The 141,592-nt window shown below is 46.1% G+C and overlaps 6 protein-coding genes across 10 annotated transcripts; 2 read left to right on the top strand and 4 right to left on the bottom strand.

The window, feature by feature from the left end:
- Window positions 1-1,080: 1,080 nt before the first annotated feature.
- Window positions 1,081-4,314, top strand: NHLH1 (nescient helix-loop-helix 1; the record flags this gene model as incomplete). Its single annotated transcript, XM_080986539.1, has 1 exon — window positions 1,081-4,314. One exon carries the CDS (start codon window positions 1,081-1,083, stop codon window positions 1,486-1,488), a length of 408 nt encoding a protein of 135 aa, XP_080842665.1. The 3' UTR covers window positions 1,489-4,314.
- A 13,474-nt stretch (window positions 4,315-17,788) lies between these two features.
- Window positions 17,789-26,340, bottom strand: LOC308464734 (Golgi-associated RAB2 interactor protein 4-like). The gene is made up of 7 exons (XM_080984289.1): window positions 26,211-26,340; window positions 25,455-25,616; window positions 24,174-24,376; window positions 22,970-23,216; window positions 20,435-20,718; window positions 18,751-18,809; window positions 17,789-18,002 (listed from the first exon to the last, which is right to left on the bottom strand). The coding sequence occupies exons 2-7, from the start codon at window positions 25,611-25,613 to the stop codon at window positions 17,890-17,892; spliced, it is 1,065 nt and encodes a 354-aa protein (XP_080840415.1). The 5' UTR covers window positions 25,614-25,616; window positions 26,211-26,340; the 3' UTR covers window positions 17,789-17,889.
- Window positions 26,341-36,475: 10,135 nt separating this feature from the next.
- VANGL2 (VANGL planar cell polarity protein 2) lies at window positions 36,476-77,416 on the top strand. Its single transcript, XM_080984259.1, has 9 exons — window positions 36,476-36,862; window positions 53,555-53,762; window positions 66,024-66,299; window positions 67,311-67,431; window positions 69,492-70,099; window positions 70,652-70,788; window positions 71,719-71,854; window positions 72,290-72,521; window positions 74,769-77,416. Exons 3-9 carry the CDS (start codon window positions 66,229-66,231, stop codon window positions 75,027-75,029), a joined length of 1,566 nt encoding a protein of 521 aa, XP_080840385.1. The 5' UTR covers window positions 36,476-36,862; window positions 53,555-53,762; window positions 66,024-66,228; the 3' UTR covers window positions 75,030-77,416.
- A 423-nt stretch (window positions 77,417-77,839) lies between these two features.
- On the bottom strand, window positions 77,840-93,626 carry LOC308464745 (uncharacterized protein). Its single transcript, XM_080984317.1, has 7 exons — window positions 93,487-93,626; window positions 87,765-87,971; window positions 86,622-86,882; window positions 84,870-84,992; window positions 83,734-83,772; window positions 83,308-83,354; window positions 77,840-82,985 (listed from the first exon to the last, which is right to left on the bottom strand). The coding sequence occupies exons 1-7, from the start codon at window positions 93,536-93,538 to the stop codon at window positions 82,860-82,862; spliced, it is 855 nt and encodes a 284-aa protein (XP_080840443.1). The 5' UTR covers window positions 93,539-93,626; the 3' UTR covers window positions 77,840-82,859.
- Window positions 93,627-97,004: 3,378 nt separating this feature from the next.
- LOC308464732 (SLAM family member 5-like) lies at window positions 97,005-140,069 on the bottom strand. 5 transcript variants are annotated; one of them, XM_080984285.1, is made up of 10 exons: window positions 139,872-140,069; window positions 119,851-120,198; window positions 119,133-119,399; window positions 116,210-116,254; window positions 111,302-111,409; window positions 109,867-109,905; window positions 105,813-105,862; window positions 102,820-102,912; window positions 98,777-98,866; window positions 97,005-97,142 (listed from the first exon to the last, which is right to left on the bottom strand). In XM_080984285.1, exons 1-10 carry the CDS (start codon window positions 139,921-139,923, stop codon window positions 97,056-97,058), a joined length of 1,179 nt encoding a protein of 392 aa, XP_080840411.1. In that variant the 5' UTR covers window positions 139,924-140,069; the 3' UTR covers window positions 97,005-97,055. The 5 variants fall into 5 exon arrangements, with proteins under 5 accessions (XP_080840411.1, XP_080840409.1, XP_080840410.1 ...); XM_080984283.1 differs by having other exon boundaries at window positions 111,302-111,412; window positions 139,872-140,068; XM_080984284.1 differs by lacking the exon at window positions 139,872-140,069 and adding an exon at window positions 127,398-127,792 and having other exon boundaries at window positions 111,302-111,412.
- Window positions 131,250-137,676, bottom strand: LOC308464747 (SLAM family member 5-like). Its single transcript, XM_080984320.1, has 6 exons — window positions 137,657-137,676; window positions 136,548-136,895; window positions 135,324-135,611; window positions 134,234-134,296; window positions 133,640-133,756; window positions 131,250-133,034 (listed from the first exon to the last, which is right to left on the bottom strand). The coding sequence occupies exons 2-6, from the start codon at window positions 136,864-136,866 to the stop codon at window positions 133,006-133,008; spliced, it is 816 nt and encodes a 271-aa protein (XP_080840446.1). The 5' UTR covers window positions 136,867-136,895; window positions 137,657-137,676; the 3' UTR covers window positions 131,250-133,005.
- Window positions 140,070-141,592: the final 1,523 nt, after the last annotated feature.

The following is a 141,592-nucleotide window of genomic DNA, read 5'->3' as shown; positions in this document are numbered from 1 at the left end:
CATTCCTCCTCTGGTCAGTGCTGTGGATGCACAATTTGACTGTCTCTAGGTGCTGTACCCCTAACTTCACATTATCCACTTTTTTGGTGGGAATTTGCAGGAAAGGTCTGAAGGATTCATTGCTGCTGCTGTTATTAGCAGTTGCTATTTTGCGATTTGCTATGAATTTGACGAAACTCCGGGAGGCAGTAGAAGACAGGAGTGCCTGGTGTGCTCTGGTCCATGGGGTCACGAAGAGTCGGACACGACTAATCAACTAAACACCAACTGCACAGTTATTTTATTCCCAAGGCTTGCGCTTTTTGAAATAATAATAATTTTTAATTGATTTTTTTAAAAAGTACATCAAAATCAATTGCAAATCCATATATAGAGATTACTCTGAATCTCAATACTTCCTCCCATCCCTTCCATGGGTCCTAATATCAACATTTACAACTGCATATCAATCCGTTATCTACTTTTTTTATCCATCTGAGTTATCCATAGTTTTTGTTACCTTACAAATGAGGTTAAAATCCCGCTAATGTTTTTATCTGCTTACAATGGTCTTCTAAGTAAGTTATAAAATTTCCCCGTTCTTTTTTAAAGTTCTTGTCTTCACGGCTTGCGCTATTTTATGGGTTCTTTGCATCTTCATTTGACTTCCTTGCAACCTGCCCTGTGGCCTGCGCAAACGCGGAGGTGCCCTGAACGCTCCTATTGTATTTAAAAAAAACTTTTAGATATATTCATTTGCTCCATTTGCCTCCTTTCAACAGGTTAAGGACTCTTCTTTCTCGCTCTCCCTCCCTCGGCGGTTAAGAAATCCCTTCTCGTCGGATGACTGGCTCTCTCCACAACTCAGCCCTGGCACAGATCCAGAGGGAAGACCAGCAACCTTTATTTCTCTCATGGCCTAAGCGGGGGCCATCGCCCTGGAGCGCCCGCCACCCAAGTGTGCCATTTTGAGGTGGCCTCCTCAGCCGGGACCCTAAGCCCCACCCGTCCACCCCTTTGCCCCCCGACCCGCTCTAATTCGCCCTCCTTTCTCCCCCTTCCCTTGCCCCGCTCCCTACCTCGGCCGCCTTGCCTTGGGCCATGATGCTCAATTCGGACCAGACCGAGCTGGACCTCCAGCCGACGCACTCCGAGACGGAGTCGGTCTTCAGCGACTGCGGAGGCCGAGGCCTCGCGGGGGAAGAAGCCGGCGGCGGCGGCCTGGGCTTGTGCAGCCACTCCCGGGTAGCTGAGGCTGGCGACCCTCTGAAGAAAGACCTGCAGCACCTGAGCCGCGAGGAACGGCGGCGGCGGCGGCGCGCCACGGCCAAGTACCGGACGGCGCACGCCACGCGAGAGCGCATCCGCGTGGAGGCCTTCAACATGGCCTTCGCCGAGCTCCGCAAGCTGCTGCCCACGCTGCCCCCGGACAAGAAGCTCTCCAAGATCGAGATCCTGCGGCTCGCCATCTGCTACATCTCCTACCTGAACCACGTGCTGGACGTCTGAGAAGGGCCTGGCCTGGCCGGAGGAGCCCACACTCCTCCTCCTCCTCTCCAACCTGCCTCTGCTTTCCTGCTTACCTCCTCAGGGGAAAATATATGTATAGCTCGATCTCGATCCACTGTAGATATAGATAGGGGGGCAGCTGGTGGAGCCAGTCAGATGGACCTGCTCCTCCAGCTCTCTGCCTGGTGGAATGGCCTACAGATGCTAAAATTCTCCATCCTTAAATTCTCCAGGAATCCCACACCGGGGTGGCTGACATGGTGGTTAAACTGCCCTCCAGCTGCAGGCAAGGAAATGTGGGGTGCCTCAATACTTCGTGCCTGGAACATCTCCTTGCCCAGGTCTAAACCACCCTGGGGTATTGTTTGTTTACACTCTCTCTCTCTCTCTACTCTTCTCTTTACACACAAGTGGGCCCACTAGAAAAATGTTATTATCATCATCATTATTTACATTTCCATCACCCTAAGGTCCCAGGAAAGGTCACAACATTAAAACACGTTTTAAAACAATCATAGTCACAGATAAATATAAAAACCATAGTAGCGTTATTAGGCCAATCAAACAAAATGTTACAAAACAGTGTGCAAACTTTGCCAGGACTCTTCATCAGGCTAAATGTCAACAGGGCAAAGGGGGCACAGGGAGAGAGCAAAAGTTTGCTGGTGATGAAGAGCTCTGGAGAACTCAAAAGCTTGCACACCTTTTTACAACATTTTTATATTGGGTTGCGGTCAATTTAGTTACACCTAGAGTAGACCCATAAAAATGAATGGGCATGTCTGAGTGGGACTAACTTTGGATTCAACCCCAACACCCTAGTATGGATTTGGATTTCATAACTCATTCGTTTGTTTAAACGCAGTCTCAGTGGGCACATGTTCACTCAGTTGGCATGTTCACATACATGTGGAAAAGGGGCAATATTCTATCCTACTTTGGAGCATTCTTCACCACCATCCTCCAGGTTGTCACAGAGGTCTGAACACAGAAGCAAACTCAGAAATACAAATAAGAAGACACAGGAAGGAACAAATATAAATAAATTGCAGCTGCTCTCCCCCTCCCTGCAGATCCTTCTATGGTGCCAGCTTCATCAACAGTGTGTCGATAATAGCAGAAATCTGCACCTTTTCATCTGCATGGTGCCTTTCCCACACATCCCCTCTCCCTAACACAAAAAAAAACCACGTGAAGAATGTTCCTTTTTGGTTTATAGTGCCACACCCCTAAAAACTGGCATGGCGGACTATGCTGCAATAGGATTGGTTGAGGGCATCCCCACCACTACAGGACTGGGCTGGATTTATTTGTTTATTACATTACCGTTCCACCAAGGAGCTCAGGGCTATGAACAAAGCACATTCTTCTCAAAGAATTCTGGGTATTGTAGTTTATTAAGGGTTGCTAGGAGTTGTAACTCCTTGAGGGATAAACTACAGTGCCCAGAATTCTTTGAGGGAGAGAATGTGCTTTAAAAGTATAGTGTGTACACACTTAGGGCAGTACACACTGTTCCCCACATTTTATCCTCGCAGCAACCCTCTGAGGTAGGTTAGGCTGAGACACAGTGATTAGGCCACCCAGGGGGCTTCGTGGCTGAGTCTGAATTAGAACCCAAGTCTCTATGGTCCTAGTTGGACACTCTAACTACTCCACTCCACTGCCTCTGAATGGAAATCATGTATTTATTTATTTCTATCCTAGCCTCCCTCCCAAAGGAACCCAGAGCAGGAACAAAGCAGGAACATATACCAAACTACATTTTCCAAGGCAACCGCTCACCACCACAGAGTGCAGATCTGATGGATTGCTTTGTATGTCATTTGTTTGTCTTTCTCAGCTTCATCCTCTACCCCTGCTATGTTTTAGACTATGACTCCCATCTGCACCCACCAGATGCTGCTGGACTACAAGTCCCATAGGCCCCAGCCAATCACAACTGTAATCCAAAACATTTGGAGGTTAAGGAAAGTTGGTTTGTGGTCATCCTGCCAAAGCAAGAAGAATGTTACCACTGGGGTTGCTAGGTCAGGAGCATCCCAGGCCCTGAGACTCCATGAGCAACCTCTGGAGACGGAGGTTAATTGGGAGCAACTGTCTTGGTGCTGGATGGATGACCTAGGAGGACCAATTCCTGATATCCAGAGTAGGGACTCATTTATACTTTTCACAATCTACTCTCCTTTTCCTACTTTTATTCTCTTTAGGGCATCCAGATGCTATAGAGGGTCAGGCTTCTATATTATTCATAATTTCATAACAGGGTTTTGTTTGTTTGTTTGTTCATCAGAGCTGCAGCTTGTCAGGCACATCTGAGAAGAGCTGAACTTCCTATGCACCGACGAACAGCAAAGATCCCTGTTCTCCTTTGTATCAGGTCACTGCCCCTCTTTTGTTTTCCAAATCACAAGACACAACGTAGTGGTACCGCTGGCGTACGTCTAGCCCGTCTAGCTCAGAATACTGTCTTAACTAGCCTTCTCAAAACTAGTGCCCTTCCAGAGGTTTTGGACTTCTGTCTCCCATCAGTCCTGGCTGGCATGGCCAACGCCCAGGAATGATGGGCGTTGGAGTTTTGAGGGCACTACTAGGTTGGGGAAGGCTGGTTCCAAATAGTCCAACAGCAGCTTTCCAGGGTTTCAGATGAGGGTCTTTCATACCCTCCAACATTTCTCCGATGAAAATAGGGACGTCCCATTCCATAATGATAATTTTACTATTTATAAATACACATATTTATATATTACACATCTTACTAGGTCACCCCAGCCACTCTGGGCAGCTTCCAACATATATAAAAACATAATAAAACATTAAACATTTTTTTTAAAAACTTCCCTATACAGGATTGCCTTCAGGTGGCTTGGGGGTCGGAAAACTCCATACCCTCCAACATTTCTCCAATAAAAATAGGGACATCCCAAGGAAAAGCGGGACGTTCTGGGGTCAAATCAGAAACCAGGACAGCTTCTCTAAATCAAGGAAGTACCTGGGAAAATAGGGACACTTGGAGGGTCTGGTCTTTTCCTTCCCTGTGCTTGAGGGAAGGAGATGCTGGAGATTGATCCTGAGATTGTGCTTGACTCCTGAGCAGCAGCCCTTCCTCTTTGGGTGCTGCATGACCCACTTGTGTTTCTCGAACCATCACCAGAAGACCAATGATCCAGACCAGCATTCTGTTTCTAAGAAGGACCTGCAAATGGTCCTTCCACCGCCCCACACACCAGGAAGCTTAAATGCTGGGCACAGAGGTGATGGACTTCCCCTATTGCTGCTCCCCCTGCATCTGGTGTGACCCGGGCCCAGTCTACTGCCTCTAGAAATGGGATGTTCTGTTGAGCTGTTGTAGCCCACCCTAGTCCCTTTGCACAGTACTCAGAAAAGCTTGGGAGCTTCTGACTTTTCTAAGAACGTGATTTGGCTCCTGGTTCGGAAGGAGACACGGACAAGTGCCAGGGCTGGAGAGGATGGAAGCCCCTTCTCATGTCTTGAACAACATCTGCGTGCCACAACCAGCATTCCTTTATTATTTATTTATTTGATGTATTTATTTTTTAAGATGTTATTTATTTGCAGTGTTTATGCACTTTTTTGGAAGGGAAAGAACTTGGGAGGAGGAGGGGGGCTGGGAAACCTTGTTTATGGTGTGTCTTTATATAAGTGTGTGTGTGTATTTATATGTGTGTCTGTTATTTGGTTTAGAACAGACAAGAGATGATGATTATTAATTATTATTATTATTGATTTTGTAAGCAGAAGGGAAGATATTAAATTCTTCCATTCAGATGAGAATGATCTGGTGGAGAAAGGAGGGGGAAATTAATGATGTGTCCATTTCTTTCTTTAAATAAATTAAAATAAAAATCCCCGCCTCATGTGGCCTTGGGTGGCAGCTGGGTAATTTCACGAGCGGTAATTGATGGTCACGGACTCCGCCTGTTAGGATCAGCCTAATCAAATCTTACGCTCCAAAGCATGAAATGATCACAGTGGGATGGAAGGCTGGAGGATTACTGCTGGAGGGGCCTCCCCCTTCTTAAGCCCCCCCCCCCCAGTCAGTGGGAAGGCTGAATGTTTGGTTCACTGCCCCAGTGCATCATAGGCATTGGGCGGGCCAGTCCTACCATTAGGTGGACACACAGGTGATAGACATGGGTGGGGTGTGGGGCATAAAAAGGGCATTATTATAAACTGAGTCAGCCAGATTTTTTACTAAAGCCACAAAATGTTTGGCCATCTCAGGGATGGGTGTTCAAATTATCCCAACACACAGTGATGCACAGAAGGATCAAAGGTTGGGTCTCAGCCTCAGGCCTGTCATCAGGATGTGCATCTCAAGCAGCAAGATTGAAGCTACATTCACACCATACAATTAAGCACTCAGATACTTTGAACAGTCATAGCTTCCCCCAAAGGTTTATGGGAGCTGTAGTTTGCTCAGGGTGCTGAGTGTTGTTAGAAGATACTGTCAGGAGTGGGTGCCAGGAGCAGGTTAGCAATAACTCACATGGCATCAGTGAAGTTAACTCCTTCTTCAAAGAAACAAGACCGCTCAGGAGGCCAAGCCTAGAGAGCACATCAACTCTTCCTGGTAGATCTTGCCCCAATGAGGCAAATGCAATGACTGAAGGTCCCCACCTCCCCACAGCTCCCTAAGTCTCCTCCTCCCCCAGTTCCTTCCCAAGCAATCTGAAGCTCCTGTTGTCTTGCTTGTCTTTGCTCCGCCCTCTTCACACCTCTTTGGGTTCTGGGAGACCAGCAGGGAGGGCACCCTTTGGCTTCTTCAGCAGCCTGCCTCCTCTCCAGCCTCCACTTCTGCCTCTGATTCTGGACTGCTCTCAGCCAGACTCTTCCTGCTCACCAAACCCTGTTACCTCTTCAGTTCCTGACACCTCTTCCCAGTCTGCTGCCTCTTCTTCCTCATCGTCATCCCACCACCAGTGGTGGGATATATTTAGCTGAGGGTTGTGCTGCAAAATCCAGAGAGGCACATGACCTCAAGGATATCTGTTCCAATTCATACATTAGTCTGTTAGGAAGGTGGAAATTAGGACCGTTTAAAAATGCAGATCAAGGTGGCTCTTCTAAATTCTGGGTGCCTTCCTTAAAAATACGCCCTGCCTGTACTTCTGACAACTGGGAGACTCAGAAAGCCAGAAAAACGAAGAGGGTCTCAGGCAAACTCATATAGAAAGAGGCAATTCTTGAGATACTCTGACCTCAGGCCTTTCAAGACTGTAACAGGACAAAACTGCAGCCTTGACTTGATCCTGTAAACAATTGCCAACCGATGGTGATGGCAATATTGAAGTATTATGTTCTGTCCTGCATGCTCCAGTTTAAACCCTGGCCGTTGCATTTTAAATCAACCTGATGTTTCTGAGCTGTCTTCAAGGCCACTCCCATTTAAAGTGCACTACGGTAATCAAACCACAAAGTAAATAAGGCGTCAGCGATTGAGGCCGGGTCCCAATGCTTGAAGAAGTGCCACAAGAAAAAGATGTGGCCTGATTCCTTCCCACGTAGAACACTAGGTCGTGACAACCTAGAGATAGGGTTATCTCACAACCCTGGAATCAGCCAAAGCAAGAGGGAATTAATTCCCCTTTGAGGGAAATTTACTAGACTCTGGACCTGGGACTGGCAGCTTGGGACTTTCGTAAGAGGGTTCTGAATTGCCTCACCCACTACAGTTGGTTCTCCATCCTTTGCTGGAGAAGGCAGAAGTGCACAACCCCATGCTATGGTACAGTATGGTTTCCAAGATAAAGTACCACCCCTTTAAATTCCCTGCCACTCTGCTAGGGAGTGAGACTCCCTGCTTCTTTTAGAGGGGGTGGATGGGTAAGAAGAAGAAGAGTTTGGATTTGATATCCCGCTTTATCACTACCCGAAGGAGTCTCAAAGCGGCTAACATTCTCCTTTCCCTTCCTCCCCCACAACAAACACTCTGTGAGATGAGTGAGGCTGAGAGACTCCAGAGAAGTGTGACTAGCCCAAGGTCACCCAGCAGCTGCATGTGGAGGAGCGGGGAAGCGAACCCGGTTTGCCAGATTACAAGTCTACCGCTCTTAACCACTACACCACACTGGTTCTCTAAGAGAGAGCTCAGTAGAGGTTAAAATTTTGTCAGGTCAGTATTTCTTATTTGTCCTGGGACTTTCCTGACCTGCAGTTGCTCGGTGGCAGAGCAGAAGGTCCTAGGCTACATCCCCCAGTAGCAAATCCAATGTCAGGGCTGAAAAAATCCCTCTGCCTATGAGAAGCCCTGGATTGCTGTGGCAAATTGTCCAGAACTGGGCTATGTAAACCAGTGGCACGACACAGTGCAAATGAGATCAGAGCCCTGACTCGGAAACCCTCACCAAGAACCATAGAACTGTTTCCTGCTTCATACATGATCAAAATCCATGTAGGTTCTCATCCTGGCTGGACCTTTATTGACACCACCATGTTATTGTGGAAAGGAAACCCGTCATTGACCACTCTCCTCTTGGACGTTGCTGTTTAACATTTCAATTGTATGGTAAATCAAAGCCTACAATATTCAAGCCATCATTAATATCCCTCTTTTGCAGGGTATCTTCTTCTTTGGCGATCACTCGTAGCCGAGTAAGATTTTCTTCCACAAACAGTTTTAAAAGTAACTGTGGAGGCCACTTCTGGATCCACACGTCCTTTCACAGTGGGGACATAGGTTTCCGGGCGGGAGTTGATCATGGTGAGGGTTTGCCAAGCGTACCTTCCTTTTAGAGCGTTTTCCCCTTTTCTCCTGAGTTTGAGCATCTTCAAAACCCATGACACCTTTGGTAAAGGCTGTTCTCCAATTGGAGCGCTCATAGGCCAGTGTTTCCCAGTTGTCGGTGTTTATACTACATTTTTAAAGATTTGCCTTGAGAGAGTCTTTGAACCTCTTTAGTTGACCACCAGCATTACGCTTACCATTTTTAAGTTTGCAGGTTATGGGGCAGACGTAACTCAAGTCTTGCTTCCTGTTTTCAGTCTCTCGCTCTCTCTCCCCCCCCCCCCCCGTCTTCCCAAGAAAGCAGACACAGAGCCTGGCAGCAAATTCTGTTTTCCTTTCTGCCTCAGAACATGTGGGGTTCCCCAAGGAGAGGATGGGAGGCCGGTTGCAGGTGTTCACAAGTTGCTCCAAATTTCTTCGGATAATCGATTGGATTCGGCTGAATCTCTGCCCGCTGGGGACACATTTGTGGGGGGAATGGACATGCAAAGGCAACGGCAGGAGCGTGACAGTTCCATCCCTGCTGAGTCCTAATTCAGAGTAGTCTTTGACTCTTTCTTCTTCCTCAGGGTGATGAAAATGTAGAGGCTTCGTGACTGCTTGGCCCAGGCCCCAAACGATGGAGCAAGATGCAGAATGCTGAAAGGGAGCAAATATAGGGGAGCAATTTGATTCAGTTCACATTATTATTATTATTATTATTATTATTATTACAACTTATTAATCATCTTCTAAACAACCGTCTCAAGGTGATTTATGCATAAGGTAGTTTAAAACACTGAAAAGCACAAAATCAGCAAATAGATTTAAAACAACATGAAAAACATACAAAGTAGACACTCGTGCTATTTATCCTGCAAGGAAAGCGTGTAGGAACAGAAATGTCTTCAACTGTTTCCTGAAAGTAAAGATGATATTATTATTATTATTATTATTATTATTATTTTCAATTTATATACCTCCCTTTATCAAGAAATCTCAGGGCAGTGTACAACATTAGAAAGTGGGCATCGTTCATCTCTCAGTTGGAATACTGTTCCACATGGGCAGCCATACTAAAACCCTTCTCTGACTTACTGCCAAGGGGGATTCTGAGATCTTAGGAACTTGCAGGAGTCAGGAGAAACCTTTCCACAGAGCACAGCAATGCAGTGGGTGTATAAAGGATAAGGAGGTCTCTCAAGTAACCTGGTCTTGAGCTGCTTAGGGTCTTATGTGTTAGGACTAGCACCTTGAACCTGGCCCAGCAGCAAACATTTAAAGGTGAATCTAGTAAATTTGTACTTTCTGAAACATTATGAGAACCGAAACACAGCCATCTTTTGCGATTTGCATTTATCTGAATTTTGCGATATAGTTATCTGACCAGTATTTACAAAAATGCATTCTAGGAGGCAGTTCTAGGTCTTCTGAAGGTGTAGGAGAGCTTTAGATGAAGGATGAGGCTGTCTGGACCAATAGATAGACAAACAGACAGACAGACAGACAGACAGACAGATAGATGATAGTTATTCTGTCCAACTGCCTGCATTTTTGGACTTCCCTTTGGATGCGGCTATGAGGACTGGTATGACGAGCTGCATCTCCTCATAACTGATCACTATAGCCCTGCTTCTGAGCACCTTCACTCTGTGAAGACTTAGAATTAAGGATCCGGGGTCTCTCTTCCTGGCAGATGGTGGGCACTCATCTGAGCCCCAGCACCTCTTCCTGCATCACAACTGAAAGTGGTGTTCTACCACTGACTAGTTCTCCCTCCCACCGCACAGTAGCACCATCTTGTTGCACCCCACCACCCCCCAACAGCCCTGACCCAGCTCCTGCCTCCGTCGGCTAAAGAGTTGTGAGGGCTTCTGATTCACGGCCGTGGAAACAGCTGCTCCCCTGTTTATTATGGATTTGTGCGCTTTTCCCCAGTGAGACCAGAGGAGAACTGAGCGAGGCTCAAGAGGACATGCCTGGACATGCTTTAATGAAGAGGAAGTGTGTGGGGGGGACAGCTTGTGGTTGTGGGTCACACGTGGGCAGGCAACTCTTGAGTCAGGAGGGCAAGCTTTGGAGCAGTTGGTGTCATCAACTCATTTTGTTTTTTTTAATTTGAAAATGGTGCTTCCCACCTTTTTTGCAGTTTTAGAGTTCATTGAGAAAGAACAAAACATACAAGAAAAGCAACACAAAAAGAAGCAGAGCATCACGCCCTCTAAGTCACTAAGGGCTCTGCTGCACCAGGAGATTTTACAACCACATGGGAGCCTTTTTTGACCTGTATGAACACTCACATGATGAATTGCCTTGTTTTCTTTGGCCCTTTGTCTCCTTCTGGTGCCCTTCCATTTTTTCCTCTCTTTTTTATTAGCATTAGTTGCTGGTACCCTTATAGTAGTTTTGCTTCCTAATGGTTTTGTATTATATGTGTTCATATGGGTTTGTGTGTTTTTTGCGCTTTTTATATGTAATGTACATGTTACATGATTCTTTTTTTTAAAAAATCCCTACAAAACTAGATAAAAGGGGGCACAGCAGGTTCATAGTGTCAGACTGATTATATCACAGCGTTTTAAGATAACTAAATTTTACAGCACAGAGCAGATAAAGAATTTCACACACCTGAATTGGAAATATACAAAATGAAGTCCCACCAGACTGCACCTTTGGAAACACGTAGCTTGTGTGTTATTTTTTTTCTGTGGTAGCCAAGTCTAAATGTTTTTGTACCACAAGGAAAGCTGTAGGCATACCACCTGATGTTAATTGATCACAAGACAAGTTGAAACTTGCGTAAAAATGCAAAGGGGAGGAAAAGCCACAATAAATTGACAGAATACAGAGTTCAGTTAAAATCAGTCAACGTAATTCAGAGACGGAATACATGCTAGGCGCTAGGAATGCGGGAGACAACTTCAGAACGGAGGGAGAAATTCGCTTCGCTTCACATTTGACACAACTCTACCTTATTTGCACGTCCAAAAACAATATGCAGATTAAAATGCAGCTCTCCTTTCAAATCTGCACAAATCTGATTTTCCCCAATGTGTATAACGTGCACCACAGTACACATATCTGGGGAAACTGACCATAAAATATGAATGTCAATGCATGATATCAGGAGAAATGGTTTGCGACATTTTTCTTTTAGGCAAAAATTTGTACAAACGTGTGTTTTGAAGAACTGCACACTAAAATATTGGTGAATTTTTGTATGGACTTCAAGAAAAATTGCAAACAGATGTAGAAATGAATTTAAGATGGGGGGGGGGAATTAGAAACAAACCACATTCACACCATATATTTAGAGCACAATAATACCCCTTTAAATGAGTCATAGCTTCCCTCGAAGGTTTATGGGAGCTGTGGTTTGTTAAGAGTGCTGAGAGTTGTTTGGCGAAACTCGTTCCCCTGACAGAGCTACAATTCCCAGAGTTTCCTGTGAGAGTTTGACTGTTAATCCCGAGGGGAATAGGGGTCTCCTAACAACTCTCAGCACCCTGTACAAACTACAGCTCCCAGAATTCTTTGGGGGAAGCCTTGACTGTTTAAAGGGGTGTCACAGTGCTTTAAATGTAATGTGTGAATGTAGCCTGACATTATCCTCGAAGGCCAAGCCTCTCTCACACTAGGAGGACAGAAGTTTGGATCTCCAGAAGGGGGGCAAACAGGACAGGCTAAACTGCCACTGGCTCCCCTTCTTCGCTTGGGCCATGCAGCTCATGCCTGACTCATACGTCAACCAACACAAGATACTATCACCAAAGCAACTATCTGTAAACAAACACTTAAAGTCCATAAAAATGGCAAAGGTAGTTTGTTTCCCAAATAGGTTTTATCTTAAACAATAGCAAACACAGTAAATAAAGAGTCCACTTGTGATATACCAGTGGTTCAGTGCTCACACTTCGTTCTGGTAATCCAACATTTCATTGCTAAAGAGCTTAGTCATCGAGCTTTGTAGTAAATAATATACAGTCGTACCTTGGTTGACGAATGTCTTGCGAGTCAAACGTTTTGGCTCCCAAACACCGCAAACCCAAAAGTGAGTGTTCCGGTTTGCTGACATTCTTTGGAACCCGAACGTCCGGCGTGGCTTCCGATTGGCTGCAGGAGCTTCCCGCAGCCAATCGGAAGCCACACCTTGATTTCCGAATGTTTTGCAAGTCGAACGGACTCCTGGAACAGATTTTGTTCGACTTCCAAGGAACAACTGTACAAGAGAAGACTGTATGTAAACGACTGAAAGCAGGGGTATATCTGTCCCCGTCTGCATGTTTCCATCGGGAGGAGCATAGAAAGAGGATGATTTGTGAAGCAGGTTCCTAAAAACCATATTAGGGCAATATCTTTATGAGCCCAACCGAAGTGTCCTCACAAAACATTCTGGGTGACCTAATAAAAACCTTGCCCTCATACAGATTTTGATTTCTGCCCCATATAGATGTACACCATTACCTTTTATTTAAAAGCCCACTGAAATAAATAGTGTCTACTGCCCCCAAAAAACTGGAGCTGTGATCAGGGCTGGGTGTAGGGATGAATCAGTCCATTTCCAGTCACACATGCCCCAAATTAGCCCATACCGTCGGCCAGGGCTCGGAGGCCTGCCTGCAGCCCCAAAGTCAAGTACAACTTAATGTCCCAAGTGCTGTTGCATTTGAACAGCAACGATCATCATCATTAATAATAATTAAATAGTTCAGTCACAGGGCCCTTTTGGAAGGCCTCAAGAGACTCGGCAGAAGGCCTAGATGAGGCTGGCCTTGTCACTACGGCCTCCTCTGCTCCCCTTGCCGCCTCTTGCGTGTGTATTTTGGGGGGTGGAGGTTGCCGAGGCAGCCTGACGGGAGCCCAGACAAATTAATCACGTTATGAAAGTGTGAACATTCTGTCGCTTTCTCCAGCCCGTCTGCAGCGCCCATTGTTAACACGCCTGCCAGCCAATCCCACGACATATGGACCCCATTGTTGCCTCACACGAGGCAACAACCCGCACCGGCCTTGTGGTCCCCCTTGACAGATTGGGCTTCCTTCTCCTCCTCCTCCTCCTCCTTTAATCTCTCTCTCACTCCTTTGTGTTCAGCTTCAGGTAGACTTAACAGACCAAGTCAGCTTCCGTAGCTTGCAAGGCCTTCTTCACAACGTTTTTTTTTTTATTTTCATCACCAGAGTCCTGTCAGGAGGAGTATCCTTTTGACACAAGTGCATGTTGTTTTCTGTCTAGAAAGCAGGCCGTAATGCACGCAAGGACCCCACATGCATGCACATGTTAGGTTACTGTGACTCCTGGCAGGTTCTGAGCACATGTACAGGCGATAATAATCATCACATGCATGTAGACAGGAAACAATAGCCACATAGGATTGAGGCACTTTCTTCAAAGCACACACAGAATGGCTAACAAAGTGGCTGTAGCATCAGTTTTCAGCTTCTGTCACAATTAACCTACTAGTGCTTTAGGTGTCTCTGCACACTGGAATCTGTCTTACAGGAAGCAGATGTGGGATTTTTTTTAAATGCATTAACAGAACCCCCAAATGAGCCTTCCTTAGTAGTATTTTGGGGAGATTGGATATTCTGGCTATACCCCCTCTTGGTAGACTGAGCCCCCTAACTGGGGCATTTCCATCATTGCATTTCTATTTCAGCCTTCCTACAGTGAACACAGGGTCCTGTCCCTCCCTCACCCATTTTATCTTGTGATGCAGCCCGAGAAAGAGAATGACTGGCTTAATATCACCCACTGAACTTGGCTTAGTGGGATCCCCACCCCCTACACTACCCTGTTCCGGTTATATTTTCTCACCTTCTTAATAGTGCTGCCCTCACAGTATGACATTTGGAATGTGCTATGTCAATATGAAGTGATGGCCACCAACTTGCATGCCTTTAAAAGAGGACTAGACAAAATTCATGGAAAATAAGGCTAGCAACTGCCTTGCCGGGAATCACAAGTGGGGAGAATTGCTGTCGCACACAGGTCATGCTTGCGGCCTTCCCAGAGGCATCTGTTTAACCACAGTGTGCTGGACTATATGGGCCTTTGGCCTGACCCAGCAGGGTTCTTCTTATGTTCTTCACTGCTTACCTTAATATTTTCCAAAGAAAGCCACCATTTATTTCTGCCAGTAGCAAAATCTTGCACCCAGGACCATGTGACCCAGTAAAGTCTATGTTCTTGCACCAACTGGTCTGTTTCTTTCTGTCTAGTGGCACTGTTCCTCTTTGGATTTTTAAAATAAGCAATTCCACCAACTTCAACGGGAGTTACTCCAGAGTAACCTTGCATAAGTTTACAGCCACCGTAGCACTATTCTGGAGTGAAAGGGAGGCGTAAGAGATGGCACCTCCCATTTTGACCAAAGGCTGCAATTGTGTACACGCTTACCCCTGAGCAAACATGCATCTGATCAAACTGTGTGCGTTGGTTCGATTAACCGTGCTTAGGTTTTAAATGACATGGCGATGGGCAGTTTCCAAACACCCTCTTGTTTCTGAAGCCAGCAGAGGCAAGGCGTCAAGGAGCTGATGAATGCAGGAAACAGGAAACAGAAAAGCACCTTCTGTGGTGGTTAAGGGGTGCTGGTGTTTAGCAGTGAGCCTCAGTGTGAGGCCAGGAATGCGAGGGGGACACCAGTGCCCTGGTTTTCATCTTAAGAATGGAACTAAGGAAGCTGACTCATACCCAGTCTGCCAATTGGTCTATCTAGCTCAGTATTATCTACACAGACTGGTAGCAGCTCACCAGGATTTCAGGCGTGAATGTGTAGGGACTCTCTGCATTCAAAGCGCTTAACCATGTCCCTTCCCCTAATAGGTGACGATCATCTCCCACACTCCACTTTCGGGGGTCAGCTTTCTGTTCAGCACACCCAGGAATATATATATTTTATGATCCAGCCCTTTTCTTGATTGTGTATTGAGGTCCCATGTCCCCCCCACCCCCTTCCCTAAGGAGTAAATAACTAGACACAACACAAGATATTGGTTTGGGATCAAATAAGGCCACAACTTTATTGGTTACAGATGTGAGGTTTGACCATAGGCATTGGGGTAAGCAACTGTGCATGTCCCTCCCTCCCGCCCGCTGGGAGTGTTTCTAAGGGTGAAGCCGATGGGGGTAGGGGTGGGGGTGATGCCCTATGACCTAAGTCAAATTGGGGTGTCCCCCAAGTGGTTCCCTTAGGAGGAGTGGTATGGACCTAGCCCCCGTCTGGCCATCGGACACGAGCCACTCCTCCTGGATCGCTTTAACAGGATACCCTTACCTGTGGAGGGGCAGGCAGAGGTTACAACCTCCTCTCAAACAAGACTAGGCTTACCCAATGCCTATCCACCTTACAAAGTTGTGATTGTGACGAGGTAGGCGAAAACCCAAATGGCGGTGCCAATTAGCCAAGTGGGGAAAATTCCTACCCTGCCTCTGAAAATTAGGTGCCCGACATTGTCCAATAGCAAAGTCAAACAGTACCTGAACTGTTAAGTTGTGGGTGACCATATCTGACAACACAGCGATTCTTCCAAAGCAGCTCTTTATTTGTAAACTGGAACAGAACTGAACTGAACTGAAGGGTTCAGCCAGCCTGCTTATATAGAGCTCCAGTACAACATAACTGTAACAACTTTCTGTAACTATCCAATCACTGAACGTCACTTTCGATCCCTTATTTGCATATGTGGACCTGAACTATCTACAGTATCCCCCTGCTAGCCCAGGGTGAGAACTTCAGTACATAACACGAACAAAAACCAATCCAAGAGGGGGAGGGTAGGAGAACAGGCAAGAGAAAAGCCAAAAGGCCCTGCCGGCCCGGCATTTAAACTTTCCCTGGGCGCAGGTGCCAAGGGCTGCTATTGGTCGGTTGGTCCCGTGCCCAGGGGAACGCCCATTAACTTCTGCCGCCATTGGCCAATTTGGCAGCAGGGACATGATCCGGACTCCAGTAGGATGGAATTCCAGGGAGGAAAGGAGCCGAATGGACTTAACATCCAGTGTGAGGAAGCGTTCTGGGGAACTTAAAAGCTTGCTTCTTCCTTTGTGGGGTTTGTTGATCATTTTGACAGCCCCGCTTTCTTCCACGAAGGCACACAAAGGTATCTTCAAAGCGGGTCAGCCTCTCAAGCAAAGCATCGTGCGCTTTCAGACCAGGCTGTAGCTACACGGTCAAATGGCATCCTCTCCTCCATTCCCAGTCTTTTCTAGAACCATCCCAATGGATTCCATCTCAGGGGGAATCTGCTGCGATTTTCCAAGGTCCTTGCCTAACAGCTGCGGCCAGGGGCAGCTGCTCTTCCTTCTCTCTCTCCTCATCACAGCCATGCCAGCCGAATTCATACTGCCCTCTGCCTGTTGCTCACATGACTGCAGCCTCTTGATGGGGAGATGGAAGTGGTCTTTGGTGGGGTCCAACCTTTGCAGGCTACACCACATCCATTTAAGCCAGGTTGGGGAGAAACGAGGCTGGACATTGCTCCAGAGAGCATCTTTGGGTTCAGACTCCGAACTGCCCTGGGCATGTCCAAACCCAGCCTTCCCAGGAATAAATAAGCTTGTAATGTGAGCAGGAACTACAGTGATTTAGAAACTGTGGGATGAGTTCTGGCTGACACCAGCCAGGAAAAGAAGCCGAGAAAACCTGGCTAGTTTCTATTTTGTAAATAGTTTGGTAGCTTGTTTCTTCTAATCCAGTCGCTGCAGACCATTCGAAACCTTGCAGATACTACAAAGTGCTCCCTTACATGAATAAACTTAGCAGAGTTATTGTAAACAGGCCTGGCCCTAGGGATAGGCATGGCCAAGAATCTGCTCAGAGCCCTGCAGCTCAGAAAGACCTATTGTCAACTGGTCCTAGTCACTCGCTGCACCCTTACCTTGGGTATGATATACTGCTTTTAAATGGGACCTAAGCCATTTTAGGGGGGACGCAGGTGGCGTTGCGGGTAAAACCACAGAGCCTAGGGCTTGCCGATCAGAAAGTCTGCGGTTTGAATCCCTGCGACGGGGTGAGCTCCCGTTGCTCGGTCCCAGCTCCTGCCAACCTAGCAGTTTGAAAGCACGTCAAAGTGCAAGTAGATAAATAGGTACCGCTCTGGCGGGAAGGTAAATGGTGTTTCCGTGCGCTGCTCTGGTTCGCCAGAAGCGGCTTAGTCATGCTGGCCACATGACCTGGAAGCTGTACGCCGGCTCCCTCGGCCAATAAAGCGAGATGAGCGCCGCAACCTCAGAGTCGGTCACGACTGGACCTAATGGTCAGCGGTCCCTTTACCTTTACCTTTAAGCCATTTTATGGCTCCAATCAAATGTCTCCATAGTACAAAGAGTTCTAGTGTTGTGAAAGAGTGAGAAAAGCTTTTTTCTCTCCATGCCAGACATACATTGATAAACTTTGATAATGTCACCTCTTACTAGCCTTTTCTCCAAACTAAGAAGTCCCAAACGCTGCAAACTTTCCTCATGGGGTGTCATGCCTTCCCCTTGGCCAGACCCCTCTTAACCCTCCCCTCTCCTGCCCCCACCAGCCTCCCCTCTCCCCTGTGCCTCTTGGCCCAAGACTCACAACGGTGTGGTTTTTCTAGCCATTGTTTTTATTAAAGTCAGAGATGGTTGGAAAAGAGGGGAAAGCATCTCTGTCCCTTTGGGGCCTCTTCTGCTTCTTGGGCCACTCTCAATGCCTCCTCTCTCTGCCCTCCTTTCTGCTTCCTTTGTGGTGTTTGTGGCTGGTGCTGGAGAAGGAACCCATGAGAATAGAGGAGATCTTGCTGGGGCTCCGGCTGGCAGCTAGAGGAAAAGGAGGAGAGACCCTGAGAGGAGTCAGCGGAGCTGCTCCCACCACCTTCACCTGCTGCCCCTCCCCTCCATGAGCACAGGCATGCAGCACTGCCCCTGCCCATCTTTGGCTGTGCCAGGGGTAGACAAACGTGCCCATCCCCGCTGTTGCTGGATTACAGCTCCAACATCCCCCTGACTATTGGTCATGCTGGCTGGGGATCATGAGAGTTGGGAGTCTAACCAACGTCTGGAGCCTTTGACCATCGAAGCATGCAATAACTTTATTCCTGCACTGCGGAGGGTTGGACTGGATGACCCTCAGGGTGGCTTCCTATTTGGCAGTTCAATTATTCTATTGCCTTATTTTCAGATGCCACAATTCTCAAATCCATTTGATTTTGGAGATGTTGATCCAATATGGCATCCCTGGATTAATGGGTGGACGGAGATTCATGGGTTAAGGGCTTCTGCTTGCCCGTGCCTAGAAAGCACAGCTCCAATAGGTTTTCTGCTTGTCCAATGCTTTCTAGGCACAGTCTGAGTAGTTTCCATTTGCGCCACCGCTTTCCTTGGCAAACCCGTCCTTTGCTGCTGAACCGCAGCAAATGCCAATCTGCAGAAAACCCAATTGATGTTTGCTGTGATTCAGTGGAGGGACAGGCAGAAGCACGGCTGATCCCTGAGATGCTTACAGTGGCATGGATCTTCCAGTGTGTTTGGGGATGGGCTCTGAGAAGCTGGCCAGAGCGGCTCTTACCTCTCTTTGATGAATGGCTTCGGCGTGACTTGCTTGACCTTTTCCTTCTGCTGCTTTTTCTGAAACAGGAAGAGCACCTGTGAGAATGGCTGCCATGTCCACGTGAGACCCCACCTCCTCCATTCGCCATTCACCATGAGGACAATCAGAAAGTGGGTGTGATTCCCCCCCAGCTCACATTTAGGGCTTGTCCACACTGGAGTTTACTGTGGGTTTGCCGCTTTTTGCAGTCCCATTTAATTAGCACAATCCACATAATATTACCCTCAAACAGCACCAATCTCAATGCTTTTCTCCTGAAAATTTGGGTTTACCAGATACAGGATGTATTTTTGGGGGGAGGGGGCACTGTTGACTCTGCCCTCCCTGAGCCTGCCCAGGCCTTGCTGCTGAACAACATCAGCCCCAAGCTGCTTTGTGAGGCTGCAATGAAAGCAACACAAGGCTCACGCTGCCCTCTCTGAGCAGCTTTGCAAGGCTGGAATCTGATTAGATCCCAGCCTTGCAAAGCAGCACAGGGCTGGCTTGGGGAGGGCAGCATGAGCATCACCCCTCCCCCAAAAATGTGCCTGGGGCGATCGTCCCTGCAGCCCCCCCACGCTACACCCCTGCCACTGTGAGAACAGAATTCTGCACAAGATGGGCCTTCGGTCTGATCCAGCAGCCAGGCTGTTCTTATACTATAGGATATTGGGAACTAGTTGTCCAAATGACCATATGGGTAGCCAACGTTGTCAGAATACAACTCCCATCATCCCTGACCAATGGATATGTTGCCTGGGAGTAATGGGAGCTGGAGTTCAAAAACATCTGGTTATGTGTGCACCACCTAGCTTGCCATAATGTCCAACTGGAGCTTTCTGTCAGCGTATGTTTATCTGGGGTGGTATGGGTTTGATACGGAAGGGGGGGGGGGCATGTCTTCTTCACCTCCTTCTTCGCTACAATATATCCATTTATTTCCAATTGTCAATGTCAAAAGGGACTAAAATCTATAAAATTCATAGAAAATCAATGTGCCAATTTGCTCAATTTCTCTAGGACTCCATGACACCTCCCCTGTCCTCCATAATCCCTCAGGCAAGGTGTCAAGACCCTAATCCTGTCAAATCGCTCTGCCAAGCCTTTCCTCCGGGCAAGGCCAGGTGGCAGACCATGCATACATGGACCATTGTCTTCTCATCAGGTACTCAGGATGTGCTTATCTGCACATATCTCCAGCTCTGCATAATCCCCCCTCCCTCCTCCGTATGTTAATCCTGTGTAACCCAACCTCTTCTTAATGTATTCATGATGTAATCTGTGTAACCCAACCTCTTCTTAATGTATTCAGGATGTAATCTGTGTAACCCAACCTCTTCTTAATGTATTCATGATGTAACTAGGATGTATTTTGCACTGTATTCTGGGACATGGAGGGAAGTTTCAAAAGTTCATGTCACCCCTTTCTCGCTGTTCAATCTCGCCTTGAACCTGTTGCGCAATAAACTTGGATCTTCTGCAGTTTGCTCCTGTCTCCGGCTGAGCTCATTTTCTTCCGCAGGGACCCGCGGACCTAGTCCGACGAGCTGGGTGGCAGAGTAGCCCCGCACCCAGATTTTACCGTAACAGGTTGAACCCTTTCACCGTCAGCCTCAAATCCCAGCTCCCTACTCTGGCTGCCAGCACAAAATTTCCCTGGTACCTGCTTCCAGACGAGCGGTCCTTATGCCTCCTGTCCTTCTTGTCGCCCTTGGAGGACCTTTGAAGGAGCTCTTTGGAACTTGGACCCTCTGAAGGTGGGAGGCTCTCTGATTCTGCTGGTATCCCTTGGCTGGGAGTTGGAGATGGGCTGCTGCTGGGTTCAAGGATGCTATACTGATTCGTCAAGGGCTCAGCTGGGTTCCTCTTGTCCTCTTCTTCTTGCAAAGTGCTTAGGACTTCTGCAAGGGTGTACTCTCTGTCCGCAGGGAGCTGGGGCGCAGGATTCTGGGTGGATGGGGAACAAGGTATTTGAAACAATGGGCATGGACCTAATTTTCTTTCCTGGGGACAGAGGCAGATTTAGGGCAGCGCGACCAGATTCCCCACATTGGGTGCCAAGCCTAGGGGGTGCCGTCACAACTATGACATAGTGAATTGAGCAGAACAGAAGGTGAGATGTGGGAGGGTGCCTAATTTTTGGCTTGCACAGGGTGCCACTGAAGTTTCTACAACTATTTGACTGTAACATTATTAGTCTGAAGAAAGTTCTATTAGTAAAGCTTTGGAACCATATTTTGGATCCGGACAATATTTATTCCAAGAGGAGTCAGTTTTTATCCACCCTATTGCTTCAAGCTGTGCAGTAGTAATACCTGCAATATGTTGTAGGGATGGACAGACTTGAGGCTTGTCAGATTGACTTTGCTTGTTGTTTGCTAGAACTGTCAGATCAGCCAACCAAAGCCAGAAATAAATAACGCATTTTGAGCACACGCTGAGGCTAGGAAGACGTTTTCAGAACCTGAAATGAGTGGAGCTCACAGTCCTCTCACATACGCACTCATGGTTACTCCAAACTTACTTTATTTTAGCAGCCTTATTTAAATGGAGAGGAAACAATGTGAACTAGTATTCAGAAACCTTTACTAATCTACTTCAGAACACACAGAGCTCTAACAAGCGCGTCCCAATCTAACAGCACTCCACCCCAGCTCTGCTAAGTAAATTCCCTTTAGACCTTTTTCAGCTGGGGTTCCCCAGATGCTGTTAGACTGGGACTCCCATCATTCATCATTCATCCCAGACTAACTGCTATGCTGGATGAGCTATAGTCCAACAGCATCTGAGACTCCAAGGTTGAAGAACACTGCTTTTTAAACAGCTAAGACCAGTTCAATGTACTGTTATAGATTTGAAGGGTCTAGATTATACCTGTGGGTATAATCTAGACTAGTGATCCTGTGTATGGGAGGCCAGAATCTATAGGAGGAAGCTTACTGAACCAATCAGGCCAGTTCATTTGTCAAGGTAATGGCTTCAGCTGCTCAGTTAAATAAATACCTGTCAGTCACATCTTAAAAGAGTGAGCTCTGATCCTATAGAGACATGTGGATGAGTTTTTCCCCATCTGTTTTGGTTATATGCCACATCATCCTAGGATGGAGAATAATAGGCCAAGATTGTGTATGTGAAAGTTGTGAGAGAATTTTTGCTAATGCTGGCAGCTGGAGACTCAGAGGCATGTTTTGCTCGGTGCTGGACTCCAAAGCTTTGGGCTTCCCTGGAACTCTAATGGGGAGGCAATATCTGTTTTGGTGTTAATGTTGTGAGCCCCTCCATCCTATGCTCAGGTTGAATATATGTGTCAAGAAAACCATATATCATAAAGACACCACAGTCTCTGTTGACCTTTATTCCAAGGAAACTGAACCCTGGGGAAGAGCAAGCACGCCTGGAGTCTCTCACTGTTCAGAGATTGGGATGTGTGCAACACTGGTGTCAGAAGTGCTGGAGAAGAGCAAAGTAGGGTATCTGTGAAGGGATGGCAGAATGCACCTCAAACAGCAGTCCTTGGTGCAAGAGTAGGGATGGTGGAAGTCCTCAAGGATTATCCTACTTCCATCTCTGAAATGGTAGAGATCATCCATCTGTGAGACTGGAGAGGGCTGGGGTCTTCTGAAGTAATCTTTGGTGTGAGAGGAGTGTGTGTTAACTATAGGTGTGTTCCTATTTTCTGTTGGGAATCTGAATACGTGCAACTATGCACACAGAGTCAATTAAGGTTTGGCAGACAGCCAAGGCAATGTGAAGGAGTAAGTCTGCCTGGTGATACAGAGGCATGGAGACAGCTCCATGATTGGTCAAGCTCTCTCACAGGAATATTGATTAATGGCCTACTAACTGGAATGTACGAGTGTCAGTGTAGGAGTTGTGAGTTGTGTATGAGAGAGCAAGTTAAAGATCCGTGTTCTGTTCTGTTCCTGTAAATAGGCACTGTATATAATAAACACCTAACTACAAGTTACTGGTTCCTGCTTCATCCTTCCTGTCTGCAGCCAAGTTTCCAATTGCTTTCGTGAACTCTGCGTGTGCTCTGCTAGGTCTGGCTAAGGTCCTGCAACTAGTCAGAAAGTTGTGAAACACCAATAGGTTTTGCCAATATTTTCACCTTCCTTCCCACATCCCCCCTGCATTCCCAAGGGTCCGGGTGTCCTATTTTTAGGGGCTTCACTTCCATCACCCCAAAGGAACTCACAGCTGTAGCGTTGAGAGCAGGCTGGCCTGGCTTCCATAGGTCTTCAACAGGCTCCTTCTTCAGGCTAACGTCCGAGGGGGGTCGCAGCAGGTGGACAACCTTGACCCATGACTCAAACTCACTTTCCTGTGTATCTGGTAGTGGGCAGAGCTGGAGGTAGAAAGTGCGGCCGGTGGACATTTTGAATCGGAGCTGTTGCTTATCAAAGTCATGGATGGAGATCTTGACAAAGCACAAGGGAAGGAGCCTGCAGGGAGACGGGGAGAGAAAGGAGGAAGATCTGTATGTGTGTTTGTTGGGGGAGTGCAAAATGGGGTCCATGAACTGACTTGCCGTCACACCACAATCTGCACCTTCTTTATTTATTAAGACTTTTTAATGGCATGCACAAGATTTAGGAACTTTCACTGAAATAGCCCAGCCATTCTTAAAAATTACCTCTGAAAGCAGCAAGAGAATTTAGAATGAAACAAAGTGAGGTTTGCTACACTCACGTCCTGCTTGTGGGCTTCCCATTGGGGTTGCCAACATTTTTGAGCCAGTGCCTACAGTTCCCAGAGTTCCCTGTAAGGAGGGATTGACTGGTAAGCCATCCTGGCCCAATACATTTTTGGTACTTGAGGTAAACCACAAAATGGTGCCCCCTTCCCCACCAGGTAAGAAGGGGTGAGTGAAAATCTACATCAGGAACAAGGGAATAAAGACCTATACAGTGGTACCTCGGGTTACATACGCTTCAGGTTACAGACTCTGCTAACCCAGAAATATTACCTCGGGTTAAGAACTTTGCTTCAGGATGAGAACAGAAATCGTGCAGTGGTGGCGCAGCGGCAGCAGGAGGCCCCATTAGCTAAAGTGGTGCTTCAGGTTAAGAACAGTTTCAGGTTAAGAACAGACCTCCAGAACGAATTAAGTTCTTAATGAGAGGTACCACCGTATTAGGATCTGCTGTCCCTGTGGATCCTGCCACCTGAGGCAGTCACCTCACTTTGACCCATAGGTGGGCTGGGCCTGCTGGAAATTGTATCTCTATGGGGATAATAGGGGTCTCCTAACCACTCTCAGCACCCTTAACAAACTACAGCTCCCAGAATTCTTGGTGAGGAAGTCTTGACTGTTGTACCATAGTGCTCTAAATCATGCAAATGTGGCCTTTTTAAGCAGGGTGCTGCCTTGGTGTGAAAATGGGCAAGCTGGGCCTCACCTGGTCAGCTCAAACCTCGTATTCATTGAAGTGCGGTGTAACCGGGCGGCCTGGAGGCTTTGAGGCTGCTGTCGGGAAGGGAATATTGGCCGGGCCAGCAACAGCACGTTGGGGACCTGAAGGCCTGGGCTGGTGGCCGCAATGGCAACCCGCACCATCTGGACTTGATTGTGGACGTCCAGGGTGCCACCTCGCTTGCTGACCTGCAATGCAAAGAGAAGTTACCATGTGATGACTGTTGGATCAATCCATCAACCTCTGATGGATGACTTAGAAGGATTGGGTCCAGCATCACTTTCGCTACGTGTGTGTGTGCCAGTATCCATACTCGGCAGAGTGACATCTCAACGCAGCTCCTTCCTTGGAAGTGTCTTCAGGGCTGAAGGTACACACAGCAGCCAATAAACACTCATGGGCGCCATAAAGATTCGATCAAGTGTAGAAGCTTACTTGACAGCCATAAAACCATATTGGTAGCAAATATATACAGGCATCCACCACTGCTGTGGTCAAGGCATGCTTAGAGTCCAACAAGAGTCCAAGACTCACTCTCCCTGCTTCTCACCTCTCTTTACGCTTGGGAGAAAAAACTGACGCTGCCTTTAGGAGATAGAGATGAACTCCTTTTCTGGCCTCTAACAAACCAGCCTAAGAAGATAGCTCCCCAGAAGGGGTCTGCTTCCACTGACACAGACTGAGCAAAGTCCCCCTGACAAACATCACCTCACTTCTCTGCCAACAACAGACATCACTCCCTATGTTCCTGGAGATTTAACAGCTATTTACTGAACTGTACTCAAAACTTGACAGCACAGCCTGCAATTCCATACTGCTCCAGTAGGGATAGGAAAACACTCCTGCTTTTAACTCCACAGAAAACTAACTTACTAGACTGCAGATGTAGGTTACCAGCTAACATCCTCACTGCATCTGTGAAACTCACTGCCACTAGAATAGAAAAACAGCAGCCTAAAGTGTTTGCTTTAGGCCTAGACATGGGGGCATGTCTCGTATAAGCACCCCAGACTATTTGTAGGGGTGGTTACAGCAGGGAGAATTCTGCCAGGGCCAAATTTTCCAAACATGTTTCTGCAGTGACGGAGAAAGGGGAACTCTCTTTGGCTGAGTTTTGCCCAGTTCTTGAGAAACTGGATGTGAGTTGGGGAAGGATCTTGACTCAGTGCTCCCCCCGCCCCGCGCCTTGCATGCAAAAGGGTGTTGAGTTCGACGCCCGGCATTTCCAGAGTCCCAGGAAGCAAACCGAGGAGCAGGTTCCCATACCTGGACAAAGTCGCTTTCAAACATGGTGGCACACTTGAACAGGTTGTACTCCCCGGAGCGTAGTTGGCGCTGGAGGGGCCCCATAGCTGTATTGAAGAGGCCTTTGGTGGCGATGTGACTGGGTGGTTTGGGCGCCTCCATCGTCTTCCCTTGCTCCATGGCCTACATGGGGTGTGAGAGACTAGTGGTTAGAGCAAGAGCAGGGAGGGGCGAGAGGCAGGCAAGAATTAAGGGCTGCAGCAGATAAGTATATGTGTGCATGTGTCAGGCTACTGTTATAAAGGCACAGGAGCAAAGCTGAGAGGAAAAGGTGGCAACCTTCCCTGAGTGCCTTGGTTTGTGAGTTGTTTTTGCAGGATTGCCAGGTTTCCCACTGACTGCTGCTCCTGTGCCTTTAACGGCCTCTTGATTTGTAGACCTTCTCAGGTTAGAAAGCTGTAGGTAGCTGTAGGTCAGGCATAGGCAAACTCGGCCCTCCAGATGTTTTGGGATTACAACTCCCATCATCCCTGACCACTGGTCCTGTTAGCTAGGAATGATGGGAGTTGTAGTCCAAAAACATATGGAGGGCTGAGTTTGCCTATGCCTGCTGTAGATCTTGACCTTGTAGGTATGGCTTCTGCAAAAGCAGATCAAGCTCTCCCCTCATCAGTTGACAACCCAACTCATGGGGCAATGGGGCTAAGGACATGCTCCGGTGCCTGTTCTCATTGCTTGCTTCTACCACGGCTTGTTTAAAGGGTGTCAGCAACTGACCTGTGGTCTTTTTCCGGCCCCTCCTGCCAGCCCTGCTCAGTCCCTGTTTTTCCCAGGCCCCTTGGATGTCGCTCTCTGCGGGAGCAATCTTGTGATGTCATCCTTCCCTCTATGACCTCTCACTCCATTGCCATGGATCTGCCTGCAGAATTCTTGAGCCAAGGCAGGTTGGTCCCCGGGACTGCCACCTTTTTGTGTTTCAGGAGAGGGTTCTTGTGGATGCAGCAGCCACAATGTGGACAGCAGAAATGCAACAGAGACAGAGGTTGCCGCACGGCGGTTATAAAGGCACAATGACTCCATCTAGTGGAAGAAACAAAAACACACTTTTCTGAAGTGCAAACTTTTGACCAAACGCTAATATCTCCTCCCACACTATTGTTTATCCTTCTTAATAGACTGTCATATCAAGTGGGCTTTTAGCAACCATGGGCATTTAATTTCATGCCTAACTGATACTGCAGAATTAAAATGTTTAAAAAATAAATAAGAACGGAACACCTGAATAGCTCCATTGATTAGAACACGGTGCTGATAATCCCAAGGTTGCAGGTTTGATCCCCTTATGGGACAGCTGCATATTCTGGGCTGCATAACCTTACTGCAAGTAAGGTTACCAGATTTTTTTCAATGAATCCAGGGACACTTTTCAACTTCAATGGATTTTGTAGGGGGACAGATTTGTAAATCTGAGGACTGTCCCCAGGAAACGGGGACATCTAGTAACCTTGACTGCAAGGGGTTGGACTAGATGATCCTTAGGGCCCCTTCCAACTATACAGTTCTGTGATTCTAAGTGCCTGTTGGGTCAGGCCAATGGCCCATCTAGTCCAACTGGGAAACCAGCAAGCAGAACCCAAGCAGAAGAGCCGTCTTCCTTCCTGGTACAATAGTCAGAAGCATTACTGCTTCCAACCAGGGAGGCAGAGCATGGCCACTGTAGTTAATAGCCATGGACAGCCTTATCCTTCATGAATTCATCTAATCTTTTTAAAAAGCCAACTAAATTGGTGCCAATCACTGCCTCCTGTGGCAGTGAGTTCCATAGTTTAACTATGCACTGTGTGAAGAAGTCCTTTCCTTTATGTGCCCTGAATCTTCCAGCGTTCAGCTTCATTGGATGTCCACAAGTTCTGGTGTTACGAGAGAGGGAGGAACAACAACAACAACAACAACAACAACAACAACAAAATCTCTATTCACTTTATCCAGGCTGCACATAATTTGATCAACTTCTATCATGTCACCTCTTACTTGGCTTATTGCAGCCTTTCATCACAGAGGAGCTACAAACTGAAACTGACACGGGGACAAATAGAAGAAGACGCCTTCACCCCGGTATGGTTCCCCCAGCCCAACAAGACAGCAACAATAATCCACCGACAGTATATGAATCAGTCTGGCTAACCTGATCCACACACACCCAACTCACACAAAAACAAATCTCATTACAGTGGTACCTCGGGTTACAGACACTTCAGGTTACAGACGCTTCAGTTTACAGACTCCGCTAACCCAGAAATAGTACCTCAGGTTAAGAACTTTGCTTCAGGATGAGAACAGAAATTGCACGACAGCGGTGCGGTGGCAGCGGGAGGCCCCATTAGCTAAAGTGGTACCTCAGGTTAAGAACAGTTTCAGGTTAAGAACGGACCTCCAGAACGAATTAAGTTCTTAACCCGAGGTACCACTGTACAGCCAACCAAAGACAACCAACCACACCCTAGGCTGCCCCCAACCTCTCTCACCACCAAGGAAATACAAGCAAATAGTAATAGAACCCACACAAATGACACTAACACAAAACCCCACACATACACTAAGTAGAAGAACAGAAGCATTGCCACCCAACCCCACCCCACTCACCATGCCCCCTCCTCCTCTTTCCCCCTCTTTTCTTCCTAACCTAACACTGTATGCAACCCTAATGTCTCACAACAAATGAAACTGATCTGTAGAAAACGCAACTTGAAAAAAGAGACAATGGACGTATTTGTAAAATCTTTAGCAAAAATATATCATAGAGGAGCCGCCCCATCCCCTTGATGGCTGTAGCCAGAATGTTGAAAGTGCTGAAAGCAGTATAAGCAGTGCCGGATTTACGTATAAGCTAAACAAGCTATATAGCTTAGGGCCCCACTCTCTTGGGGGCCCCAAAATTTTTTAAAGGAAAAACAAAACTGGATGTACATTTCCAAAATATAAGATAAAAAAACAAATAAAATAAAACCTACATACAGAAGCAGTGTTTTGTGTTGTGTAGGCTCCTATTTGTCATGTGCAAATGCCTTTAGATACCTATTAGGTCCATAAATTATGTGGTTGGTTGTTGGGAAGCTGTTTTAAGTGGTGGGGCACTGTTCACATAATGGACTGCCCTCTGTAAACTAGGACATATAGCCATTCTGCTAAGTGCGCCTAGCTCAGTCTGCTCCAGCCAGGTTCTTAGGCAGGTATGAACTCTGCAAGAGACAGGTGAGAACACCGTAAGGAGGGACCCCTCTTCCAAATGGCCTCCAACACCCTGAAAAAGGAAACAAATGATTAAAGAACTAGAAGGAGTGTTGCATAGTGGTTAGTGTCGGAGCTGGGAGACTAGGGTTCAAATCACCATTTGGCTATGAATCTCACTGGGTGACGTGGGGCCAGTCACTGCCTCAGCCCACTCTGCCCCACAGAGTTGTTGTGGGGATTAAATGAGGAGGTGGGGAACCATGTGCACCACCTTAAGCTCCTTGGAGAAAAAGGCAGGAGGGTAATAATAATAATGATGGTAATAGTAATAATAATAATAATAGTAATAATAATAATAATTCAGTGGTACCTCGGGTTAAGTACTTAATTCATTCCAGAGGTCCATTCTTAACCTGAAACTGAAACCTAAAGCACCACTTTAGCTAATGGGGCTTCCTGCTGCCGCTGCGCGGCCAGAGCACGATTTCTGTTCTCATCCTGAAGCAAAGTTCTTAACCCGAGGTACTATTTCTGGGTTAGCAGAGTCTGTAACCTGAAGCATATGTAACCTGAAGCGTATGTAACCCGAGGTACCACTGTAATAATAATAATTATACCACGCCCTTCTGGCTGGGTTTCCCCAGCCACTCTGGGTGGCTTCCAGCACATATAAAACATAATAAAATGTCAAACATTAAAAACTTCCCGATACAGGGCTGCCTTCAGATGTCTTCTAAAAAGCTGTATACAGTAGTTCTTTATCTCCTTGATATCTGATGGGAGGGCGTTCCACAGGGCAGGTGCCACTGTAGACAAGGCCCTCTGCCTGCTTCCCTGTAACTTGCAAACTCAATAAATGAGTTTCATTTTTAAAAAAGCTAAAACAGAGGGAGCACTTGGGCAAATCCTGCCTTCTTAAAAGCACCGGATTCACCTTAAAGTATCTTTCCCCAAACATAGGACCCTGCAGAAATTTTGGACTATGCCAGCACCATAATGCTGGGCTGGCAGTGGCTGATGGGAGTTGTAGTCCAAAACATCTGGGTTTGGGGCGGGAAAGCCGCCTTAGGGCAGGCATGGGCAATCTCGGCCCTCCATATGTTTTGGGACTACAATTCCTATCATCCCTGACCACTGGTCCTGTTGCTAGGGATCGTGGGAGTTGTAGTCCCAAAACATCTGGAGCGCCGAGTTTGCCTATGCCTGCCTTAGGGTCTCTTAGGCTTGCAAGCCGGCGCTGGCAGCGGGAAAAGAAGGGAAGCAGTAACTTATCCCCGCACCTCCCCAGTTCCCCAAATGTGCGTGACTGGCGGGACTGCGCCTCTCAGAAACCGGCAGACGAAGCCTGATGATGCCACAGGCAAGAACCGCCTGGAGATGCAACATTGTGAATTGACCTGCTCAAGTCGGAACGAACGTTAAGCTTGGAGGCGGCGGGGGAGGAGGAACCCCAACAATCAGGAGGAGGCTGGCATTCCCTTCCTTGAAGCTGACAGCCCTTTGCATCGCTCATTGGCTCTATCCACCCTCTCCGACGCCTCCTCCCCTTTAAGAAAAGAAGAAGAGACTCGCTTTGGGAAACGCCATCAATGGAGCCTGCGGAGCCAGCTGGATTGGCTCGTTTGGAAAGGCTGGCTCCGCCCCCTCGCCTGGGCTGCCTTTTGAATGGAGAGGGCGAGAAGGGAGCGGAGGGCTCGCTCTAATTCAGGCTGAAGGATGAATAGGGAAGCGGGAGGAGAGCGGGGGCGGGGGAGTCTATTGGAAAGGGGCTCTTTTGTCAGGCCGTCTTCCCACTGAGGCTGCAAGCCGAGGCCGGGGGAACAAAGGTCTTCTAGCATCAGCCTCGGTCCCCTGCCTGCTCCCACCCCGGTCCCTCTGACGCTGTACTTTGCCATCCCCCCATCCCCACCCCAGACAGAGCACCCGATAGATCCCCTCCGAAGGCCGGCCAGCATTAGCCTGGCTGCGCAAACCCACTGGATTCAGAGGAGTGACACCCCCACCCCGGATGAATAAAGCTGTGTAAACTTTTTTTTAAAAAAAGTGACTTACCGTGACTGAATAGTTTCTAATATTATTCATTCATTATTTTCATTTTGAAATCTCTTCCTGTGAAGTATCTCATGCGTTGTGGCGCCTTAGATTTCTCAGGACCGAACTCCACATGGCATTACCTGCATGTTTGAGGCGCCATGTGCACTGTGTACAGTGGTACTTTGGTTTACAAACTTAATCCGTTCCGGAAGTCCGTTCTTAAACCAAGGCGTGCTTTCCCATAGCAGCGGTGGTCTCAATTTACAAATGGAACACACTAAACAAGAAGCAAAACATGTTCTTATTCCAAGGCAAAGTTCATAAACCAAAACACCTACTTCCAGGTTTGCAGCGTTCTTAATCTAAGTTGTTCATAAACTAAGCTGTTCTTAAACCATACAGTGGTACCTCGCGTTAAGAACTTAATTCATTCTGGAGGTCTGTTCTTAACCTGAAACTGTTCTTAACCTGAAGCACCACTTTAGCTAATGGGCCACCTGCTGCTGCTGCGCCGCTGCTGCACGATTTTTGTTCTCATCCTGAAGCAAAGTTCTTAACCCGAGGTAATATTTCTGGGTTAGTGGAGTCTGTAACGTGAAGCGTCTGTAACTGAAGCATCTGTAACCCGAGGTACCACTGTACCACTATATATTTTAACCAGTATCATACCAAGCCAACAGTTGTGGCCAAAGGACCCTGGGAAGTGTAGGTGCTGAGAGCTGCATTTGACAACTGTTTGTTACGGTTGTTTTCATTTACTGAATTTGCCCCCAGAAGGCTAAATACAGCCTGGCATTCTGATGCAAGCAATACAATGGTGTCGGTTCTTGTAAACTTTTGCATGCATGACATCAGCCTGAAATTGATGGTGAGAGGCAGGCCGACAGAATCAAAGTGCTGGAGCATTTTCCAGGGCATTGTCGCAGGGTGTGTTTGTGTGCGTTCTGGGTCTTTTGCACTGACCCTCTTGCCTCTTCCTCAAAAACTTGCTTTCTTTTCCACTTTGTTTACAGAGTGGCTTTCCCTTTGAAAGCAGGCCTAAATTTGCATGTATAGTTTTGCAGATTTGTTTCATGGGCCCGTGGGGAGTTCAATGAAGGGCCTAGCGATGCCTCTCCCTATCAGGAAAAGTGCTTGGGGAGTCTTTGAGTATTTGGGGGTGGGATTCAGTCACATGCTGGCAAATTCAAGTGGCGCAATTGCGGCTGATTGGGAGGACTTGCGCAAGGAACCCAATTCCCCAACAGATCAGACTTAGGGTGGGATAGCACTTCTTTGAAGCAATGTTATCTGACTAAAGCAAACAAATCGAAATGAATGCTCAATAAATAGCAGGCAGTCATCTCATCTCCTTGCAAACAAAGGATGAATGTTCAGTAAAAAAGGTTGTCTGGAAGTGGCCTTGGGTTAGAAAGAAGATGGCTAAAGCGATGGAAATGTGTGAGAGGTCTGTTAAAATTCTGCATGCTACACAAGGGAAAGTGGATTGAATCATAGAATTATAGAGTTGGAAGGGACCCTGAGGATCATCTAGTCCAACCTCGTGCAATGTAGGAATATGCAGCTGTCCCATATAGGGATCGATCCTGTGACCTTGGAGTTATCTGCACTACACACTAACCGACTGAGCTATCCACAAAAGCTTGATTGCTTGATTCCCTTCCCGACCCCTGCTCCTCAAATCAGAGTACTACGAATCAGGGTCACTGGATGAAATGGATTCGCAAACAAACCAGTACAGGACAGTCCAAAGAAATACTTCACACATGAATATTACTTGTGGAACTCACTGCTGGAAGATGTAGCTTAAATGGCTCTAAAGCAGATTAATCAAAAGAAGTCTATCAATGGGTTCCTCCAGCCATGATGGCTAAATGGACCCTCCAGGCCTAGGAATTAGAAAACGGCAACTTCCCTGGTAGGGACGGGAAAGGGTGAGCCCCCCATGCTTTAAGGTCACACTTCACTTTGTGCTTCAAGAAACAGAATACAGTATTGTAATTTGATGTTTACAGGTTCCTGTGTGCCTAAGAGTACCCACACAGGAGATGTGTTGTATCTCTGAATGAGGAGGTGTGGCAAGAGATCAGGGTGTTTTCCCTAGGACTGCCCCCTCCTTCCAGGCCACCATGAGATCAAGGCCAGCAAAGATGTCTTCCTTGGGGTCTCTCAGACCTCCTTTTCCTTCCTCAGTTCAAGGTTCTCATTTGCTACATTTCACCCACCGTTTCCGCTCTCTTTCTGCCTAATCTCCTCGGATCCTCCCTCCTGCCCTGGCCCCTGAAGGCCCCACTGAACAGAGTGAGGGGGTGAATGATCCGCAGGGCTCAGGGCAGGAGGGTAGGTAATGAGAGGTGGCAGTTCTAGGCCGCCCACTTGACCAGGGATGCTGTAATGACCACAAACCTGAACCTGGCAATTATCTCATTGCCCTGGTGGGTGGCATTTGTGGAACGCCAGGCGCAAAATTCAACCTCAATTAGAATAATGGGGCAAATTGCAGAGGGAGGGGGCAGGGTAAGGCAAATTCCAAACATATATAATGACTCTGTCTCGGAGATAGCTTGGGTGGTCCACTGGACTGTGGGGTGGGGTGAGGGGAAGAGCTGTGTTGCAATCCAGCATTTCACAGACCAGGAGAGGGTCATGCTCACAACACACCAATTTTCTTACCAAGAACCACTTTGGAAATGTGAACTTCCCTCAATTCCACACATTGTTGATGGCTCATTGTCACCTGTCGGCTGATGCAAAATCCAAGAGAGCTTTCAATTTTTTAAAAAAAAAATGCATTTGGAAAAGTATCATTGCCTGACAGTTCCAAATGTGAACAGTTCCAGCATCTGTGGTGCTGTGCAAAAATTGCAGGACGCACATTGCAGGAGGCTTAGCGTTCATGTGCATGCATGGCTATTATTTATCTTACTTGTTAAATTTATTTCTATACTGTCCTTCCTCAGAAGACGATAAGGCGGTTTACAACAGACAACGCAAATGCCGCAACGTAATATCTATGCAACGTTAAAAAATTAAAACAATTCTATAATGACAATACTCAGAATTACATAATAAAATGCAGGTTCTTGGAACAGCATGAAAGATAATGGAGGAGAAAATCCGCAGCCGGATATCAGAACCACAAATGGACCTTGCCTGGCACCGAAAGGATAGTAATGAAGGCCATCAGGTGACTGCATTTTATTTATTTAGGATTTGTATTTATACTCCGCCCACTAACCAAAGTTCTCAGAGCAGCTTACAGTATATTTAAAACACAATAAAACAACCACAATAGTACCACCACCTTGTTCTCTGGTGTTCCACCAAGTGCTATTCTGCAGCTGATCTCCTGTTAGTCCCACACAGGCCAGGATGCCCTTGCTGGGCGGCTGCTGCTGTGTATCACACAGTCCTGGCCCTGGTGGCTGATGCAGGAGGTGCTGGGTGGATCATAGATATCACATGCCTTCCTAGGCTCCTAGAACTCCATAAACCAAGCATAGGCAAACTCGGCCCGCCAGATGTTTTGGGACTACAACTCCTATGATCCCCAACTAACAGGACCAGTGGTCAGGGATGGTGGGAATTGTTGTGCCAAAACATCTGGAGGGCCGAGTTTGCCTATGCCTGCCATAAACTGTTGGTCTGTTTAACTTACTTCTGAGTAAACATTTCTAGGCCCCGGCTACACAGCTGAACTGTAAGTCACAGGCTTGACATAGTTTAGCTTGCAGTGTGATCCTCTGCATGTTTACTCAGAAGAAAATCCCACTGTGCACAATAGGGCTTCCTCCTGGAGAAACTGTGCATAGGATTGGCTTTCAAAGCCATCGAATTCCTGGAGGTCAGGGCTGCCCATGGCTATTAGCCATGAGAACCCAGGGGCGGACTTTGGCAATCTTTTGCAATAAAGTGCGCCATGCAAGCCCAAAAATTGGCACCCCCAAATGGATCTTCTCGATTATGGATATTCTCAATTTAGCACTTTCTTGATCGGCACCCTGCGTGGGGAGGGGGGACTGCCACACCACCCTAAATCTGGTGCTTTCTGTGGACCCCCCTTGTCAAAGGCAAACAGCAACTGCATTCTGTGGGCTTTCTGGAGGCATCTGGTTGGTCACTGGGAAACAGGATTAGGCCCTCACTCTGATTCAGGAGAGATGTTCCTATAGCTGTATTTATTTGGCAGTTATGTAGGTCCCACTGAACCCTGTGGGATTTAACTTCTGCACAAATGACCTTTTTGGATCACATTGTTAGACTGAATTGTGATCAGGTACTAAACATTATTTCAGAGGCTTTAAAAATAATAATGATAATAAAATTAAATCTCTTTCTGCTTGTCCTCCTCTAGTGTCACCTTTCAGAAGCAAAATTGTGCGTGTGTGTGTGTGGGAGAGATTCTAAGAATAAAAGTTTGGATTCCCAAGCCTGCCCCCTTCAGATTCCACCCCTCGCAATCCCATTCTACTCCCCCAGGAAAAACAAAACAAAACAAAACAGGTGCTGTAAAACTAGGTTAGCTAGTTATAAATTGCCAGAAAAGAGAACACGGTTCTGCATAAAAGTTGCATGTGATAAAGAGATACAGTACACATTTGGAAATCAAATATACTGTTGATGAGATTCAGCTGGGTCCTACTCGCAGTAGACCCACTGAAATGAATGAACCTGGTTGTTGTTGATTAATTCAATGTGTTTCTCTGTTAGGAAAAGAACACAAATAACAGCTTGCTGTATCAGGCCCATGGCCCATCTGGTCCAGCATCCTGTTCTCAGAGTGGCCAACCAGATGCTCCAAGGCTAAACCCACAAGCAGGATCTGAGCACCAGAGCACTCTCCTCTCCAGTGGCTTCCAGTATTCACACAAATCCTGTTGGCATATCACTGCCATTGTGGTCAATTGCCCATTGATAGCAATGGCACAGGGCACAGCCTGACTCCCTCCTTCAGCAATCTTCACGGAGCTCTGGCACAATGGTTGCCATTGGTTTGATTTGAATTAATTTTATAATGATTGATTTTAGAGTGTTGTGTTGTGTTGTACTGTTGTACTGTTTTATTGTTGTTAGCCGCCCTGAGCCCGGCTTCGGCTGGGGAGGGTGGGATATAAATAAATTTTATTATTATTATTATTCTGCACCATGAATATTTCCATCCTCTTTTTAACCAGTCCAAGTTGGTGGCCATCATTACATCTCTCTAGTGGGCTTGAGTTCCATATTTTAAATAGATGTACAGTACAATCCATCGACACCAGGCGACAGGGGCACCTGCTCAGGCTGCTGAGCAAATGCTACCAACTACTGATAGGTAATTTCAAGGCTCCTGTTCCTCTTTTAATAGTAATTTACCTTGAAGCCAGACTTAGACCCAACAGCCCCTCTGTACTAAAGGAATATATATGTGGAGCTGCCCTATGTAAAATTAAACAGGGTACAGGAGCAATTCCCTGGGTGCTTTTTAAGTTTGGCTCCTGCCTTGGTCGTCTCCAGTTTATTTCCTAGACATCTCACACTCTCTCTCTCTTTTATTTTTATTTTAAAAGCGTTTGGAAAGGGTCAAAAGTCTGGAGAAGGCGAATTTTCGCCCCCGCCCACCCTGCTTTCTGTCTTCCTTTCCCTTTAACAGTAAACCATAAAACTAATTGGGGCGGGAGGGAGAGTGGAGGCAGTGGGAACTTCGCGGCGGAGACAATGGAAGCGCCGGAGGGAGGCGCGCGCGGGCCTGGGAACAGCCGCGGAGCGTCCACAGGTTCGAATCCTCTCCTGTTCACACGCCGGGAGACGCCGGAGAGGAGTGGATCCGGAGCTGCCAGTGTGGGCGGTGCGGCTGTTTGCAACGACTTCTCGCCTTTTCCCAAGGCGAGGGACCACAGGCTTGTTGAATCCTTGTGCTCCCCTCTCCCCTTTCTATCTTACACATTTTCGAATTGGATTTCCTCCCCCTCTTCCTTTTTTGTAATTGCATGGAAAACGGAAGGAGACGCCCGAGAGAGAGAGAAAATTGGAATTTTGCAGGCAGTTTGGGTGGCTGGAGAGAAAGGGCCGGGAACGAACAAAAGCCGCCGAAGCAGGGAAGGAAAGGAAGCTGCTACGTCCGCCTTTGTCATACGCAAGCCGGAGAGCAGCAGGATCGGGGCCGCTGCTTGCTGGATGCAATGGTAATTCGGATCGAAAGAGCGGCTGGGTCTTCCTTTTGTTTCCTCTACCCCCACCCCCTCGAAATCAGAGTTTTGCAAGGATGGCAAAGGAAGGGGCCGTTCCGTGTCTGGGCTCTCCCCCCCCCCCCCGGCTTTCATCTGTGGATGTGCGGGAGGGGACTTGAGAGGAGGGGGCACTTGGAGGGGGGTGCTGGGGAGGGCGTCTGGTACGACTGCTGAATCCTCCTGCTCCGATGGGCCTCTGTAGAGCCTGGGATTTGCCTGGGTAACCTGTCCAGGGGAAACGGGGGCATCGATCGCTTTGCAAAGGGGGTGTGGGGTGGTGGTGGGAAGCCTGGGAAATCTTTGCAATGGGGAGGAGCGGGTGGGGGAGGGAAACGGGTCTCGTACAGCGCTGGAGGGGGGTGGGCGGGTGCGAAATAGGCGTGGATGGTAGTTGCAGGATTGATTTGGCATTTACCCCACTTCTCTCCCCCCCCCACTCCCGCCCCAATCTCTACTAAATCGCATCCAGCACGTATCTTTAAAACTGGAGGAAGTGGCGCGCCCGGGGAGTGGAGGCGGGTTTGCTCCCCTGCGTGGGCTAGTCAGGTGAAATTTTGCAGGGCTTCCAAACAGCTGGGAGCTGTTGATTTTCCTGTATCCCCCCCCCCCGCTTTTTTAATCTGAATGATAAGAGTCTTAAACACACATGGGCGTGGGGAAACGGACGTTGGGAGCCCGCGGTTGCTCCGCCAGGGCCACGTTTGGAATGGTTTCGTGTAGAGCATTGTGTCTAAGGAGGGGTGTTTGGTGCAACTCGCTTGTGCACACGGGCCCTGTTTGGCCAGGTAGCTGGAACAGTAACTGACCCAAGCGCCAGAGAGCCGGCGGAGTGATCGGCTGGGCAGCTGAAGCGCAAGTCCGGCTTGTTTCTGTGCCTGCCTCCTAAGGCGTCATGGGAATGCAAGGCGGCTTCTTTGGCTTGTTGCCTGGCCGTGGCCGTTGGAGCGGCGGTGGCCTCCGAAGCCAAAGGTGTGCCTGGCTGGGAACCCGGATAGAGCGCACAAATGGACTTGGGAGACTGTAGTCAGGGTGGAACGACTGTTTTATTTAGACCCCGAAAAGCTTCTCACGTGTGTGTGTCTGTGTATGAGAAAATTGGGTAGTTGCAAGAAAGACCCCCAAAATGGAGGAATTGCCACCTTCTGTTGGATGGAAAGATGCTACGCCCTCGCCAGGGGCATCTTCCGTTCCTCCAAACAGGCGTAAATACCCAGAAGGGAAGGTAGGGGAATTATGGGCTGTTCCGGCACCTTTTCCAAAGCTACTTGGGGGTGGGCCTGTTTAGCACGGTAGCTTGTTTGCAGTTTTGCTGGCCTTCCAGGAGTTTCACAAACAGGGTGAGAAGGTGATCTCCATCGCTATTTGTTTTGCTATTGTAGCTAGTTGAGGCAGTTTTCTTACCGTCACCCCCAACCCCCAGTATATTTATCAAGACTCCTTTAAATAGCCATTTGTGGCAACATCCTGTGGCAATGAGTTCCAAAGATAGGCAGTGGGCCAGGAGGTACTTCCTCTTTTTGCATATATAAACATGGGAGCCTTGGAGGCCACTCCAGGCAGGATGCTTGATGAAAACGTAGTTTCCCTTTAGACCAAGACAGAGAAACTCCTGACTGCAGCCAGATACTACTAAGTCCAGGGCCACCTAGTGACCAGACTAAATAATGGCACTATCCACATATCTTGATCTCTTTGTTTTAAAGGACCAATAATGAAATAAGTCAGCATTGTTGAAACAGCAGGTCATTGATTGATGTTAGTCATTCATCACTAAATCTTAAACATTTCCAAATTACTTGACCCAAGAGAGTGATTGTCTGCAAAGTATCATTGCTGGGAGCCTTGCAAGATGGCTTGGTAGTGTCTCAGAAAAGGTGAGCTTGCATTTGGCCAATTGCATTCTCAGGGATAGAGAAAAACACCAGTTTTTGTATTCCATATTCAATTTGAACATGTTGTGGGTGCTCAATTGCTCCTTGGGTAGAAGCTGGAGCCTAGCCTTGGCCTGTTCACTGAGTTTGATATAAACTCTAAATATAGTTCTTGTACCAAATTGAACCGGCCCTAGAAACACAGTTGTAACTTCTCTTAGCTTGGAAAACTGAAGAAGCAACTTTTCCCAGGGTTGGAATGGATGTTCCGATTTGTCTTCCCGTTTGCAATATATCTGAGCCAAATCCAGTGGCATATCCAAAACCCAAGTTCTGTAGCTAAAAAGGGCAATGTTTGGGTCACGTTAAGGTTTCCTGTTCTGTGTGCCAATTCTCTCTGCTTTTTCATTTCCTTGAAGGTAGCGAGGGCGGATGGTAATATGGCAAAATATATGGTAATATATCCAGCATGCCTGGAATTCTGCTGCTGTAAAATGCTTTTACTATCAGTCATGAGTTCACCTGGTAGGCCAAAAGCGAACTGGGGTGTTGTTCAGTTGTGCAACAATGTCAGAGTAACGTCAGACAAGGAGAGTATCTCGCTGTACCTGGGGTAGTGCCCCCCACAAACCAAATAGTGTCAACCTCCCAGTTCACCTAGATCAGCTGTGGACCTTTTCCAAGGTCTATCTAAAATCAGGGTGTAGAGACAAAAGGTTCCTTTCATGATGTTGATCTGTTTACAGTGGTACCTCAGGTTACATATGCTTCAGGTTACAGACTCCGCTAACCCAGAAATGGTGCTTTAGGTTAAGAACTTTGCTTCTGGATGAGAACAGAAATCTGGCTCCGGCGGCGCAGCAGCAGTGGGAGGCCCCATTAGCTAAAGTGGTGCTTCAGGTTAAGAACAGTTTCAGGTTAAGTACGGACCTCCGGAACGAATTAAGTGCTTAACCTGAGGTATCACTGTATTCTGTAATAGCCACAGGATAAGATTCTATTATTTCTCATGTCCTGCCCAGCTCCAGCCCTTTTCTTTCCTCATAGACAACATTATTAGCTTTATTCCCTTATTAGACTTGCCAATTCACTTCGTGGCCCATTCTCAACAAAGCACTTAACAGTCATCTCTGAAGAATTACCAGGATATTTAGGCTGTCCTGATCTGAAATATTATTAAAAGGTTGTGGATTTCCATAAGTAGTTGTTTGGATTCACTGAAACCTGCATTTCGATGCTGCTAGGGAAGGGTTCTGGGAGAGTGTTGTACCTTAGTAATCTTCTCTAACTTGTAACTCTCTGCTTGTGTTTTGGGGGGGGGGTTGGCAGGTGTTGGCTATGGTATGGCCAACTTCTTTCTGTGATGTATTCAGCTACTGGGTTGAATCTTATCATTCTTGCGAGAAGACATTGGTGTCGTCATGGTCTAATTATTTTCCTTTTAATCAAGGTCACCAAGGGTTTATGGTCTGTGAGGAGCCTGGAACGAGCATCTGCAAAAGGGTTTCAGTGTTAAAATACTAGCTAGGCACTTCAGGTTTCTTTGGTTTGCTTTTTTGTAATGTTTCTCTGCTTTGAAAAGAGTTCTGGAGTAGAATGTTGCTAGCATCCATTCTGAATCATGTACTCTACCTAGCTTGCGGTTGTTTGCACAAGTGCCGTGTATGTTGGCATCATAGAACTGCAAACGTGGGGCAGTGGAGATCGTGTCCTTTATCTTTGTAAAGGCAGCCTGCTAATCTGATCTCCCAAACGAAGACATGATGGATTTCAGTAATAGGTTTAGAGGATGTGCTTCTGCGGGGTCGTCTTGCACATATCAAGCAAGATAATTCACATTTCCAAAAAAGCGTGGTAGTTCTGCTTTTGAGCCTCTGATAGCATTTATCTTCACCTGGCATGTCTTAATTGTTGCAAGAACTTTGCCTCCGTGAAAAACGCATTTCTCCTTGTCTACCTTGAGTCCAGATTCATGGATCTAAGTCAAGACTGTCCCCTGTGTCCCCAATCTGTCTTCCAATAATGTACCTGATTGATGTCATCCATGAAGACCTCCTTTTATGCCTTGGACAAGTTCTGTCATCTTCCTTTGAAAAATCTCAGAAGCTGTTGCGATTCCAAATGGCAAGCATTGAAGAGTGTGATAGATGGCGTCGGTGTATAACTCTGGTATTTGGTGCTTGCCAGAAACTGCTTGAGGCATCCAATTTAGTAAATACTTTGGTTCCTGTCTCTTTTGGGAGAAAGTCCTCAAGTGATGGTAGCACATATTTCTCACGGGCTACAACTTCATTAAGCTTCTTCAGATATATACGGATTCATATCCTCCCCCTCCCATTATTGAAACCATTGATTCACACTATGGACCATACATAAACAGTGTCCCTTCATCTTTCATTGCTCCATTTCCACCTTGTTGAGTAAGGGATGGGGAGTCTAAGGGCTGTCTTGTATGGTTTGATGTCTAAACAAAGCTGTGTGTACAGAATCTCCTCCTGTTAGCAGGCCAGTTTCTCCAGCCATACACTGTTTTCAGCAGTCCCATTCCAGCAGCTACTCTGCGACTGAGGAGGTTATGTAGTTATGATCCCATATCACATACATGGCAAACATATAACTGCTCATCTTTGGTATCATTGTGCTTTAAATATATAGTGTGAATGTGAACCTCCCAAGGATTCCAGAACCTCCCCGCCCTGGATAAGGCAGAAACCCTTTTACACATCCAAGGGGAAAACTAGACTCTTGGTTGCTCTGTTGCACAAGCAAGGACAAGGTGTGTGTCTTTACCGAATGTGGAGCCAAAATAAAAATGGCACTCTCCTGCTGTGGTCACTTTTTGCTTCATCTGTGTGCAATAGGAAAATGGTCTGTTTTGTGTGCACTTCCTACATGGCGCTCTTACAACTGGACAACTCTTATTTTTCCACCCCTTACCTTTTTCTTATTGCTGTAGAGTGTTTTTTAAGAATATACTAGCCCAGTTGTTGGATCACACCAAAGGTCTATCTAGGCTAGCATTCTGTTCTCCCAGTGGTCAAGCAGATGGGAAGCCCACAAGTAGGACCTGAGTGCACTAGTGACCCCTGGCGCTGCAACTTCCCAGGGAGGAGATTGCCATTGCCTTTTCATATCCTTCTGCAAGGTTTCTTATTGGCTGATAGTTTGTCTGGAGAAGACAATCCATGAGCCCAGCTATGGATAACACGCTAAGTCCAAACCATGGCTTAGCTTGCAGCAACACAGCAGGAACCAAGGAGGAGCAAAGTTTGCAATCTCCTTTCCGGGAGCTTGTGGGTTTGCCTGAAGCCATGGTTTGGCTTGGTGTTCCATGCGAATGGAACCATAAATCACTTGTGTTTACGTATCTCCTTCCTTTTTCCTCCTGGAGAAATATTGAATTGCTAATGGGTCCTCACACCTGGGTTGCATTTTGTTGCCCTTCTGGATTTTTTGTTCTCTGTATTCAAAGATCAGCCTTGGCTCTCTCTGCGATGGGAAAATGCTCTCCCGAGTGCACATTGGAGCTTTTTATTTGGTTCCCCCTTCAGGCGTGAACATAGTAATTGCTGAGAAGGTGCACAGGGAGAACTGCTTAATCAAGGAGCCCTGGCTGATTGCGCTGGGACTCTTTTATTTGGCTCTGGGGCTGATCCTGCTCTCGCCTGACTTGGCACCTGTGTCTGCATTGAGGATGTGTGTCAGTGTGCAGGATCCTGCTCTCTTGAGTTTTTTAATTAATCCGTGACTTAGCTTCAGGCAGAAGACTTGCTTGAAACCCATCTGGATTTTTTAATTTAGGTGGCGATCGGGGGAGCTGTGTCTTCTCGGCCCCCTGCTGTCTGGAGTGGTGTCTTTAAGCAGGAAGAGATGTGGGGTCTCTACTTTGCCTGAAATCCCCATTTCCCAGCCCTGGAAGCGCAAAGTGGGGGCGGGGGCTCTGCTTGCTTATAGGGGATGGAATGTTGATTGATTATTCTACATACTGCTGATCAGAATCTTGAAATTCTGAATGCTGCATGAATCCACCCTGTTGGGAATTGAGCCTTGGACCTTCTGCATGCAAGGCAGGTGTACCGATCTATGGCTCTTCTCCTCTATCTAGATCAGGGTGGCCAACTCCCAAGAGACTGCGATCTGGGGAGTTCAGGTCAAAGTTGTTGAGTTTTTTTAGGGGTGCAGGGCAAACATGTTGAGCTTCTTTGGGGGGAGCCAGTGATCTACCACAGACATCCAGTGATCTACTGGTAGATCATGATCTACCTGTTGGACATGCCTGAAATAATGACTGTGGTCTCTTGGAGAGCTGGGCTGCAGAGGTGAAACTGAAGCCCTGTCATGATAAAGGCCCAGTCCCAAGGCAGCTGGCATTTCAGTGCTTCGTAGCTGAGGCTCATGAGAGATGTTGCCCATGGTAGGCACCCTGCTATAGGAGAAGGCAGCATAGCTCCCCTCCAGATGTTGTTGCACACCAAGTACCATCAGCCCCTGCCAGCGCAGGCAAAGGCACCATGGGAGTTAATAGTTTTAGCAAGAATTGGAGGGCACCTCATTGAGCTCTTCTGTGCAGGAGCGGCACTGCAGCAGCAGCCTCGGAGAGGGAGTGTTGCCACTGCTGTGTACTGGGAAGAGGCAGGGGGGTGAGATGAGGTCAAGGGTCGGGGTGGTGCAGGGGCCTGCCGGTGCCCCTGCCAGCCCCAATCTTACTGCCATGGGAAGTGGCAGCAACTTCTCCCCTCAATAAGAAGATGGTTGAGTTGGAAACAGTGCAGAAAAGTGTGAACAAAATTCCAAAGAGGATGGAGCGCTACTCCCCTGTGAAGAAAGCTTGCAACGTTTGGGACTTTATAGTTTAGGGGGAAAGGCAGGTAAAAGGCAACATGATAGAAATTTATATAATTTGCATGGCACAGAGAAAGCGAATAGAGAGAAGTTTTTCTCCCCGTATCGTAACACTAGAATTTGTGGACGTTGAATGGAGCTGAATGTTGGAGGTGAACGTCAGGACAGATGAAATACTTTTCACACAGCGCATAGTTAAAACTATGGAACTCCCTCACCCAGGAGGCAATGATGGCCACCAACTTGGATAGCTTTAAAAGAGTATTGGACAGATTCATGAGGGAGAAGGCTATTGATGACTACTAGCCGTGATCACTATACTTCTGAATACCAGTTGGTGGGAATCTTGGGACCTGTGTGTGGGCTTCCCGTTGCGGCATCTGGTTGTCCATTCTGAGAAGAGGATTCGTGACTAGAAGGGCCATGGGCATGATCCAGCAGGCTCATCTTATGCCTTCTGGGCCAGCCACACTTAGTAGGCTACAGGCTGTTTATATTTGCTCTCTAGAATACTCCGTGCTGCTTTATTGGTAAGAGTTGCCATAAGAGTGTCTAAAAGAGTCTGGGTGTTGGCTCAAGCCAACAGCCCACCGAGTCCAGCATCCTGTTCTCACAGTGGCCTGCCCCATATGTCTTTGGGGCAGTGTTTGAAATTCGGCAGGTGCATTTTGCACCTGGCTATCGGCCACTTGCGACCAAGTGAAGATGCCCAGGTGTCAGGATTGCACCTGACGTCTCCACCTTCTGGAGGTGCGTGTCTTAGATCTTACCTGTTTTCACACAGCAACAACACATCCTGTAGAATTCTGACTGTGATATTTTATCTTCACAATCGGAATAAATTTCAAGGGCCAAAAAGCTGTATTGAAAAATACGACCTTTCGAGCCATCTGGCCCCAAAATGGCAACTAGACATTCTGTTTTGGCAATTGTAACCCTGGTTTTAAGAAGCCATTTGGCACCTAGCTTATATATCTGAGTTTCTAACACTGCTTTGTGGGGAGCCCAAATGCAGGATCTGAGCACCACAGCACATTTATGTGTGACACTGTAATTTATGAGGAAATAGCAGCCACTTTGGCCTGGTTTTCATTGAGGTGGTTGACTTTTGTCTGGGCTGTACCACTAAGCTGAGGCCTCACCTCATGGAATGCCTTCCTCCCCAGGTTTGTTTTTAAAATGCCACGTGAAAGATGTCAGGGAGAAAGCTAAGCAATAACCTTTCTTCTTGATCTGCTAGTTTCCTGTGGTCAATGTTTTTTTTTTTTTTTTTTAAATTAAAAACCCAGAGTGTTGGAATTTTCATTTTATTGCAGGAAAGAACGTTCCATCATGTGAGCTGGTCCCCTTCAGTCATGAAGTGAGGCAGCCACCTCTTGTGGGAGAAATGGCCCTTTGGTTTGCAGATGTTCTGTTTTCCTGCACTGGTTTCTGTGGCAGGCATTTTAGGGTGATGATATCGGTGTGAATGCAGTCTCTGTTGTCTAGCAGGGAGCCTGCCATGCCACATTTCAGGCCTTCCATTTTAAGGGTTTTGTGTGGGGTTTTTGATCTGGAGATAATGAGGTGGTTGCCGGCAGCCCCTCAGTCAAGTGTTTTCATTTGCTAGGACGGCCTGTTGGAATGAGGGCGGTTGGGGGGGGGGGCTGGCTCTGTGTGGGAGACCTCAGAGCTGCAGATGGTGTGTCCTGTTGTGGTGATCAGCCTGCAAATGACCGTGAGGCAGGGGGGGGGGCAACTGATCCCCCTCGCTGCTGCTGCTGCACTGGCAAAAACTGGTCTTGTGTTTTCCTCTTGGAAATGGAGATAATGGTCGTTGGGGAGTATGGAATTCTGCCTGCGTTAGGGGAGGAGGAGGAATTCCAGGACTTGACATTTCTGAATGTAAGGTACTAGCTTTTATCGCTGGCTGCTGTGATGTCTGTTTTCTGGAAAACTTTTAACTGTAATGTCCAATGCCCCCCGCCCCCAAGAGCAATCCTGCTTAGCCTGTTTATTTTATTGCACATTTAGTAAAGCTAAAAACTTTGCAGCTGCCATGCCTGCCTGATATTTTTGCAATGCGTCGTTACAGAGAAACAAAAGTAGTAGGAAATTTTCGGTCCCATGACGCCAGCTTGCTAATCTGTACGATTCTCCGTTTTAATCGCAAAACAAGAGTCTTGCGGCGCCGTTTTAAAAGACAGACAGTTTTTATTGTGGCAGAAAAACACTGGAACCAACTTGGTCACATATGCCTCCATAAAAGCTGAGGCACTATTGAATCCCCTGGGCGTTTAGGTTCCACAATACTATTTTTCTCCCCCTGCTGCAGCAAGCTACCCTTCTAGAACTGGCTGTAATTATAAAATTGCGGCCTTTACCTCCCCTTTGGTGTACCTGTGGGACTCAGGCCGTATCCCTCTCACCAGCCCTGCTATGCACTCTTGTCTCTGCAGTTTTTGCTTTGGTTTTAATGCATCTTTCAGCTGTGATGTGTTTTTTGACTGGATGGAGGACAGAGAGATGAGTGGGTTGGGGATGTATGGGGAAACTGCCTTTTGTGTGGCTGGTATGTAACTTTCTGTACAAAGGGGAGGCTCTTGCCTCTTCCTCTGGCTGTTCCCAATTTTGTCTTTTGGCCTACCTACCAGTGGCATGTGGCCAATGTTAGAAACTGGGATATATGTTAGGCAACAAATGCCTCCTTAAACCAAGGTTACAGTTGCTAAAATGAAATGTCTAGTTGCCATTTTTGGGGGCAAGATGGCTCTAAGTCTTATTTTTCAAATGATAGACTCTCTGTGATTGATTCTCAGTTACACATCTGGCTGGTTTAGATGACTACCTTGAGTTGGTTAAGAGCTTTGAGAGAGCTTTAAGAAAATGCGTCACTTGAACCGGGACAATCCACAAATATATTGGCCAATTCCAACCTCTCTTTCCTAACGGCGCCTGCTCAGGCTGCACAGAAAAAGCAATTTGGTTCCTGAACTTCATTCCGATTGTGCAGATAAAATATAACTGAGGGAATCCTACAGGGTGGGTTATTAGTCTGTGAAAATAGTCCAGACCCTCCCGGCGAGCAGTTTCTGGTCTAATTAATTTAGTTTCTAATGGAAAATTGACACCTTTCTCTCTAAAGGCTCCCATGTTGTGAGTAATACTTGAACAGAGTTGTGCTTTGCCGCACACTTGTAGGGGCAAGAAAAAGGTGAGACATTTATATGGAGAGATATTTATACACTTAAAAATATGTGGTGTCATCCTAAGGAAGAGACAAGAGGTGGCCTGTCCTTTTGGAATAGCTTTGTTGTGGTTTGTGAATGTGCTGGGGGGGGGGAGAGAGAGAGAGAGAGAGAGAGAGAGAGACACATAGGGGAGCAGTTTGCTTTCGCCTTATCTGCAGAGGCCTGGGAGACTTTCTCCTTCTCTTCCCCATCTCTCCCCCCCCCCCCGCCTGCTACTGCTCTAACAACATCTTTGCCCCTGTGGTTGGTGGCAAGGGGGGCCGGCCTGGTGTTGCACGTTCTCCACAGGGGGTGGGGCTGGTTGCAAAGTGATGGACGGGAGGCGAAGATGACCCTATTGTGCAAACCCAGCTAGGCATGCTCATTTCCTTTAAGCCAGAGAAAATCCTGCTTGGGAGCGCCGTTTAGCACTCCTGCCTGATGGCTACAGATGGCGGCAAGCAGAGGATGGAGTGTGTGTGTGTGTGTGTGTGCATGCATGTTTGGGGTGTAGCCATGAGCACCTCAGCTGCGGAGGCAGGTGCTGAGCTCCTGCGTTACTGCAGATTTTGTAAATGGCTCCCACCTGTTTCTCCCATCAGCAGGTGCACAGTGGACTTGCCTCTCTTCTTAATGCTACAATAGATTTTTTTAAAAACTCATTTGCTTAACAGATAAGAACACAAAGAGACAGCTGGATCAGTCCAATGGGCCCATCCAGTCTAGTTCTTACGTTATGTATTTTTGTATTGTAAACCGCCCTGTGGTCCTTGGGTCAGGGGCCACATATGAATTTAATAATAATAATATAGCATCCAGTTCTCACAGAGGCCAACTTGATGTCTGTGGGAAACTAACAAGCAGGACCCCAGCACAGAAGCAACTCTTCCCCTCCTGCTGTTTCCAGCAACTGGCATTCAGAAGCATTGCTGCTTCCGACCGTGGAGGGCAGAACATAGCCATTGTGGCTAGTTAGCCCAGAAAGTCTTGTAGGACCATCATAGCTCCTGGCTGGGGCTGATGGGAGTCATAGTCTAAGATGCCTGGTGGGAGCCAGGTTGTCAAATGCTGCCCTAGTTGAGCTGTGGGATGCGTTGTCTTGCTCTGGTTTGTCTTCCCGGTGCAGGCGGAGGGATGCCTTTGTTTCACAAGGATGCAAGGAGAGGCCTTCTCAGTCACGTCTGTCTAGTCCAGCAGTGGCCTAGCAGATGCTGTCAACCAAGGCAGGCTGTGAGGGCCGCCATCTTCCCTCCTTGTTTGCCCTCTGTACCTTGTACTCAGAGCTCCCTCCAAACATTCTATTTAGTTAGCACTCCTAATTTTCCTGGGTGGGTTCATCCTCTTTCCATGAGTTTGTCCACTCCTTTAAAAGAAAGAAACTATCAGACTTGTTGCTATATCGCGCAATGTTTAATTCCATGAAAATTTATGCCCCAACTGTGCAGTGCATACAGTCGTACCTCAAAAGCTGAATGGAATCCATTCCCAAAGCCCTTTCAACTTCCAAAATGTTCAGAAACTAAGGCGTGGCTTCCGATTGGCTGCAGGCACCGCAACACTCACTTCTGGGTTTGTGGCGTTCAGGAGCCAAGACGTTCGACTCGCAAGGTGTTCGACTTCCAAGGTACGACTGTACCATGGTTCCTTCTTTTGCACCTTCAGAGAAACCTCTTTCCACTGCTGAGCCTAGGAAACTCCTTGGATGAACAGCCCACCTGCCTTGCCACTATCTACTCCTGGCCGTGTTCAAAATCCACCAGGCGCATTTTGCAACCAAGTGAAGATGCCCAGGTGTCAGGATAGTGCCAGGTGTCTCCACCATCTGGAGTTGTATGCCTTGGATCTTGCCTGTTTTCACACACTAGCAACACATCCTGTAGAATTCTTTCCATTATATTTTATCGGCACAATCAGAGCGAATTTCAGGAACCAAAAAGCTGGCCCCAAAATGGCAACTAGGTACAGTGGTACCTCAGGTTAAGTACTTAATTCGTTCCGGAGGTCCGTTCTTAACCTGAAACTGTTCTTAACCTGAAGCACCACTTTATCTAATGGGGACTCCTGCTGCTGCCGCACCGCCGGAGCACGATTTCTGTTCTCATCCTGAAGCAAAGTTCTTAACCTGAGGTACTATTTCTGGGTTAGTGGAGTCTGTAACCTGAAGCATATGTAACCTGAAGCGTATGTAAACCAAGGTACCACTGTATTCCATTTTGGCGACTGTGTAACCCTGGTTTTAGGAGCCATTTGGTGCCTAGCTTTGATAGCTGAGTTTCTAACACTGATCAACTGCTCACCTGTATTCACCATTGTCTATTCCTAGCTAGCCAGGTCTTGAACAGGAAGAAATCTTTCTTATCACTGGAGATGCTTGGGATTGAACCTGAGGCCTTCTGCAGTCAGAGCAGACACTCTGCCAGAGTCAAATCCTTTTGTTGGAGGACCTGCTCTCTCTTTATGGCCTTCGCAAGGCTGAATTGGTCTTGCTCAATGTGAGAAGTTGCTCAGTAGTAGTAATCCTATCCCGCTGGGGCCCACCCTCTCTCTCCCTTCTTCTGCAAAATGGGGGTTTTCAAGTGGGTTTCCTGCATTAAACCCCAAACATTTAATCAGTTGCCCACATGCTGGCTCAGCTTCGGCCCTGTGGGGTTCTGAATGCAGAGGAAAGACCCCCGCAGGTCCTGCTGATGTGGTCGCATTCAGGCGAGAGCCCCTGGAGTGCAGAATATCTGAAATTGTTCCCAAGAGTTGCCCTGTGTGTGCAGCAAATGCAGGAAGGGTTTGGTTCATCTGTCGCATTAATGTGGGTTTCCTAACCCGCCCACTCCCAGGAATTCTCACCCGGGGGAGCTCCTCTTTGCCTTGGCTGGATCTGCACTGATTCTCGCCTTCCTGGAAGATTTGGAAGTGGGCGGAAAGGGAAGCTGTTCTGATCCGCTTCACTTTGTAAGCTGGGGAAGAGCCCACCCGCTTCTCTCACCCCCGCCCCCAGATCTACGATAATTACGCCTCTTTGGGTAACTGTTGCACCAATAACTGTCAGCTCTTTAAATCGACGAATTAGTAGAACGGTGACGAAGCGGCTGCTAATTGCAACCAAGAAAACCCCCAAGTTAGTTAGTCTACCATTATAAAACCATGTAATTAAATTCCAAACTATTGCTTGCAATCAATTATTTACAGCCAGCCGTGTTCTGCAGACACAAACAGACGGCAACCAAGGGCGAGGGACCAGATGCTTCGTCTGAGCTTCCTGGTTCTGGAGCACCAGGGAAGAGCCCCAAAACAGTGGCAAATTACTGCTTTGAATTGAAGCAAAGAGACAAGCTCAGTGTCTCTTAAAAAAACAAAAATGGATGATTCTTAGTTTTTGAAATGCAATTGTGGTGCCGCTACCCAGAGCACCGGAAGATGCTTTGTATTCGGTTCGGCATCTCATCCATTCAGCGCAAGACTATCCGTTTCAATTGGGAGGGTCTTGGGCAGAAGGAAGTCTCCTCTGTCAACTGGCAACCTGATCCTTTAATTAGATTTAATTAGAGATGCTGGGGCTTGAACCTGGGACCTTTTGCATGCAAATCATGTATGTGCTGTGCTGCTGAGCAACAGTCTTCTTAAATGGCCAGACTCCTACAGGACCAGAGAGTACCTCTCCAGCTACTTTTTGTTTTTAGATGGCACTTGGGGTGCCAATTGGAGCACTGGCAGGGAAGGGGCTGCAGCTCAGTGGCATCTCCCGATAAAGCTGGGAATGCCCCCTGCCTGAAACCCTGGAGTTTAGTCAACACTGACCTAGTCAATGGTCAGATTTGGTATTCCTGGAATCCCTGTGTTCCTTAATGTAATTACCATATTGGATCAGGTAAATTGTTCTGTTTTTGGTCATGGCTAGTCTGGCCCCTCTGGGATGATGCTCCCAAGCAGGACATGGAAGATGATGGCCCTTACCTGAGTGTCCTCGGCATTAGACCTTCAGAGGTACAGTACCACTGTACATGGAGGTTCCATTTTAGTGCTCTTGGGACATAGCGGTTGGATCTCTTAAGCCAAGTGGCCGCCAGCTTATTGTAACGGTATAGCTGTGCAACCCCAGTAGGACATTTGCTGCCTGCCAGACGTGTGTTGCAGCCTGCCAAGTGACAGTCTTAGCAATCCCTGTGCATTAGCAATCCTGAGTATCTGGTTCATAGAGGTGTCTGGCCTTCTGAGTGTGGAGGTTCAACTTGACTATCATAGCAATTAGCTGGTCAGTACAACTCTAAGGCTTGACGTGGTAGCCTTTCGGCACTGTGCAATATTCAGCTATAGGGCAGCTATCATCGAATGTAAGGCAGTCAATTGACAGTAATTAGCAGGTCAATTGTCCATCGTCCCAGCTCTATAGACCCTTGGGCTGTCTTGCCTTTCACGTTTACTAGCTCTGCAAGAAGAATCAAGTGTGAAATTGTTAATAGTTGAGCTGTGAAACTGAGTAACAAGGTACAGTGGAATATGCTGGCTGCCAGACTGCTGTGATAGAATCATAGAATTGGATGGAACCCTGAGGAACATCTAGACCAACCCCGTGCAATGCAGGAATCTCAGCTAAAGCATCCTGCCCACTATCTACTTCTTTCAAGGCACCCGCCCAACCACCCCAATAAGAAACCAGCCCCTCTCCAGCCCAAACCATCAACTCTTACTTTAGAAACCAATTTGGATGAACTCATTCCTATTTGGCAGCAGAAGGAAGCTGAGTCAAATGGGGATGACCTCTTAAGTAAGCCTTCGCCAACCTGGGGCTCTCCAGGTGTTTGGACCACACCTTCACAGTGTTTGTCAAACTTGGGTCCCCAGCTGTTGATGGACTACAATTCCCATCATTCCTGACCACTGGTTGTGATAGCTACGGATGATGGGAGTTATAGTCCAAAAACAGACCCAAGTCTGAGAAACACTGAGCTTAACCCACAATAACTTGCAAGTTTACCTGTAAGATTACCTTACCCCATATATGCCTGTTTGACTGTTTTGATTTGCAGAATGCCATGTTACAAGTGACACACAATATCCATTCTGTGTTTGTAAGAAATTGAACTTTGGAACTCCTTGCCTATTGATGTCAGGAAGGCAGCTTCATGTTTACTCTTTTTGATCCCTGTTAAAAAAAATATTGTTGAGGCAAACGTACCCAGATATGTAGAACTCTGGCGGGTGTTTTAATCTGTGTTTTAAGCTTACCAATTTTAATTACTCTTTGAATGTTTTAAGTACAGTGGTACCTTGGTTTACAAACTTAATCCGTTCCAGAAGTCCGTTCTTAAACCAAAGTGTTCTTAAACCAAGGCGTGCTTTCCCTTAGCAGTGGGGGACTCAATTTACAAATGGAACACACTCAACAGGAAGTGGAACATGTTCTGCTTCCAAGGCAAAGTTCACAAACCGAAACAACTACTTCCGGGTTTGCAGTGTTCTTAATCCAAGTTGTTTATAAACTAAGCTGTTCTTAAACCAAGGTACCACTGTAGTTGTTTTCAGCTGTAGTTTACTAATGATTTCATTGTTTGTTCTTTTTGTAAACCACTCTGAGGTTTCAAAAACATCTCATCAGTCCACAGCGGCGCAATGAGACATATCATCCATAGGGCTACGGGCTCCTCCTTTTCAGCTGATGTTGTGGGTGGGCGGGGCCTGGTGGACACCCCCTGTCTTTCATATACCAGTGACTTGGAAGGGCCAAAGGGCCAAAACACTTGATTCCCTGCCTTTTGGAACAGTCTGGACACGCCTTGTCTTGCAGATAAGTCCAGAGACATTGCTAGGCTATAAAGTGTCTGGAGCCAGCAACTTCCAAGGCTGGTTCTTTGTTGTTGTGCATTGATGGCCCGGAGGGGTAGAGAAGGAAGGGAGGAGGAGAAATGACTCCTCCAAGTTCACAACTATTTCTTTGGCTGGTTGCCTGGAGGGAAACCTTTATGTGCTACCGGTATATTTGTCTACGCCTGCCTTGCAGTGAAGCCCTTGTTGCGTGTCCACTGGATAGGCAAGTTCCTCTGGAGTGTACCTAGGGTTTGCAGCCTTAGTTTCTGTGCTGTGGCATGGATGGGTTCATACCAGTGTTTCTCAAACTCTGGTCCACAGCTGTAGTTGGACTACAACTCCCATCATACCTAGCCAGCAGGACCCCGTGGTCAGGGATGCTGGGAGTTGTAGTCAAACAACAGCTGCAGACCAGAAGTTTGAGAAACGCTGGGTTATACTCTGCCCCTCCAGGCCAGGAGTAATACTGAGCCACCCTTGTAAAGTATTAGACAAAAATGATGCTGCTTAACCTGGTGATGAAAAACAGAATGCAGAGCATTCCACAAAAGGGGTGCCACTGCAGAAAAGGCCTGTTCTTTTGTTGCCACCCTCCAGAGGAGGAGGCACACAAAGAAGGGTGTCGGATGATGAATGCAGAGTCCAGGGTCGGTTGTTATGGGGAGAGGCGGTCCTTGAGGTACCCTGAAGTCATGGAGTCAACATGGTGTGGTTTGAGAGTGCAGCACAATAATGCACAAAAGGGGGCTTGCTTGTCTCCCATCTTGTGTTCCATTCCTCATGTCTAGTGTACTTACTATGGTTGTTTACGGCCAGTGGCTTGAACAGCAATAAGATAATCGCTGAGTGACCCTCCTTATCACGGGCGCAGTGGAGGTTGTTTTCTTGCTTGCTGATCTCCCATTTCGGGTTTGGTCTTTCCACAGCTCGCTTCCAGAATCCCTGCATCGCGGCCGTTGTAGATGTTGAAAGCTGGGGCTCTCCCCACGGAGTGGGACGGGGCGGGGGGTCTGACCCCAGCTGCTGAGTGCTTTGAAGGCTCCATGATGCCCAGCCACTTGCAGGACTAAGTGGATGGTGGGGGAAGGCACTGGACCGTCAGCCGTGACTGCGCCTTGGTGTGCCACCAAGTTGGTGAGTATTGCTTAATGCAAGATTTGGGCATTTGGAGTGCAGGCCTCATGGTCTCTGCCCTGTCCTGAATTTGCTTTTCTTTTTTTTAAGTGCATTTCTGTCTGAGAGAAGTGTCTACCTGCTGAAATCTTGGAGGTAGGGGGTTGAAGACTCACAGGCCTGGGAGCTAAATGTAGCCCTCCAGGCATCTCTTTCTGGCCCTCTGATCTCTCCCCCAGGACACACCTCTCATCCTGGGCGTTTCTGATTGGTTTGAATGTGTTCTAAAATGCCGATAGATAATGCTCTTGCTTGCCTGCATGGAGGATGAAGAGGCATTTGAGTGTGTTTACAAACTAGCCTATTATCCAAAGATGAAATCTGCATTAGTTGCTCTGCACCATGTACTCCTTTGGCCTGCCCTCCACCGGCATTTTGCTCTTGGAAGGCTGTGTAGAAGGGACTGTGGATAGCTCAGGCGGTAGAGCATATGGCTTAATCTCAGGGTTGTGGGTTCAAGCCCCACGTTGGGCAAAAGATTCATGCATTGCAGGGATGACTCTCGTGGTCCCTTCCAATTCTACAATTCTGTGATTCTGTGGCCCTTGGGCTTAAAAGATTATTTGCCCTTCTTGGGAGGGTCTAGAAATCCTTATGGTAGGAAGATTTTTTTTATTAGTAATTATTATTTATTGTTCATAGTAGGTAAAGGTAAAGGGACCCCTGACCATTAGGTCCAGTCGTGACCGACTCGGGTTGCAGCGCCCATCTTGCTTTATTGGCTGAGGGAGCCGGTGTACAGTTTCCGGGTCATGTGGCCAGCATGACTAAGCCGCTTCTGGCGAACCAGAGCAGCGCACGGAAACACCGTTTAGCTTCCCACCGGAGCGGAACCTATTTATCTACTTGCACTTTGACGTGCTTTCGAACTGCTAGGTTGGCAGGAGCAGGGACCGAGCAACGGGAGCTCACCCTGTCGTGGGGATTCGAACCACCGACCTTCTGATTGGCAAGTCCTAGGCTTTGTGGTTTAACCCACAGCACCACCCGCGTCCCCCATTGTTCATAGTAGTTTTGATTAAAACCAAAACCTAGAAGGATTAACAGGAATAGTAAGGGCAGAGAAGTGTGTGTGTGATGTGCATTTTGTCTTAGCTACTGTTTTTGGATTTATTTATTTTTAATGTCAGTAGTGAGTTCATGAACCAGGAAGAGAGTTTGGTCTTCAGCTTGCTGTGGTTTGTCCTCCTAGTCAGGATGAACCTCGTGGCAGTCAGTGAGAGGATGTCTCTAGGACCAAATAAATCTTGATTACACGTCTCTGCCCAGAATGAGGCGATGAGCTCATGAGCCTAAGATTGCAAGTTGTGTTCATACTTTATCTGCTTCTTGGCTGTAGCCCTCTTCAAGCAATCTTTGGGTGCTATGGACAAGAGGGGTGGTGCTGGGCTCCCTAAGCTTCACACCTTTGCATGTTGAACAGGAAAGTCTGAAGGGGATTACAGGTGGTACCTTGGTAGTTGAACGGCTTAGTTGTTGAACAAATTGCCTCCCAAACGTTGCAAACCTGGAAGTGAGTGTTACGGTTTGCGGACGTTTTTTGGAAGCCAAATGTCCAGCATGGCTTCCGCAACTTCTGATTGAGTGCAGAAAGCTCCTGCAGCCAATCGGAAGCCGCACCTTGGTCAGATCAAAGGCCTGTCTAGTCCTCTGGGAAGGACAGCTCAAGCAGGGCATGAGGACAACAAGACTTTCCCCACTAGAGATTCCCAGCAACTGGTATTCAGAGGGTACCACCTCTGATACTGGAGTAATGTACAGCCATCATTAGTAAATATGTGACAGTGACCCTCCCTCCCTTTGTTTACTTAACACTCAGTGGGTTGTGTGTGCCAGGGTGTGTGTGTGTGTGTGTGTGTGTGTGTGTGGGCACCAACGAGAATGCTTGTTCTATTGCCAGCCCTAGCTCAATGTTTCCTAAACTTCCAATCTGTGATATGGTTTAAAAAAAGAAACAAAAACTTTCCACCGTTCAAAATCAGTGGATACCTGATGGAGGTTGTTTATTTGACTTATTTTGCTTTTGTTTGCTAACATGCATGTTACTAATTTCATGTTTCATGTAAAGATTTGCAAAGTTTTTCCATTCACCCAAAGTACCTGAGATCAAATGTTGGCATGGGTTAGAGGAAAATCATAAAGTTCACTTAGGCTACAATCCTATAAATAAATAAAAAAATAATTGTCCAGTAACACCTTAGAGACCAGCTAAGTTTGTTCTGGGTATAAGCTATCGTGTGCATGCACACTTCTTCAGATACACATGAAAACTTATACTCAGAAAAGACTTAGTTGGTCTCTTAAGGTGTTACTGGACAATTATTTTATTTTATTTTTTATTTCAACTGCGTCAGACCAACATGACTACCTACCTGAATCTACAATCCTATAAACGCCTAAGGTTACGCCCACTGAGTGTAATGGAACTTACTTCTGAGTTGACATGTGCAGGACTGCACAGCAGGTTTTTAAATGTTACAAACATATTGAAATCCTGACTTCAAAATTATTTTTATTACATTCCTTGTATATATTTTAAAGTGTGACTGTTAACTAGTGTATATGTTTCCTTTCATAGTTTTTAAAGTAAAAATATCACTCAAAACTATTTAACATATTTATTTTAGCAGTTCTTAAGAGCTATGCACATAAAATATATGTACTTTCCATGGAAGTTTAGCTGGAAAAACAGTTGGTTACAAATGTGATTTTAGACTTGACTAGGTTTCTCAGTTGCACTTGTTTTATGCCACTAATTCATATTTTTTTAAAAATGATGTATTTCTTAAAAGTGGGTTTTCTGCCCAAATTTTCTGCACAAGTCATGGGCATTTTTTCTCTTTGGATGATGCTCTGCAGAGAAGGTTTCTCCCCTCCCACTCCCCACTGCTGCTTCCGGTTGCTGAAGCATGTTTGTTTTCTGACTTCAAGGCAGAGGTATGCCAATTCATGGCATGAAAGGTTTACTTAAAATAATCTCCTGTCCTTGGCTAAGTAAAACTGGTTCTCCTCCATTTGACGGGAGACGCTGGGAATTGGAACTGGCAACTTTCTGCAGTTGCAGAGCATGTGTAATTAAGTCCCCGAGCCTTGCAGGAGCTTTACACCAGCAGCTCATGCAAAACCAGAGTGTGGGCTTCTCTGAGGGCAGGTAATATCTACTCTGATGCATCTGTTGAAAGTTAAGCATTGTAGGGTGAAGAACTGTGCTTCTGGATGAGTCAGTGTTCCGGGCACACATCTCCTGAGGGCAAGTAATCCTGCCACATTGCTACAGAGGATTATTAGGTTGCTTCCAGTAGCGCATTGTTGAGGTCTGGTAGTATGACCCATTAATTCCTCACCCCACCTGGAGGCTGGCTGGAAGGAAATTAGGCCAGAGAATGACCCGTGGAGAGAGGCAGCCTCCTCCAAGTCTGGGTAATCCTCCTTCAGGACAGACTGCCCCATGCAGTCACACCCTGTGCAGCTGAAGCTGCCTGCTCCCCAGTGTCAGGAGGGGGCTGGACCAGAACAACAGCTCATTCAGAGATGCAGTGGGAAACCTCCTCCCATGTCTAGGAAACTAGGAAGCTGCCTTGAATAAGCCATAAATAATAATAATAATGATAATAATAATAATAATAATATTTTATTTATATCCCGCCCTCCCCAGCCGAAGCCGGGCTCAGAGTGGCTAACAACAGTAAAAGTAACACAGCATTCTAAAATCAATTCAGAATCAAATTAATGGTTTAGTATTGCTTATGCTGACTGGCGGTGGCATGCTAGGGCTTCACCAAGTGATATTTTCCCAGTGACCTTCTGTACGCAGAGCAGTTACAGTGCCACTGAGCTGCATCCCAGAGTCTAGGGCCTCACAGGAATCACATTAATGTAGCTTAATTTTCCACCGCACATCCTTTGGGACTGATTTTTAATCAGAGCCCTCTCCAATCCCAGTTGGGTGCTGAGAACAAGAGAGGGTGTCTTTGGTTTTTTATTTTTGGCTTTTCCACTGCAATGCCTTCCTCCTTCCCATAAATCTCCCCCAGAGACACCGCATAACACTGTGAATAAAATTGAGAAAATGCAATGCCCGACCCCTGGTTCTTTCCAAAGAGGCCCCTCGTCCTTTGGCCTGTTCTAAATTTTTCATCCTCCTCCTCCCCGCATCTTCTGCTGCATTGTTTCTTAAGAAAACCCTCTGCCTCCCTCCAAACAAACCTTGGAAGGAGGGTGGGGAGAAGGCGGGGAGGCAAGGGAACACTCCCCCCCCAGTTCCTCCCCCCCTTCTGCTTTAGTTCGCTTTGGATGCTGGCCTGCAAGCTCTCAGGCCTTGTTGCCATCGCCTAGGCAACCAGGGTGTGCATGTTTGCGGGGCGAGCTTTTGTTTCCTCTTGTGATAAATGTGCAAGAAAACCTCCTGGCATCTTGCACAAAAGGCCACTCTCTCCCCGCCGCCGCCCGTTCTTCGTCCTCTTTCTTTCCCCTCTCCCCATATTCCCCATTTCGTCTCTTCGAGGTGAAAGAGTTTGGACAAGAGCAAAAATTCCATCTCTTCTCCTCACTAAGCACACACCCCACTTCCTTCAGTGACATGAGTCCTATTCCCTGCCTGCGCTTTGGAGGCTGCTCTGTGAAGGGGGAGGTCTGCTGATTGCACATAGGCCCTCCCCACAATTGGGAACCCCACAGCAACAGAGCGGGATAAGGCCTGCCCATGTGCCACAACCCCACCATACCGTTGTGTACTGTGAGGGTACTGAGAGTTGTGATGAGACGCTGCAACCCCCTAATTCCTCTTCTGGAGCAACATTTCCCAGAGTGGTTTATCAGTTTCCTCCTCACAGGGAACCTTGCGAATTGTAGCTCTGTGAGGGGGACAGCGGTCTCCTAACAACTCTCAGCACCCTTAACAAACAATGGCTCCCCTCCCAGAATTCTTTGGGAGAAGCCATGACTTGATAGTGGTACCATAGTTCTTTAAATGCATACCCTCCAACATTTGTCTGATGAAAATAGGTTCTTATTATTTAATTAAAATAATAATGATAATAATGATAATAATAATAATAATAATAAGCATACATACATACATACCCACCCCACCCATCTGGCTGGGTTGTCCCAGCCACTCTGGGCAACTTCCAACATATAAAAAACCTTATAAAACTATGTAGAGTTGTCTTCAGATGTCTTCTAAAGGTTGTATACAGTGGTACCTCGGGTTAAGTACTTAATTCGTTCCGGAGGTCTCTTCTTAACCTGAAACTATTCTTAACCTGAAGCACCACTTTAGCTAATGGGGCCTCCCGCTGCTGCCACACTGCCAGAGCACGATTTCTGTTCTCATCCTGAAGCAAAGTTCTTAACCCGAGGTACTGTTTCTGGGTTAGTGGAGTCTGTAACCTGAAGCGTCCGTAACCTGAGGTACCACTGTAGTTACTTATCTCCTTGGCTCTGAGGTTGCATAGCTCCCTACTCTGCAACATTTCTCCGATGAAAATAGGGATGTCCTAAGGAAAAGCAGGACATTCTGGGATCAAATCAGAAACTGGGATGGCTTCCGTAAATCCAGGATGGTCCCTGGAAAATACATGTGAATGTATGGTGTCGCTGGCCCATGCTGTGCTCTGCCTGCTTTTACCCCTCACGCTGGGAGCACCCATGACTCTGTGATCAATTACATCCATGTCTCTGTGTGCTGAAGACCCCATGTTCAACCCCTGCCATTTCCAGCTAACTGGATATCGGGGAGTAGAACTGGCTGAGTCCTTGCTGAAACACAGCCACCTCTGGTCAGAGAAGATGCTCTGCATGGTTGCCAGTTAGCCTGACTTGGTTGGGAGAAGACCCTTCTCATGTAGACAGTCTTGTTTGCAGTTTAAGCCGGCCTTAGACCAAGCCAGGTGATTTGCCCACCTAGCAGCTTCCTGAGGTATCAGGTAGGAAAATGTCAGATTCCATTTAGCTGAGGAGGACCTGGGATAGAGTCTGGGAGATTCTGCATGCCGAGAGCAGGCTGTTATTCTCAACCAGGGATGGGGACAACCCATGGGGACTCTCCAGATGTTGTGGGACTCCCAACTCCCATTGGCCAGGCTGCCTGTGGCCGATGGGAGTTGGAGTCCCACAACATCTGGAGGCTCCTCATCCCTGCTCTGAGCTGGCCTGTCCCTTTGCTGTCTTTAAGCCCAAAGCAGAAGCGCCGCGGTCTTATTTCTTAGCCATACGGTTGATTGCACATTGAGGACATTTTGCCTCCTTTCATTCTCCTCTTAGCTTTCCCTTTCTTTACACACACACACACACACACACACACACCCGGTTTCCCATAAAACTATTGCCAAGGAAGCCTTGTAATCTGGGGAAAGGGTGGGGGCAACTCTTCCATCTGAAGCCTCTTGCAGTCCTGCTGTTCCAGAGGGGGGCCTCTGGCGCTTTGTGTTTGGGCTCTGTTTTGCTGAGGCGGCTCAGCATGGTCTGTTATTGCTGCTGCTGTTGTGTTTTGGCCTGGTCAGACTCGGGGATGGAGGACGGAGGTCCATTTTGCGGAGGGGGAAGCTGAAGACCATGAGGAGGAAGAGATCAATAAAAAAGGGCTGGTGTTAGTCAGGAGGACTCAGCTGAGGGAATGCACGATCAGCACAGTGTCGGTTGAGCAATGGGAATTGGCTTGAGCTGTTCTGTTAGTTGCATGACTTTGCATGCAGTTAAAACAATTATTTTTGAAGCAGGCAGGCGGGGAGGAGTATCCTGCTTCTGGGTGATTCGCACACGTGGCAGCACAGCACCTCTGTGAATGGGGAAGGCCTCTTCTAAGGAAAAGCCTGTCGTCTGCAGTTTTTTAAAACCAATATTTTTAATACAAGTCATTTTTAAAAATAGTCATCTATCTTGAAAAATTTATGTACCCCCCCCTTGATTGCAAGAAACAACCTCCAAAGTGGTTTCAAAAAAGAATAAAGTATCAATGAAATCAGTTAAAAAGCAGCAGTTTAAAACATTTGAATAATGATTAAAATCAAAGGTAAAATGATAAAGGGCTGCCCAAATAATTGGGGACGCTGTTTTTGTTGATTTTTAAAAAAATCTTCTGAATCAGTGTTCAGGTTTTTTGGGTTGCTGAGCTCTGGGCAAGCCAGGGGAAGAAGGGACTGTACCTTGGAAGTAGAACATCTGCTTTGCATGCAGAAATTCCAGGTGACATCTCCAGGGAGGTCGGGGAAAGACTCCAGGCTGAAACCCTGGAGAGCTGCTGCAGTCAGGGCAGAACAGCACTGAGCTAGACGGATTAATAAATCACTTTGAGGGTTTTTTCCCTACAATCAAGTGGCATATAAATTTTATGAAAGGGATAAAAAAGGCAGACTTTGTAAAAGGTAACTTCTGACATCCCTAGAGGAACATAGTCTTTGCCAACTCGTGCCTTCCAGATGTTTTGGACAACCAGATCCATCACAGAAACATAGAACTGAAGAGTTGGAAGGGGACCCTCAAGGGTCATCTAATCCAGTCTCACCTAAATCAGTCTGATAGGTGTTGTAGTCCCAAGGGACAAGGGCTGATGGGGAGTTGTGATCAAGAACATCTGGAGGGCCGCAGGCTGGGGGTGGCTGCTGTAGTGTGTCTTGCATTGAGTGGCTTGCCCAAGGCTCCACCGGGAATTAGTGGCAGGGCTCTCCTCAACCCCTTGTCTCTGGCTTTCTCATTTTGATTTCCAAAGAAGCATTGGTGTGCTGCCTTTATTATCTTAACTAGCTTCAGGTGCTGCTGACTTGGCATGGATCCATTCCGTAGCTGCCATCTTTAATTGGTCCATGGCCTTCCCCCTTGCCTTTGTGTGCCGGGGTGTGTTGCATGTAAAAGGGGCGTTTTTGGATCAAAACCCGGATTGGGCTGTTGACTTGCCCCGCTGCAGGTAGATCCAGTTCTCCACCTGCCACAGGCAAAGCCCTCTTTGCACTCCTCCGACAGAAAACTTAATAGGCCTTTGCTTTAACCCTCTGGCATTGCGCAGAGCACGTAATTCTCCCTTATCTTCCTTTTGAACTGGGGGACTCCTTGGCAGTGGTTTTGGGCGTGAGCTTGCAAGGTGCGCTGGGGTGGTCGACCTGTGATTCAGATTCTCGGAGAATCTGGAGAGAAGTGGCTGAATCCATCTTCCTTTGGGGCCTGCCCTGCGGGGAGGGAGGGTGGTGGGACACGCCTTGTTTGTTCCTGCAGTTGCTCCCCCTTTCCCTTCTCTCCCCCTCTACCATGCACACATCTGCGCTTTTGAGTCTGGAATGGTGCAGGTAAGTCGTACCTGGAGGCCCTGAGAGGAGAGAAGTGGAAGGCCTGGTAATTAAACAGCAGCTGGGCACCATCAAAGCATCACTGGTGGAGCTGCTCCCCACCCCTGCTTTAGGGACCCGCACCCTGCACTGAGGCATGTGACCCATTTGAGGAGCAACACTGAAAGCCCATGTAGGTTTCCTGCTTGTTTTGGCACCTAGGTCCACATCTGCGCTCCTTACTCCCAAGGCCGGTAGCAGAATTAGAAACTCAAGATATATAAGCTAATTGCCAAATGGCACCTTAAATCTAAGTTACGGTCTCCACAACGGATTGTCTAGTCACCTTTTTTAAACGATGAAACAACAACAAATTTCATTTATATACCGCTTTATATTTTAAGGGGGGGGATCTCAAAGCGGTTTACAACACATTAAAACATCAAATAAAACAATGCAGAAACAAATAGCAACAAGACATCTGCACAGATTAGCTGCCTTGTGCGGCGAATGAGAAATCCTCACCTTTGGCTACAGGAATGCAGCTTTTTGCATTTCCTTTTTTAAAAACCTGCCTCTGTGCAGCTTGTTTTTGGAACAAGTCCCCCTTTTTGCGTTGATAAATTTGGTTTAAATAGGTTGCAGGGTTGGTGACCAAAAATGGAGTAGCTTAGGTTGGCCAGCATCCTGTGACATCATTTGGGATATGTGTGAGGGAGTCTTTCCTAGACCAGCTACTGGTGGGGGGTGGGCTGTCTGTTTGGCTTGCGTGGAATGGAGGTGGCAGAGCCCTCCTGTTTGGCCTGCTTGCTTCCTCTTCCGAGGACTTTACTAGCTCAGGCCAGAATTAATGTCTCTCCCCCCCCCCCCCAACGGCACTGTGAAGAGCTGACAGAAGTACTTGTGATGGCCCCAGGGTGGTGAGATTGCCCACAAACTGGGATGAGGTAGAAGGAGAACAGGCTTCTTCCCCAAGACACTAGAGGGATGTGGATAAGATAATAAACAGAGCACACAAGAAGGCTGCCTCAGATCCTCTTGTGTGTAATAAAGGCCAGAGTTCGTAATGACATGCTTGCATCTCGCCTCTGCCTTCCTTGGTCGTAATGGGAGCCTGTATCTCCTCCAGGATGCAAGGGCCAGCCAGGTGTTTTCCAGGACACTCCTGAGGGAGGCTGCAGGTGGAGGCAGCAACCCCCATCTGTTGATTGTCCCCAGCGTGTAGTATGCAGATATTGACTGGGCGCTATTATTATTATTATTATTATTATTATTAATTCCCTTCACCCTAAGGTTGCAGGGCAGGTGACAGCTATTAAAACACAATATTAAAAACAGTTTAAAACAACTTACAACCACAGAAAAAAATAAATAAATATGCATCTCAAATGTCAAAAGCCAGGGTAAAGTGATGCATTTGACAGAAGCTGAATAACGAAGGTGCTGGATGCATCTCTCTGCAGAGGGAATTCTACAACTTAGGGGCTGCCACAGAGAAGGCCCTCTCCCGAGCTGTCACCCCCTGAGCTTCTGTGGACCCCAGCCAGGAGGGCCCCCCTCTGCTGATCTTAACACCCGAGGGGGTCCATAGGGAAGGGAGGCCTGAATCTAAGGCTTTAAACACAAACACGAACACCTTAAATAGGGTCCAGAAATTAACCAGTGCAGGTGTTTAAAAACAAGGGTTATCTGAGAACTAAACAGAGCCCCAGTTCTGGGCAGTTGAAGTTTCTGAGTCGTCTTCAAGGGCAGTGAAAGATTCCTGCATTGCAGGGGGTTGGCCAAGATAGCCCCCGCGGTTCCTTCCAGCTCCACAGTTCTATGATTGTTTTGTGGAGCCCACGACCGTCTCTTATATTTCCTCGTGAGCCCCAAAGCCCCCAGACTTTGAGGACCTCTCACCCTCACCCTGCTGACTGCAGTAGCTCTCTGAAGTCTGAGGCAGAGAAGATCAGAAAAGCTACCTTCTACCAGCTTGGACTGTTGGCTTCTCTGGCCCAGTATTGCCCACTCTGGCTGGCAACAGGGCTTCAGGCCGTGCGAGGGGCCTTGCTCCATTCCTGCCACCCTGTGGACCTTTTATCTGGAGGTGCGACTCAGAGGTGCCTCTATTTCTGCTGTTCTGGCCCCTCCCCTGGGAGAGGGAAAGAACCTGATCTGGCAGGTTGGGGTTTTTTTTGGAAGGCCCCTTTGCCGAGCCGGCTGGGATTCCTCCCAGAGCGCCAGACTTGCCCGGACAAGAGTCCCGAAGCCCTGCGGTGGGCGCGTTTGCCTTGGATGGCTGATTCCTTGCCTTGGCTCCAACCCTGGGCTTGCTCTGAGGCAAGCGATATCTGGAGCAGAACATTAATGCGAGCATAAGTCATGTGAAACGCTCGTCATTTTGCAACATTGCTAATAATCAAGTGGCGCTGTGCATTTGTGTATGTGTGTTGACTTCTGGTTGCCTCAGCCTCCCTTCCCTGGAGCTGTTGAAAATAACTGAGCAAGCACAGTAAGGTCCTTTCTTGTTTGGGGTAAGATGTTCCCGCTTCCAGGAGAAGCTTCTTTGTAACCCAGACAGTCGGATTTAGAAGCCCAGGCCCATTTTAATTCTCCTAATAACCGGGTCTGTCTAATCACGTGATGCTGGTGAGGGCTTTCGGTATCAAGGAAATCTTGTACGTGAAACTGGGATCTGGCCTACGCAACTGAGAATTTTTGTGTGGGTACGGAGATGGGGAGAGAGCTTTTTTGAGGGGGGGATGAGAGAAAAGCCTGAATGTATTGAGGAAAATTATGGGGTGTGTCACTCTTTTTTGAATCGGGATCTCTGTGTCCATAGTTCCTATTTCTGAGACAATGGCTTCTAAAGTAAGAGTTGATTGTTTGGGCTGGGGAGGGGCTGGTTTCTTACTGGGGCGGATGCCTTGAAAGAAGTCCAGTAGCTAGTGGACAGAATGATTTAGTTGAGATTTGTGCATTGCAGGGGGTTAGACTAGAATTGGTGGCAAGGAATGGCTGACCACTGTCATGGGGGGCTGTTGACCCCAATACAGTGCTGCCTTGGTTTAAGAACAGCTTAGTTTATGAACAACTTGGATTAAGAAAACTGCAAAGTAGGTGTTTTGGTTTGTGAGCTTTGCCTTGGAAGCAGAACATGTTTCGCTTCCTGTTGAGTGTAAATTGAGTCCCCCACTGCTATGGGAAAGCACGCCTTGGTTTAAGAACGCTTTGGTTTAAGAATGGACTTCTGGAACGGATTAAGTTCATAAATCAAGGTACCACTGTAAAGCAAAATTTCCTAACCCCCCTCGAATGCCTTACACAAAAAGTTAAAGTAGACACAGCACTGGGTGCAAATCTTTCTGTTCAGCAGCACCCTGATGGGAATGCACATTGTCTCCTTCCCCAATGTTCAGATCGATAATTTCAGGGGGAAGGAGGGGGAAGCAATGATAAACTCTCCTCAGCTGATCTACACAGATTAAATACAGGGCAGGGCTGTGTGTGAATGTGGGTTCGTTACACCTACTGCTGGCATTTCGGCCCCAGAGGGCTGCCCCCAAAAGGTTAGTGGGGTGACTTCCTGCAGATCTGGAGATAAGCCTCTCCTCTCCCTGCTCCTGGTGTTTTACCTGTTGGGGATGGGGGTGAAGGAGGAAGGAAGCACCTGGATTTATAGTCAGTTTAGGTGTGACACAGACCTCCTGGTATATCCAGCTTCCCCGCCCTCCTCTGCGCAAACACATTAAAAAACAAACCCCTGCAGGTGGAATGCTAGCATATCAGGTAGAAGGGTTCTAGCTTGAAGTGCTGCTTTTCTACATGCGGGGTCCTCTTTTCTTTGTCTTTTCTTAGTAAATATGCATTAAACATGCCACTCCTTCAGCTGCAGATCATACCATATGCTCTCTCCCGACTTGTCTCGAGGGCTGGGCGTGATGAGCATGGTTAAGCAGTTTCTGCCTCCCTCCTTCTGCAGGTGCCCCCTTTTTTTCTTCTAAGACGAGCCCAGCTAGCCGATCAAAATAGAGTCCCTCAAGGTGAAAGTTGACTTTCTGAAGGTGCCCCTCGGCCTGAAGAAGCCCACTCTGAAAGAGGCAGCGGCTGCCTTGGCGGCTGTCCCGGGGCCTGGGAGACCTAAGTCCATCAACGTGGACCGCTACAAGGCGCGGCGCTCTGACAACATGGACAACGAGTCTCAGTATTCCGGGTACTCCTACAAGTCCGGGCATTCCCGCAGCTCCCGGAAGCACAGGTGAGTCTGCCGGCAGGCTGCACCCTTGGGCCTCCCGCTTTGAGCCAGGGGGAGCAGTTGGTTTAAACCAGGGTTTCCCAAAATTGGGCCTCCAGTTGTTGTTGTACTACAACTCCCATCATTGCTAGCTGGCAGGACCAGTGGTCAGGGATGATGGAAATTGTAGTCCAAAACCAGCTGGAGACCCAAGTTTGGGAAACCATGGTTTAAATTGTTGCAGTGAGCTCTCATGTGGGGCTGCCCTGGGAGACTGCATTAATGTACAAAGCTCTGAGTAACTTGGGTTCAGGGGGTTCCCTTGTCTCTGCCCACCTTGTGTCTAGGAAGAGGAGCATGAAGTACTCTTGCACACAGCTCTGTTCTTCGTACACTCTGCCTTATTATTATTATTATTATTAAATTTAATTTTAAAACAAGTCATAATAATAAACTCCAAACAAATTTAAAAGTTATAATACAAATTTGTTCATTGCTGCAATGTTACAAAACGATGACAGTAAGCTTTAGTTACACATTACTGTATCGAATCCACTGTGCACCTCAATTTTCAAAACCTTGAAACCAAAAGCACCATCAAATCTAATGCACACCCTAGTTTTGGTGAGTGAATTTGATCAAGAAAGATGCACATTACACTCGAGTAAATAAGAACTGGAAATGTTTAATGAGCAAACATGACAATAGGACTGGGCAGTATATTGATATATTGTCCAAAACCGGTTTGAAGCTCGTATTGTGACCGGTTTTATAGTTTTTGACCTGGCAATATATTGCGAAAACATTGTGTGTGTGCATGTGTGAGCTCAGTGGGTTAAGGGCCTGATTCTGTTCAAGGCACCTTCCTGCGGGTCCAACAGCTGCAGAACTGTGGGGCTGTGTCTGTAGGCGACTGCAAAGACAAGATGGAGGACTTGGTGGGCTGAAGCTGCCCTGAGGCGCTGAGCAGGACAGTGTCCTATTTCCTTCCATGGTTCTCAGCGTGCATCTCTTCCTCCCCTCTGCCCATTGCAGAGATCGACGGGAGCGGCACCGTTCCAAGAGTCGAGATGGGAGTCGAGGGGACAAGTCGGTGACCATCCAGGCCCCTGGGGAGCCCCTGCTGGACAACGAGTCAACTCGAGGCGACGAAAAGGTGAGTGGCTTGTGGCCAAGTAAAGAGGGAAGCCCCCCTGCGAGGGCCAGTGGCCACCACCTCCTGCACATCACCTCCTGCACATCAGCCTGGATAGCTCAGTTGGTTTGAGCATGGTGCTGATAACGCCAAGGTTGCTGGTTCGATCCCCGTATGGGACAGCTGCATATTCCTGCATTGCAGGGAGTCGAGCTAGATCAGGGGTCAGCAACCTTTTTCAGCCATGGGTCGGTCCACCATCCGGACCTCAGACCATGTGGTGGGCCAGACTATATTTTGAGGGGGGGGGATAAACAAATTCCTATGCCCCACAAATAACCCAGAGATGCATTTTAAATAAAAGGACACATTCTACTCATGTAAAAACACGCTGATTCCCGGACTGCCCGTGGGCCGGATTGAGAAGGCGATTGGGCCTACTCCTGAGCTAGATGATCCTCAGGGTCCCTTCCAACTCTAGAATTCTGTGGAGCTCTGTATTTGGCGAGTCTCCTAATTGGATACAGGTTTCCTGCCCAAAGTGACTCGCAGGCAGGGAAATTCTATGTGCCATGCTGCTGGTGGATCCTATAAACAAATGGAAATGTTCTTTATGTAGTCAGTCATTTATTTATTATGGCAGTTGGATATGGGCCATATTCTTGTGCTTATAAACTGAAAGACAAAGGAAGGGGAAGTGCTGGGGAAGACTTCGAGGAAGGAGATCGGTTTGACAGTGCCAGGATGAGGAGTCCCCCCCCCCCATTTGCCACCCATGGATGAGGGCAGTGCATTGGGGCCACCGTTCTAGTTTAGCCCTAGTATCAATAAGATACTTTCGTCATGCTCCAACTGAAGTTAAAAGCACCTGTTAGCAAGAAATGTATCAAAAAGCCCTTGGCAATAGGCTTATCGGGGATCAAAAATATTAGGACAGAGGTGCACATGAAACACTTAATACAGAGATAGTCCCATCTGGCCCAGCCAAAATGATCAAGGGGCTGGAGCGATGCTCCTAAGAGGCAAGGTTTTGCAGCATCCGGAACTTTAGAGGAAGTGTGAGTAAGGGGTGACACGAAAGAACTTTATGAAATTATGCACGGCATGAGGAAGATGCATAAAGAAAAGTTTTCCTCCTTCTCTCATACAGTGGTGCCTCGCAAGACGAAATTAATTCCTTCCGCGAGTTTTGTCGTCTTGCGATTTTTTTCGTCTTGCGAAGCACGGTGTCGGGAAAGTTTTGGAAAAGCTTCAAAAATCACCAAAGTCTTTAAAAACCTCAAAAAAGGCTACCACACCGCGTTCTATGAGTTGCTCCTCGAAGTCAAGTCGCAACTGTATTAACAGTGTTAAGAAAAAGGAAACAAACTTGCAAGACGTTTCCGTCTTGCGAAGCAAGCCCATAGGGAAAATCGTCTTGCGAAGCAGCTCAAAAAACAAAAAACCCTTTTGTCTAGCGAGTTTTTTGTCTTGCGAGGCATTCGTCTTGCGAGGTACCACTGTACTAGAACTCTGGGACATCCCACACAGTGGAATGTTGGAAGGTTCAGGGCAGACAGAACCTTCACGTGGTGCAGAAACTATTCAACTCACTCTCATGGGAGGCAGGGCTGACTTTAGAAAGAGGGATGGACAAATCTGTGGATGTTAAGGCTATCAACGGCTACTGGCCACTTTGTCTCTGCTCTGTTTGCCTCCATGGTCAGAGGAAGCAAATGCTTCTGAATCCCAGTTGCTGGAAAACTGCAGGCGTGAAGAGTTGCTCTTTTTGCTCAGGTCCCATTTGCAGGTTTCCCATTCAGGCATCTGGTTGGCCCCTGTGAGAACAGGACGATGGACTAGATGAGTTATTGACCTGATCCTGCAGGCTCTTACAGGCGTGTGACTAGACAAGGGAGGAGCAGCACCCGTCTGCTGAAGTACACATGAAGAAGCTTTCAGGCAGAGTCAGTCCACCTGGCCTGTTCCTCTCTGCCCTTACTGGCACCTATTTGTAGCAGAGGTGCAAGAAGGTGTCCTACCATGTGGTGTCTGCCTGCTCCCTCACCTGCCCCTGCTTGGCCCTTTCCCTTCTTTTGCAGGACGACAACTGGGGAGAGACCACCACAGTGGTGACGGGCACGTCTGAGCACAGCATCTCCCACGATGACATCACGCGCATCACCAAGGACATGGAGGACAGCGCCCACCTGGACTGCTCCCGCCACCTGGGTGTCTCGCTGGGCGGGGCCCTGGCCCTCCTCTCCTTCCTCACGCCCTTGGCCTTCATGCTGCTGCCCCAGCTGCTGTGGGGGGAGCGGCTGGAGCCTTGTGGGACACCTTGCGAGGGGCTCTTCATCTCGGTGGCCTTCAAGCTCCTCATCCTCCTGCTGGGCAGCTGGGCCCTCTTCTTCCGCCGCCCCAAGGCCTTCTTCCCGCGGATCTTCGTCTTCCGCGCTCTCCTCATGGTGCTCGTCTTCCTCCTGGTCGTCTCCTACTGGCTCTTCTACGGCGTCCGGATCTTGGACTCTCACGACACCAACTACCAGGGCATTGTCCAGTATGCCGTCTCCCTGGTGGATGCCCTTCTCTTCGTCCACTACCTGGCCGTGGTTCTCCTCGAGCTGCGGCAGCTCCAGCCCCATTTCACCCTCAAGGTTGTCCGCTCCACCGACGGGGCGAGCCGGTTTTATAACGTTGGCCACCTCAGGTGAGGAAGGGCTGCAGTGGAGGGTGCACAGTTGGCGGTACAGCTTGTTCTGATCATGATGATGATGACAATGACCTGCCCTTTGCCAGCACATCCTAGGACGGGTTACAACAATTTAAATTTTTTTTAAAAGGTTCAGACACGTTACATTCACAAGAGTAGAGTGCAGCATGAAAACACACATCTTGGGGTGCTGAAGGCCAGGATTGATTTGTTTGATTGACTTCAGTAAGATTTTTTTAAAAAAGATACATCTCCCATCTGACAGGTAAACAACTATTTGTTGTTGACATCCCCTTTCCAGGGGAGTTTTTAATGGCTGATGTTTTATTGTGCTTTAAACACTTTGTTCGGAACCGCCCAGAGCAGCTCTGGGGCAACCCAGCCAGATGGGTGGCATATAAATAATGAAATCATTGCTATTGTTGTATTATTAAAATGAATGAAATAAGTAACAGGCTGCGGGCACTGGAGACTCCATTAATCAACCAGTCAATCAATTATGCTTCCCTTCATCTGAGGACCCCCTTTTCTTTCTCTGCCTCCTTGCAGCATCCAGCGAGTTGCTGTGTGGATCCTGGAGAACTACTACCACGACTTCCCGGTCTACAACCCGGCCCTCCTCAACCTCCCAAAGTCTGTTCTCTCCAAGAAGATGTCTGGCTTCAAGGTGTACTCCCTTGGCGAGGGTGAGCGATCCTGGCTCTCTGAATCATAACACCGTAGACTTGGAAAGGGACCCTGAGGCTCATCTAGTCCGGTGTTTCCCAACGTTGTGTCTTCAGCTGTTTTTGGACTACAACTCCCATCATCTTTAACTAGCAAGATCAGTGGTCAGGGATGATGGGAATTGTAGTCTGAAAACAGCTGGAGAATCAAGTTTGGGAAACACTGAGCTGGTCCAACCCCTTGCAATGCAGGAGTGTGCAGCTTTCCCATATGGGGATTGAATCTGCCTCCTGGGCATTATCAGCACGGTGCTCTAACCAGCTGAGCTAGGTGTACATGTGAAGCTGCTGCTGCCACGCCGCTGTTCTCATCCTGAAGCAAAGTTCTTAACCTGAAGCACTATTTCTGGGTTAGCGGAGTCTGTAACCTGAAGCATATGTAACCTGAGGTACCACTGAATTATGTGAGGTGGGGGTTACCTGCCCCCCCCCCCATATTTTATTCAAGTTGGTACCCCAGCTGAGCATGCAGTGGCCGCTCTTCCACTGAATTATGCTCCCTCCTCTGGTCCCCGTCCCCCCCGCCATCCTGCACAGGCCTGCCTCTTCACTGCTGTTTCCTCTCTCCTCTTTGGCCACATTCACACCATACATTTAAAGCACTATGATACAACTTTCAACTGTCATGGCTTCCCCCAAAGAATCCTGGGAGCTGTAGTTTGTTAAGATTACTGAGAGTTATTAGGAGCCACCCCCACCCCCATTACTGTCCCAGAGTAATATTTCCCAAAGTTTCCTGGAAAAAGAAGAATGATTGTTAAGCCACTCCGGGAATTGTAGGAGGGGAATTGGGATCTCCTAACAAACTCTCAGCGCTCTATGTGTGATTGCAAAAGGTGGTGGCCAGAATTTCAAGCCTTCTTGATTCCCTTCTCTGTTCCCGTCCTCCAGAAAACACAACCAACAACTCAACAAGCCAGTCGCGGGCTGTCATTGCTGCAGCGGCACGACGGAGGGACAACAGCCACAATGAGTATTACTACGAGGAGGCTGAGCATGAGCGCAGGGTGCGCAAGAGACGCGCAAGGTATGCACAAAAGGGGGTGGCTGTGTGTTCCTGTTCGTCCCACAGCAGAGAAGAAACTGAGCTTGGCTTGCCAAGTCCTTACAGTTGACATTATGCACTGTAAAATCCTCGAGGCAGAGTTGTGAAATTTATGGAAATTCTGGGAAATCGTTCAGTGCTGACTTCCCTAGCGAACCTAAACTTGTTTCATCGGTTTAACAACTTAAAATGCATTCGTTTTATACACTAATGGCTTGTGGAATTGTGTTGTTTTTGCACATTTATGAAATTCACACTGCAACCTTTCCTTCCTTCTGCAAACGTTCTGATGCCTTTTGCTCCTTTTCCTTCCCTCCACTCCCTCCTCTCCCCTCGCTGTGGCTTTGAGAGGTGAGCATGCGATGGGTTCCGCAGTCCATGGCTTACTATATCACAGGACCCCTCTTGTCCCGACAGGCTGGTGGTGGCTGTGGAGGAGGCCTTCACTCATATCAAACGGCTCCAGGAGGAGGACCAGAAAAACCCGCGGGAGATCATGGACCCGCGAGAGGCAGCGCAGGCCATCTTTGCCTCCATGGCCCGGGCCATGCAGAAGTACCTGAGGACCACGAAGCAGCAGCCGTACCACACGATGGAGAGCATCCTGCAGCACCTGGAGTTCTGCATCACACACGACATGACGCCTAAGGTAGCAAAGGGAGATCAGAGGGCCAGCCGAGATAAATGGCTGTCCTGTTAATGTTATATAGGATTCTTCTACAGAAACTGCATCGTATCCCCTAAATTATATGTGGGGCAGACCTACTGAAATTAATGGGCCCAAGAGAGTCATGCCCATTAATTTTAATGGCCCTTGATTAGGATTAATAATGGTGTGCAACCTAGAATATTTGGGTGTGGGTATGTGTCCGAGAGGGACGCGGGTGACATTGTGGGTTAAACCACAGAGCCTCGGACTTGCCGATCAGAAGGTTGGCGGTTCGAATCCTGTGACGGGGTGAGCTCCCGTTGCTCGGTCCCTGCTCCTGCCAACCTAGCAGTTCGAAAGCACATCAAAGTGCAAGTAGATAAATAGATACCACTCCAGTGGGAAGGTAAACGGCGTTTCCGTGCGCTGCTCTGGTTCACCAGAAGTGGCTTAGTCATGCTGGCCACATGACCCGGAAGCTGTACTCTGGCTCCCTCAGCCAATAAAGCGAGATGAGCGCCGCAACCCCAGAGTCGGTCACGACTGGACCTAATGGTCAGGGGTCTCTTTACCTTTACCTATGTGTCCAAGAGTCACTGTTGTTGCTATGCCATTTTGGCATAGTTAAGTAGAGCTGTTCTGGATCATAACAAGGCTTGGACCTGGTCCGTTGTCCTGACGGCAGCAGCCCATCCCATAGTTGCATATCCCCATCAGCCAGCATTCAGAGATAGACTGCCTCTGAACTTGAAGATTCAAATTTAGCTCTTTAAAAAATGGCTTTTCTTCTGTTTAAATAATAACACTCAGCAATTTTCCAAAGTGACCTTCAACACTGAGGAAACCCAGACCCTAGCCATTCAGGCTTTAAAGCCCAAGAGCAGAGGCAACCTCCCCCAACTTATGGGGCCTTCAAATGTCTGTTTGGACTCTTCTCTCTCATCATCCCTGATCATTGGCTGTTGCTGGCTGGGACAGGTGGCTTGGGGAAAGGCTGGGTTTATCTTTTGATTTTTAGTCTTCGTTAATTAATGTGGTAGCCACCTTTTTGAAGTATAACAGAACGGTGGGATATAAATATTTTTAGTCATTCCAGGCTTTTGTGTATGTGTGCGGAACCTGACTGCAGGTGTCTGAGCTATAGAGGAGCCAAAAGCGCTTTGCCCTCATTCAGATGGCCTACCTAACAGGGGTGTTGTCATGGGGCCAAGTCTCAGTGAGGGCAGTAGCTTCCTGCTTGCCCTAGCACTACCACCATTCAAATATATGGGAAAGGGGCAATAAACAGGTTCCCAAATGCTTGTTTGGTCTATAAGTCTGAAAGTGCTAAAGATACCTGCTCCAGAGACTGTTGGCTTAAAAAAAACAAAAACACACCAATGGCGCCCCCTAGCAGCGTGAAGCATGTTTGCAAATACTGTTAAAGTTGGCCCATGCTGCTTCTTGGTGACTCTCCCCAGCTTTTGTAGCCTGCAAACAAGCGCTAAGCTCTTTCAAGCAGGATTTTAGTTTTTGCCATGTGTTAGGCAGTGCAGTTGAATTGGAGTTGGAGGGTGGGGGTTACATATTTCAACTTAAAGTAAAGCTTCATTCATTGGATATTGGATTGTAGGATATTGCCCTTACATTCAGAGCCAGATTACAGATTCCTTGACATGATAGAAGTCTATTAATGACATGATGGAAGTTTGCAAAATTATGCAGGGCATATAAAGAGAGGACAGAGGAAACATATTCCTCCCCTCTCTTGCAACACATGTGGACCCTCAGTGAAGCTGAAGATAGTAGTAATAATAATAATTTTATTATTTATACCCTGCTCATCTGGCTGGGTTTCCCCAGCCGCTCTGGGCAGCTTCCAGCACATGTAAAAACATAACGTCAAACCTTTTAAAAGTACTTATTCATGGAGTGCACAGTTAAACTGTGGAACTCTCTCCCACAAGAGGCAGTGGTGGCCACCAACTTCAATGGCTTTAAAAGAGGGTTGGACAAGATTCATGGAGGGAGAGGGCTATCAATGGCTATGAGCCATGATGGCTGTGCTTTGCCTCCACGGTTGGAGGCAGCAATGCTGCTGGATTCTGGTTGCTGGAAACCAGAGTGCTGTTGTGCTCGGATCCTGCTCGGGGGCTTCTGTTTGGCCACTGGGATAACAGGATCTGGACTCGGCGGGCCATTGGCCGGATCCAGCTGGGCTCTTCCTCTGTTCTTAAGACTTGTCCTTTCGCTCTTTTCTGCCTGCAGGCCTTCCTCGAGCGATACCTGACGGCTGGGCCCACCATCCAGTACCACAAGGACCGCTGGCTGGCTAAGCAGTGGACTCTCGTCAGCGAGGAGCCAGTGACCAACGGCTTGAAGGATGGCGTGGTCTTTGTCCTGAAGCGCCAGGACTTCAGTCTGGTGGTGAGCACGAAAAAGATCCCCTTCTTCAAGCTCTCGGAGGAGTTTGTGGACCCCAAGTCACACAAGTTTGTGATGCGGCTTCAGTCAGAGACCTCCGTGTGAACTGAATCTGGGGTTTAGGGGCTTGGATGCCAGAGGAGCGATTTGCGACGGGGAGCAGCCCTGGTGCACAACACCTGCCTCGTAGGAATTTAGAGGAGATTTCCAAGCTCGGGGTTTGGAAAGAGGCATTTCCACCAAGTTTTCCTTCCTGGAGTTGGGAGTTTGCACCTACGACTTTACATCTTCTGATGCTGCCATCGATGGACCTTTCTTCACAATGCCAGTGGAGGGGTGGGGTGGGTGGATGTGCCCCCTTTTTTCTTGTACCTCCTTTTTCATATTTTTTTGGTAGCAAAATTCCCAGGAGCCCAGAAGGTGTGCAAGTGGAAAGGATGGTATCTTCCCCACCCTCCCCCAACCCCTGGCCTGGTCCCGAGTGAAGTGATTGAAATTTATGGTGCCAAATTTTAAGGGCTAATTCCGTTCACTGTCTTCACCAGCATCGCCAAACACAGTTGTGGGTCTGAGGAACCTTCTTGAATGTTTGTTTGGTTGTTTTTTTTTTAAAAAAGAACACAAACCGACTCTAACCTCACAGTTCTGGCCTTGGAAATATCACCTGATGCTGTTGTAGTGGTTGCCGTCCATCTTCTCTCGTTCTCTGTGCTTGCACAAGACTTTTGCGGAGTCCCACGAAAGCAAATGCCTATGGATGGTAGGCTTGTGTGGCTGCTATTTTTTGTAATCTTCCATCATTCCGTGGCACATGCAAAAAAAACACCCAACCCAGCCAGCTCTCCCGAATTTTTGCAAGTCCGATCTAAAACCATCCTGTTTCAACTTCCTCTGGGGTATTTCTCTGACTCAAGTTTTTAAACACACAAGGACACATTTTGGGGGGAGATGGGGTGAGGTTTTTAAAATGGTGACTTGTTTTTGTTTTTTTTTAAGATGCTGTTCTCTTTTAAAGGACATCCTGTGTGTTGTAAATAGTTGACTTCTCTAGGGTGACCCAAACTGTCTCCTGGCTGGGTCTTGTCTCCTTGACTCTTCCCTGTGGTTTGACCCTTGGTTTGACTTGAAAGAAGGCTGTTACATTCTGTAGGACTTGGGTATAAGCTGAGAAACTGACCCCCCCCCCCTTTCTGGAGTGTGAGAGGCTTCTTCTTTTGCACAAGCCCCTTTGAAATGAACGGCAACCCCCACGAGCGGGTGAGCGTTCCTGTTCATTTTGACAAGGCTTCTGCAGGGAAACTGCCCAGTGGACCCTGCCCTCTTTGAAAACCACAGCAAAATGCCATGAATTTCAGAGTTCTGGAGCAACCTTGCTCCCTCCACGTTGATTTTTTCTCTCCAGATCCTCACTATTACGTTTTTTTATTTTTTATTTTAAAAAAGCAGGTTCTCCCCTTATAACAGCTGCACTGAAGAAAATGATCCAGTGTGAGAAATGGGCAATTTGCAGCTTTGCTCTTCAAGCAGGCCAGCTTTCTGTCTGTGTTGTGGGGTGGTTTGCCTCCACTCCACCTTGAACAGCTTTGGTGGAGAAATAGAACATCTGGGTGAAGCTGCTATCTTACCATCCCAGAAAGGAGCCCCCTCCTCCCCTGTTAGTTTCCCCAGGCAACCACCCACCCTGCCTTGAGCTTTCATGCAGCTCTGCCAGCCGCCTCAATGCCTTTTGGGAAATCCAAGAACAAAGATGTTGATTGGCTGCCCCCGCCGCCAGAGCCTGATGAGGTCACACTGGGCCGTAACTCCCATCGTCCTCTTTGTGCTTTAAATGTTTATTGTTCTGTCTGGCTATTTCTTCTGGAAGAAATTCCTCCCTGCCCCCCGCCCCCCCCCTTTGCTACAAGGAATATACCTCAGGAGTTTTTCTGCCGAGGTTCTTTCCATAGCTGCGCTGCAGTTTCAACTTACCTAGGGTTGTTTTTAAAAAAATAAAATTAATTATTATTAAAAGTAGGTGTCGGGTTGCTCTCAGACTAATTGCAGTGTGAGAGCCGCTCAAGCCTTCTCTCTTTGTGGGTGGTTCTTCTTGGGGGGGTTTGGTAAGGATGTTGGGGTAAGAAATCTCAAATGGCATCTTTGGCCAGGCTCCTCCCCTCCAGCCATTTTAGACTACAACTCCCATCAGCCTCAGCCCATGCAGTTATGCTAGATGTGGATGGTGGGCGTTGTAGTCCAAAACAACTGGAGGGCCACAGCCTGGCTAGGGCTGTCAGATTGTATCACTGTGATGTTTAAATTTTATTTCACTGTGATTTTTTTTATTGTGTCATTTTTTATATATATTTGGAGCACGATCCAGCCAGAAGGTGAAGCACTTTCTCAATTATAATTCCCTTTGAGTACAGCATCTCTCCTGTTGAAACCAATGTGCAACGCTATGGCTGGATTCTGCCTTTTTAAATTTTAATTATTAAAGGAGGACTTTGAAAAGATGTTTTCTTAAGTTGGATCTGTCCGGTTTCGGGTGGGGCGGGAGGTGAGGGCAGTAAGCATTCTAGAACCTTCTTTCCCTGCTGTGGAATCCCACATGACGAAACAGGAGACTTCCTGATGGAGGCCGCTTAGGACCTCTTCGGCACATCTTGGTTTAAAGGGTACACCTGAAAATGTGAAGTGCAAACGTGATCTGTTGGCTACAGTCGTGACCTGGGGGGGGGGGGGCAGCTGTAACTCGCTGCCCATTGGGAAGCCCAGTCTTGCTGGTTGTGAAATGGCTTTCAGAAACTTGAAAATGGGGCCTACCTGCATCAGTGCGACATTTCTCCCCCTCCCATGTTGCATTGGTGAAGATTTGCCCCCCTTTTCTCTGCCAGATGGCGCCTCCTGTTGCGCCATCTCCTGCCCTTTTTTGGGGGGGGGGGTCTTCATTTTTCTACCTATGATGTCTGCTTCACTTCTGCCATAAACCTGCTTTAAACTAATGGCAACATCTTTCCCCCCTCCCCGTGTGGCTTAGCCTACGATACATGCAGATCTCCTTGATCTGGCACTGGTGGGTGCTAACACCTCTACCAGAGCAGCTGAAAGGTGACCCGAGAGCCACGTAGCAGCCCCTTGAAGCCCAACTGCAGCCTTCACCAATCTGATGCCCTTCAGATGGTTTAGACTGGGGATGATGGGAGTTGTAGTCCTAAACGTTTGGCAGGCACTGGATTGGTAAAGTCTGGTGGGTTCTCTGTAGCCTCTGGCTGGGTTGCGTCCTGCACCTGTTTAATGAGTTCAGGAAGTTTTAGTTTACTCTTAGAGCAGTGGTTACCAAACTTGGGTCTCCAACTCCCACCATCCCTAACTAGCAAGACAGGGATGATGGGAACTGTAGTCTAACAACAGCTGAAGATCCAAGCTTGGGAAACACTGTCTTAGAGGAAGCAAGAGCTGGTTCTGTATGTACAAGTGTGCAGGTGAGTCCATTTCTTAAGAGGCTTCAGACATGTTATGTAGTGATCCATTTGTGTAGTAATAATTCTCTTGTCTTGGGCGATGTGCTTTCTCTGGCTGGTGGCTGGCCGCATCCTCCTAGGGGTGGTTGCCACATCGTGGCAAAAGCTCAAAGCGAGCCAGAAGTCACAAAATGCTCACAAGCCCAGGCAAGCTCCAAGTTTGTGGCAACACATCTTCGGTGGAGAGATCTTGAATATACGGTGGTCTTTCCAACCTGGTGCTCCCTTGCTGGGTTGGCCTGCCATTCCTGTCACCCCCAGGCTGCCGTTCTGTGGTCCTGCTCACATTGCACAGCTGTGATGGCTGGGGCTGATGGGAATTGTAGTCCAGAGCAGCTGGCAGAGCTGGGGAAAGCGGATTTAACCTGTCCCTGCTTGTATCTCTGATCTTGGCCTTCCAGGTGTGACTTCACTGCCATTTCACATTGTCACAGACGAAACCCTTCCGGCTTGATCGCAAGTAGTGGTTTGGCAAGAGGACAAAGTTTCAGTGGCAGAAATACCACCAACTCCCCCTCTCGTATTGAAAATGTAAAATACAAACTTCTTCCCCCCTGCCTCAAATACACACTGAATTTAGGAAAATACTTTTTTGTTTCTTTTTTAAAGACAGAGTTGGAAAAACCTTGTGCATGCGTGTAGAAAATTGTAAAATGTAAAATTGTTTTTTAATATATAAAATTTTGTTTTTACAGTTTGCAGTGGTACTAAGCATTATTGCAATGTTAGTAAGGTTTTTTTTCATAAATCTAGGAAGTAAAACTGTACATTTTTAAAAAAAAAATAAATAAACACCTTTTGGAACTTTTGAAATTCCTTTTTCCCCACCCCCTCTTTCCAATATTTACAGGAGAGGTGTGAGTTTGAAATGTGTTTCTGGCTCAGCCAAAGTCCCCTTTGCAAGTTAAATGTGGAAACTCCAATCTGACCCCTGATAAATATCAAGGACTGTTCTGCTGAGAAATGTGAGGCAGAGTGGATGATAACAGAAGCACTGCAAATCAACTTTCACAGATAAGAGGCTGGCAGGTGATAACCTGCCTAGAGCCATCCAAAGAGTTTAGTTGTGGAACTGGCATTTCAGGTTCCCCATTCACAACACATACTGGCGTCTCTGATTGATTCATTCATCATTAAAATCACTGTGATAGAAATGGGGTTCTGAGTGGGCCTGAATCTTAGGTAGCAAGTGGCTGGGAGTGGAAGTCTCTTTTGCCATTTTGCCCTTCTTTGATTCGGTTACAGCTGTTCCTACTGCTTCTTAAAATCCACAACAGCAAACTACGACTCTTTCCCCCAAGCCGCAGGCTGCTCTGAATGCTTCTGCTGACTGCTCTTGTTGCCGTCACTCAGGGCAAATGCAGCACATTAATGGCTTAATTAAATGCCATTATGGGCAGAGTGCATCTCTCTGGGATGAGGTGGTGGAGCAGGAAAGCAATTGACTGGAAGGTCGCTTCGCTGAGCACAGTGGCTGCGCTGCAATTGTTGCTGTCAGAGTACGCTGTTCAGTCCGCTGTCTCTTTGCTATCTGAGACAGAATGCTGGGTGAATTCCCTTTTTTAAAAAAAAGGGATGTTTTATTTTATAAAATGGATATACTGCTGGCTTGCAAAAAAAGAAAGAAAAAAAGACAAACCTCAAAGCGGTTTAAAAGAGGAAGAAAACAATAAAATTATCAGTGAAAACAACTGCATAAAACAGTCAAGTACTAATTAAAAACAGATTGAAGCTCCTGTAAACGTTCTGTGTATCTGGGTTGGCTTGTCTAAACAAAAGTGTGTTTTGCAAGCACTGAAAAGAGCACAGTAAAAGGATCCGCCTGATGTCAATTGGCAGGGCGTTCCAAAGTTGAGGATTTCTATAACAAAATTCATATAAATGCGGAATGAGCACCCGTGGCACCCGTATCAGTTCCCGTTCCACAGATTAAAGCAGTCAAGTGTGCATATGTTAAGGTAATCTGGGTAAAACTGGTCCCTAAGTGTTGCATTTGCCTGTCTTTTCTTCCAGCAGTTGGAAGCCAAGCACATGGGTACATCAACTTTTGCCGACCTGGAGTTCTGCAGATAGTCTGGACTCGCAATTCCCGTCTGCCCCAGCAGTTAGTACAAACTGGCCATCATGCCAGGGAGTTCTGGGAGCTGGGAGTCTAAAACATCTTGGAGGGCTGATGAAGGCTGCGTACTGAAAATGTGGCAATTGAGGGTGTTGTGCACTGCGTACTAGTAGCGTGCAAGCCAGTGCTACTCTGCCCTGTGCTCTGAAAGATGAGTGCTCAATTGTGGGGTTTTTGCCTAATACTTAACGGGGGTGTTTTGCCCCGCAGAAAGGAATTAATTTTCAGCTAAATAAACTGTAATTTTGGTGATAATATCAGCAATAAAGGGGTTATAATACAAAACCCAAAAGCACGAGGGGAGGAGTTGAAAAAGAAAAGAGCTCTCATCCATGCTGGCAGATTTACTGAAGCTGGGAAAAAGATATCCCTAGAGGAATTTAGGATCAGCCTTAAAAGGCTGTTGTCAAAGTAGTCTTTTTATCTATTGCTTATCACACGAAACAATGGAGATTCAATTAATTCCTGCTTCTACACATCTTTACACCCTCCAGTGACTGTGCTTATAATAGCTAGATTGCAATTGCAAGGATCTCCGAGCAGCCTTGAATGCCATGTTACTGAACTCACTGGTTTGCTTGCTCTGCAAGAGCATGTCCCATACAGATTTTTTTTTAAATCCAAGAGGGCGTCTATTCTGTTGGCTAAATATTTGAAGAACCTTAAGAGGAGCCTTGCTGGATCTGGTCAATGGCCCATCTAGGCCTGCAGCCTGTTCTCCCAGGGGCCAGCCACGTGCCTCTGGGAAGCTTTGCAAGCAGGACCTGAGCACAAGAACACTCCTGTGGTTTCCAGCAATTGGGATTCAGAGGCATACTGTGCCCTGAAGGCTGGCTTGGGGGTTGTTTCTGATGCCTAGGACTGCACCTACATGAGGATGGATTTTGAAAACCCACATGTATATCTATATGCATATAGAACCCCTTCTCAAGAGTGCCAAATGTGGCCGGTGGGGGGCTGGCTACCAGGTGCAGTGGGAGTTGGGGCTGGCTGCAGATTCCTCACAAATAGTTTTAAGCTGTTTATGGGATTTATGGATTATCTGAACCCCACTTACCTGCAGCTCATAGTGAGCATGTGGAATGTCAAGCTCATATATATGCATTTATGTACATGTCAGTTGCACAGGGGAAAAAAAATCTTTATATTGACATCAATGTTTGGACACTCTTACACAAACTTTACTATTATCGTTTAGGTCCGACCTATGCACTTAGGTTGGGTAGAAGTGGTAGAGGGAGATGTTTAGTTTGTCCCCTTTCTCTCTTCCATATGCAACTCAAAAGGACAAGTTTTTGCAAATATCAACACAATAAGAAAAATATCACTAAACATACATGTACTGCACAGAAGGGCACCGTCCCATCCCTAATTCTTATTACCAAAGTATATCATAGAATCAGAGTTGGAAGGGACCCTGAGAATCATCTATCCCTGCAAAGCAGGATTTAATAAATTTAATACAGTGGTACCTTGGTTCTTGAACTTAATCCGGTTCAGAAGTCCATTCGACTCCCGAAATATTCAAAAACCAAGTTGCGGCTTCAGTTGGCGCAGGTGCCCCGGAAACAATAGCCAACAGCCACACTAGACGTTCAGCTTCTGAAAAACGTTCAAAAACTGGAACACTTCTGGGTTTTTGGAATTCGGGAGCCAATTTGTTCGTTAACTAAGCCATTCGAGAACCAAGGTTCCACTGTATTTAAATTTTTATTTTAATATTGCCACCCCAGTGATGTTGTTACACTTGCAATTGTTTAGTTTGTGTTCGTGTATAATAAAAATGCAACAATAAAAAAGAAACACCGGCTGTCTGCAGACCTAACTGCCAGGTAAGAGAGTACAATCATCGAGACCAATGACAATTCCCACAAGCCAACCTTTTCTGAGCCAAGGCAAAAGCAGGGCTGCGTCTCCTCAGGAAGAAGTGGAGAAGGTGTGCTAGAATGAAGAAGAATATTCAGTAGCTGGGGGAAATAAATTAGTGTTTTTGTCCCTGAAGAAAGAGCACTTGTTGAAAAATGTGGGCACATTGGCTAGTTTATAAATATCTGGCTTTTAAAAAAAAGATCATTCAAAAATTCAATAAATGCTTCCTCTTGCACTCATGGATTGACCCCTCAATCGTGTGTGTGTGATCTCATGCGGGGCTCCAATCCTACTTGAAGCTAAACACATGCCATAATTAAAAGCAATAGTATGAATTGTATGAATAGTATGCAACTGCTTCTAGGCTCCCATATGTTGGTAAGATGTGTTGGAAAGAAGAGCTTTTCAGCTGCCCTGTATAAAAGGAACTTGGATGGGCCTCCTGGGTTAGGGAAGTCCACATTTTGCCTGAACATCTGGCTGGTGACCCTGTGTGCTTGAAGCCTCTTCGTTATCATTTATAGTTGGTACTTGCACCATTTCCAGAGGTTCCTCGGGAATTGGCTTGAAGGCCTGTGGGGGGGAGGAGAACAAAGGAATGCAAAAGCATAAACGATAAAATTCCCCTTCCTAGAAACATGGGGGGCACTTGTGGCTATATTGGAACACAAATGGTCCATAAATATATAATTATTGATTTGAATCACTTCATGAGGCAGTCTTGCTTGAAAATTGGAACAGAAGGGTTTTGAAAATGAACAAACACCCCTCGTGTCGTTACTCCTTTTCTACATGGGTCTTTTTCACAAAGTGCTAGGATGCTTTCCTACCATATTTTGAAAGGAAGCAGTGGTTGGGTCCCTCCTTGCCAGGGGGTAATATCAAGCCAAATTACCTCAGGATTCAGCTGCGTGGCCTCCTCTGCAGTAGGAAAGTCGGAATCTGCAAATCAAAATTTAAAGATTGACAATTATCTACAACAGCTGTGGGTAAGTTTTGGCCTTCCAGGTGTCACTGAACTACAACTCCCATCAGCCCCAGCAAGTATGGCCAAGGGCATGGGATGATGGGAACTGTAGTTCAGTGGCACTTGAAAGCCCAAAGCTTCCACACACCTGATATGCAGTCAGCCCTCAGCTCTGAGCATCTCCCATCTCCAGTGAAGGGATACAAATACTGGCTGCCTTTGGAGGCTGTTGTCAAGGTTGTTGAGGTAATGTAGGCAGAACGAATTTCAAGGTGCTCTGTAGAGGCTTAGCAATGTAATAAAACATGGCTCTACTGGACTTGTTAAAAAAGCTCTGCATGGATGTTTTCGTACCTGATGATTCAATGATAGATACTGTCCTGCTATGGCTTCCTATGGGGAGAGAGAGAGAGAGAGAGAGTATATTCATTTAGTAATACTGAGAATAAATCTTGTGTGTGTGCACAGCAGTATTTTCTGCACAGGGAAGATGAAGTGCAAGATCTAAAAATAGACTGTATCTATTTTTAAATCCTTGAAGAATTTAAGAGAATCAATTTAGTTATTCATCTGCCAGAAAGTTTCATAGCGCGGTGGGCAGAATATTCCTTGAGTGATCACACCAAGGCATTGTGAATTTGCAATGAAGGATGAACTCTCTGACACTAGGTGGCACAGCACAGCATATCTGTCAACCTGATGCCCGCCAGATATTTTTGCTGGCAACTGTTGGCTTCACCCAGTGTGGTTCTTGTGCTAGTTGGGACTAATGGAAGTTGTAGCATCAAGGAAGCAGAGTAGTAGCACACGCTCATGTCCACCCACCAGGGGGCTCTGTAACTCAAAGGCTCTCCTTCCACCTCCACCCTTCCTAAGGATGGCCATTTTGGCCACAGTCACACCAAGAATTCTGGGAGCTGTAGTTTGCTAAGGGCAATGAGAGTTGTTAGGAGACCCCTAGAAGAGGCGGACTTAGGGCAGAGCCTTTGGGGCACCACAGGGGGCTCCACAGCTATGAGCTAGAATGGAAGATGAGAGGCGGAGGGGGGCACCAAATTGTTATGTTGAACAGGGTGTTGCTGAAATTTCAGACCTGCCCCCCAGGTCCGCTACTGCCCCATGTCCCCTTGTGGAGCTACAATTCCCAGAGTGGTTTAACAACCAATCCCTCTTCTCAGGGAACTCTGAGAATTGCAGATCTGGGAAGAAAATAAGAGGCCTCCTAATGACTCAGCATTTCCGTGCGCTGCTCTGGTTCGCCAGAAGCGGCTTAGTCATGCTGGCCACATGACCCTGAAGCTGTACGCCGGCTCCCTCGGCCAGTAAAGCGAAATGAGAACCGCAACCCCAGAGTCGGCCACGACTGGACCTAATGGTCAGGGGTCCCTTTACCTTTACCTTTTACCTAACGACTCTCAGGGCCCTTAACAAACAAATTGACAGGAAGCCATGAAGTTTCTTTGCTAAGCAAATGAAGCACCAAGTCTCACCTCTTCCTCTCTTCCTTCTGTACATGAGGAACAGGATCAGCAATAGGACCAGAACGAGCAAAAGTGGAATTAAGTACTTAGCGTACAAGAATGTTGATGCTCCTTGATTGAGAGTTGAAGGATCTGGAGTAACAGAGTGAATAAGAGTGAATTTCAGATTACATATGGCAACCAAAATTTGCTGGGTGTTGTAAATATCTCCTGATGGACACTGCAACGCCCATCAGCCACCACCAGAATGTCCATATCGCCATGCTGGCTGGGGCTGATGGGAGCTGTGGTCTAAAATGGCCAGCGGGCACCAGGATCCCTAAGGTATCCTGGCCACAAACCACTCAAGCTCTTTAAGGAGGGTTTAAGCAGTGGGAGACCACAAGTACCAAGGAATTTCTCCTGTGCATGGCTCATTTAAATGCATGGCTGTTGTACCAATAATGGTCCACCAGGTATTGCTGCTAAGCTGGTTTCTTTTGGACTCTGAACTCTCCCACTTCCTTTGCTCGTAGGCTGTGGCTCAAATGATGCATTTCATGGGATTCCATTGCAGTGGTACCTCGGGTTAAGTACTTAATTCGTTCTGGAGGTCCGTTCTTAACCTGAAGCTGTTCTCAACCTGAAGCACCACTTCAGCTAATGGGGCCTCCTGCTGCTGCCACGCCGCCACCACACGATTTCTGTTCTCATCCTGAAGTAAAGTTCTTAACCTGAGGTACTATTTCTGGGTTAGCGGAGTCTGTAACCTGAAGCGTATGTAACCCGAGGTACCACTGTATTATTTCCTTTTAGACTTTTCTTTAAAGCCGAAGCAGTCCTGAGCAATCGGGGTCTCAGGGCACTTCCAGACTGTCACTGTTTTGAGATGGGAATCATATACAGTGGAACCTCGGTTTTCGAACGTAATCCGTTCTGGAAGACTGTTCAACTTCTGAAGCATTCGAAAACTGAAAACTCAATACGGAAGCCTCAATACAATAAAGAAACTCAAAACAGAAGCCACCTTGGAAGTTTGACTTCCGAGGCGCATTCGAAAACGGAAGCATTTACTTCTGGGTTTATGGTATTTGGGTTCCAAATGGTTTGTTGACGGAGACGTTCGAAAACCAAGGCTCCACTGTAATGGCAAATTCTGGTTGCACATTTATCGGGAGGCAGAAGAAGCCCTTCCCAGCGGAGGAAGGCTGGGTGGGTGGATGGATGGATGGAAGGAAGAGACTGCTTAACCTCGTCCCTGCTGGTCATTTCCCAGGTCAGAATTGCCTCCCCAATCCACTTTTTCATCCATAGATGAAATACATGAGGAAGCTACAGAAACCCAGAATTGTCACCTCCACATTGGGAAGGGCCATTTTGAGCTGAAAAGGAAGCAGTGCGAAAGCAGTCTCTATACTTTCTGGTAGCCTGAGCTTGTCTAGGATAATTTTAGGATTTTTAAAATACCACCCTGCTACCCAGAAACAAAATATGGGTTTGTGTTTTGGGACAAGTGGGTTTTGAGGTGCCTGATGTCACTCAGGTGTGAACATTCCATGACATCATGCCCACTAAGCCAATAGTAAGAGATGCAAAGAAGAGTGGCATTCCCTGTAGCCAGGCAAGATATAACCACTAACACTCACATTTTAAGTCTCTTTGGAACAGACTGCCACCCCACCCCACCCCACCCCGTTTTACAAGGCAGTGTTGATGTGGGCTTCTGTGCTTCTGATTCTGTGCTTCTCCCTTGTGGAAATTCAATATGGCAGCTTGCCTCACCATGGCAGTGATCTCTCAGGGAAACAGTGCTGAAGTTTTGACTCTGCTTGTTGCGCACAGTGCAGGTGTAATCCCAGGTTTGATCTGGGGGCTTCTGAGTGATGTGTAGAGATGGCTCCTCAGAGAGAACTGTCCCCATTTCAGAAGTCGACCAGGCGTAAGTCACGTCCTCTCCTTCCCCTCCAGTTACCACACAGTTCAAGGTGACATTGCAGGTCCCATTCACTGAGTGGATGGTGATGGCTGGCTTCAGCAGCCTTCCTTCGGGAGCGAAAATTAGGAGATTCAGTCACTTTATGTGCTGGACAAAATGTTTTTGAATAACGAATCCATTTCATACTTGGGGCATTGTGGTAAAACTGATATGCTGGAGCAGACCAAATGTCAACATAGGACAGTGGGCAGACAAGAGACTTCATGAAATCCTCTAAACAGCCCATGCACAATGTTTGCTTGGGGCATTGTGGTAAAACTGATATGATGTGCGGGGTATAAATAATAAAATATTGTTATTATGCCCTCAGCACCTGGTAGGCAGGGATAGACTGCCTTCGAAAATGGAGGTTCTGTTTAGCTATCATACCTAATATTTAGTGACTGATAAGACTCTCCTGTAGGATGAGATAGATTATTAGCTTTGTGCTCATCAACTTATAGGCCACATTCACATCATACATTTAAAACACTATGGTAAAGGTAAAGGGACCCCTGACTGTTAGGTCTAGTCACGAACGACTCTGGGATTGCGGCGCTCATGTCGCTTTAATGGCCGGGGGAGCCGGCATACAGCTTCCAAGTCATGTGGCCAGCATGACTAAGCTGCTTCTGGCGAACCAGAGCAGCGCACGGAAACGCCGTTTACCTTCCCGCCGGAGTGGTACCTATTTATCTACTTGCACTTTGATGTGCTTTCGAACTGCTATGGTGCCACTCTATAAACAGTCAGAGCTTCCCCCAAATAATTATGGCAACTGTTGTTAAAGGCACTGAGAGTTGTTAGGAGGCCCCTATAAACCTCACGGAGTGACAGTTCCCCCAAGTTCCCTGTGAAGAGGGATTGACTGTGAAACCACACTGCGAATTGTAGCTCTTGGAGGGGAATCGGGGGTCTCCAACACACACATAATCACATCTGGCACTTACTGCCTTGATATTCTGTTTCGCTCTTTACAGTGGGGTCAGGCAGCGTCGTGATGATACCCAAGACTCCATTGGAGGGGTCTGTTCTATTATACGTTGACCACAACGTGAAGGACTCGTTTTGTTGCTGTGTCGCATTGACAAACTCAGCTTGGAGATGTTTTGTTTGGCCATCTTTGGAGGGATGTTCTGATTCCTCTGCTTGATGAGCTAGATTAAGAAAGGAAGGAATGTTAATGACGGTGATGTCTCAAATATGCCTTCTGATGAAGCAGAATGTTTGTTTGTTTGTTTCATAAAAATAGAACATTGCTTGATTGCAAACAGACCCAAAACTCTCAGAGTGGTTTACAACAATAATAAAACAAATAAAATTATCAGAAAAAACTGCCCAAAACAACAATAAACACAGAAAAACCAGCAATAAACTAGAAACAGATTTAATAATAATAATAATAATAATAATAATAATAATAATAATAATTCATATCCCTGCCCATCTGGCTGGGTTTTCCCAGCCACTCTGGGTGGCTTCCAATAAAATATCAAAAGTACATTAAAACATCAGTCATTAAAAACTTCCCTAAACAGTTCCCTAAAAGTCAGGTAGTTGTTTATTTTCTTGACATCTGATGGGAGGGCGTTTCACAGAGCGGGCGCCACTACTGAGAAGGCCCTCTGCCTGGTTCCCTGTAACCTCACATCTTGCAGTGAAGGAACTGCCAGAAGGCCCTCGGAGCTGGACCTCAGTGTCTGGGCTGAACAATGGGGGTGGAGACACTCCTTCAGGTATACTGGGCCAAAGGCATTCAGGGTCAGCACCAACACTTTGAATTGTGCTTGGAAACGTACTGGGAGCCAATGTAGGAGTGTGAGCTCCGACAGTCCAAAGTTAATTGGAAAGCTTTTCCCATTTCCTTCCTCCTTGCAGAGAAATATTTGAGGTCAATTTGGGAGAGTCAAAAAGGCTTCAGGATTGCTCTCCTGTACTATTTCAGACATGTGGTTTATGAACATTTATTCCATGTTTGAGATCTTAGAATTCATATAACTGGGTCCATAACAACACACAGCATTCCCGAGATGCATTTGGACAGCGCCCCATATGTTAAACTTCAGCCATGTTTTGCAAGCTGAGAATATGGGAGAGTTTCCATCCGAGTTTATACCAGTGGTAGAAACCAGTCAATCCACCAACCAAACGGCCGGCCGATCATTAAACGAAGTACAAAATATAAAGTAACACAGCCTTGGGAGAACCAAATATTAATTATTAAACATGACAAGCTAGAAACTAATAGTCATAGCAGATCTGAGAGCTGTGACAACGTTCAGATATGTTACTGCCTGTTTGGTAATAAATTAATTAGAGTCCTCAAGGAAGATGATCAAAAGGTTCTCTAAGGATTGACCATACTGGATGTGCAGCAAAAATTCTCCTCACCACATGGAGGGATGATACTATCCACTTCAGCTATCCCAGAATGAGGGAGCTGGTTGGCAGTTTGGCCAGCTGCATGGGCTGAGTAGGGATCTAACAAGGGGACTGCCTCCCCCTTCAGAGATGCCAGTTTGCCCCCAAGATTGAGGGGGCCGGGCGCATGTTGTGTGCATGAGACGCCACTCACATCACACATTGTGCACGCGTTACCTCATGTACATTGCGTGTGCTTAGCGCCTGTGATTCTGGAGGAGCTGGACACTGGAGCTGCAACACTCAATGTGTGTTGAGGGCTGCCTCAAGATTGGGGCCCCCCTTAAAACAAATGTTAAGGGGGCCAAGGTGTCTTTGATCCCCTAGAGTTAGTGCACCGGTCCCCCTCTTTTTCAGGCAAGGAATGCCATCCCCCTCTGTCTGCCCATCCTTGTACAATTCAAGGGGGTGAAGTGACCATTTTCCTAAAGCAACAGTCCCTGCAAAAGTGGGATGGCAAGATCCTTCTCCTGGGTAACCAAGTGGGCAGGATCTCTTTGGTACCCAATACTCTTTTGTTGCAAGAACGCAAGTCAGCTATTTCTGAAAACAATGAGTACTGGGGAGCCCCTGGAACATTAGCTGTGTGAATATTCTCACCTCAATTAAAACTATCTTAATGCAAGGAGGTGGGATTGGCGGGGATTTGCAGAGCGAAAGCTGGCAGCTTTGCCAGCTGGCTCATTAACTTCTCTTTAATGTTCCTGCTTTGAGCAGCACCCCTGGGATCCTGAGGCCACTCGGGGGCCCACATTTCCGTACTTGGAGGGCAACTCTTGTTCTTTGCAAAGCCTCGCCTCTTCCCCATATGCAAAGCAGAGATAACTCAGTACTCCTAAGAGGGCTCCATGGAGAGCATGCAGCTTTCTAAAGCTTCTTTGTTTGAAATTTGTTTGAAATTTCCCTGGAACAAATGCACACACAGAGACCTAAAAGCAGGACATTGTCCTCAGCACTAATACTACAGCATCAGCGGTCCATTGACCCCATTGCTCTTGAAAAGTTCTTGAGAAGTTCGGATTTGAAAAAAGGAAAAACCAGCAGATTTCTACACATTAGGGTTTGAATGAAGATATGTTTGCAAGTTTGTGAGCCGTATAAGGGTGTTAGAAGATGGCTGGATCAGACCCATCTAGTCCGGCATCCTGTTCTCACAATGGCCTTCCAAATGCCTCTACTGGGAGGTCTGCAAGCAGGATCTGAGCACAAGACCACTTTCTTCTCCCCACTTGCAAATTTCTAGCAAGTGCTTGTTAAGTGTGTGGGGAAGGGGGTCATACTGGAAAACTCGAAATTTGAAGGCAGCTCCCGTTTGGCTCCATCTGCATGTCATGAACCAGCGACAGAGGAGCAATGGGGCTTTGGGTTGCTTCCTTTATTCTTGCACAGATCTCCTCCAGCCTGCATGCCTGGGCTTCTTGCAGTTTGTTGCCATTACAAAACAGCAGTCCCACAAAACCACAAACGTTTCTTGTTGGGATTGTTTGCTGCCTCATTCCAGGCATATGGAAGAGGCTGATAAGAGGGCATGTTGAAAAACCGCCATCTTAAGTCTTCGGGAAGAGCTACACCTTACATTTAAAGCACAACCAGTGTTTAAAGCACATGGCGTCCACCAAAGAACGTTGGGAACTGTAGATCGCCGGGAATTATAGTTCTGTGAGAAGAGAAACTACAGTTCCCATAATTGTTTGGTGGAAGTCATGTGCTTTAGATGTGCATTGTTAAATGTGCATTAAATGTAACCCTATTTTACCCCCTCCTTTCTTAAATTGTAGCTTATGGCTGAAATGGAATTTAAACAAACAAACAAACAAACAAACAAACAAACAAACAGGGTTTCCTTTTTTTTTTATAAGATATTTATTGAGATTTTCAAAATATTACAAAATAAAAAGAAAAAAAGAAAAAAGTACAAAATAAAAATAGTTAAAAACAACTCAATCTTTCCATTACTTATTTTTCATTAGCTTGTTTCCCGGACCTCCTCACGCCTCCCTTTTTTGTATTCCAATTCAGTTTGTTGGTTCAGCAAATCCTTACCCTCTTTGTTTATCCTAGTCTTTAATCTTAAAATATTGTAACATTAAATTTTTACCTATTAATAATCCATTTTTCATATTCCCTTATAGTATTACAGCTGAAAACCACTTAATTTCTATCCAACATCATTCTAACATTCATTAATTTTACAATATTTCTGTAGATAGTCTTTAAATTTCTTTCAATCTTCTTCCACCGACTCTTCTCCCTGGTCTCGGATTCTGCCAGTCATTTCCGCCAATTCCATAAAGTCCTTCATCTGCCATTCTTCCATAGTGGGTTAGATCTTGTGTCTTCCAATACTTTGCAATGAGTATTCTTGCTGCTGTTGTGGCATACATAAAAAAAAGTTCTGTCCTTCTTTGGCACCAATTGGCCGACTATGCCTAGGAGAAAGGCCTCTGGTTTCTTCAGGAAGGTATATTTAAATACCTTTTTCAATTCATTATATATCATCTCCCAGAAAGCCTTAATCCTTGGGCACGTCCACCAAAGGTGAAAGAATGTACCTTCAGTTTCTTTACATTTCCAACATTTATTATCGGGCAAATGATAAATTTTTGCAAGCTTGACTGGGGTCATGTACCACCTGTATATCATTTTCATAATATTCTCTCTTAAGGCATTGCATGCCATAAACTTCATACCTGTGGTACATAACTGTTCCCAGTCAGCCATCATTATGTTATGTCCAACATCTTGTGCCCATTTAATCATAGCAGATTTCACCGTTTCATCCTGAGTATTCCATTTCAACAGCAAGTTATACATCTTTGACAAAATCTTAGTTTTGGGTTCTAACAGTTCTGTTTCTAATTTTGATTTTTCCACCTGGAAACCAATTGTCTTGTCCAAATTATATGCCTCCATTATCTGATAATAATGAAGCCAGTCTCGCCACTTTGTTTTTTAATTTCTCAAAACTCTGCAATTTCAGTCTATCTCCATCTTGTTCCAAAATTTCCCAATATTTCGGCCATTTGGCCTCCATATTGAGCTTTTTCAAAGCTTTCGCTTCCATCGGTGACAGCCACCTTGGGGTTTTATTTTCCAATAAGTCCTTGTATCTTATCCAAACAAACAAACAGGGTTTCCAGAGGAATCTCTGGCCTGAGCAATGGACAATCAAATCAAAATTAGACACACCACATGGCATTTTAAAGGAAAGGTGAGAAAATGTGCAATATTTGAAATATCAGGTTGTGAAGCTGAGTGCTTTTTACACCTTATTTCATTTTTAAGGTGCAAATCTTTAAAAGACAAACAATTAAATTTGCAAGCAGATTCCAGCTGGGAAATTTTGGAGGAATTACCCCCTCCTGCTCAAAGTGATTTTGGTGTTTAATCAACCACTCCCACATGAACAGCTACCCACAAAGCACTTTGCACGCTCTCAGAGGGCTACTTGCTCTGGGAATCCAAGTTAGGTTTGCACAACTAAAGTGGACTAAAGTACTCTGTTGCAACAAATCCGCTTTTGTGGGAACCCAAAGCAACTTTAACCAGAAGTGTTGCCATCCAGCTCCCATAAGTGGGAGTTGTCACTTCCATTCTGCTGCAACTTAAAAGAATAATAATAATAAAATCTGTGCTTGTAGTTGTAACAATCTTAGGTAAACCACTTTGTGAGGTCTGCCTGAAAAGCACCATATAAACATTGTAAGTAAATAATAGGACATATAATCTCTGTGTATGCAAGTCAGGAAGGATGCTCAGATACATAACCTCCCCACCAACCCCAGAATGAGTGCTCATGAGAAAGCAGGCCTTTTCTATCCTTCGTTGAAAGCAAATCAGGATGCACGCTCAGTGAACAGGTCATCACACCGCCCGCCTGTCCCATGACTGCGTTTTCTGGACCTTCTGATTGGACAGCTCCCTCCCTTTGAGAGTCAGTGAACCCAAAGTTCCTCCATTGCCTCAATCCAGCTGCCTCCACTTCCCCTCTGATGTGTGGGTGTTGAACCACTGCGCAGCGTATTTCCCAGGATTCTTTGGGGAAAGTGGTATAAGACCCCAAAGTGCTGATCCATGCTAGAAGTCCTCCTGCCGGTCAGATGTTCTTAAACCACCACGACTGTCCCTGTCTCTTCCTGTTCTGCAGCTGAGTGTAGAGACAGAGCTTAGCCGGATAAAAGAATTGGGCTGGTCGCCTTTTGGAAAGCACATGTCCTACAATCCTGTGAAGTTTCTGACTTCGGAACTCACCTGTCAGGGGAAATAGCAGCACAATCCAAAGCCATCCTCCATGGGTCTGCATTGGAGTCTGTTTTCTGCCGCTGATTCTAGAGCAAAACCTTGTGAACAATTTAGAAAGCAGCAGGTTCCTCCTTTTCTATTTCCGCTTCAGATGATGAAGGCAGGCCAGGGAATCGCAGGGTGTGGACATTTGTTTTCTTGAACTTTTTTTTAAAAAACGCACACGCCAAAAACAGCCTTCAGGAAGTTTCAGTGGCCATGTAAACACACGAAGCTGCTAACGGGTAATGAGTCACATAATCACTCCCTCTGTATTGAGAGCCAGTGTGGTGTGATGGTTAGAGTGTCGGACTAGGACTTGGGAGACCAGGGTTCAAATCCCCCACTCAACCACGAAGTTGGGAAGCCAGTCACTGCCTCCCAGCCTTACCTACCTTATAGGGTTGCTGTAGGGATTAAATGAGGAGAGACCTTTCTGTGCCACCTTGAGTTCCTTGGATGAAAGAAGGTAGGCTATAAATTCAATTCATTATTCTACAAGTGATTAATGGGTTGAATTCCTTGTTGTTTAATGGTGAATTTTGGATATAGCAGAGCTGTAAAAGATTTGGATTACAGTATTATAAAAGATGCAGGGGGAAATGATTAACAATAGGACCCACAAATGGGAGGAGGGAAGTCCAGGAGATTCTGTGGAATGTTGTCTTTATGTTGTATGTTGGATATGTGATCAGGTGGAGGGAAAGGGTGAAGTTGTCCGTCTCTCATTGGTGGAGGCTGCTTGGAGGAAGAGGAAGAGAAAGAGAAACAAGAAGAGGAGGAGGAAGAGATACTGTACACATGGCTGCATGTAAAGTGAACTCTGGCTTCAGCTGCCTCAACAGAGATCAGTTTTGTTTACCTTTTGTTTTTTGCCTTAGCACAGAACAGGGTCAGGGTTGAAAGCACTGCTGGCAAACTCCACATTAATTTTAATGCTTGGATTTGGTGGGGTCTGCAAAAAAGAAGCAGCAAGGTACAGCCCCCCTGGAGGGGCTAAGTGTCAAAGTCGGTGTAAATATCAGACTTTGAAAAGTTGGTAGCACTAGATCAAGTTCATAAATCTTATTTAATTAATTAAACTAAATAGTTTTAACTGGCTTTTGAATAATTAATGTGCAATTAATTGTTGATGCACCAGAAGAAGTGATTGGTCTGTGCAGAAATTCCCTTTTGCCTTGCCTTGCACCCCTGCCTGCCTGCCTGGTTCAGAACCCAGTTGAAGATTTGATCTTACCCACTGAATTGAAGCTCAGTTAAACAAAAACTCTCTTCAGATAAGATCCGATTCAGTGGATAAGACAGGATTTTCACAAGGCACAGAGCTGCGGGGCAATGAGAAAAGTTATGGGGCCATCATTCTGTCCCAACTTCTAAGCAGCCCTGTTTATGGAAGTTTTTAATGTTTGATGTTTTATTCTGTTTTTAATCTGTTGGGAGCTGCCCAGAGTGGCTGGAGAAACCTAGCCAGATGGGCGGGGTATAGTATTATTATTATTATTATTATTATTATTATTATTATTATTATTACCAACCTAGCAGTTCAAAATCACACTAGTCCAAAATCACACCAGTACAAGTAGATGAATAGGTACCACTGCGGCGGGAAAGTAAAACAGCATTTCCATGCGCTCTAGTTTCCGTCACGGTGTCCACTTACGCCAGAAGCGGTTTAGTCATGCTGGCCACATGACCCGGAAAGCTGTCTGTGGACAAACGCCAGCTCCCTTGGCCTGAAGCAAGATTTGTGCCGCATCCTATAGTCATCTTTGACTGGACTTAACTAACCATCCAGGGGTCCTTTACCTTTTACGATCAAAATGTGGATGAGTCCTTAACTGGTCTCTGGCAAGACAAAAAAACATGCAAATACACCTGACCAGCATCTTTCGGAGCCTGCTCTGTATCCAAAAGGAACATCAGGGGAGAACTGGACCATCATTGCTGAGCTGGGCAAGTCTGTTGATTTCAGTCCCCCCTCCATTTCTCATTTTTCCAGTTTTAAGTTAAGCTCTTCACATTTTCACATCAGTTTATGATTTTTTGAAAATCCACCAACATTTCAGTGCAAAGTTCTGTTAATATACTTTTTTTCTATAATGCATTATTGTATGTTATTTTCACTTTAACATTTCCATTTCTATGAACACTTTACCCTGGCATATACAATTTTTTGAACATATTACTGGAGAACTCCACTGCAAAACTTAAAGAAGTGCAGATTTTGAAAGATGACTGTTGCTTGGTTCTTGAAAAGTGTGAATTATGCAAGGTTGCCTTTAGAAGCAAACAGAATAAAATTTCTTCCCAATCTGTCCCTTGACATTTGATTGGTAGGCATGGAATGTGAGCAGAGAGCGAAGGGACTGAGAAGGCAGAGATGACTGAACCAGGGAAGGGTAGACTGAACAGCTGAAGAAAAATGGACAAGGAGAAAGGGGGAATAGTTATTTATTTAAAATCGGGCATTCTGTTTTTTCATTGTTGAAGATCTCAAAGTCCTTACAAATCAAAGCATTACAGAAAGTCATTTAACAAGGTAATGTACATGCACACAACATTCAAAATTACCCTAAAGTGCCAAACAAAAATGCACATACCTACAAGAAAATCAATCAAATACCAATTAATCTGGAAGGGGAGACAAGTGAGTGAGTTCTGTGGATTCCATTGCAGAAGAGGGGTCCTTTCTCATGAAGCTAATCCATCTTTTCTCCAAAGATGGAGGCACTTGAAGCAGGGGCCTCCATAAAAGATCTCTACAATTAACAACCTGTTACAAGCAGACAACCTGTCAGGGAAGAGTTAGAAGTTTCCAGTTTCTCAGAGGGAGAAAGCATTCCCCAAGGGGGGAAGGAGAGCAGTGAATCTAATAGGCGAGAGCAACAGGAACAACAGGGAGGGACTGGCTGTTCACAGGAAAGGCAAGGGTTCAGTTCTAGCTCAGATTCGGAGGAGGGGAGATACAAGCCAGCTCTAGCCAGGAGGTTAGAAAAAAGAGCGGGAAAGCGAAAGGAAGGGGCGTTCGACATTTTGAGAGTGGCTGGTCACGGAGAAGCAGAGCTCAGAAGGTATCTGAAATAAGTGACTCTGAGGAATAATAGTTAAGAACTGTTTATAAGATTGTTTTGTTAATACACAATAAAAAGTTATAAAAGAACACGAAGCGTTTGTGTGGTGATCTGAAGAGGACAACGGCCAGGCCTGACACAACCCTGCTGTCCTGGGCTGCTGCAGATAACTGGTCCATGTTTCTGCTCAATTCTGACTTCAATTCTGCTCTGCTTTGGAAGAGCGAGTTTCTACGAGATGCTGCTGGTGGTGGTGCTGCCCTGGTTTGCTGTGATGGCTGGTACCCAGTGGGATGCGGAAGGCAGGAAGCTCAACAGACAATGATAGGTGGAGCCAATTCATTCTAGTTTTGCCCTCCTCCTTAACCCGAGGTACCACTGTATATAAGACCTTAATTTTTTTATTTCCCTCTGGTGGTCCAGTCTCTGCTACTGCTTTGTCCCTTTGGTCCTTGGTCCAGTGGGTTGCTAGAGAATTTTGTCATACTCAGTGGTTTCTGGAGGTCTCGGGTTGTTCACTGTCTCGTAGACTGTCTTGGAGTCCTGGTCCTCACACTGCAAGAGAAAACAAACACATGTCCACAGGCACAGCGCTGTTCAGGAAGTTGCTGCCTATTCTGGAAGATACTGCTGCCTGTTTGCAGAATGAGCACCAATTCAGCAATGCACATCAGAATACCAGCTGAGCCCTGTTGGCCGGAAAAGCCAAGGTGTGTCTGCCTAGTCCAGCAGGCTCTTCCCCATGGTGGTGTCTCCGAAATTGCCAAAAGCACAGCATGAGTAGCTATCCTAAGCTGCTGCCCATCCCCAGCAGCCTAGTGGTGAGAGTGTTGGACTAGGACCTGGGAGACCAGGGTTCAAAGCCCCACTTGACCTTGGGCCAGTTACTTCCTCTTAGCCTAACCTACCTCACAGCGGTGTTAGGGGGATTAAATGAGGAGGGAGAGGAGCGTGTGTGAACCAAATGTGGACACAACACAGATCTTTGTCCAATCTGATGCCCTGCAGGTGTTTTGGCCAACAACTCCCATCAGCCACAGCCATGGTCCTATCAGTGCCAGCAACATATGGCTGTCCTAGCTCAGGCTTATGGGAGTTGTGGTCCAAAATGTCTAAAGGGCACCAGGTTGGGAAAGTCTGTCGTAGATGGCGAGCTGAGCCTCACAGATTCAGAAGGAGAAAGATGTGTGTCTGCAAAGGTCAAGAGTTTAATACTGGGATAGTTACAAACCTAAAGGTAAAGGTCCCCTGACAGTTAAGTCCAGTCACAGACAACTCTGGGGTTGTGGCGCTCATCTCACTTTACAGGCCGAGGGAGCTGGCGTTTGTCCGCAGACAGTTTTTCCGGGTCATGTGGCCAGAATGACTAAGCCGCTTCTGGCACAATGGAACACTGAAACCAGAGCAGCCCATGGAAACGCCGTTTACCTTCCTGCCGGAGCGGTACCTATTTATCTACTTGCACTTTTTGGCATGCTTTCGAACTGCAAGATTGGCAGGAGCTGGGACTGAGCAACGGGAGCTCAACCCATCACGGGGATTCGAACCGCTGACCTTCTGATCAGCAAGCCCAAGAGGCTCAGTGGTTTAGACCACAGCGCCACCCACGTCCCTAGTTACAAACCTAGGTTGCATTAAAAAAGAAAGCAGCAGATTGAAAATGATGCAACCTGTGTCGATGGGGTAAGTTGAGAATATACGTGTGGCTTCTCTTGCATTGTGAAAGTTCCTTTTTACCACTTTGCAGAACTTATTGCAGCTTGCTAGTCACAAGGAGGGGCAAAGTGGCTGTGAAATGCACTCACATAGACTATGGGGAATCTTGTCAGGGTCATCTCCTAACCATAGAGAGGCATTTTTCAGACTTCCCCCTTTGCAAGCGTGGGAAGCCAAGGAGCTCATTTCCATTAAAAAAGAAAATGAAAGCTGAGGCTGTTAGGAAAATAAATTTAGCAGCTAAGACCACATTCTGTGCTGTGTTGTGGTGTGACTCCCCCCCATACACACCTGGAGATTCCACTCACATCTTCCCACCCCCACCTTTAACGCAACCACAGATCTTGCAATTTGCTATGCCACCAGCCTTGAGTAACATGTGGCTTTGCAATGGATCCAGCTTCCCCACTCCCCTTTCCATGCTACAACCCATCTCCACTTGCTAAGCAATAGATGCTTAAAAATCCACATGCCTCTTGAGGCTTGGTGATCTCTGAGTAAATTGTTTTCTCACTCTTTTCTCTGGTTCTCCGCATCTTCTCGTCGTCTGTTTGCAAAGGATTCTGGGAAAGAAAAGAAGAAATTTACAGGGTGGTGGTGGTGGTCAAACAGGCCTTGTGGAGCTGGAACATCACTGGAGAAAGCCCAACTATTGATTGCCATGAATCTCAAATCTGTATCCTGCCAAAGAGGGATCAGGTTTCCTAGGGCAGTTGTCTTTAACCTTGAGATAACAGATGTTGTTGGACCACAACTCCCATCACCCCTGACCATCGACTAAGCAGGCTGGGGATAATAGGAGTTGTAGTCCAATAACATCTGGAGACTTAAGGCTGAAGAACTGTGCCCTAGGGTGGTTGTGCAAAGAGATGGACAGCTTCAAAGTACTTAGTATTATCTTAGAGAGGGGCTAACCAACATGGTGTCTTCCAGACATGGTGGGACACAAGTCCCATGAGCCCCAGCCAGCATGGCCAGTCGCCAGGGATTATGGGAGTTGTAGTCCACAGCATCTGGAGAACACCACATTGGCTATCCTCAGCTCGCCTTATAGAATGACAAGGAAGAAGAAGGGATTCAGATTCCTCCTCACTTTAAACACACACGCTGATTCCTGATCTCAAGATGGTAAAAAAAACTGTTTGGAAGAGTTTAGGAGAAGATTCTTATGTAGTTTTGGTAGTTGTTTTTAATAAGCTGTTAAACCAAGCTGACTGTAAGAACATAAGACAACCCTGCTGGATCATCTAGTCCAGCAATTTATTCTCACAATGGCCAACCAGATGCCTGCAGGAAACCAGCAAGCAGGACCTAAGCACGAAAGCTCTCTCCCCTCCTGTGTTTTCCAGCAACTGATAGTCAGAAGTGTAACTGCCTCTGACTGTGGAGGCAAAGCAGAGCCATCATGGCAAGTAGCTCTTGATAACCTAGTCCTCCATGAATTTGTCTAATCCTCTTTTTAATCCACCCAAGTTGGCGGCATCACTGGCTCCTGCGGGAGGGAGTTCCACGGTTTCTGTGCTGCATTTAAAAGTGCTTCCTTTCAAAACAAAAATTTATGGAAAAGTGGGATAGACATAAGATATATGTTCAAAAATACAGTAAAGGTTCACTATCTATGCTAGCATTCGATTGGCGTTGGAGAGAGACTGAGTTGAGAAATAAGACCAAGGGTACATATTGATATAGGAATGTATTAGATAAAATGTAAAGAAATATACAATAATAAGAGTACATTCATTTGTAAAAAAGGAGTATACAACGGGATAGACAGGAAGTTCAAAGTGTTGGTATATATATGACTTTGGAAAAGTTTTTTGCCCTTGTTTTTTCTTTTTCTTCTTTCTTTTAGTATATAAACTTTGTATACATGTTGAAAATTATAGTATAATAAGCCTTATGATGTAATATGATAATGTTTACTGATGTAACATAAGAACTTTAATAAATAAATAAAATTCAAAATAAATAAATAAATAAAAATAAAAGTACTTTATTTTTAGTACTTTATTTTGGGAGAAAAGCAATGACAAACCTAGACAGCATCTTAAAAAGTAGAGACATCACCTTGCCAACAAAGGTCCGTATAGTAAAAGCTATGGTTTTCCCAGCAGTGATGCATGGAAGTGAGAGCTGGACCATAAAGAAGGCTGATCGCCAAAGAATTGATGCTTTTGAATTATGGTGCTGGAGGAGACTCTTGAGAGTCCCATGGACTGCAAGAAGATCAAACCTATCCATTCTGAAGGAAATCAGCCCTGAGTGCTCACTGGAAGGACAGATCATGAAGCTGAGGCTCCAATACTTTGGCCACCTCATGAGAAGAGAAGACTCCCTGGAAAAGACCCTGATGTTGGGAAAGATTGAGGGCACAAGGAGAAGAGGACAACAGAGGATGAGATGGTTGGATAGTGTTCTTGAAGCTACCAGCATGAGTTTGACCAAACTGCAGGAGGCAGTGGAAGACAGGAGTGCCTGGCATGCTCTGGTCCATGGGGTCACAAAGAGTCGGACACAACTAAACGACTAAACAACAACAACAACAAAAGTACTTCCTTTTGTCTGTCCCGAATCTTCCAACCTTCAGTGGATGTCTGCGAGTTCTAGCATTATGAGAGAGGGGGGGAAATGCTTTCCCTAGCCGTTTTCTCCATGCCATGAATAATTTTGCAAATTTCTATCATGTCACCTCTTACTTGCTCTTTCTCTAAACTAAAAAGTCCCATTGCTAATTACTAATAAAATGGTTCGTATTGTTATTAGACCACATTTCTAATGCCAAGAAATTCTAGGCCATTTGCAGAAAGTATGCAGCTTTCAGGGGAACTTTTCAGGGGCAAGACAATTTTTTCAGTGAGTTTTTCATGTAGGACAGGAAGAAAGAGGCCCTTGTGCTTCCTGTACCTTGTGGTTCCTGTACCTTGTGCATCTTTCGGAAAGGCCCTTGGCTCATTTGTAGAATGCTTGCTGGTGCTGTGCACTCAGAAGGCCCCATGTACAATTCTTGACATCACTGGTAGCATTGGGAATATCCTGTGCCTCAGACCCTGGAGAATCATTGCCACTAATTGTAGACAGTACTGAGTTAAATAGACCAATGGTCTGATTTGATATAAGGCAGCTTTCTGAGCCCCTATCTCTGCGCTCTGAATCATCTAATCTGAAATCATAGCAGAGATGAGGCGAAGTCCAGTCCTGTAATCAGGACACGATCCCTCAGTTTTCTGCAGTGCTTGGGATGAATAATAGAATCATAGATTTGTGGAGTTGGAAGGAACCCTGGGGATCTTGCCCAACCACCTGCCAAGCAGGAATCTCAGCTAAAGAATCCATGACAGATGGCCATCCAACCTCTTCTTGTGGTTAAGAGCAGTGGACTCGTAATCTGGTGAACCGGGTTCGATTCCCGGTTCCTCCACATGAAGCTGCTGGGTGACCTTGGGCCAGTCACACTTCTCTGAAGTCTCTCAGCCCCACTCACCTCACAGAGTGTTTGTTGTGGGGCAGGAAGGGAAAGGAGAATGTTAGCCGCTTTGAGACTCCTTCGGGTAGTGATAAAGCGGGATTCAAATCCAAACTCTTCTTCTTCTTCTTAAAAACCTCTAATGAAGGTCCACCACCTTACAAAGTTCCACTGTCAAACGGCTCTTAATGTCAGAAAGTTATTCCTTAGGTTTAGTCAAAATTCCCTTTCTTGTAATTTGAATCCATCGGTTCAGGTCCTCCCCTCTGGAGCAGCAGAAAACAAGCTTGCTCCATCTGTCTTGTGACAGGCCTTCAGATATTTGAGGATGACTATCACATGTTCTCTGAGTCTGCTCTTTTCCAGGCTAAACATATCCAACTCCCTCAACCGTTCCTCATATGGCTTGGTTTCCAGACCCTTGATCATCTTGGTTGCCCTCCTTGGCACACATTCCAGCTTGCCAGAACGGGAGACAGGACTACAAGGGTGGCCTGACCAATTTACCCAATTAATTCAAAAAGCTTTGAACTAAAAGCAGTTCCCGCCAGCTAGAACATGAACTAAGTCCATTTTGAGGTAGAACTTTGTACTTGAAGATGAACTAGAAACCGTTCATTTTCTTACTTTTTTTTTTAAAAAAATACTCTTTATATTCTTTTGACCTTTAAGCTCAAAGAATGTTATGGCTGGGGGAAATAAAAGTAACGCTTCACATTCCACTGTGTAGGCGTTTTGATATTTCCTCAGTCTTAAGCGTATTTTACACTTCACCGCAGATGCTCATAACATTCTGAAAGCTGAAAAGAAATTGCTGAGGAACATTTGAACAAACCGTGAATTGAACTGTGAACTGGACACAAACCAAACCCATTCATTTTGTAACAGGACAACCATGAACTGGAGTCAGTTCCTTTTGGGACACGTTGTACTTCTACTACAACTAGTTTCTTATTTTAAAATGAATTTTCCAAATTTCCTGTTTTCTGTACCAATATTTTCAGGTCTGAAGCCCCGTTTTTCTAATGTAGATGGATGGTAGCTGCTTCCTACCTGTTTGGGGAGGTGCACTGTGGTGTAGATGGTCTGAGGCACATCCTTTTTCGCCTTTGGTCCTCTCCGCTGTTGGGTTTCCGATGGGGAATTCTGTGAGTGGAAGAGAAAGCCGCAACGTTTACTGGTGCCTGTGACATTGTGGGTTGGAATAAATTTAATTAAGAAGAAGAATAATAATAAAGAAGGAGACGAGAGGGATAAGCAGGACATTGTTACGATGGCTTTACCACGGGGTAAATTATCCCTAAACTATCCGTATTAACTGTTGTATTTTAAAAAGTCAGACTTTCCCCCCTCCAGTCCACTAAAGAAGTGGATAGAGCAGCCCAAAGAAGTATGTAATCATTGCCTGTTTGGCCTCTGTGATCCGGGAGGAGCATGCAAGGAATTCTGGGATATAAGCCATGGATGTGGCCAGAAATGAAGCCAAAAGTCACTTATAATTTTTTTAAAAAGGCCATGCAGATGTTTATTGAATTTTGGTGACTAAAATATGGTGTGAATGGAAACTCTCAAGTTATGTGGTCTTTTTTTTTTTTTTTGCAAAGTGGATGCGAGGATTAAAATCCTCATTTGTGGAGCAAAGTAAAATCAGATACACATCACACATTTCTGAGCTTTTAAGAAGGTGTTTTTAATTTTTTGATAAAATACCTGTGAAATAGAAACTAACACTTCCCCTACCCACCCCTTAGGAAAGTAAAAATACCTTGAGAGACTGGCTCCACCCACAGTTTCCACTGTTACCCATTTGTCAGGGTGACTTTTTCAAGAATATGGTATTGATGTAAGCAAATGTGAGAGAATGAGTGTTTCGAAGTCCATGCCTGAGATCTTTCGGAAGCACTGAAGCACCTCCTCACAGGTCTTCAGTCCTCAAGAGACTAACCCAGCAAAAAGGTGTGAACATGTTGCTGGTATTTTAAGCATGATCAACTACTACTGAGTTGTGCTCAGGGCTTATTTGCTTTTGAAACCTTGCCCCCATTTTGTAGTTATTGTAGTTATCATTTACTACTCATCATATTCACTGTAGGAGGGGGTTGGGGGATGGTGGCACCTAAAGCAGGCATGTCCAACAGGTAGATTCCTGGTAGATCTCTGGCCCATCTCCTCCCCCCCCCCAAAAAAAAAAACCTTTGGCTTCCTAAAAAAAGCTCAACAACTTTGGTCTGACGATGGGTAGATCACTGCCAGTTTTTTAATACTGTGAGAAGATCACAGTCTATTGGGAGGTGGACGTCCCTGGTCTACAGGATCAACAGTGATGGGCAGGATAGGACGTGGGCACTGATACCTTGGAGAGATGCTGCCAGGCAATGATTGGCCTTCACTGACCTGATGCCTTCCAGATGTTTCGGAACACCAACTCTCAACTGCTCCCATTAGGATATTTGGAAGACACCGTTTGGGAAAGACTGGTGTCTACAAGACTGAGCTCAGTGAACCGAGGGTGCACCTGATCCAGTTCAAAACAATGTGCTCTGATCATCAGAATGCATTACCCTTCAGTGCATTCACACCCATTCTTTTGAACCTGGTACACATGAAGTTACCAACAATCTGCTGGTTTAATTCTGAAATGCTGTGCTTTGAAGCAGTTCTAAAGCCAGTTTCGCTCTCGTTTCAAAAGTGTTTGAGTGGTGAATCCCAGGAGTATAAAGTTGGAACTGTTTTCTGGGGATGGTGGTCCTACATTTCTGGCGTCAGGGGTGGTTGTCTCATGGAGGAGCACCCCACACGACCCACCCACCCACCACCTGCCTACTGCAATCCTACCTGTGTCTGCTCAGAAGAAAGCCCCATGCAATTCGATGGGGCTTACTCACTGGTAGGTGGGACTGAAACAACGGGGAGGGGGAAGACATGCTAAACTCTGCTCACCAGTCTCTGCAAACAAGAATGTGGGGAGGGGGGTGTCGATCTGTCTCCTTTTACTCACTTTGAGAAGAAGCAAAGCTGGGATCTCCAAGCAGGTACAGTGGAACTCATGAGCAACCCTCCCACAATGGCTATGCTCCACCTCCATGTTCAGAGGCAGCAATGCTTCTGGAAACCAGCTGCTAGCAAACTGCAGGAGGGGAAATTGCTCTTGTGGGTTTCCCACAGTCATCTGTTTGGCCACCGTGAGAACAGGATGCTGGACCAAGTGAGCATCTGGCCAGTGGCTCACCTCTGATGGTGGAGGGAGAGCATAGCCATTGTGGCTAGTAGACATCAATAGCTTCCTCTTCCACAAATTTGTGCAATCCTCTTTTAAAACCAGGCAATGTGTGTGTGTGTGTGCACCAGTCAGAAGAGGGGCTAAGAAAGAGTTTAAGCTGCAGATCTGTAATGTGTTCACATAGACTTGTCATCTCTTAAAAAGTAAAGGTAAAGGGACCCCTGACCATTAGGTCCAGTCATGGCCGACTCTGGGGTTGCGGCGGTCATCTCGCTTTATTGGCCGAGGGAGCCGGCATACAGCTTCCGGGTCATGTGGCCAGCATGACTAAGCCGCTTCTGTTGAACCAGAGCAGCGCACGGAAACGCTGTTTACCTTCCCACCGGAGCGGTACCTATTTATCTACTTGCACTTTTTGGTGTGCTTCCGAACTGCTAGGTTGGCAGGAGCAGGGACTGAGCAACGGGAGCTCACCCCGTCGTGGGGATTCAAACCGCCAACCTTCTGATCGCCAAGCCTAGGCTCTGTGGTTTAACCCACAGTGCCACCCACGTCCCTTGTCCTCTCTTACTAGGGAGTAAATCCCAAGGTGCTCTTGGCTGCAGCCACAGGAAGATGATCACTAGGGGAGTTGTTGAGGTGAAACATGGACAGACAGTAGGCCAGTGGAAACACATCAAACCATGATGCTGTGTACCAGGATTTGCAAAATCAAATGGAAATGCTGACAGGAAAAACAGCCTTGCTTATATTTTAACCCTCTAACGTGTACATACCACTTGAGTGGAAAATCCCTCCGTGGCTCAGTTGGCTCAATGGAACTTACCTGGGGAATGTTTTCAATTTGAGAATAAACAGTGTGGCACTCTTTGGATTCTGCAAAGAGAAATCATGTATGTTAACTGAATGGGCCTCCACCCCATTCAGATATGCTTTAATTATGATTCTTCTTATAGCCCTTCCAAGGAGCTCACAAATTCTAATTACTACAGTAATTGTCTAGTCTCTAGGCAGATAGGTCTCTCTTTCTGGCCACCTTTGTTGTTTGGTCTTGCAAATGAAAGAGGATAGATCTGCCCAAGAGAAAGTCATTTTCTTTTATTTTCTCTGTATTTCTGGAGGACTTTCATCAGTGAATTTGGAGTTGTCAGCTCAGGCACTGGCTATTGATTAATGTGTTGATAATCCATTAGAAAATGTATCTCAAGATTTAGTTTTTAAAATGCTATTAAACGCCAGGAAACAGGAGCACAGGAGAAACACCAAGAAGCAGATTAGTTCTTGCAAATAAGAAAAATTGAAAAAATGTTAAATGTAAGCAGAAAGAGCCAATCAATAAGCTTTGCAGTTTAATCATATATATTTTTATTTCACACACACACACAATCATAAAACAGCGAAGGAACATAAATGTGAAATCCTCCATAGGAGATTGTTTATGTTGCAGATGTAAACCAGTTTAAAATCCTCCATCACTGTTATGGACATAAACCAAGGAATCCTGGGAACGGTAGTTTCGTTGAATGGTCAGGCACCTTTCATAAAAAGGCCTCAGCAAATCTAACTACAGGTCCCAGGGTCCTTTCAATGAATCCAAAATCATTTAAATCAACTTTAAATTTGCGGTAGAGAGAGAAAAGGTATTTTGTTCTAGAACCTACAAACCTGTCTGCAGCAATCTGTTGCTTCTTGTCAAGAAAAACAAGAGAAAAGAGCAATCATTTCCAGAATAGTAGTTTTAGGGTGTTTATACTATACAAAATTCACAGCTTTCAGTCAAAAAGCCTGGCAGCAATGGACTTTCTCTGGGTTTTCCCTCTATAAAGTTCACATTCTTCATAAAAATGCATTATTTACATCACTGCAAAGATTGTTCACTTTTACTATAGATCTGAGTGTCTAGTCTTTTCTTCTTACTGAAGTTTCTGTACATTCCAAATTAATGTTCACTTTTGTTAATCAAGCGTTTTGTATTGCCATTTGTTTTAATTTCTGCCTTTGCTCTGTATTCACACTTTCTACTTCTCTCTCCCCCCCTCCCCCCCCCCCGTTTCCTTGAGAGCATCTGCCTCCATTGGTCCCATTAACCCATACTTGGATTCTGTTCCTGGAAGGCAGACACTGTATTTTCATCTCTACATGTGTTTTACCAAGAGGAGGGCAAAATTGTTCCAGGTCTCATTTTAAGGCAATGGAGGAACTCTCGCAGCACCTACTGGACAACACCTGTAGCATCACAAATAGCAAGTCATGTGGGTTGCATCCAATATTAGCCATACTCAGTGTAAACCTATTCAAATTAAGGGACCTAAGTTACTCATGCCCATTAATTTTTATGGGCCTATTCTAAGTAGAACTTAGTTGGATATCACCCACCTTGCTTGCACGATGTTTGGTTTAAAAAGACTTCTTTTACTTGTACTTTACTTTTAGTATTAGTCCTTTCTAAGCAGAGCACTTCTTCATTTATCATCATCATCATCATTATTAAAATTTCTACTGCATAGGATGGCAAACCACAAAGTAGCAAAACAATACAATTGACAATAAAATAAAAACCTATTTAAATCATTTAAAAAACACTAATAAGATGTAAAAAAAAAACATTTTAAAACACATAAGCACTCATGACATATCACCTTTCCAGGTAAAAAAATACCCAAACATTTCTCTAGAAATTAAGTACGTAGGTAATTTTTTTCTCTTTCTTTCCTCTCCTTCACATCCCAGAGCCCTGAAGCACACATACTCAGGAGTCACTGTGTGAGAGGAATGCAAGTATGGATTCTCCCCATTGTACATTCTCAACATATGAACTGAATTGTAGAGTTGGAAGGGGCCATTTGGGCCACCCCTAACGGTCCAACCTCCTGCATTGCAGGAATCCTTTGCTCAATGTGGGGTTCAAACTCACAACCCTGAGATTAAGAGTCTCATGCTCTACCAACTGAGCCATCCCAGGAATGACCAAAAACAACTAAGAAGAACATTGGAGAATGGGGACTGAACCTGCAACCTTGGCGTTATCAGCACCATGCTCTAGCCAACTGAGCTATCCAGTTGATGGCAAAAGACAAGAGGGAGTCAGTTGCCAAGTGTGAAATTCTGTCAGTTTCCAGTTTTCCCTTGTCAGTTCTAATGAGAGGCAAAGAGCCTTCAGCTAATGTGTAAGAGGCCAGGAAGCTTGTGTTTGTGTGTGTGCTGAGTGGTGATCCTGGCCCAAGGAGAGTATAAGACCCTCTCGGATGGGGCATAACTGGGCAGATTAGGGAACAGAGCTGTCATCTGATTAAAGGACTCTTTAGTTGATTAATCATGTTAGTTGCTTATTGTCAAGAAAAACAAAAGAGCAATCACTTCCAGAATAGTGGTTAGTTGATTAATCAAATGAGGTTTCATTAAATCTGCAAATAAATAGAACACTACTGAAAGCGGGGAAAGCCCTTGCCATTAGAGGATGCACACACACGTCTCAAAAGTGTCGCCACCTTAGCAGAGGCCTTCCCATGTGTGCAGGGAGAGAGGGAAGGCAAGAGGGGATGCCAATTCTAAGGTGTTCTTGTACAGCGTTGGTTCAAAATTATCAGATATCCAATTAATTTAGGGCACTTCTGAAGCTGACCCGTAGACTTTTTAAACTGGTTAATCTAACCGATTAATTGGCAAAATGCTGCAGCCTGAATAAGGAGGGCTGATGGTCAGCGGACAGTGTAGTCACACACCAGCCAGGACCCACAGCAGAGATAAGTGTCACACTCCACTTCGAGGAAGAAATGGGTGATTCCCTCAGAAACCCAGTGAAAGCATAGGTAGTGGGCAGGGAGGGGGGCAGGGAAGGAGCAGAGCACCAGCTGTTGCATTTTAACATGGTTGTTGCCATTAACAATAAAAATTTTTCCATCTTCTCCTCACAACAACCCTGTGAGGTAGGTTAGCTGAAAGATACCGAATGGCGCAATGTGAGCAGAGGGGTGATTTGAACCTGGTTTCCCTAGCCCTAGTTCAACACTGTGACTGGCAGGTTTAACAGGAGCCCAAGAGAGTCACACTCAGCTCCTGCCAGTGGGACGGCAAAAGGAGAAGGGGGTGCGTGATGTGAGGGAGCAAGGGAGCACCAAGTCAGACAGGGAAGGTGGCAGCGGGGTGGTGGGGACATCCTGTTTCAAACAGTGTGCAGAAACTCGTAGCCAGCTCTGGGGAAAGGCTGGAGGGGTGCATGTGTGTGCAGAGGGCCCTTCGCCTCACTCAGGGATCTGTAGCTCCACCTGCCAAGTAATTAGGAGACATATTTCAACCTGGGATTGAAAGTCTACTTCGCTGATCATCACATCTATTAATTGTTCGCTGCTCAAAGCCAAAAAGTGTGCTTCGAACTGTCCCACTTGATAGAAACGAGAGCAAGTTTAAACGGACTGGCTGAAGTGTGCAGAGACCAGTTGCAAAAACCTGCTGCACCACTCCTCCACAATTATTCTAGGAACCTAAGAAGCTGGCTGCTGGATCAGGCCAAAGGCCCGTCTAATCCAACATCCTGTTCTCACAGTGGCCAACCAGATGCACATTATGGGAAGCCCATGAGCAAGCCATGGGTGCGACAGCCCTCTGCCTACTTCCGACCCTCAGCAAGGGGGATTCAGAGACAGGCTGCCTCCAGGAATCTGCTTAATCCCCTCGTAGTAGCCACTAGCCCAATGAAGGACATGAATCAATTAGGCATTTTGCGGCAAAGTACTATCCTTTGTCTGCCTGTCCTGAATCTTCTGCGAATCTATTTTACATGGGATGACTACAGATTCTAGGATCATGAGAAGAGGAATTGCCCACTTTTCCTATAGGGGTCGGATGGGCACTGTCAAAGCAGGAAGGGGCGGCTGTTTTACCTGACTGACGTGCAGAATCCAGCTGTTTCCTGTGGGAACCTTTGGAAAGGGAAAAAAAAACAAAGTGAAAAAGGGGAAGTGAGCAGAACAAAAGCAGGCACAGATGTCTTAATGCTGATCTCCCCTCCCTTCAGCAATTTGCTGCAGGGCTGTTTTTCATGCAGGAGCCTGTGGAATAGCCACTGGTGCCAAGTAGCACTGAGCTTTGTACAACTATCCCTTTGTTGGTAAGTGATGCCAATTGACCAGGGTGAAAGAAAATCCTGCTTGGTCTGCTATCGTATGTTGGACACAGATACCAGCCAGTAAAGCTGTTCACTATCTGCAGAGCAAGGAGATGCAACGGGGAGAGGAGCAAGGTCTGGTAAAAAGAGCTGGCAACCCTAGCAGGGACAGCACTTTCACACTTAGGCAGGAAAGGAGAGGAAGACCTTCCCTGTTCCCCCTGGGGCTGTGCCACCCACAAATCCAAGCGGGACTTCGCTGATTCCCCTAGTCAGACTGCATATGGCTCAATGGGGTCAGCAGGTGGATTGAGATGTATAGAACCAGTTCAAATGTGTGCTTGTAAAAGGAAGGAAGGTACTTTTTAATCATACGTGGTGGTCATGAGGGGTGGTAAAAGCTTTCTAGGAAATGATATATAATGAACTGGGGGGGAAATGTTTAAGATAACCTTTGTTAAAAAAACCAGAGGCTTTTCTGTTAGGAATCATAGGTGTGGAACTACCAAAAGAAAAGATTGTTTATGTATGCAACAACAGCAGCAAGGATGCTCTCAGCCCAGAGATGGAAAGAAGAAAAAGTACCAAGTGGCAGACCAAGCTGGTGGAATATGCCGAAATGGCAAGATTGATGGGAAAAATCAGAAACCAGGAAGACCAAATATTTGTGAAAGACTGGAATAACTTTTTAACATATTGAGAGACCACTGCAAACAGTTGAAATCATTGGCAGGAATTACAATGACGCTTGTAAAGTAACAAGAATTTTGGATGCTATGGATATTTAATAGATGCAAGAATAAAATTTAGAAATGGAACCCAGGGAGGGAGGGAGGGAGGGAGGGAGGGAGGGAGGGAGGAGGTCTGCAGGTTCGAGAGAACCTTTTCTTTTTGTTTCTTTTTTCTTTTTGAATTGTTATGCTTCTTAATTTCTATGTAAAACTAATAAAAAATATTACATATATAAAAAAAGAGATTAGCCCAATGGATGGCTGATGGGTGTCAACTGCTCTGGGCCATGATCAAGAGTGGCCTCTCTCAGGGCTACGTCTCTGAGTGGTTTAACAATCAATCCTTCTTCCCAGCGAACTGTATCTCTGTGAGGGCTAGATGACCAGCTTTACAATTCTATGATTCTCTTAGTTTAGATTCGTTCACTTTTTCAACAGGGAATTTTAAAGCGGTTCAGATAGTTGTGTGAAACCCCTTACCTCTTTTCTTCTTCCAACACACAAAAAGTCCAGCGCAGGTGATGGTGATTACAACTACCACTGCAAAGATACACCCTATGACCGTAGAGGTGCTGCCAGTAGGTTCGTCTTCTTAAACAAACAAACAAACAACAATATAATTTAGTAATTCCATTAGTAATGATAGAATTGCGAAAATACTGCTGAAGCTAATTCACAAGGGCTTTCCTAAGCCTACTTAAATTGCATAACTTTTTTCTGAATAAACCTATTCTTATGTCAGCAACTCATTCACTGTAATATCTGATCTTTAGCGTATGCTTTAAAAAAAATAAAAGAACACCCCCACCACCTCTGATTTAGGCTGACAAAGGAATGTGGCAGATGAAATTAGGTGGAGGACAAGAAGTGCTTTTTTCTAAAAAAAATGTTTAGGGTACTCTCATTTTCCTACTCATATTGAAATACTGCCCCTCAATGAGGCCAAACTTAGATTCACAAAATGTTTAGGAGTACGTGCACCCCTGCATCCCCCCAGAAAAAAGCACTGAATAAAAGTAAATAACTGCCATACAAAGAAGGAAAACTTATTCTAAAAAATGTGCTGTGACATCTCAAACCTTTGACAGCGCCTTTGGATTATAGCCCAACACCCCCAGTCTACAAAGGGCCCACCCTTGGGCATAAGGTGCCATTTTGCAAAGGTGCCAACATTTTTTTAATTGGAAGTCTTTAAAAAAAATTTTTTTAAGTATTATTGTACTATAGAGTACACATAATGACATTTAATACATAAAATAACACAGCTGTGGAACAAGAAAATAACATCCATTGTGAAGGGAGAAATCACCTTTGCTTTTAAATGCTTCATGACACACAAAAGATTGGCAGGTGAACCCTGCCCAGGTACAGCTGAATCTGTTGATTATGGTTTCTCTCAATTTCTTCTTTTTCCAATCTTTTGTTTTGCCCCATAGCAATAATTTTAAAAATTGCAGTGCATAAGCATTTGTGTGCATTTTAGGGCACATCAGTCCTACTATATGTATTTTTGTACACAATTTGGCCCAGTATACACATTTTTGTCTTGTTATGGAATAATACCCTGGGTCCCTTACAAACCTGTGCTCATGTGTATGGGAGGCTAGAATCTATAGGTGGAACCCTGCTGAAACCTGTCAGGCCAGTTCCTTTGCATCTTTAAAAAGTGAGCTCCGTTGCCATAGAGACAAATGGGTGGGCTTTTCCCCACTGTACCTGAATGCCAGATTATCCTAGGATGGAGAACAATGGGGTGAGGGGGCTGTGTTTGGGAGAGTTGTGTGTGTGAGTTGGCTGATGCTGGTATCTAGAGACATGTCTTGCTCTGTGTTGGACTTTGGGGGTCCCCTGAAACCCTAATGCATAGCTGTCAACGTTTTCCTTTTTTTAAAGGGAAATTCCCTTATTCCGAATAGGATTCCTCGCAAAAAAAGGGAAAAGTTGACAGCTATGCCCTAATGAGGAAGTAAGATCTGTTGTGGGGTTAATGCTGTAAGGCACTCTTGCCTATGCTCAGGTTGTATAGATGTGTAAATAGAACCATATATCCTAAAGATACCACTTCTCGCATTTGTAGCAGGCTTTCTGGTGGTATGGAATGCCCAATGACATCACCTGCTAACCTTGCAAGCACACAGAGGAAGAAGGTCCATGGATCACCTTTCTCTAGGCATGCAGGGTAAGGAATAGGCACAAAGAACATACTGCAAATGATTTGGGGGCATGCAACAGATTCTGCTAGGGCAACACTGCACATGATGTTAAATGTGCTCTCTTATTGTTATAGGTCGGGGAGAGTCAGTCTGAACAATATCCACAAGTCCCTTCCAAACCTGTGATCCCATGATTGTCAGATTAAAATCTATAAGGCAAAACCTGGTCTGGCTACTTCCTTTGTTAATGGAATAGCTTTGTCTGGTGAATTAAGTACTGCCATTTACATGTTCAAAGAGGGTGCCATAGAGATGATTGGGTCAGATGCCATATCATCCTAAGGATGGAGAACAGCAGGCCAAGGGAGGCTGTGTATGCAAGAGTGAGAGAGAATGGTTGGCTGATGCTGGAAGCTGGAGACACAGGCATGTCTGTTCTGTGCGGGACCCAAAGTTCTGCTTTGGGGCTTTGCTGGAATCCTAATGGGAAAGCAAGATCTTTTGGGGGGTGTTGATGCTGTGAGTCCTTACATCCTATGCTGAAGTTGCATATATGTGTAAATAAAATAATATATCCCAAAGACACCATGGTTTCCACTGACCTTCATTCCAAGGAAACCAAAGCCTGGGTAAGCACAGGAACCCCTGCTTGAAGACTGGGGTGTGTGCAACAGCATTTAATGTAGCATAATAGAGTCTCAGGGGAAACTGGAGATTGAAGGGGGGCAATTTGGTGGCGGCAGGTAAGAGTTAATGCTCCCTCCTTTTTAACTAGGTTAGGAGAAGGCTCTTGTCTTGCTCGGCCAATGGACACCCTCTTCCTGGTAGTAGTGGTGGTATAGAGAACCCATGTGGTATAAGTCACAGAGATGAAGAAGAATTACAATTTGGGAGGGTGGGGGATGCAACAAGGGACAGAGGGTGGGCACAGAGCTAACCAATCTCCATGGAGGCCACCATCTTGCTGGGTTCACAGTGAGAAGCAGAGGGGCTCAGAGTGAGCAACAAGCAACAGGTGGAACCAATGAGAAGTCAATGGCAAAGAATGTTGACTAATTGGACTGAGGGGGGGAAATGGCAACTGGGTGGGAGGGGGAATGGAATGGAGAACATGTGGAAAAAGAAGGGAAAGAACGAGACACATAGATACTAGAAAGGACAGAATGAATCATCTCATTGTCTGGATAGGCCATTTCTTGGTTCATGCTACTAAGTTATTTCTAACTGCATCCCCAGGGATGGAAGTGAGCGCTCCCCATAGAAACAAATGGAGAAATCCTAGAATCTGTTATGCACCCCTGCAGTGTAGTTCATACTTAACAGTACAAGTGAGAGTGTTAGAGGTTTGCAACAACCTTAATATATCACTTAATATATTTTAAATCTCCTTGGGACTTTTAAACAACTAGCATTAAATAATTAAAAAAAACCTAGCCTCTTGCTGTGTAATCTTTCATTCTGTAAATGGAGCTACACTGGTATGTGGGTGATTCCCCATACCTGTTTTGGATGGGACTGCACGCCCCCTGAAGGACCAGGCATTTCGGGGGGGGGGGTTGGGAGGGGCTCCAGGATATTGCTTTGCCAGTAAAGTCATAAGTAGCCTCATTGGCACAGGGTCCCTATTTCCAGCTACAGAGGTTACTGGACTGGGATAGGCTGGTCACAGTAGCCCATTCACTGTTAACCTAACGGGGAGATTACTATAATGCAGTCAATATATTTATACAGACATAATGGTAGTATAGGGACGTGGGTGGCGCTGTGGGTTAAACCACAGAGCCTAGGACTTGCCGGTCAGAATGTTGGCGGTTCAAATCCCCGCAACAGGGTGAGCTCCCGTTGCTCGGTCCCTGCTCCTGCCAACCTAGCAGTTCGAAAGCACGTCAAAGTGCAAGTAGATAAATAGGTACCACTCCAGCGGGAAGGTAAATGGCATTTCCGTGTGCTGCTCTGGTTTGCCAGAAGTAGCTTAGTCATGCTGGCTCCCTTGGCCAATAAAGCGAGATGACCACCGCAACCCCAGAGTCGGTCACGACTGGACCTAATGGTCAGGGGTCCCTTTACCTTTAATGGTAGTATAACAAATACTAGTGATGTAAGCGAGAGAGAGGGAAAGGAGATCAGCTAATCCAACTTCAGATTAAACCCAGAGTCTCTGAAACAATTCACAGCCATAAATCTAACATCCTTGTTCTAATTTGGTTTGGCTCCGCTTTTACTACAAAACACAGTCTCACTCAGATGAAATTGAACCATTTCTCTGGGGCATTCCTGCTTCCATTTTTCAACAAGCATTTCAAAAATTATACAGGTCACTGTATAATAGGGCAAATTAACTAATAATGGATAATATCGGATATTGTACTCTACATGGAACTTCCCTTGAAGCCCTGTCTTTCTCCAGGGTTCAGCCCTCCTCAGCAGAGCATGTGAGGTGGGGGGAGGGAGAAGTATCTTATCTTTGGTGCCCACACACCCCTTATGCAAAGATATTTGCTTTGCTAATATCCTGCTGGAGGACTGTGACCTCAGATGTTTGGGGGTACCAGGTTTGGGAAACCTGCAGGCTAGCTTATCTTTAACCTCTTCTCATATGACTCTTCTCTGTACCCCCCTCCCCGGAACACACCTGGCCCAGCTGTTTGGGCGATGCCAGAATTAGCTTCATAGTATAGCGCAGCGCCTGAGCTCTAAGCTTTATCAGAGATGTCCACACATCTCCTGTGCCTGCTGTTTCCTGAGCATATCAAGGCAGACCAGTTGGCTGCATTTGAAAGATAATATTCTCGGATGCAGTTTTCTGTTTCTTGTACAAGCATTTAACTGTATCCCCCCCATCCCCACACCTAAAATAACGAACAACGGACATGCACACACAAAGCACTCCAACACAATGGCTATGCATAAAGGCACAGAAAAGCTAACTATATTGTTCATTACAGTTTATCCCATCACATTACAGTATGCCACCTGGCATGACACAAAAGATTCCATGTAAATGTCATCTTGAGGAAGGCATTTATCCATGACCACAAGTTACATTGGCTAGAGATTCTAACTCCTGGCCCCTGTCCTGTATCTAACAACATGTGGCTGAATTGGCTCACTTGGGGATATTTGTACCCTCTTTCCCGCTCTGGGGACTGACCCCTTGAGACAGAGGGCAGCACAAGATTTTCCAAAGATTTAAGTGAAGGGGCACAAACAACAAAGAACAGGGAGTGGAGCTCACCAGTCTGCCGGGGGGGCAACATCCCAGGTGTCGTCTCTTGGTGCTCTGCACGAGCCGATGGGACAGGGAGCGAGTGCGAGAGAGCAGATTGGAAAGAGAGATCAGGCAAATTGGCAAAGATTTGGAAAAAGAGTTCTGTGCACCTTGCACCGGAAAACTGCCTTTGGAAGGAACGTTACTGTTCCATTGAAGTGTCTGTGTTGCTTAGTTAGGATATGCTGATCAGCAATTTGAGCTCTTGGGATTTCTGCTAGGGCCTTAGAGAATGCCTGACCTCCCCACTGCAGTAAAAGCCATAAAATGTTGAGGTTTTTTTTTGTTTCTGACTACTAGTCAGCCTAAAGCTTAGACCTAACCCGGTCTCAGGGTCCTCAGAGGATGAACCAGGCAGGACCTCCTGGAATCAGTGTGAAGAGCAGGGAGTTGTCAAAATGTACAGGCAGCCCTCAGACCTTGAAAACATTGGTGCCAAAAAATGCAGGCTTAAGAGCGTTGATGTAGCAGGTTTCTACAGACCCAGAGTTGTTGTGTAGCTTGCAAATATGGGGTCTACACATGAGTAAGCATCTACACAGATTCACATACTCCTTCCCTGTCCTTCATCTAGGCAAGCAAGGCCACATTCACATCATACATATAAAGCACACAATAGTCACGGCTTCCCCTAAAGCATTCTGGGAGCTGCATTTTGTTGAGGGCACTGAGAGCTGTGGGGAAGGCCCTTATTCCTCTCACAGAGCTACGCTTTTGTGTGGTGGTTTAAGTGCCAATCCCTCTTCATGGGGAACTGTGGGAATTGTAGCTCTGGGAGAGGAATTGGGGCCTCCTAACAACCCTCAGCACCCTTCACAAACAAAAGCTCCCAGAATGCTTTGGGGGGGGGGAGCCATAACTGTTTAAAGTGGCATGGTGTGAATGTGGCCCAAGAAGCACCATTGAAGGGCACGTTTCAGTCCCTCGAGGACAATGCAAAGCAGGGCTAGCAAAGGATGTGGCCTGAGGAAGAAGGGGTGTGTGGCTGGTTTTGTGTGGGGAGGTTCCTAAGGGCTTGGTAGAGAGGCTTGTGTCTGCACCTGGCCCCCAGGCCTGAAAGGGCCCATCTTAGGTGAACATTCTGTGTTGCATTGGCTGCATTATTTCCATTTGCAGGTGGAGGGTCGCAGCGTTCGCAGCTCCTCTGTTACTTAAGAAAATAAGCCCCCTAATCGTACTCACTAGCCTGTCGAGTAGAGCAGTCACAGCCAAGCTTCTGTTTGTGGGAAGGGGCCTTTTTAAAGGGGTATGCATGAATCATGTGTAAACCCCCCACCCTCCATTGCAGGTAGCACAGATATAACATCCGCTCACAGGAAGTAGCTAGCTAGTGAGTTCCTCGCTTGCTCACTCGCTCTTGCATGCATGACACATACGCACACAAATTTGTGTGAGCGTGACTGTAAAACACCCACACTTCCTTTTTCAGCGTAATCGCCTTGCTTGGTTTAGCTGAGCTACTTGAGTCTTAGATGAGCCTGTTTCTGCTTTATCGAACCCTGGCTGCTCCCACTGCCTAGGCCCCAAGGCAACCCAACAGGTGGAATGGTGGTTTAAATTAGGATCTGCCCCCTTTTTGCCCTGATGCAGCTGAATCTCACTCACTCACAAGCTACACCACACACTTATATTCCTGTAGAGCTCTTGAGTGTTCCGTTCTCTTTACTCTGGTATTTTACAGTCATCTCATGGGTGGGTGTGAGGTGGCTTCTCTAATTATTTGGCTGTCAATTTGTTAGGTTTTCTTGTAGTGAGGACACATTACTCCCTAATCCGTGCTTAGTGAGAGAGGCTTTATCCTCCATCTTTACCTTTGGCAGGGGGAGGGAAGCTTTGTGGGAAATTTGGTATCCCCCATGAGCAGTGGACTCCCATTTGTTAGAGGCTTTGAAACAGAGGCTGGATCAGTACCTATTACAGCTTTGTCACAGTGCACCAGTGTCCTGCACCAACAGGAATTGAACCAAATGGTATTCTGTGATTCTACAAATGAAATAACTCCAAATGATTCCCCATATGGAGATTCTTACCATTTATTCCTTTCATTTTTTTTAAAGCAAGTTTCTAGTCCTTAATGTTATATGTGTGGGCAAAGGCCTGGCAAAATCTAAGGAGACTAGTTAAGATTTCTTGTGATCAGTGTGGGAACCATTGCCCCATCCATGATTAGAAAAAGCTAAACGAATTATGCAAATGCTAGCACTGCAATACAATATTTTTGTCATTGTCATGTTGCATACCAGTTGCAGAATTATTGTTGCTATGGGGTTTCTGTTTATAAGCTAAAGCAGCCAAATCCCTTCAAGGCTGAAATGTTTCACAATGGAGGTTTTGCTACCTTCCCTGTGTCCTCAGTCCTCACAGCTGGGTCACCTTCAAACAGGTTTGTAAAACTAGGCATGACTCTACATAGAAAAAGAACGGAGAGCTGTCTTTCTAGGCCTCTTTTAAATAGATAAAAAGTTTACCACTGCAAATTTCTTGTTGGTACATCTCAACATTTCTAATTCCGCAAAACCAGTTGGGAACTTTGCTACATTTTCTGAGTCTTTGCCCCCATCAGACTTGCCCTTGCCCTGCTGCTTTCTCCTGAGGAAACTTTATCTTTATTGATGAATTATAGCAACCACCAATCAGATTTTCTCCAGATTAACATTTGCTCCAATTTATTGCTAAAGAGTAGGTTTTCCAGGGGATAGCAGCTGGGTAAGGGCAAAACTGGATGCGTGCCTAGACTGTATGGGAGAAGTGGAAAACATCTCTGATCCCTACATTCTGGACAAAGAACAAGCACGAGTCTGGATCAGCATGTCATCAACAAATAGGATTGCAAGACTAGCTTAGATAGAGGCATAATTCTGCCAAGAGAGAAATGGAGAGAAAATCTTACCACGGCAAATTTTCTGGAAAGACACTGTCTTGGATGCTGTGCTAACAGGGTTCTCTACTTTGCAAGTGAAGTTCAAATCATTGCCTTCTAAATTGTGCCTGGTGACAAGAGATCTCCCAGTGGATTCACTCATGCTGGCTGGGGCCCAGCTGAACGTGGCATCATCTTCCCAGCTCCCTGCAGAGCAGTTCAGCTGCAGAGTTCCATTCCCACCACGATAATCTTTTGGGTCACAGACAATCTCCAGGTCAGCCTCCAATAAACGCTCTGAACAGGAAGGGAGAGAGAGAGACATGGTATACAAAACAGCAATAATTAGCAGAAATGGCAAATAAGGCAGTTGCAAATAAATGGAAAGGGAGGAGGAAACTGCCATTCCAGCTCTTGTGGGGTGCACCATCACCTCAAAAACCTGTTAAGCCACAGCTAATGAGGCATAATTTTGAGTTAATATGAGATCTTAGTTATGGGGAAGGACCCTGGTGGGTTTTTTTGTGGGGGGGTCTGGATTAGAGTTCCATTTTAATTCTCCTTGCAGGCCTCATCAGTGCAGAAGGGCCCTGGTGTGGATGCAGGCCCAGAATTATTTTCACAGGGTCAGGGACTGAAGGAGAGATGCTCTATTATCATTTGTGACTCTACGTGAAAGCCAGTTCAAGGCTTAAGGTGCTTCAATCAGAGCCCCATCCTGGGTGCCTGAAATGTTTAGAATACTTACTGTATACCATCAGGGTAAAGGTTTCCGTTATTGGATCTTTGTCATCAGCTATCCCGATCTGTGCTGTGTATGGGCCAGAATCCTCTTGACTTAGATTATTGATTTGTAACCTTCTGCAGTTCTCAGAGACACTCAGCCGCCCTCTATATGCTAGAATTTGGTCAGTGAGATCACATCTTTCTTCTGGATCCTTTCGTGGAATCGCTGCCACAAAAATTTGAATAGCTTGCTTTTCCTTAGTTCTAGCCCAGGAAACCTTTTGGATTTCTTCTAAAGTGTTCAGCAGGAAAGTTGCAGGTTTTCCCAGAATTCCTTTCATTTTCTCAGCATTTTCTTCACCAGAGGAAGCTGCATGGTCAAGAAAATGAAGGAAGAAACTGTCAAGAAACGTCGGAAGCTGCCTTATGTCAAGTCTGACCATTGGTCCATCTAGCCTAATATTGTCCACACTGACAGGCAGCAGCTGTCCTGGATTCCAACTAGACATTCTCAGCCTTCCTGGAACTTGTCAGGGATTGAACTTGGGACCTTTTGCATGTAAAGCAAATGCTTTACCACTGAGCCACAGCCCTTCCCCAATTGTACCACACCATCCCAGTAACCCATTTCAGTATCTGAAAGCAGATTCCCTGAAAAATCTGCTGGGTACTGATCTGTCTGGTCTTTTTTGATTTTTTATTCCGCTCTCCCCAGCACGGTTAATGTACATTTGGCAGAAAGGACCTTTGAGGACAATGTAATTATTGTTATAGGATTGGGAGCATGACTTGGATTATATTGTTGCACACCACCCCGGTGTCTGAGCAGTGCTCCCCACTCCCAGATAACCTGAGACAGAGTGGGCATTCTGGGCCTCCACACTCAAGCCTGTGGTCATATGATGGGAACTGAACTCCAGCAATTCCCCAGCCCTGTCCCAAGATGTGTGTTCAATGTCTGTGTGGCAGACTATCCTTGTAGACCCTGAAAGACTCTGTGCCGCCTGCCTTCCAATGGCAGAGCCCAGTGATGCCCTCCCAAGGGGGGTGGGGATGGACGGACTGAAATTAATGCAGCCCCACAGCACCCTGAGGCTGAGTTTGCCAAAGGCTTTGTGGCAACACTGGCAGCCTCTGGGCTCCCCTTTGCCTTTAAGGCTGCAATCCATACCTGCTGAAATTGATCATGCCAGTCTTTGAAATAAACATGGAGAGGACTTTAATATTTGCTTACTGTCAGGGAACTGACATCGGAGCTAGAGGCGGAGGGGAGGCTCTCAAATGATGCTGGAGAAGGGCCCAGCAGGGAGAGAGGCAGCTCAGCAGATGCGGAAGCAAATCAGCGCAACACCAGAGATAAAGGGGGGCAGATGGAATCGGCGAGAGGACTCCAGGACTCTTCACCGGACACCAGCGGGGAGAGCACGGGTCCTCCGCTACCCACGCCCTCCCTGCGCAGAAGGCTTCCGCGCAGGGAGAGTAGGAGGAGACTTGGTGTCAAACAACTTTTATGTTGGAAAAGGTTTAAGAAACGCCCACTGACGGATTCTGCTAGCGACTGAGGCAGCCACGAAGTGAAGGGCTGTCCAGACAGAAAGGTTTAAACAAGGCAACATAGCCAGGAGAGGCGGCAACTTACGCACGAGCAACCCATACTCATTACACTTACCTACGTTTTCAGGGTGAAAAACTGACTCAAGTGAAGGTTAAGATGTACCCTAATCACCCCACCTTTTCATATTCCTTTCTCCAATTTGCAACCCAATCTTCATTCCCTCCCCCTCTTTCTTTTTCTTTTTCTCTTTTTTGGTTAGGGCTTTGTTTCTGCTCACATTCAACCAGGGGCCATACAGTGAATATGTCACATAGTCTTAAAAGTCCACCAGATGTAATGTTGGTTTTTCTGAGTTGGACCCTGAGGGGAAGAATGAATTTGTGCTCCCTCTCCATCCCATGGACTGCTGTTTGGCACTTCAGTTGCAAAGCTGGGGGATATTTGGGACCCCTCTTCGGTTGCCCTTCTGGTCATGTGATAAATAAATTAGGTAAAGGGACCCCTGACCATTAGGTCCAGTCATGACCGACTCTGGGGTTGCGGCGCTCATCTCGCTTTATTGGCCAAGGGAGCCGGCGTACAGCTTCCAGGTCATGTGGCCAGCATGCCTATGCTGCTTCTGGTGAACCAGAGCAGTGCACGGAAACACCGTTTACCTTCCTGCCGGAGCAGTACCTATTTATATACTTGCACTTCGTGCTTTCGAACTGCTAGGTTGGCAGGTGCTGGAACCGAGCAACGGGAGCTCACCCCATTGCAGGGATTCGAACTGCCGACAATTCCATAATGAATATCCCAGGCAGACAACAAAAGAAGCAGGCAGGGGGAAGGGTGTGTGTGTGAGAGAGAGAGAGGGAGAGAGAGAGAGAGTTTTAAAATCTCATCTTTTGCAAGTTAAAGAGAACTGTTGCTAAATGAGTATGTGATTACACAAAAGTGCTTCTCAACTGGAAACTTATCACTTCCTCCTTGCTCTGTGACAAGAGGAAGCAGCATTTCTGCATTACGAAAGGGATGGTGCATAAACAATCTAGTTATTTAGACTGCCCAGCACGAATTATAGCACCCTGAGGGCAGTTTCCAGAATATCGTAACAGAAAAAACAATTACAAAAGTATGCATTGGTAAAAAACAAACAAACCCAGCCTAAGATAGGGGTGGGAATCTTTGTGGCCCCAAGGGTCAGATCAGGATCATTCTCATGGACCAAGTTTGACAGGTGGGCAGGGCTGCTCAGCTGCCAATCACATTTTGCAATTATGACACCACATGAGTGGCAGGTGGGTGGGGCGTCCATCTGTCAAAATCCCTTGTGCTGTTCTGCACGTCTCCCTGTGCTCCACCTTTTAACCCTCTGAAGACATACGCAAGGCCAGTGAGGGAGCTAGTCATTGCAAAACGAAGTACTACACACACGTTCCACTTTACAAACACAATGCATTCCCTGGAAATTGCTCGTTAGCTGAGCGTGTGTCTAATGAGTCAATGACTTCCATCCGCCTAGCCAGTCAACAATTTCCACTGACAAAAATTTCTGATGTGTTCTCAACCACAGAAGCTGTGGGTACTAATTCCCTGTTTTTGGATAAGTGAATTTTTGCATAGTGGGTGTTTTTTAAAGAAGCAGTTATCTAGGGTTTCGGGAAAGAGTCTTCCACAACCCTCCCTGGAGATGCTGGAGACTGACCTTGAGCCTTTGCTTGCACTCTACCATTGATAATGTTGTTATAATTATTCCTACCTTATAGGGTTGTTGCAAGTTTTATTGAGAAAAGTTTTATTGTAGTTTTATTGTAGAAAACTGTTTAAATACTCAATACAGTGCTATATGGGAGTTAAGCTAGACAACTGTTCTGATGATAAGAGAAAGGATTCATTGTTTTATTGGATCAGATTGTATTGTGGGCACAGTTTGGAATCCACCCGTTCGCCCTTTCAGTGAGTTCTTCTAGTGTTTTGACCTGCTTGGGTCTAAAACTTAACATCTCTTGAATTCACCAAGATAAAAGCTGACTCCAAAGCCATCTGAAAGAGCTTTCCTCAAGCATCAGGTCAATATATAACACCCTGAATGTACATATGCCACAAAAATTGGAAGAAAAATCACTATGAAAGTTGAAATGAACTCTCCTAAGATTCCAATTCACTGCAAGCAGACAGAAAAGGTTTAAATAATCTTGTAAATGTTGTTAAGAATTTGTTGCCAACACAGATGAGATGATGATTTTTATCATTCCTGCAATATAGTGCAGTATAGAGCAATATAGTGCAGCAAGTACACAATTGTGACCCTTTGCTAGCACTATCCAAATAGCAGTGCTTGGGTGAAATTGCAGAACCTTTGTGAGCATTTTGGTGCATGAAATGCCTTTACTGCTGATTCAGCTTAAACCAAATATATTGCCTGGACTTCCTTTCTTAGGGCAAAACAGTTATACTAGCCTTCAAGTCTCAAGAAATGGATACTCTAAATATATGAAAGAGGCTATTCAGAAGTACCCAAAAAGTACAAGAAAAGACAACCTGATCACTTTTAACTAGTGAAGGCTTGCTATTTCTTCATCCACACACCCCAGTTCTCTCTCTTTTTTTTAAATGATATTTATTAAAGTTTCAAAGAAAAGGTTACATAGATAAGAATAAAAAAATAGAGAAAAGAAAAATACAAAATACAAAAAAACCAGTTAAAAACAATTCCATCTTTTCATCACTTATCTTTCATTTACTTGTTTCCCGGAACTCCTCATGCCTCCCTTTTTTGTATTCCAGTTCAATTTATTAGTTCAGCAATTCCTTTCCCTCCTTATTTTATCCTGATCTTTAATCTTAATATATTATAGCATTGAGTTTTTGCGTATTGAAAATCCAATTTTTCCATATTCTTTTATACCATTACAGCTAGAAACCACTTAACTTCAATCCAACATCATTCTAACATTCATTAATTTTACAATATTTCTGTAGATAGTCTTTAAATTTCTTCCAATCTTCTTCCACCGACTCTTCTCCCTGGTCTCGGATTCTACCAGTCATTTCCGCCAATTCCATGTAGTCCATCATTTTCATCTGCCATTCTTCCAGTGTGGGTAGGTCTTGTGTCTTCCAATGCTTTGCAATAAGTATTCTTGCTGCTGTTGTAGCATACATAAAGAAAGTTCTGTCCTTCTTTAACACCGATTGGCCGACTATGCCCAGGAGAAAGGCCTCTGGTTTCTTCAAGAAGGTATATTTAAATACCTTTTTTAATTCATTATAAATCGTCTCCCAGAAAACCTTAATCCTTGGGCACATCCACCAAAGGTGAAAGAATGTACCTTCAGTTTCTTTACATTTCCAACATTTGTTATCGGGCAAATGGTAGATTTTTGCAAGCTTGACTGGGGTTATGTACCACCTGTATATCATTTTCATAATATTTTCTCTTAAGGCATTGCATGCCGTAAACTTCATACCTGTGGTCCACAACTGTTCCCAGTCAGCCATCATTATGTTATGTCCAACATCTTGTGCCCATTTAATCATAGCAGATTTCACCGTTTCTGCTGAGTATTCCATTTCAACAGCAAGTTATACATCTTTGACAAAATCTTAGTTTGGGTTCTAACAATTCTGTTTCTAATTTTGATTTTTCCACCTGGAAGCCAATTTTCTTGTCCAAATTGTATGCCTCCATTATCTGATAATAATGAAGCCAGTCTCGCACTTTGTTTTTTAGTTTTTCAAAACTCTGCAGTTTCAATCTATCTCCATCTTGTTCTAAAATTTCCCAATATTTCGGCCATTTGACCTCCATATTGAGCTTTTTCAGAGCTTTCGCTTCCGTCGGTGACAGCCACCTTGGGGTTTTATTTTCAAGTTCATTGCTTTACTCCATTTACAAGAACGGAAGGCAGACTTCCTGTTTATGCCTCTCCGCTTCGGCGCCGAATTATTCATAAAATTTGTAAAGTTCCCTTAATTCCGAAGTTAGCCTACTCACGGATCGTTGTTTTACAGCCAAATTGTCCCAGGAAAAAGGCAGCGCTCTCCGGCAACAGCTGCGCGGCTTCGCTCCACGGAAGAAGCAGACGACTCACAGAACCGCGCCACTTCCCCGCTCCGCTCCGGAGCCCGTTGCCGGGCTCCTTTGCCAATTGGGGGGGTGCAAACGGTGCCCGCCGAGTCCCACGGTCACAGGCTTCACCCGCCTGTGATTTTTGAAGGGTCCCCGCTGCGCCGTAGCGGTACAGACCCGATTTCCGTAGAGCCGATTCCCTCCAAGTCAGAGGGAATCCGCCATTACCGATGGCGTCACCCCGGAAGTCACACACCCTAGTTCTCTACATGTGCAATCAAACTCTCCAGTGGCACCTTGCCTGGACATTTTCAGAGGCATTCACTCACGCACACTAACCAAGGAAGGCCTGGGACAAGTTGCCCTAGTTGCAGGCATCTATTATTTCTTATGCTCAGCACAAAACTCCTCCTGCTGCAAACTCCTGCTGCAAACTCCCTGAGCTTTGACACAGCCTCTTCAGCTACAGGAAGTTGGCCCTCAGTGGTGCAGTGCAATCGCTTTGAGGGTTTCCCCCTCACAATTAAGCAGCATATAAATTTTATGGAGCGGGGGGAACTAATCTTTAAGGGACAGAGTATCACCATGAACTGCAGTTTCTCAAGCTGTATCTTCTTCAAATGTCTTCCTTTTTTTAGCTTTGGAAATTACCATTGCCCCCAAAATATAGAACTGTAGCATGTGACTAAGCCTAGCAATTTGGTTTTACTTTTAATGTGTGTGTTTTTTTGCACCAGTTCCTATATTTTGGTAATCATTCTTTATGACAGGATACCCTTTTTTTGGTAATCCTTAAAAATAATACAGGAGAATTATAAATTTTTAAAAAGGTATCCAGTGGACTTTTTAAAGCCATTGTATTATTATTTATGTATTGCTTATAGTATCTGTTGGCCCTAAGCAATGCTGAGTTCCACTGATTTTTACCTAGTAAGAGACAACAAAGTGGACCTTGAAATAGAAACATTTAAACCTAATTGAAGGACAAGCTGTAGCTCAAAACCCTGGGCAACCACCAAGCTCACCCACCTCTAAGACCAAGCCTAGACAGTTGACTTCTACATCATGGGGGGAAATGTCTGCGTCTCTTCAACACACTTGATATCTGTTACCAGGCAATGAAATGCTGGATTTTTGTGACTGGTGGAAAGCATTGTTAAAGACAAAAGAACTGAAATATACTCTGAGCTTAGTACATAACAAGAACCAAGCACTTGGCTTCTGCAAGGCAAGTCCTGTCTCACAAGCCTATTCCATGCGACGGCCCTTCAGATGTTTGAAGATTCCTATCATATCGCCCCTCAGTCGTCTCTTCTCCAGACAAAATATACCCAGCTCCCTCAACCATTCCTCATAAGGCTTGGTTTCCAGATACGTTCCCTTGACCTAGACATTAGACATCTGTTGATGCAGCCTAGAATTGTATTAGCTTATTTTGCTGCTGCAGCGCACTGTTGACTCATGTTCAGCTTGTGGTCTCTTAAGACCCCCAAATCCTTTGCACATGTACTGCTGTTAAGCTAGGTGTTCCCCACCTTATGTTTGTGCATCTGGTTCTTCCTGCCTAAGTGAAGAACCTTACATTTGTCCCTATTGAAATTCACGTTGTTAGTTCTGGCTTGGTCTTCTGCTGCCTTCTACTGCAGTGCTAACAACTGGCGAATTTGGGGCATGTGATAGGAGGGCTGCTAAGCCCATAATAAAGCCATGAAGAGAGAATGTGCCTTAAATTTCAATTCAGGTCCCTCGGCAGTAAGCAAGATTGGAAGGCTGGCACACATGATAACTGTTGAATGATCGTAGCATAGCTAGGAAGCTATGCTGTTGTGAATTGTCTTATACGCCTTTGTATGAAAGAGCTGTTGTGCCTAGCCCTGACATTTACACACCCAAGCCCCATCCATCAAGCATGGTCTTCTTTTGAATCTGTACGGTAAAAAAAGAAAAATACAGGACTTACCCACGAATACGGAAAGGAACCACAGATGCAAAAATGTCTTGCTTATCATCCTTTCACCGTCAGCGCTCGTGTTGGTTTCCTGCTTCGCAACTTAGTTGCCTACATGAGGAAGAAGGCGTGGCTGAGGACGTCAGTCTCTCAGAAATTTTAGCTTTTTACAATTGTTTTTAAGATAAATTATAATTCCCCCCCCCCCCATTCCTTATTAAAATTTTGGTCTTCCTGATTTCTAATTCTTCCGGTTATTTTAGCCATTTCAGCATAATCCATCAACTTAATCTGCCATTCTTCTCTGGTAGGGACTTTATCTTCTTTCCATCTCTGGGCCAATAACATCCGCGCAGCTGTGGTCGCATACATAAATAGTATTTTCTGCTCCCTTGGAATTTCAGCACCTAGAATTCCATAAAGAAAGGCTTCGGGGGTTTTTTATAGAAAAGGTTATTTTAAACATTTTTTTTAACTCATTATATATCATTTCCCAAAATTCTTTTACTACCATTTCCACCACATATGATAGAAGGTGCCTTCTTTTCCTTACATTTCCAACATACATTTGACTCTGTTTCAGACAGTTTTGCTAATTTACTGGGAGCTAAATACCAAGGGTACATCATTTTCATATAAGTTTCTTTCAACGTGTAACATGCTGTGAATTTTAAATCTCCTGAGAGAGGTTGCCGTTTGTCTGGATTTCCCCAGGATTCCAATGACCGAATTGGCGGGGGTGGGGGGTGGGGGGTGGATTTCAGAAAATTGGCAAAATGTCTGGGTTTTTGAAAATTTCCCCAAAGAAGCTCAGCAACCTTCTTTGAGCGATTTCCCCCCAAAAGCTCAACAATCCCCCCTCTAAAGCCCAACAACTATCACTCACCAATATTCAAACTCCCTTTCAAAATTCCTACCCAATCACCATTCGCTTCCTACACCCCAAGCACACTCCCTCCCCCTCCCAACCTAACTTTCACCCAGATTCAACTAATGTGCTTACCTACCACATTTAACACAATCCCATACTAAAGGTACATACTAAAGGTAAAGGGACCCTGACCATTAGGTCCAGTCGTGACCGACTCTGGGGTTGTGGCGCTCATCTCGCTTTATTGGCCGAGGGAGCCGGCATTTGTCCGCAGACAGCTTCCGGGTCATGTGGCCAGCATGACTAAGCCGCTTCTGGCGAACCAGAGCAGCACACGGAAACGCCGTTTACCTTCCCTCTGGAGCGGTACCTATTTATCTACTTGCACTTTGACGTGCTTTAGAACTGCTAGGTTGGCAGGAGCAGGGACCGAACAACGGGAGCTCACCCCGTCACGGGGATTCGAACCGCCGACCTTCTGATCGGCAAGTCCTAGGCTCTGTGGTTTAACTCACAGCGCCACCTGCGTCCCTTAATCCCATACTAGTTGACTGCAATTACTCTAATATTTACATGATAACATCTACATAAGCATAGGAACATCACACCCCCCCCCCAATTGCACAAATTTTGGGTCCTTAAAGCCCAGAGAATTCTGCTGAAAGTTACATGAATTCGCTACATAAATGGAGGCAGCAGGGTACCAAGGGCTCTGCTGCCCTCTCATTCCGGGGGTATTATGGAGGAATCGGTAAATGGAGTTTAAACTGCATCTTATTTCATAAGGGCAATGAGATCTTTAGCAAGAGCCTAGAATATATCCCATGGGCGCCCTCTGCTGCAGAAGTCCAAGTGGAGGACTAGCTGTTGCAAAATCAACAAGAAAGCCTGCTTTCATTTCCATAATGCAAAAAGGCTGAGGTTGTTGTTGTTGTTGTTTTGGAGGGGGGAGGAAACTGCGTTTGTTGTGCAAACAGTCATTTTAATTGTATGAATCCCATCCGCCAAATGCTGGCCACTTGGAACTGGCGAAAGAAATTTAGCATGTGGCGAGCAAGTTTATTCATCAGTGACCAACAGGGTGGAAATGGGTGTGGGTGGATGTCACAAGCCTTAAAAGAATGTCCCTGTTTCCATGTTGGAGGCTGTGCACCCTGAGCAACACTAGGGAAGAAAGCAGAAATAGGAAACTGCACCTGAGGGTCCATTAAAGAAAGGGGTGTGTTCTGGTCTGAGAGACTGCGATTGATGTTCTGTGATATCTGCCATAGATGAGGAAGGGTTGAAGCTTGGTGGGCGATCACCTGCTGTTACAAAGTGTGTGTCTAAACCCACATGCGTGTCCAGCGTTCAAATGTATTTGATGCATAACTCCAAGAGGACTAGAATCTTTTGCTGAAGTCCCTCCATGTGTCCATTATGAACACCTGTTTAGCCGTAACCTTATGCCCCAAGAAGCCCACACACCAGAAGAATAAAGAAAGGCTGATTTATTACTTGAAATGAAAGGGACAAGAGTATAGTGATGCTGCTTCCAGACGGCACAGTTGCAACATCAGCAGGCAGCAAATCACACAGCATGCTGTAATAATAAAATTTAAGGTCTTATATATATAATAAATGTTCATAAATGTACCAACCAAACACATGCATAGATCAGCACAGGAAGACCAACCTGAAACCATTGTGACTCCCAAACTGACCAAATGTTTTCTCTGCAAGAAGGGAGGGGGTCAGGGAACCTTCCCATTGTCTCAGGAATTGGGAAATCACCATCTCAAAGGGTGACAGACTACCAGGAAAGGCAATCAGATAAGGCATTATCAGATAACCTGGCAGACAGGAAAAACAACAAAACCTTTTCTGTGATGTATGTATGATGTATGGTGGTCTTGAGCTCCAGGGCAGGGAATTTAAAATGTCTATATAAGGCCTTGCACTCCATTGTTCGAGGTCCTCTTCCTTTCCTGCATGTGAGGGGAGCACCCTGTTGCAACAGATAAATTTGCTTCTCAATATTCTCTAGTTGGCCTGTTATTTTCTCCTACCAATAGGGAACCCACGTAAGGACTCTATACAGGCTCTTGGATACCCCATAAGGGAAAAAGGGCATATTTTTATTGTTTACAACAATACACACAATGATCTTGAGAGTAAAAAGGATCCCTAACCATCCCCAAAGCCTAGAGAGTGAGTGGAGCAATGTGCCACAGACCCACACTAAAATAAAGCAAAGAAAGGGGTGATTTTGAAGGCTAATGGAACCAAAGTCAGGCATCAGAAATCTATGCCTCCTCTTCTTTTAAGACCCTAAACCATCAGAAATCTCTCAGCCATTCCTCTGGTCTGTGTCCAGTAAAGTATGGGGCTGATCCTTGAGAGCATAGAGTGAAAGGGGGTCCCGTTGGAGCTCGTGAGCCACCCAATATTAAAAACAGGGGGCTTAAGTATTATTTTGAGCCAATGCTACTTTATGGAGAAGGGAAGGGTCTTTCTGGATGAGTGAATTTCATAACACCTTCATTCCTTTGTATTATTGTTTATTTCCTACAAGTTCCTGGCCATTTGCTATTCTGCTTACTTCCCTGAGTTTGAAGTTGAAAGAAAACGGCCATACTGAGAAATGACTAACTGGTTGTCTGTATGTTTCCTGAATCGTGAGTTTACCTTTCGAGCAAGATTTTATTTTCTGTGCAGAACTTCATTCTTTCCTACAATAGTGAGGCATCTGATCAAGGTCTGTATTTTAAAATGAGCTTAAAGATATATTTGCAAATGTTTGTATGTTTCATGCCAGGCAGAAACCAGCTGGCTAAGTATTTTGGCAGTTGTTTATCTTCCTGCTCTCCTGAACAAGGCCCCCCCCACCCCCCGATTTATAGCAGTAGCAGGAGACAAGTTTCTCAAAGTTGTAAAAGGGAATTACAGGCTGGGAGCAAATGTTACACTGACCCTACATATTACAGAATACAATCAAGCTGCAAAAACACTAATTAAGAGTTGGTAAATAGTAAGATTTATTGTTTAACAGAAAATAGTACCATGTGCCTCCCATCAGACTCTAGCCATATTAAGGGCAATAAATTTTGGGAAGAGCTAATGGGAAAAGCAGCTGGCTGGGAAAGGGGGGTGTAAACTGAAGGGGCTTCTTTTGAAGCTGTTTTTACCGAGTTCCTTTTTTACTTTGCAAAGGCCTTTTCTTCTAAAAAGCTATCTATGTTATGTATGAGATTTGTTGGCTTAATGTAATTATGCAAAGGATTTAGAAAGTAAGAAATGTTAGATTCTTATGTTAGATTCTTATTTCATTGATGGTGTGTGAGAATGTGAACCCAAGATCTCTGTTTAGACAGAATTTAATACCATGAGCCATTTGTTTTAGCCATTTGTTTTGGAATGCAGGGGCAACAGGGGCAAAAGGTGATCTGGTAATTAAGGTGCCTTGTCGAGGCAAATGTAAGATATATGGCTACTTGTCTGCCATTTATGGCTAGAAGGAAATATAGCTCTTTGTCTCCCATAAAAGGTAATAGGAAATGGGTGTATCTTTTATTATTGGTTCTAGCAAACAGCCAATAGGAATTTCAACCAGGCTGATTGGACAGAGGCAGCCAAAGGAGGAGCAAGGGGGCTGGGCTGAGGAAATATAAGTGCTGGCCATCAGGGCTGGAAGTGGGGCAGAGCTTTGGTAACCATATACCACTGTGCTTATCATTTATTTGTCTGACAAATAAATTATTATTTTAATTTCTCTATTGCTGCGTTGAATATTTCATTCCAGCTAAGCGTTAACCACAAGCAGGGTGCTACAATAGGAGATAATTTATCTTTGCTGATAACACAGGATTAAGGTGTTCATCCTTACATTAAGTATTAGGAGGTCAGGAAGTGTTATCAATGCCTCCTTGGACACATTTAAGATAAAGACTTGTACCAGCATCAATATAGTTCATCGAGGGGTACATTTTATATCAAGTTATGGCAACTTCACTGATGCCATGATCCACAGCAATAACCCATCAAAAACAACTGAGATTAGTACGCACCATTACATCCAATTAATTTGAAACGCTTTTGAAGTTGGCCCACGGGCTTTTTAATTGATTGATCAAATTGATTACTTGGCTAAATGTTGTAGTCTGGAAAGAAACAAGGCACGAGAGTCATGCTCAGCTGTCAGGAGGAGAGATCCCCTCAGAGGCCATTGCTTTTCTTCTAGAAAAAAAAGGTGCCCCAAATCTGTACCATTCAGTATCCCCCTCAGAGGCCCAATGAGAACATGTGTTCCTTGCGAGGGGGTGGGGGGAGCAATGGAGTGAGCAGAGAACCAATTTTATTTTCTCCTCACAAGAACCCTGTTAGGTAGGTTAGCTGAGAGATCATGACTGATCCAGTGTCACCTGGTGTACTGAGCCATATTTCAGATCCAGTCCTCCCACGCAAAACCATGGACTCAAGCTACACAGCTGCAAATAAATGTGTGTGTTTAAGTGCAATATACAATGTGACACTAGATGGTGATGGTGAGCCTTATGGAAAATTTAATGTTGGGGGGGGGGGTTAAAAGCATTTTCAGAACATTTTTCATAGGTGTGTAGATTCCACCCATGGCTGACAAAGTTAAAAGGAGCCCAAGCAAATTGAATTCCGGTCGCCCCAGGAAAGCCGTGACTGAGTTATAAATTTGGGGTGTGTGTACATCCTTTGGCCATCCTTTGTGTACATCCTTTGGCACAAGCAGAAACCTTTTCATTTCGCTTTGGGATCTGTAGCATCACCTGGTGAGAAATTAAGAGGCACATTTCAATCTGGGATTCAAGGTCCACTCGATTAATCACATCTCTTAGTTGTTCAATGCTTGAAGATGAAAAATGCCTGGTGGCCAGCAGCACAGCATACGTTGTCGGCGCCTGGGGGGCCAGAGCGAACCCCCCTCGGGAGCCAAGTGGCACTGGCCTGCACCGTCTGCCCACCTGGGTAGGGGAGAATCCGGCTGGCCGATGCAAACCTTGGTGGGGGGATCTCCCTGACACCTGTGGAGAGGAGCCAATGTGGACTGGGCTGAGCTGGGGTCCCCCCTTTGCATACCTCTCTCCATCCGTTCCTGCTCACCTTGGGCCTGGGCTGCTGCTGCTGCCATACAGGGAGTGCAGCATGCCAAAGAAGGAGCTCGCCATGCGGCCATGTAGCGCAGGGGCCAGACTCTGCGTGGTCCAGACTGGAGAATGAACCCAGTCTTGGTTTTGGGGAACCTGCAGCCTTACAGATTATGGATGGGAGGAGACATTTTGTTCTTTTCTTATTTTAGGTAAAACTGCCTAATCCTTGCCTGTTTCAAGGGGTATTTTTGAAGCAGTTCATGCAGTTCGGTGAAATCTCCTACCTCTTTGCTTCTTCCACCACATGAGAACGCCAGCACAGACGCTGATGGCAACTTTTTCCACTGCGAGAATGGCAGCCAGCAGGGTTAAAGACATATTTTCGTAGAAAGCCTCATTTCCTTAAAAGATGCACATACAAAACAATAACATACGTTAGTTTCCAGGCCCTAATGCCACATAGAACCATAGAAATGTAGACTTGGAAGGGATCCCAAGGGTCATCCAGTCCAACCCCCTGGGTTTTCCCAGGGAAAGTGGTAGGGCAAATGGAAAACCACTCAGCCTCCTACCTAGAAAGCATGGGACAAGGGGGAAACTGCTCAGACCTGTGCTTTCTAGACGCAGGACAAGCAAAGTGTAGATGAGCCACCAAGGCAGAATACAATGGTATTATTACTTCCCTTGATCTGAACATTATATTTCTGTTGATGCAACCTAGAATTGAATTATTGTTGTTGTGGTTGTTGTTTCCTACTGTATCACACAGTTGTCTCATGTTAAGTTTGTACTCTGCAAGACCCCTAGATCCTGTTCACATGTGCTGCTGTCAAGCCAAGTGTCTTCCATCCTACGTTTGTGCATCTGATTATTAATACCTTGCTTTTGTCCCTGTTGAAGTACATTCTGTTTGTTTTGGTCCAGTTCTCCATCATCTTGTGCTGCAAACACCCAGTGAAATATAAAGAGTCACACATGGGGAAAATATCAAGATTGTTTGGGTCAGTGGGCTATCCTTTGTCCTATCCTGATTAAGAAGAAACAAATTATGCAAAGACATTTTCCAGGTCCTCAGTCCTCCTAGTCAGGCCACCTTCAAACAGGATTGTAAGATTAGCTTGGACCCATGACTCTGCCTAGAAATGAGTGGCGGAGCACTGTCTTCCTAAGTAGCTTTTAATGAGAGAAAAGTCTTACCACTGCCAGTTTCCTGTAAGGATATTAGGTAAAAGGACCCCGGACCATTAGGTCCAGTCGCAGAAGACTCTGGGGTTGCGGCGCTCATCTCGCTTTATTGGCCGAGGGAGCCCGCATGCAGCTTCCGGGTCATGTGGCCAGCATGACTAAGCCGCTTCTGGTGAACCAGAGCAGCACACGGAAACACTGTTTACCTTCCCGCCAGAGCGGTACCTATTTATCTACTTGCACTTTGACGTGCTTTCGAACTGCTAGGTTGGCAGGAGCAGGGACCGAACAATGGGAGCTCACCCAGTCACAGGGATTCGAACCGCCAACCTTCCGATCGGCAAGCCCTAGGCTCTGTGGTTTAACCCACAGCGCCACCTGTGTCCCTGTAAGGATATTACAAATGTTCTAATTCCACAAAACCACCAGGGGTGCTTTTCTACCTTTTCCCAGGTCTTCTGTTCTCCTCACAGCCACTTAACCTCATCCACAAACAGGATTGCAAAATTAGAGGCTCATCCACACTTTTGCTTCTCCTGCTTTCCTCCAAGAAAACCCACTCTTTACAGCTGAATTGGAGCAAACGTCAATCAGGTTTTCTGCAGATTGACATTTGCTCTAATTCAGGAGTAAAGAGTGGTCTTTTCTTGGGAGAGTGGCAAGACAAGTGGAAGATCACTCAGACCTGTTTCTCAAAAGTAGGGGACAAGTGGAAGTATGAATGAGCCCAAGCTTAGATGCAAGCATTACTCTGCCAAAAGAAAAATGAAGAGCAAACCTTACCAGTGTTGTTTGCAACACCAGTGCTGCAATTTTTCCGGACAGACACTGTCTTGGATGCTGTGCTAACAGGGTTCTCTACTTTGCAAGTGAAGTTCAAATCATTGCCTTCTAAATTGTGCCAGGTGACAAGAGATCTCCCAGTGGATTCACTCATGCTGGCTGGGGCCCAGCTGAACGTGGCATCATCTTCCCAGCTCCCTGCAGAGCAGTTCAGCTGCAGAGTTCCATTCCCACCACGATAATCTTTTGGGTCACAGACAATCTCCAGGTCAGCCTCCAATAAACGCTCTGAACAGGAAGGGAGAGAGAGAGACATGGTATACAAAACAGCAATAATTAGCAGAAATGGCAAATAAGGCAGTTGCAAATAAATGGAAAGGGAGGAGGAAACAGCAGCAAAAGCATAAGAAAAGTTTTTATTTAAAACGGAAATAAGCAACAAAACTTGAGAGATTATTTCCTTCCCTACAGACTCCTTTGAAGATCAGTAGAGAATCTATATGTACTTCCATTGATTTCAAACATTGGGTATGTGTGGCCCAGGATGGGGCGTTCTTTGCGCTGGACCTCAAGCTATGGAATTCCCCCCCTGCCTGGATATAGTTTTTCTATCAAATGCTCAGCACACCCCTCTTTACCATGGCCTCTGACACCTCATATATATTTCACGCCGTCCTAATCTGCTACATTTAAATTGTTTTACTTGATTTTAAAACCTTGTAATCTGTCCTGGGGCCTTACGGTAAAGGGCAGGAAATAAATGCAATATAATATGCCTGGCAGAGTGGGAATTCTATGCCAAAATACCCCACACTGTGGTGTTCATCCCTTGTTGTGGGAAGAGGTGAAAGTGGTGTGATGGAGCCATTCTAGCTCTTGTGGGGTGCACCATCACCTCAAAAACCAGTTAGGCCACAGCTGATAATGAGACATAATCTTGAGATCTTAGTAATGGGGATGGGCCCTGGTGGGGTTTTTTTGTGGGAGGTCTGGATAGAGTTCCATAGTGTGTTGTATGAAGTACCATTTTAATTCTCCTTGCAGGCCTCATCAGTGCAGAAGGGCCCTGGTGTGGAAGCAGGCCCAGAATTATTTTCACAGGGTCAGGGACTGAAGGAGAGATGCTCTATTATCATTTGTGACTCTACGTGAAAGCCAGTTCAAGGCTTAAGGTGCTTCAATCAGAGCCCCATCCTGGGTGCCTGAAATGTTTAGAATACTTACTATACACCCTCAAGGGAAAGATCTCACTTATTGGATCTTTGTCATCAGTTATTAAGATCTGTGCTTTGTATGTGCCAGAATCCTCTTGATTTAGATTATTGATTTGTAACCTCTTGCAGTCCTTAGAGACACTCAGCCGCCCTCTATATGCTAAAAGTTGGTCACTGAGTTCACATCTCTCTTCTGGATCCTTTCGTGGAATCGCTGCCACAAAAATTTCAAGATCCTGCTTTCCTTTAGTTCTAACCCAAGAAATCTTTTTGAATTGTTCTGCGGTGTTCAGTAGGAAAGTTGCAGATCGTCCCAGAATTCCTTTCATATTCACAGCATTTTCTTCACCAGAGGAACCTGTATGGTCCAGGAAATGAAGGAAGAAACTGTCAAGAAACATTGAAAGCTGCCTTATGTCAATTCAGAGCATTGGTCCATCTAGCTTAATTTTGTCCACACTGACAGGCAGCGGCTCTCTGGGCTTTCAGCTAGGAAGGGCGGGAGCCTTTATTTTTTGTTCACATTCAACCAAGGGTCAAACGTGAAGATGTTGCAGTGTCACCTATCCTCTAAGGGCAGGTGCACACCATCCATTTAAAGCACATCCAACACACCTCTAAAGCACATGGCTTCTCCCCAAAGAATTCTTGAGGCTGTAGAATGTTAAAGGTGCTGGGAGTTATAGTTCTGTGAGAGGAAACTACAGTTCCCAGGATTCTTTGGATAATCCATGTGCTTTAAATAGATGGTGTGGAGCTGCCCAAAGTCTTCCAAAAGCAATTCTAGTTTTCCAGGGCTGGGTTCTGAAGAGAATAACAAAATGGTGCCCCCGCTCTGTTCCATGGACTGGTGACTGGTGCTCCCGGAGTAAAGCTGGAGGGTGTTTGTGACTCCTCTTGGGTTGCCTTTGTGCCATCAGTAGTGAAGCCAGGGGAGAGCCAGCAGCTTCTCCTTCCCTCAAGTGCCCCCTCCAGTATGTGACCTCTCTGAAGCTGGACTTGGGCCAGACTAAAATTCCTGGCCCTACTTGAAGCAAAAGATGGCCGTTCACAGCAATGCAGCCAGAGCATTTGGGGGCGTGTGCTAGGAGGGCAGTTAAGCCTATAACCAAGCCAGACCCTTTATGAAGGAAGACTCGCTCTCCTCCACTATTCACGGCACAAAGAAGAATTAACAAGGACACATTTCCTCTCTCTCGCTCCCAAAAAAGCCAATCATACAGGTCGGCCAAAGCAGTTTCTGCGCCAAACCTGGGGCTAAACCCCAACTGAAATGGATCTCAAAAATAAGTTTCCTCTAAGAGTGCCTGGATCTGGTCCACAACCACCTGCTCAAGAACCTTGGCCAAGAAGGGAGATTGTTGACAGGCCGGTAATTACTTAAGATTTTTCGAATCCAGAAATGGTTTCTTGAGGAGTGTTTCCATACCCTCCTTCCATACCCTCCAACATTTCTCTGATGAAAATAGAGACGTCCCATTCCATAATGATAATTTTACTATTTGTACCCTACACATCTTATTGGCACTCTGGGCAGCTTCCAATATATATAAAAACACAATAAAACATTAAATATTAAAAAAAAGACACCTTCCCTATTCAGGATTGCCTTCAGACGGCTCTGGGGTTGGATAACTCCATAACTTCCAACATTTATCGAATGAAAATAGGGATATCCTAAATAAAAGTGGAGCATTTCGGGATCAAATCAGAAACCGGGATGGCTCTAAATCAGGGATGTCCCTGGAAAACAGGGACACTTGGTGAGTCTGTCATTCTCGCATGCAGTGACTAACCCCTCTCACAAAAAGGCATTAACCACTTCCTTAGCCCAGCCAGCTGCCTCCTCCCTGCTTGTTTTTATCAGATGCACACACAATTAATTAATGATTGCTCTATCTATATACACACACAAATCAATTAATTAATCACCCCGCTGCCTCCCCGAGGAGGTGAGGCTGGCACAACAATACACAGGTCTGAAAAACATTTAAAAGCAATCAAATCTCTTTACACAGCAGACTCATTTCAAGGTTGCCGGGAACGGTGTGTCTCGGTGATGAGTGCCTAGAGGAGCAGGAAGGTCTTCTGGTTCTGCCTGGATATTCCATAATAGTGAAGGACTGGCACATTTCAGCAAGGAGGGCATAGCATCAAAGGGCAGCTGCTACCAAGATGACCCCGTTCACTGGGAAGCACCGAACAGGCAGCACTCAGTAGTAGCACCACCTGCAACAACAGGGCCTCCCCTTGCCAGTTGCACAACCCAATATAACCATAGTTACACATGGCCCTGTGACGGTGGAATGTGTGTGTGGCAAGATCTGCAACTTCCTTCCCAGAATTGTAAAGTAGGAAGGGATACCAAGAGTCGTCTACTCCAACCTCCTGCACATATTCATTAAATTTATTTCCTTCAGACTTTTAATGGAGATAGCCCCGGGTTTTGGATAATTCTGGCTTAAATGAGGACCATGTCTCTCTCTTTTTAGTATATTTTTTATTAAGTTTTCTATTTTAAAATTTAAAATATTCATTGACCTCCCTTCTTCTCTTTCCAAGGCTCAATTCACGTATCGTAAATCCCTGCATAGTTTACATAAACTAAACCATTCAGTACTCCATTAATACACCCATCAAAACATAATAATAATAATAATAATAATAATAATAATAATTTATTTATACCCTGCCCATCTGACTGGGTTTCCCCAGCCACTCTGGGTGGCTCCCAACAGAATTAAAAGCACAATAGAACATCAAACATTAAAAACTTCTCCATACAGGGCTGCCTTCAGAAGTCTTCTAAAAGGCAGATAGTTGTTTATTTCCTTGACATCTGATGGGAGGATGTTCCACAGGGTGGGCACCACTACCGAGAAGGCCCTCTGTTTACACAGTTGAATTTATCTTAATGCTGCCAACTAATGAGGACCACGTCTTCCACATGATAGGTGACAAATGAGGATAGCCTGAAAACATTTTTGCTGTTGGGAATCACCTTAAACTTATTTGCATACCAGGAATGCCTCCTTCATGGTCTCACAGCTGACACCCCACCTACTCACCTTTGGGGCCATCACCAAACAGTGGAGGCTCACTCTTCATGCGTGGAGCGAAGGGGGCTGTACCCCAGAAACCTGCCACAATAAACTACGGGTGGGGTCTTTAAGGTGCCTCCACCAAACACTTTGTAATTTTGGAGCCAGGATTTGTGATAGAGGAAATGTTTTAAAGGAGTTGAGGAAGGACCTTCAAGTAACCAAGACCCTATCTATCGAGCATGTTCTTCCTTTTCAGATGGGGGAGGGGGAAGTTTGCATCCAGAACTTACCAGCTGGTAGTGCAAGTAGCCCCAGAATGAAAAATGCCTTGCATAGTATCATTTCGGCTTTGCTCTGCTGTTTCTTTACTGCCTGTTTCCTGCCATCAAGGCTCCGTGTAAGTCATATGAAACCGAAAGTGTGTGCGTGTTCTCTAAAAATCACCACCTCGACCAGAGACAAAAATAAGTGGCCTTATATGGAACCAGAACATTGCTCTGATAGTCTTCACCAGGGGAAACAAAACTCTGGACTATGGGCCCAGGCTAGGCCCCACCCCAATGTCCCCTTTTGGCCCATGAGGCTTGCCTATCTCCTGATGTCCGGTGAGGTCAGGTGTAAGACAGGTAAAAGCCATGGCATCAAATACAATAGGAAGAAAGAATTAGAACCTTTGGCATGAATTGGGCACCTTTTGAAATTGGCAGCCTGGGCGGCGACAGAAGAAGGCACCAAATTCAAAAAGTGCTGAATTCAAGCCAAGGTTGCAAAGGCAAAATTAGGAGCACACTTTGAGGGCCCTCCTTTCTCTTCCTTTGCAGCAGCAGTAGGGCTTTAAATCACCTGATGTCAGATGATTGACAGGTAGGTGGCCAACCCACTTATCAAAATGGCCTGCAGAGGGGTGGTCTTTAGTTCCTGACCTCTGAAATGACATGGGCTGGCGAGGGCTCTCCAGGGTTTCAGACAAAGGACTCTCCCAGCCCCATCTGGAGATGCTGGGGATTGAACCTAGGACCTTCTGATGTTTTATCTGTGGGTCAAAAGGTCATGTTGGAGATGGCAGGATCATTATATTAGAGCAGCGGTTGCCAAACTGGACTCCGCAGAAGAAGAGTTTGGATTTGATATCCCGCTTTATCACTACCCAAAGGAGTCTCAAAGCGGCTAACATTCTCCTTTCCCTCCCCCCCCCCCACAACAAACACTCTGTGAGGTGAGTGGGGCTGAGAGACTTCAAAGAAGTGTGACTGGCCCAAGGTCACCCAGCAGCTGCATGTGGAGGAGCGGAGACGCGAACCCGGTTCCCCAGACTACGAGTCTACCGCTCTTAACCACTACACCACACTCGGTGCTCCACAAAGCATCTTCAAGTGTTCCATGAATAGATTGGAAAGAGAAAGAAGTGAATATGAGCCTGTGGCATAAGGGTGAGACTAGTGGCGGAGCTGCATTTGTGGGACCCTGAAGCTCAAACTGCCATGTGAGGGCCTTCACAACTAGCAATAAGGTTTGGCTAACCACTGTTATCTTCTTGAGTGGGGTTGTTCCATGACAGATCACCACACCTTTACAATGTCTGTGCTACTGACTCAAGCTTTGGGGTTGTTGAAATGTATACAACAACAAAAATAATCAAGCTGACTCAAATCGATGTGACTCAGATTAGGTCTACTGGACCCAAATTTCTTAAGCAATGTGCACTAAAGTTGCTTTTGGGGCCCCTGTGGGATTACTGGCCCAGACGTTTAAGCTTCCTTGGCTTCATAGTAGATCTGCCCCTGCCGATGATAGTGCTCCATGACAAATTTCTTTCCTGAAAAGTTCTCTGCTACTCAAAAAGTTTGGGAACTGCTACATTAGTGGATATTGACTGCAAAAATGTTCACAGTTGTTGCGTGTGTATTTTACTCCTAACTTCCTGGATATTTGTCCACCTCTGGTAAAATCCTATCTGACCCACTCCAAACTGGTGTCCTGTGATGTGTGACTGATCCCTGTCCTGCACCCA

This window comes from Podarcis pityusensis (assembly GCF_964106645.2).
Source record: "Podarcis pityusensis genome assembly, chromosome: 16".
Taxonomy (NCBI): Eukaryota; Metazoa; Chordata; class Lepidosauria; order Squamata; family Lacertidae; genus Podarcis; species Podarcis pityusensis.
Note: the sequence above shows the minus strand (reverse complement) of the source record. Positions and strands in the feature narration are given on the sequence as shown.

Bases quoted from the DNA above. Each gene is read 5' to 3' on its own strand.
- LOC308464732 (XM_080984283.1), bottom strand. From the start codon at position 139,923: ATGATACTATGCAAGGCATTTTTCATTCTGGGGCTACTTGCACTACCA. The intron at 111,413-116,209 runs GTGAGCTCCACT...TGTTTGTTTAAG, and splicing joins GTTGCCCCCCCGGCAGACTG to AAGACGAACCTACTGGCAGC. The intron at 109,906-111,301 runs GTAAGGGGTTTC...CCCTTTCCAAAG, and splicing joins GTGTTGGAAGAAGAAAAGAG to GTTCCCACAGGAAACAGCTG.
- VANGL2 (XM_080984259.1), top strand. From the start codon at position 66,229: ATGGACAACGAGTCTCAGTATTCCGGGTACTCCTACAAGTCCGGGCAT. The intron at 67,432-69,491 runs GTGAGTGGCTTG...CTTCTTTTGCAG, and splicing joins CAACTCGAGGCGACGAAAAG to GACGACAACTGGGGAGAGAC. The intron at 70,100-70,651 runs GTGAGGAAGGGC...GCCTCCTTGCAG, and splicing joins TATAACGTTGGCCACCTCAG to CATCCAGCGAGTTGCTGTGT.
- LOC308464745 (XM_080984317.1), bottom strand. From the start codon at position 93,538: ATGCAGACCCATGGAGGATGGCTTTGGATTGTGCTGCTATTTCCCCTG. The intron at 84,993-86,621 runs GTGAGGCAAGCT...CTGTTACTCCAG, and splicing joins CCTGAGAGATCACTGCCATG to ATCCTTCAACTCTCAATCAA. The intron at 83,773-84,869 runs GTGAGACTTGGT...CTCTCCCCATAG, and splicing joins CAGAAGGAAGAGAGGAAGAG to GAAGCCATAGCAGGACAGTA.
- LOC308464747 (XM_080984320.1), bottom strand. From the start codon at position 136,866: ATGAAAGGAATTCTGGGACGATCTGCAACTTTCCTACTGAACACCGCA. The intron at 133,757-134,233 runs GTATTAATAATC...GCATCTTTTAAG, and splicing joins TCAACAGGGACAAAAGCAAG to GAAATGAGGCTTTCTACGAA. The intron at 133,035-133,639 runs GTAGGAGATTTC...ATTTCTCACCAG, and splicing joins GTGGTGGAAGAAGCAAAGAG to GTGATGCTACAGATCCCAAA.
- LOC308464734 (XM_080984289.1), bottom strand. From the start codon at position 25,613: ATGGAGCAAGGGAAGACGATGGAGGCGCCCAAACCACCCAGTCACATC. The intron at 23,217-24,173 runs GTGAGGCCCAGC...GTCTCCCTGCAG, and splicing joins ACGAGGTTTGAGCTGACCAG to GCTCCTTCCCTTGTGCTTTG. The intron at 18,003-18,750 runs GTAAGAGCCGCT...CTTTTCCTCTAG, and splicing joins AAGCCATTCATCAAAGAGAG to CTGCCAGCCGGAGCCCCAGC.